At 41.4% G+C, this 139,489-nt stretch overlaps 1 protein-coding gene and 1 pseudogene across 1 annotated transcript; both read right to left on the bottom strand.

Moving 5' to 3' along the window:
* Positions 1-37,189: 37,189 nt before the first annotated feature.
* On the bottom strand, positions 37,190-53,745 carry LOC117530531 (annotated as a pseudogene).
* A 15,244-nt stretch (positions 53,746-68,989) lies between these two features.
* adgra1a (adhesion G protein-coupled receptor A1a) lies at positions 68,990-115,544 on the bottom strand. Its single transcript, XM_034193810.1, has 6 exons — positions 115,491-115,544; positions 87,325-87,452; positions 80,474-80,597; positions 76,314-76,465; positions 71,261-71,356; positions 68,990-70,501 (listed from the first exon to the last, which is right to left on the bottom strand). Exons 1-6 carry the CDS (start codon positions 115,491-115,493, stop codon positions 69,064-69,066), a joined length of 1,941 nt encoding a protein of 646 aa, XP_034049701.1. The 5' UTR covers positions 115,494-115,544; the 3' UTR covers positions 68,990-69,063.
* Positions 115,545-139,489: the final 23,945 nt, after the last annotated feature.

Below are 139,489 nucleotides of genomic sequence, written 5' to 3'. Positions count from 1 at the left end.
CACAACGTGCGTCATCTGTACTGCTGGTGAATCCGCAGCCTGACCGAGCGAAAGTTCTGCATGCACTAAAACCTCAACAGCCTGTCTGCGTGCTCCTAAATTTGTACTGAGGCAGTACTTACGAAGTACGGATCCCCAAATTTAGCCCACGTTTTTGCAAGTAGACTGCTCGCACGTGCAAGTACGGCGGGTTATGACCACGGCTTTACCCAAATCAGGTTTTGTCTAACAGTTTGATTTTTAAGAATCCCATCACTTTATGAGGGGTAGTTTTGGGTAGAAACCTTAATCTCTGTTTGGAGGATGCCGCATCTTTGGAGGTATTTGGACTCAACAAAGCTCAGACATGCTGCTAGTTTTGTTTGTTTTTTGGAACATTTGAGTCTGTGCTGGAGTGACATGTCTTCAAATTTCCATCCATACCCCATTTTCCATGTACACCTGGAGTTGGATCAGAAAGGGCACAGGTGAAGATTGAGGCTTTTTGTTTGGTACAATTCGAAGTGCAGCTGTACCTGCTGTGGCAACTCCATGCAAAACAGTAACAGCCAAAAGAATTGGTCATTGCAAACATTTCATTTTTCAGTTAAGTTAAATTACAAATGTTTGTGTTTAAGCAAAAAGCAATGATTTTTCCTTTCCTTTGTAAACAAGTTCAAGCTATAATCAGAAAGAGCTGGAAGTACATTCTATAATGGAACTGGACAGTGGTCAGTGTGACGTTCTGAGACGGTGACTGCCAATAATTAGCTCTCAGGGATTTATTGCTCTGTTCCCATTTTCATTTTCAAAGTGGCCACCATTCAGTCTAAAGCTGTGGACCTTCAGTCTCCTACAAACCCATCAGACTGCCATAGTTATGGAAAAAAAAATGGAGCCCTCTGCAACCAGATGTAAATATCAGTCTACATGGGTGCCTAATTTGTTGTTTTTAGACAAAACTGAACATCTTGCATTATACTTTTGAAAGTGCTGTTGGACTATCCCGAGGGTTCCAGTAAATGGACGAGGCCGAGGGGACGTCCTCATAACACCAGGCTATGTAGGATAGCTGGTTGATGGCTTTGGAGCACTGCGTTGCCTGGGTGGATGTCGGTCAGCAGCAAGGGTGGGGTCATTGTCACGGGGGATGGGACAACCCGACAATACAGTGTTAAAACATGGTCCAAGTCCCAGACAAACCTGCTGCCCCTTTATCCAGGTTTAGGTGTATTTATCCTCAAAGCGGACATCTGCGTGATGAGTGCCCGTCATTTTTGGCATGTTTCTCGGGTGATGAACAGCTGTTTAAAAGGCTCCTATTTTTAGATTTCCTTTAACATTTAGCAGCTCATAAAGATGAAAGAAAAATAAACTGTTTTGGTTCAAAGTGGTAGATGAAGGGGTGAGGGGATTGGCTGTTTGTGGACAGATCTCAAATTCTCACCCTGTAATAAAGCTGATGTGCGTCACACTGCACATGAACACCGACATTTAATGCCGTGTCTTAAAACTAGAGAGTCTATTCAAGAAGTGATCTCTGCAAATGGTGCTAGTAATTAATTGAGCAAAAAGGCGACATATCGGTGTAGTTTTGGCTTAATTTTGCCACAGTGAGTTTCTGGGAGTGCACGTACAGTCTGACCTACAATAATGCATCATAATCTATTTTTATTTATTTTTGTTGTTTTGCAATAAAAGGTTTCTGAAGACACTAAGTATGCATAAGTGCTATAAATTCCTTGGCTGTGGCAGAGATGCTTTGGTAGCTACTAGTGAAAACACTGGACCAGTGGTTCTCAAATGGCGTCATCGTGGGTCGGATCCCTGCCCGTTTAACATTTCCCTGTACTGCATGCACATGAGCATGTCACAGCTGATGGTTTATTGAATACATCCAGTGTACCTGATGTAAATTCAGGATGGCACATACCACTTTACATAACCAATACAGTACTGATACCAGTCCAATACCGGTCATAAAAAGACACTCTCTTCTGGATGTACGTTGCTAATCTAGACATCTAATAAACTGAAATAAATATTTTACTCTCCTAAAGAAAAACATGTAGCCTACAACATGACTTTGATCAATTTTTGTGTTGACAAAATCTTTGATACTAGAGACAGTAATTTTGTCCACTATTGGGCAGATACCATTCAAAGTATCTGATGGGCGCACCCCAAGTTAAAACGGGGCCAAATAGCTTGTAGATCTTTGGACCATGATAAGTGAGTCTGATCATCACCGCACTGGATAAACAGAAGATTAAGAATCTATTGTACCAATCGCGTATGCTGGACCAAGACTGGCAGGATAAATGTTTTTTAAAAAACATCTAATTTAAAAGAAGATATATGGCTTCCCTCGTGAATGTCATCCAAAACCATTCAGCTCTGTGTACACCAGACACAGCTGGCAGAAATCTCAACATCTAGTCCAACCCGGCGGCTCATGATTTTAAACCGTCTACTAATAACAAGTAGTGGACTTTTGTCCAGGAATTACACCGGGTGATAAAGGTTAACTGCTGGAACAGAGAGCTCTGATGGTGATATATCTCTGAACAGTTCTTGGCTCAGTGAACCTGCTGTGATATAAAGTACCTTCAGATATGATAAATAATCTAGACGTGTTATTTCCCTGATCTGTAGATGTTTGTTTAAGGAACTCTTCACATCACCTGTGTTAACTTTGCTTCATTATATTATTAGACGACACTCACTAGACGCTTTATTTGGTATACCTTGCTAGTACCAGGTTGGAGCCCCTTTTGCCTTCAGAACTGCCTTAATTCTTCGTGGCATAGATTTCAACAAGGTGTTGGAAACAGTCCTCAGAGCTGCTGGTCCATATTGACATGATGGCAATTCCCAGTCGCATTCTCTGTAAACCCTAGAGATAGTTGTATGTGAAAATCCCAGTAGAGCTGCACTTTCTGAAATACTCGGACCAGCCCGTCTGGCACCAACAATCATGCCGAGTCATTTAAATCCCCTTTCTTCCCCATTCTGATGCTCAGTTTGAACTTCAGTGAGTCGTCTTCACCACGTCTAGATGTATTGAGTTGCTGCCATGTGATTGGCTGATTAACTATTCTTGTTAACAAGCAATTGAACAGTTGTACCTAATAAAGTGTATAAAATCCTCTGACGCCAACAAAGACGCGATGCTACATCTGGACGAAAAGCAGTGTCATGAGTCGTAACGTGATACTTTTATCGGACAGTTTTGTAATTTTATTTATTGTCCCGTGTGGTTGGACAGTTGGAGCCGTGGTAAAGCTTTTATAGAGTCATGATGCTTTTAAAGGGAAATTGACATTCCTGTTCCGTGTGTTTATTTTATACCCTGTGGCACTCCAGTGAATTATTTTTTTGTCACTTGGCTTTTTGTTTGTCTCCTTCAACGCCTTTTGTAAAACTCCTCTCTATGTTGTAAGCAGGCTCTAGTGACATAAATACTTTATTCATGTCAATATTTAGTAAAGCAGCTTAGAAAGGTGCAGAAATTTTATTTATTTATTTTTTATTTTTGGTTAAAAGTCTCAAAATCTCATCGGCCCATTTGAATATCTGCAGTGAAGATACGTTGACGATGTCTGGTGAGCGATTGCGGGTGAAATGGTAACAGAGAATATAGGTTATTAACTTCTTGGGTGGTGACATTTCTGTATCATAAAATAATCCAGTGGTTTTTTTGTTTGTTTATTACTAACTTTTCCCCCTAAATGGTGTTTAAACAAATGCAGGTCTTGCTTCTTTCACCGAGGTTGATGCACGTTTTTAGAAACAGGAAGCCAGTGTGGTCTCCTCTGGTTGTTCTCAGGCTCAACGTGATACCGTGAGGAGGTTTCTAACTACAGACTAGTTCTCTGCACTACGTCAAATACGACTCTGTTCTTTAATTCTGTTTTGCAGAAGAATGATTAGAGCCAGTATTTGTCGTACAGTTAGTTACATGCAGGAGGTTTGAATTAAGTTTCGGGTTAATCAACCGTTGAAATGTCCTTCAGTTCATCATTGAGTCAAGCCCAGTTCCCTTCAGCTGGTATGAGGAGGAATAATTTTAATTTTTATTTTGTGTTGTTAAATGTACAGTAGGTTTCACTGTTCTTCCACAATGAGACGTGTTTGATACTGATCCTGTCCTAAAGGATTTTCCAGTCTTCACTGAAGTTTTCCTGATACTCAAGTGCCTCAGACTGATGTGTACTGTACTCAGTTTAGTTCTGCTCTTTCCTCTAATATATCTACGTACCAAAAGTGAACAGTGCTTTTTGTTTTCTGTGTGTGTGCTTGAATCATGAATCAAAATTATTTTGTGATTGGGAACCCCCCCCCCCAACCTTAAAAAAAATAAAGGTCAAAATGAGCACATGGCCTGGTACTCAAATATTAGACGGTGACACAGTTTTTAGACTTTTGTTTCTGTGTGTCGGAACGACACAGTCAGTGTGTGATTGAAGTGTACATTTACAGCTTTATCTAAGAGATTTTGTCGTCACTTTACATACAGCGAAGTTTAACAAACTTAATTACAGTTGGACACAATCCAGCCCCCAGAGAGATGGTGCAGATGGTGCCTTGCTTAGGGGCAGTGGTCAACGCTGATACAACATGCAAACTCCACACAACTTTTTCAGTTTCAATTTATTTTCATTTCTATAGCGCCAAATCACAACAGAGTTGCCTCAAAGCGCTTCACACAGGTATGGTCTAACCTTACCAACCCCAGAGCAACAGTGGTAAGTAAAAAGTTCCTCTGAGGAAGAAACCTCAAGCAGACCAGACTCAAAGGGGTGACCCTGTGCTTGGGCCATGCTACAGACATAAATTACAGAACAATTCACGGACGAATATACAAGAAATGCTATTAGCGCACAGGACAGGAGGCTCGCCTACACAAATACAACTCCCATCTCTGGATGGAGCTGCACCTTAAACAGAAAAAACAGAATCAGGCATCAGAAAGACAAAAAATACTGTATAATTTGCCAGCGTTAAACAACAAGAAAAACAGAAATACTAAGGTGATCACTGGCCGCTAGCCCTAAACTTAACTAAAAGACCCAGAATTTAGGGGTCTTTTAGTGAAAGACACAACCCCTCAAGGAATCAAACCCTAGACCTTGTGGTGAGGCAAGAGTGCCAACCACTGAGTCACTGTACTGCCCCAATTATCAGGGTTCAACAAAAATAGACTAATTGCCCTCATTTTATGTACAGTCATTCCAGAGGCCAGAAGTAATTGGATAAACTAAATATGGATTAGCTTTGGTACAAATCGTCACTTTTAAAGTTTTGGGTTTTTTTTGTTTGTTTTTTTTGGGGGGTGGGGGGTGTCTTGGACTTAATTTGTATTAAGCATTGAAAAATAACTGTGGTGCTGTATGCAAAAAGGAGACTTGAGTCTCCCATGTGCCTTCTGGCAAACTAGCTGAAGTGATCATTTTTATCGGGGTTGTTTGTTTTAATTATTTATGGAGAGACTCCGGCAAAATGGTTGTAGTTAGTACAGTTTTTGTTGAACCCAGACAAATTTTGATTTTGTCATTCCAACAAAATAAGAATTGTCGCTGACTGAATATTTATGTCACTGAGACTAGCAGCGACCACGACTGATGTTGCTGTAGCCGTTGCTAACTGTAGTCCCGATAGCCTTCCTTGCTGCTTCAACATCCCCAGCAGCGAGCGTCCAAGAACAAACCCAGCCTGAGGACGACGGACCGCCACACCTGTCTCTGCCGTTTTCCAGTAGGAAAAAAAAAGTGTTTTCATGGTAATTGTTGATATAAATATTCCTGGTGATTATGGGCATATTTTGTGTTTCGTTCGATGGAGCAGAACATTTCTCAGAACGTCCTCAAATGTCTGACGGAGGCAGACATCTGGGCAGCCTGTTTACTCAAATAAAATGGGCTGGTGATAGTGGTTTGTATTTAAAAAAAAAAAAAAAAGTTCTTAAAAAGCACAGAGCAGGTTGTCATTCAGATGGCCTGCTCAATATGTACAATAGGCCTGGGTTCGAATCCCGCTCACGCTGCCTGCATCCTTGGACAAGACACTTAATCTACATGGTCATAATCCACTCATCGAGTGCCAGCCTCAGCTGGGCAAGTAGCCCGTGACTCCTGAAGTGTTTGGTGGGTTTCAGTGACATGGTGGAAGCACACTGCGTGAAGACGTGCATTCGCCCTATTGATGTATCCCATAATCCCTTGTGTGCCAGAGTCGCTGCAGTCAAACAACATAGAGGTTCCACATGATGACAATTGTAAATGAATATTATACTACAAAATGTAAATTTTGTTATGCTTTTCATCACGTTAATAAGAAACTGCTGCATGATAGCCTGAAAACTTGCTAAAACAATTACAACAAATAATCTGTGTCTGCTACGTTTAATTTGCGTGGAATTTAATAAATGCAAACCGAATTTCAGACATATTTATTAGTCTGGAACAAAGAGGACAAACAGTGATGTAAAGAACAATAATCAAGACATTAAAGAGCAAACTTCACTTTTCCCCCAGAAAGATAATCAGGAAGCGAGTGTAGCTCACAGCAGCTCCCACTGAAAATAACGGAGAGACAGCCTGTGATTCTCGCATGTTTACATAAAACAAACGCAGTAACAACATCTGTAAACCCAGAGAATATATTCATGAGAGTTTTAGGCACAATATAAAAATAGTTTTATATTGCGATGTTAATGGTGGTGTCTGTGTGCAGCAGTTAAAGTGCAGCGTGATCAGAGCGTCTCAATGCAGTTCTCAATGTTACTGAGATCTCGCAGCGCAGCAACGTCTCCGAGGTTTTGCGGGATTTGAAACGTCAATGGGACGAATGTTGGAACATAATTCCAGTCTGACATTTTAAAGGGGACGTAGTTGCAGTTTTGTTTTTAGTTGGTACTGATTTTGTAAGAAATCTCCCACAACAGCTTTCCGGCTTTCAGTGGAACTTCAGGTTGTAGCAGCACATCTCCACGTGCATGACTGAACGCGAGTCTGCGCCAACATCTTCTAAGGGAGATTGTCAGACATTTGTCATTTTTAGAAATGCCTCATATTTCATAAATTTCCTAACTGTCCTAATTCTGTTTCCATTGATATGTAACGCATGCAATCGATTTATAGGTCAGACTGGGCGAATCATTTCATGATCGTGATCACAGACCTCCAGCTTCACTCTGAAGAATCCATGTAAATTTTTAGATGACCAGTAAATGAGAAGGTTGGATACAGTTTGATTTCAATGGTGAGTTTCTTTTAATTTGTCATAAAGTATCACCGGTCAACACGATTTTTCTTGCATGGCATTATTAAATGGATTTTGGGTAATTTGGGGGCGTTGAATCCAAATCTGGTAGCTCTTGCCAATCACATCATGGTTTTGAGATACAAAAACAAAAATTTAAAAAATGTATATTTATTCCAAAAGTTCAATAATATGTTGCATAAGCACCCATATATGGAATAATGTTTGTGATGGAAGACAGCTACTCCCTTAACTAACCCATTTACAATACTACTTTCATGCTTGCACCCCTTTTGAGCATTATTGACCACAGTATACAAATACTAAATAAGTGAAATATATTGAAAAAATACAATCTCGAGTTTTATGCTCATCACAGGTAAGGCACCAGTGAAAAGTTCATTTCTTTTTCTTAGTTTTGTGTCTGTCACAGAATTAAATTTGCAGCTTTAAACCAAGACCATGCAAAAAATAGATGAAAAGGTAACACGATCACTTTAAAATGATCAGTAGTGTTGCATAAATTCAAACTATATCTCAGCGCAAAATCAGTCACGTTAAAGACGTCATAAATGTTCTTTTTGTAGCTGATCTCTTATGAACAGCATAAGGGACATCAAACTCCAGCAGTAATCTGCCATCACGTTGCAGTTCCCTCCACCTTGGTAACATTCTTCCAAAACTTTGAGCTTTGAAACGCTCGCCCTGCTCTTCACTTGCGTCACCGCGGTTCTCTGGAAACTTGCTCAGGTGGCTGTGCAAGTAGTGCGTTTTAGTTCTCATACTGCAAGAGGGAGTCCTCATTCTTCCAGGCTGAGGAGAAGCTCCACCACCATCTCTCTATAATCATCAGCTTTCTTATTGCAATGGAAGTTATATACCACATTATCAGATGCATTCCAAGCTTGAGCCTCAATGGCGGTCATTGTAGTCATGAAGTGGTGGTCCTTGAGTAACGTTCTTATCTGTGGCCCATCAAGTAACCCTATTTTTTTCTTCTCATAGCTAAGGACAAGAAAGGTTGAACATATGTAGCCAAAACAGTCTCCAGAACGATCAAGTGCATTGGCAAACTGCTTCATTAGTCCAAGTTTGATGTGTAGTGGTGGAAGAGTGGTTTTCTGATCAAAAAGGCAAAACACTATATGATCAAATTTCTGTCAAACTTAAAACTTTTGCAGATTAGTTCATGCTAAGTATTGCTGCATTCATCTTTCCCTAAATCCTGACTAGTCTCCCACTTCCTGCTGCTAAAAAACATTTCCACAGCATGTTGCTGCCACCACCATGCTTCACTGTAGGGATGGTGCCTGGTTTCCTCCAAACATGATGCCTGGCATTCACAACAAAGAGTTCAGTCTTTGTCTCATCAGACCAGAGAATTTAGTTTCTCATAGTCTGAGAGTCCTTCAGGTGCCTTAGCATTAACAAGTTAATGCTAAGTATTTACACATTTAGCCTAATATGTACAAACATCAAGCTAAATATTTAGCTAAATGTTGAGACAAATATGTACCTTAATAAAAGAGCTAATTGTTCCTCCCTGAAAGGCAGATTAATAAAGTGTCTGATGTAACAGCATGTTTATTCAAACTTGCAATTCATTGATGTTTTGTTTTGGAGTAATATTATAGCCTGCGGGCTTTTGATGTAAATTTCAATTGCAATTTCAGGGGCACTTCTAAAATAATAATAATAAATTTAATTTAAAAAATAATATAATTTTGTTTGTGCAAAATTTTGTCTGTATTTTTTAGGTGGGGGGGCACTAGGACAGAGTGTCGCCCAGGGAGTAATTCAATATAGAACCGCCACTGATTGCAAAAAAATGTGATGTGATAGAGGAAACCTGAGCTCAGACTCAGCACCCCAAAATTACCCTAAATCAGTTCTCCAAGTCCATGCAAGAAAAAAAAAACTTTGTTGACCATTGAAGTGATAGGGTCAAACGAGCCCACTGTCATAAAACTGGACTCTGTTGAATATTTCAGTTGATGTTTTAAAGAAGGTAGTTTGTTACAATTTCAAGACTGGTTTGTGAGTTTTTCATGTTTAAAAAAGACAAAATAACTATAAATATATTTCATATGACAAATTTAAACGCAGTCATTTTTTTCGTTAGGAGCAGCAGTTTATTTAATTACCATTTTTAATTAAGTTGCGATAAAGCATAACAGTCATTAAGGACAAGTGCTATAAGCAGGTTGTGGCTGGAATATTTGGCATTCCGGAAGGAAGAAAAATGACCCCACTCTTGATTTAGCTGCTGAAATTGGTCACTTGTGGGTTAATGTGTGAGGTGTCAGACCACACTGTGGGACCTCACACCGGTGTGTGGGTTCTCTCACTGGTCTGTGGGACCTTCTCCACAGGAATCAGAACAGACTGGTCACATGTCACGAACCTTTTAAAAACTCAGTTTGAAACTGTAAAATCCAGTTTTAACATCCGCAAATGATAAGACACAACAGGGTTATTCCCTAAACACACTGCTACAAGCATGAATTATGGGGAAAAACACCACAGATATATTGGCAAATGTACAGTCAGAGACAAAATATGGCTTCCACTCAATCTAAGTTCAAAACATCACAGCACAAGAATTGTATCCTTTAAAGTCACAAAAATGATATTAAAACAAGATCAGTCCACAAAACAGTTAATCACATACAATCTTTAACTTGGCAACATCTGATGCCTTGGAAACTTCATCCATTAGCATCAGGACATGATGCAGGAGTTTCTTCCTGTAGTTCATCTTCGGTGTTTGTAGGAATGTTGATCTGTATTTTACCAACCCTGAAATCAACAGCTAACCTCCTTTCTCATTCAAGCGAATGGTTTTCGCCTTTTCTTCTAATGTTAAAGCTTTTTCTTTTCTAAGAGGTAGAGGTTTTGCCAACAGAAGTCATTTTTCTTTGTTCTTTTGTTTACTGGAATGATCTCACAAGCTCACATTCGTGGAAGAGTTTTGATGCGACTTCTGTGGGAAAACCCATTTGGGAATTTCCATGAAATGGTTCAGGGGGTTTTCATACTTTTGAGTGGGTCGCTGACCCGTTTGAGGGGTGGCCTCTCTTGACAGGTGAAATCAATAGAAAGACAGTTGTTGCAGTAGAAATGTGGCCGTATATGAGGGGTGTCCTGTGGAATAGGAGTGTAAGGAACCGATCGTTCCAGCAGGACCAAGGATCATCCGAAGAGACAGAGTACCAAAGACATCCAGTCGTTGCATGAAGTCACTGGTTAGCGTCCAAGTTGCAGCCATACAGTGAGACGCGAAGTGGCACTACAGCCTTTGTCTCAAATACGAGCAATCTGGTCTTCAAACCCCGCCACGCTGATGCACACTAAACATGAATGCATGAGCAGAATTTTTTAAAAATGATGGCAACTGGTTGTATTTTAAGTTTACGTACTTAAGATATTACAATTTAAATATTTGTACAGACTTTTTATTGAGTTAAATTAAAAATACTTTAAATACAATATTCTGGTCAGTGTTTCAGATTCAGACTGTTCCTTAAAGGACGTGAAGCATGTTGAGGTTTAGAAACTTTTTAAGGACACTTCCCCAGAGTGGAGGAATCGGGGATTGATCTGTCCGCTTCTGTGCCATCTGCACCCACTCTTTCCTTACTTTTACAGTGAAGCGGTATTTCATCTTTTAATATATGTTTTTCAATGAGTTCCTGTTTGTGCGAGTACCATGATGAATCACATGAGGGCAGCACCACATACACTGGAGTTCCCAACAGTCTGCTGTTTGTCCTGCACTTGATGGTTCTAAACTTTAGAGGTACAGAAGAAACAAGAACATGAACAACAAAAAGAAACTTCTTTTTCACAGTATGTATGAGGTGTGACTGAGACGTTTTAAACCTGAGCCAGAATACGTAAGGTGGGATTCTCCATCTTTAATATTCTGAGAGACCAACATTTCTCTAGAATGTGTCAAGTTTGGACTCACTGGGAGAAATGTTGGTTTCTCTCTCTCACACACACACACATACATATATATGTATATATCCAGAAAGTATTCACAGTACTTTTTCCACATTTTATGTTATAGCCTTATTCCACAATTGATTAAATTAACCCCCCCTCAAAATTCAAGTCCTTTCAGCCGCTACCTTGTTTTTACTCTGGGTCACCACAGCAGATCAGATCCAGTGAGGATCTGCATGTTAATTTGCCACAGGTTTTACACTAGATGCCCTTCCTGATGCAACTCCACATATGGAGAAATATGGCAGGGGTGGGGTTTGAACCAGCAACCTTCTACACTGAAACCAAGCACACTAACCACTTATCCACCACCCCTACACACAATACCCCATAATGACATGTAGATTTTTGCAAATTTAGATAAAAAAAAATCTAAGAACTCACGTGTAGATAAGTATTCACAGCCTTTGCCATGAAGCTCAAAATTGAGCGTGTTTCTTCTTTCCACTGATCATCCTTGAGATGTTTCTACAGCTTGGCTGGAGTCCACCTGTGGTAAATTCATTTGATTGGTCAGGTGTGTGTCTTTCCAAATCATGTCAACATATAAGGTCCCACAGTTGACAACATGTCAGAGCACAAACCAAGTATGAAGTCAAAGGAATTGTCTGTAGACCTCCGAGACAGGATTGTCTTGAGGCTCAAATCTGGTACAGAAACATTTCTGTTGCTTTGAAGGTCCCAATGAGCACAGTGACTTCTATCATCTGTAATTGGAAGAAGTTCGGATCCACCAGGACTCTTCCTAGAGCTGGCCACCCGTCTAAACTGAGCGAATGGGAGAGAAGGACCTTAGTCAGGGAGGTGACCAAGAACCCAATGGTCACTCTCAGAGCGCCATCATTCCTCTGTGGATAGAGAAGAACTATCCATAAGGACAACTGTCTCTGCAGCAATCCACCAATTGGGCCTAGAGTGGTCAGACAGAAGCCACTCCTTAGTAAGAGGCAAGAGCAGCACGCCTGGAGTTTGCCAAAAGGCACTTGAAGGACTCTCAGACCATGAGAAACTAAATTCTCTGGTCTGATGAGACAAAGACTGAACTCTTTGGTGTGAATGCCAGGCATCATGTTTGGAGGAAACCAGGCACCATCCCTACAGTGAAGCATGTTGGTGGCAGCATCATACTGTGGAGATGTTTTTCAGCAGCAGGAACTGGGAGACTAATCAGGATTTAGGGAAACATGAATGCAGTAATGTACAGAGACATCCTGGATGAAACCCTGCTCCAGAGCGCTCTGACCTCAGACTGGGGTGACGGTTCATCTTTCAGCAGGACAATGACCCTAAACACACAGCCAAGATATCGAAGGAGTGGCGTCAGGACAACTCTGTGAATGTGCTTGATTGGTCCAGCCAGAGCCCAGACCTGAATCTGACTGAACATCTCTGGAGAGATCTGAAAATGTCTGTGCACCGACGCTCCCCATCCAACCTGATGGAGCTTGAGAGGTGCTGCAAAGAGGAAAACTGCCCAAAGATAGGTGCACCAAGTTTCTGGCATCATATTCAAGAAGACTTGAGGCTGTAATCACTGCCAAAGGTACATCAACAAAGTATTGAGCAAAGGGTGTGAAAACTTATTTACAGGTGATTTCTTAGTGTTTTTTAGTTATTATTATTTTTAATAATCAGCCACAAGAACCTTGGTTCTAGAGATCTATACCATTCCAGCAGCAGGAGCCACTTGTCCCACCGGACAATACAGCAGAGCTGTGTGTCCCAGTCCTGGTCCTCATGTAACCTCCATCACACACACTGGGCTCGAACCAGGCGCTCCAACCACGAGGCTAAAACCTGTGGGCTCCAGCGTCTGTCACTGCAGCATCTTTTGTCCTTGGGGAGTGAGGTTTACTTTTCGTCTTCTGGATAGCACCCCCTGCTGGCCTATGTTACAGTTGGATACCAAAATACTGGATGTTTTCCATTTGTCCCTGAACTAGTCAGATTAGATCAGCTGACCAGTTACTGACTGATCTGATCTGACTGGACACTGAACAAGGACGTCTTTACATATAACGAAACAAGACATTATGAAGAGAGAGAGAGAAATTTATACAACGCACTATTAAACATTACTTCTTAAAACTACACATAAGACGTTCACACTGTAGTTATAAATACTGACATAAACTCATTTGTTTCCGTGGAGACGACTTTCCACGTGTCCTGGAGTGAAGCTCTGAGAACACGGACTGGACATTTATGTCATATATCAGCATTTAGTGTTTTTATTCATCTCTGTGCATAAAAATATTTTGGTTTGAAAGATCTGAAATGTTACTGTGTCCAACAGGAGGTGGAGGACGAGAGCGCACGGCAGAGCAGCGTCCAGGTCTGCAGGCTTTCAAAATAGGTCATGTTCACATCAGGGATGTCCGCATCATTTTTCTGACTCCTCTGCTGCTAAAATGGTTCAGGTTGGTCGCCTATAGCCAGAGAGGGGAGGGTGGCTGGGATGGAGCACAAAACATCCTTCGAAACACAACACCAGCTGATCTTAACTCACTAATAACACGCTGAGATGACACAACTTCACTACTATGCACTGAGAACAATTAAATAGAAGAAATCAGCCACCGTGATGGATTTAAAGTGACAGCTGGCCATGAATAAAATACATACGAGTAGAAATGAGGTTTTGAGTCATATTGTTCTGTGTCGGTGGATGAATAAGAGTGTGAGTCAACATGAATAAAGGTCAGACAGAGGTCATGCACTTGCAGCTTTGAAGAATCGTCATACTCTGCTTTATTCATTTCACATCAACAATTCAGAGGGTCCTCATTATGTCAGGAGACTGGAGATGCAGAGAAATGCACGTGGAATTCACTGATTAAGTCACAATGTGCAGACAAATAATAAGTCAACGGGAATTGCACATGTGCAGGTGCAACATCATTCTGAGAGTTAAAAACAAGAAACCATGGCCTTGATTTATACGTGTTGTTTCTTTATCGTCCACTCCAAGACTGTGGACTCAACTCTCAGGGCCCCTTCACACATAACACGATTGAGGCAGAATGGTGCATGAAGGAGGAGTCAAATGTCACCTGTGAAAAATCTGAGCCGCCTCAAACGCCTCGTACAGTGGCGGAAAGACAGCGAGTGCTCATTCAATCCCCCTCTCGGCAGGTGTTGGCCAAATTACAGGTGTCATACACGAACATCCAACACTGCTCGCTGGAGACTTAGAAAAGGCGGGGCAATTCGCGCTCATACTGGTTCATTCATGTCATTTCATGACTGTATGTCTGTGACCACGGGTCATCTACAGAGGAACAGAAGGTTCATACTTGTATTGTCCGCTCGGTAAGAGGGATTCACGGTATTGCAGTGGTTTTTATGGTGTAAGGTTTTATTTTTTCTCCACAGCGGCGCGATGTGGTGTCTAAAAGTTTATGATGAATCCCCCCCCTCCATCGACTAAAGTGGTGTTTCCTTTTTATTCTTGGAACATCCTCAGCGTGGAATCAAATATTACTATGAAAAAAAATACAGATACTCACTGTTTGCTTTTACAGTGTCTTTGTGGGTACCAACAAAACTTTGAAATATGACACATTGTTCATTCATTCATTCATTTAATGCTGCTTATATCGAGCTCTGGATCGCAGTGGCAACAGACCAAACAACTCATCCCACACTTCCCTATTCTCTGCAAAGTCCCATAACTTTCCCAAGCCATCGGGGAAATCTAATCCCTCCACCGGTGTCCTGGGTCCTCCCCGGCGTATGTGGAAGTTGTTGACCCCTAAACGATGAATCTGCTGCAAACTGTGAATTATCCACAAACCATGAATGAAATTCTATTTCTGATTACTGACAGAATCAGCAAGCGTCCATTATTACGTCAGCTAATATACGCTTTACAGAAAACATTTCACTCATAACACAACTTAGTGAGTGACACGTTCAATATACTTAATAAATATGATGCCTCAAACCATTGATATGATTGTGTATTTAACTAATATAATTGTCCATTTGGTTTTTAATTGAACGTTGTCATTAGATTCAATCAAAAGGCCTATGGATTGTTACATGTACAGCTAATATATAGTAGGAAAAAAAAAAAAATCACACAACCTTATCTGTACACCGACATAAATGTTATTATTCATGTTATCACTGTCATCCGACCCTGGTGGTCGGTGGGGCTGTGGGAGGGAAAACTGGGAGTCTGCAGGGTGCGAGAAGAAGGCTAGGATTCGTCAACGACAGCACACTTTGATCGGACGCTAAATGTGGATTTTTCTTTTTCAGTTCCTGGAGGAATGCAGGACCACAAATTGTGCATATGTGTGAAACCTAAGACAAATCATGAAGAAATTCACATTTTGCGAGATGTTCGTTCATGTTTCAAGAGATATTTTTTCAGTATTCACGGTTTGTGCATAATTCACAATTTGCAACAAATTTACCTTTTGAGGGTTAAAGTCCTCCCTAGGGAGATGACCGGGGGGCATTCTCACCAGATACCCGAACCATCTCAGCTGGCTCCTATTCAATTTGAATAAGCAGCGGCTCTACTCTGAGTCCCTCCAAGATAGTCAAGCTTTTCACCCTGTCCCAGAGTGTATGGCCTGATACCCGATGGAGGAATCTCATTTCTGCCACTTGTGGGTGATTCTTTAACTACGGGCACTATTGGCCTTGTAAATGTAATTTCCACCACACCATTGCCTTACAATATAAAGCGCCTTTGGGCAACTGTTGTGATTTGGCGCTATATACATGTGCTCTGATGTCACTGTTTATCTCCATAGAAACTACCCAAACAATCTTTCATACAAACTGTTTAAAGGGACATTACAGTGTTGTGGTGGAAATTACGGCAATAGTGTGGGACAACTACATTTTGTTTAAAAAAAAATCACAACAGTTGTATGACATTGAATACCCCAATTATGTTTTGATTATTTTGCTGATATTTTATTTAGAGATATTTTAAAACATTAGAAAAAACGTTTCTTTACCATTCATTTTTATCATTGAAGATCAAAAGTCTGGGTGTGGGACAAGCACAAAACGGCAATATTTCAATCAATCAATCAATTTTTTTATATAGCGCCAAATCACAACAAACAGTTGCCCCAAGGCGCTTTATATTGTAAGGCAAGGCCATACAATAATTATGTAAAACCCCAACGGTCAAAACGACCCCCTGTGAGCAAGCACTTGGCTACAGTGGGAAGGAAAAACTCCCTTTTAACAGGAAGAAACCTCCAGCAGAACCAGGCTCAGGGAGGGGCAGTCTTCTGCTGGGACTGGTTGGGGCTGAGGGAGAGAACCAAGAAAAGACATGCTGTGGAGGGGAGCAGAGATCGATCACTAATGATTAAATGCAGAGTGGTGCATACAGAGCAAAAAGAGAAAGAAACAGTGCATCATGGGAACCCCCCAGCAGTCTACGTCTATAGCAGCATAACTAAGGGATGGTTCAGGGTCACCTGATCCAGCCCTAACTATAAGCTTTAGCAAAAAGGAAAGTTTTAAGCCTAATCTTAAAAGTAGAGAGGGTGTCTGTCTCCCTGATCTGAATTGGGAGCTGGTTCCACAGGAGAGGAGCCTGAAAGCTGAAGGCTCTGCCTCCCATTCTACTCTTACAAACCCCAGGAACCACAAGTAAGCCTGCAGTCTGAGAGCGAAGCGCTCTATTGGGGTGATATGGTACTACGAGGTCCCTAAGATAAGATGGGACCTGATTATTCAAAACCTTATAAGTAAGAAGAAGAATTTTAAATTCTATTCTAGAATTAACAGGAAGCCAATGAAGAGAGGCCAATATGGGTGAGATATGCTCTCTCCTTCTAGTCCCCGTCAGTACTCTAGCTGCAGCATTTTGAATTAACTGAAGGCTTTTTAGGGAACTTTTAGGACAACCTGATAATAATGAATTACAATAGTCCAGCCTAGAGGAAATAAATGCATGAATTAGTTTTTCAGCATCACTCTGAGACAAGACCTTTCTGATTTTAGAGATATTGCGTAAATGCAAAAAAGCAGTCCTACATATTTGTTTAATATGCGCTTTGAATGACATATCCTGATCAAAAATGACTCCAAGATTTCTCACAGTATTACTAGAGGTCAGGGTAATGCCATCCAGAGTAAGGATCTGGTTAGACACCATGTTTCTAAGATTTGTGGGGCCAAGTACAATAACTTCAGTTTTATCTGAGTTTAAAAGCAGGAAATTAGAGGTCATCCATGTCTTTATGTCTGTAAGACAATCCTGCAGTTTAGCTAATTGGTGTGTGTCCTCTGGCTTCATGGATAGATAAAGCTGGGTATCATCTGCGTAACAATGAAAATTTAAGCAATACCGTCTAATAATACTGCCTAAGGGAAGCATGTATAAAGTAAATAAAATTGGTCCTAGCACAGAACCTTGTGGAACTCCATAATTAACTTTAGTCTGTGAAGAAGATTCCCCATTTACATGAACAAATTGTAATCTATTAGACAAATATGATTCAAACCACCGCAGTGCAGTGCCTTTAATACCTATGGCATGCTCTAATCTCTGTAATAAAATTTTATGGTCAACAGTATCAAAAGCAGCACTGAGGTCTAACAGAACAAGCACAGAGATGAGTCCACTGTCCGAGGCCATAAGAAGATCATTTGTAACCTTCACTAATGCTGTTTCTGTACTATGATGAATTCTAAAACCTGACTGAAACTCTTCAAATAGACCATTCCTCTGCAGATGATCAGTTAGCTGTTTTACAACTACCCTTTCAAGAATTTTTGAGAGAAAAGGAAGGTTGGAGATTGGCCTATAATTAGCTAAGATAGCTGGGTCAAGTGATGGCTTTTTAAGTAATGGTTTAATTACTGCCACCTTAAAAGCCTGTGGTACATAGCCAACTAACAAAGATAGATTGATCATATTTAAGATCGAAGCATTAAATAATGGTAGGGCTTCCTTGAGCAGCCTGGTAGGAATGGGGTCTAATAAACATGTTGATGGTTTGGATGAAGTAACTAATGAGAATAACTCAGACAGAACAATCGGAGAGAAAGAGTCTAACCAAATACCGGCATCACTGAAAGCAGCCAAAGATAACGATACGTCTTTGGGATGGTTATGAGTAATTTTTTCTCTAATAGTTAAAATTTTGTTAGCAAAGAAAGTCATGAAGTCATTACTAGTTAAAGTTAATGGAATACTCAGCTCAATAGAGCTCTGACTCTTTGTCAGCCTGGCTACAGTGCTGAAAAGAAACCTGGGGTTGTTCTTATTTTCTTCAATTAGTGATGAGTAGAAAGATGACCTAGCTTTATGGAGGGCTTTTTTATAGAGCAACAGACTCTTTTTCCAGGCTAAGTGAAGATCTTCTAAATTAGTGAGACGCCATTTCCTCTCCAACTTACGGGTTATCTGCTTTAAGCTACGAGTTTGTGAGTTATACCACGGAGTCAGACACTTCTGATTTAAAGCTCTCTTTTTCAGAGGAGCTACAGCATCCAAAGTTGTCTTCAATGAGGATGTAAAACTATTGACGAGATACTCTATCTCCCTTACAGAGTTTAGGTAGCTACTCTGCACTGTGTTGGTATATGGCATTAGAGAACATAAAGAAGGAATCATATCCTTAAACCTAGTTACAGCGCTTTCTGAAAGACTTCTAGTGTAATGAAACTTATTCCCCACTGCTGGGTAGTCCATCAGAGTAAATGTAAATGTTATTAAGAAATGATCAGACAGAAGGGAGTTTTCAGGGAATACTGTTAAGTCTTCTATTTCCATACCATAAGTCAGAACAAGATCTAAGGTATGATTAAAGTGGTGGGTGGACTCATTTACTTTTTGAGCAAAGCCAATAGAGTCTAATAATAGATTAAATGCAGTGTTGAGGCTGTCATTCTCAGCATCTGTGTGGATGTTAAAATCGCCCACTATAATTATCTTATCTGAGCTAAGCACTAAATCAGACAAAAGGTCTGAAAATTCACAGAGAAACTCACAGTAACGACCAGGTGGACGATAGATAATAACAAATAAAACTGGTTTTTGGGACTTCCAATTTGGATGGACAAGACTAAGAGACAAGCTTTCAAATGAATTAAAGCTCTGTCTGGGTTTTGGATTAATTAATAAGGTGGAATGGAAGATTGCTGCTAATCCTCCGCCCCGGCCCGTGCTACGAGCATTCTGACAGTTAGTGTGACTCGGGGGTGTTGACTCATTTAAACTAACATATTCATCCTGCTGTAACCAGGTTTCTGTTAGGCAGAATAAATCAATATGTTGATCAATTATTATATCATTTACCAACAGGGACTTAGAAGAGAGAGACCTAATGTTTAATAGACCACATTTAACTGTTTTAGTCTGTGGTGCAGTTGAAGGTGCTATATTATTTTTTCTTTTTGAATTTTTATGCTTAAATAGATTTTTGCTGGTTATTGGTGGTCTGGGAGCAGGCACCGTCTCTACGGGGATGGGGTAATGAGGGGATGGCAGGGGGAGAGAAGCTGCAGAGAGGTGTGTAAGACTACAACTCTGCTTCCTGGTCCCAACCCTGGATAGTCACGGTTTGGAGGATTTAAGAAAATTGGCCAGATTTCTAGAAATGAGAGCTGCTCCATCCAAAGTGGGATGGATGCCGTCTCTCCTAACAAGACCAGGTTTTCCCCAGAAGCTTTGCCAATTATCTATGAAGCCCACCTCATTTTTTGGACACCACTCAGACAGCCAGCAATTCAAGGAGAACATGCGGCTAAACATGTCACTCCCGGTCTGATTGGGGAGGGGCCCAGAGAAAACTACAGAGTCCGACATTGTTTTTGCAAAGTTACACACCGATTTAATGTTAATTTTAGTGACCTCCGATTGGCGTAACCGGGTGTCATTACTGCCGACGTGAATTACAATCTTACCAAATTTACGCTTAGCCTTAGCCAGCAGTTTCAAATTTCCTTCAATGTCGCCTGCTCTGGCCCCCGGAAGACAATTGACTATGGTTGCTGGTGTCGCTAACTTCACATTTCTCAAAACAGAGTCGCCAATAACCAGAGTTTGATCCTCGGCGGGTGTGTCGTCGAGTGGGAAAAAAACGGTTAGAGATGTGAACGGGTTGGCGGTGTACACAGGGCTTCTGTTTAGGGCTACGCTTCCTCCTCACAGTCACCCAGTCGGCCTGCTTTCCCGGCTGCTCGGGATTTGCCAGGGGGTAACTAACGGCAGCTAAGCTACCTTGGTCCGCACCGACTACAGGGGCCTTGCTAGCTGTAGAATTTTCCACGGTGCGGAGCCGAGTCTCCAATTCGCCCAGCCTGGCCTCCAAAGCTACGAATAAGCTACACTTATTACAAGTACCATTACTGCTAAAGGAGGCCGAGGAATAACTAAACATTTCACACCCAGAGCAGAAAAGTGCGGGAGAGACAGGAGAAGCCGCCATGCTAAATCGGCTAAGAGCTAGTAGCTACGCTAAGCTAGCGGATTCCTAAAAACACGCAAAGTGAATAATGTGTAAATAATTTAGAGGTGATTCAGCAGAAGGAGTGCTTTAGTTAAGGCACGTAAAGATTACACTGGGAAACAAATCGTAATCTAGATAACTAGATCAATCTAACTGCGCAGATTAAACAGCTAACAGATACAGAAAAACACCGCTGTGCTCCGGAACAGGAAGTGATACAATACCGCAGTGAGAGCCAACCACCAATCTTCAGTCGCACATAATATTTGCACATAATGATGCTGAAAAAAGGTGAAAACGTTATCATAGACTACTAGAACAAATTTCTCAACACTTTCATTGTAAAGATAACTATAAAAGTGTGAAATTTCCCCTTTTTTCTGTTTTTCATACAATATGATCAAAGGACATAAGTGCCCGTAGTCTAAGAATCACCCTTGTATCTATTTTTTTTTTTTTTTTGGTCATTGCCCAAAAGCCATGGCCATAGCTGAGGACAGGAGCAGACATCAACTCATAAATTCTGGTTCTGCTCCTTCACTACAATGTGGTCCAGTGTCACCGATTGAACGGTCCCCCCTAAAAAGTGGTCCCCCTGCCTTCACTGCGCATGCGTCATTTTGGCTGCTGATTCACTTATTATGGCCTTGTTTCAGCTTAAAACTGCACTCCACTCATCATCTATCTCAGCAATCATTTCCACATAAATTCAGCATTATTTCATAATAAAAGACAGGGGAGCGATCAGCGCGCCACAGCAGCGCTTCTGAGACTGACTCTCTGAGTCTGAGTCTCTACACCCAAAGCAATCAAAGGGAATAATGTGATTAACAATCAGATGACAAAGTAAAACCTCTTAAATCATTCTAAAGTCAATTTTAAGCAGAAACAAGGTGATAATCGGTGAATTGCTGCTGACGCTCCGAAATGAGGCATGCGCAGTGAAGGCGGCGGGGGGTTGGGGGATTGTTTGTTCGGTGACACCAGTACAGCATAAAACATCAGACGCAACCTCAGTCTATCGAGGTCACACTCCAACTTACCCCAGCTCATGAACAAGACCCCAGGATGCTTAAACTCCACCACTTGGGGCAGTACCTCTCCCCTGACCCAAATCCAACCTTTTCTAACAGAGGACCATGGTCTCAGATTTGGATGTGCTGCTTCTCATCCCAGTTACTTCAGTCTGCCTCAAACCTGGTCAGTGCGCATCAGAGGTCAACACCTGATGAAGCCAACTGAATCACACCATCTGCAAAAGGCAGAGATGCAACTCTGAGGTCACCAAACTGGACACCCTCCTGTCCCTGACCTCTCCTTAATATACTGTCCATGAACAACACGTACAGGATTGGTGAAAAGGGTCAGCCTCGGCGAAGTCCAACACCCACTGGGAACAGGTCCGATATAATGTGAAGAATGTGGATAAGGCTCCTACTTTGGTCAGATCACATGACGATATGATCTACCCGTCGAGAGGATCTCCACCGCGCAACTGCACATGCGCAATTCTCTACTCTGGATGTTAACACCTCCCCCTTTCAAGTTTATCTACCTCTCTTTACCGCGCAACTGCTCCCCCCACCCCCCCAACAGGATACCTCGTGGGACTCTGTTGCATGTCTTTTCCAAGTCCACAAAAACACATGTAGACTGGTTAATCATAATATCCTTGAGAGGGTAAACAGTTGGACCACAGTTCCACGACCAGGACAGAAATTGCTCCTCTTGACTCTTAGGTTCAACTAATGGACTAAATTTCCTCTCTAGTACCCGGGCAAGGAGACTGAGAAATGTGAATCCTTGATAACTGAAACGCACTCTGATCCCCACACATTGGGACCCATATTTTGGGAAATCCCATGAAAACATTCCCGGGTGATTCTTAGACTACGGGCACTTATGTCCTTTGATCATATTGTATGAAAAACAGAAAAAAGGGGAATTTCACACTTTTATAGTTATCTTTACAATGAAAGTGTGTTGAGAAATTTGTTCTAGTAGTCTATGATGACTTTTTCTTCTTTTTTCAGCATCATTATATGCAAATATTGCCATTTTGTGCTTGTCCCACACCCAGACTTTTGATCTTTAATGATAAAAATGAATGGTAAAGAAACGTTTTTTCTAATGTTTTAAAATATCTGAATAAAATATCAGTAAAAAAATCAAAACATAATTGGGGTATTCAATGTCATACAATTGTTGTGATTTTTTTTAAACAAAATGTAGTTGTCCCACACTATTACTGTAATTTCCACCACAAACTGTTAATGTCCCTAAACAGTTTGTATGAAAGATTGTTTGGGTAGTTTCTATGGAGATAAACAGTGACATCAGAGCACATGTATATAGCGCCAAATCACAAACAGTTGCCCCAAGGTGCTTTATATTGTAAGGCAATGGTGTGGTGGAAATTACATTTACAAGACCAATAGTGCCCGTAGTTAAAGAATCACCCTCCCATTCAGTGAATTCCTGTCTGTAAAAAATCCTTTTTTTTTTGGATAATATCGATTACAAAAGTGAGATGGAGGTGCATTAAAACTTGTGAGAAGTAACCATTATATTATCTAAAAAACATTTTACTTTTAGATATTCAATATTCCATTACAAATCTGTTGCGTGTTTGGTGCAGCAGTCAGTAGGTGTCACAATCCAACCCCTCGTCCGTGTTGTGCCACATGATCAAGTAGGGGAATACAGTGGGGACCTTATATGCGCTGTGGCTGCTACAGTACCTGTTTAGATCCAACAGGAACCTTGAACATGATAGTTAGTGGGGTTTTGGTGAAACAAGAAGTCCTCAATGGTGGATCAGGTGGAGGTGTTGGCTTGTGACCCAACAGCTGTGAAGACAGATGAAGGCTGCAGTAGATCTTCTGGGACGTCCTAGGCAGCAGACCAGAATGAGGATCTGTCAAGGGATGTGTGTTTGTTGGTGTACAATGACATTCCCACGTTAAACAAACCCACACAGGGTGATGGGTGAGGGGAGGTGATGGTCTAGTGGTTAAGGCGTTGGCTTGAGACCAGAAGATCCTCAGTTCAAATCCCAGGCTGACTGGAAAATCACTAAGGGCCCTTGTGCAAGGTCTTTAACCCTCTACTGCTCCCGGTGTGTAGTGAGCGCCTTGTATGGCAGCACCCTCACATCGGGGTGAATGTGAGGCATTATTGTAAAGTGCTTTGAGCATCTGATGCAGATGGAAAAGCGCTATATAAATGCACTCCATTTACCATTTCACACACAGGTGTCTCTAGATCGACCCTGGATGCAGATGTTCTACGCTGAGCTGCATATCTACGAGGCTGTCAGCAATCAGCAAAGAGTGACAGGAGCAGGACTGTGAATCTGGAAGCTCTGCCTCGGCATGGGAGCAGCAGACGTGTGAGGTGGAAGAAGCAGGGAGGTGAAACAATGAAGGAGAAATGCAACAGTCAAGTTGTGTTTTTGGTGTAGATTTTCAGCTTTAATTCAAGAGGTGTTACATATATGAACCATTTAGGACTTTTTTTTTTTTTTTAACACACACAGTTCCCTGTATTTGTCAATGCTCATTAGTAATTGGACAAACAAATCCCAGTCAGTTTCCTTGAGACGAGTCAGGAGATGGACATTTGAACATTACCACTCCTGAACCTTGGACTTAATTTCCAACAGTCACAAAGAAATACTTTGGTACGGTGTGGAAAATGTGTTTGGAGTCAGCAAAACAGAGTCACTGTGCAAGAAGGATACAGCTGAGGGAAGCCATCAAAGAACTCAGTGACAACCTTAAAGTCATTACAGGTTTCTGTGGATGTGACTGGGGAATTGGGCAACTTCTGTACGGTGAATCAGCGGTTCTCACTTTTCATGGTGGAGTGACTCAAAGACAAGAACAGATCAGATCGAGGCTCGACTCTCCCATGTGCCTTCTAGAAAACTGCAGCTGATATTGCAGCAGCTAAAAGAATATTTAGAGCAAAATCCTGCAAATGGTGATATAAGCATCAAATTCAGCACAAATACTCCTTAGACATGAACTCTTTTGAAAAAAAAAGATGATACACTTGAATATTCAAAAGGTGGCCAGGTAGGGGTCAATTACAGAATTACACAGGGGTCAAAATTTAAAATGCTCCAATCAAATTGAAAACCACTACATTATTTGTCTGCTCATAAAGATTCCAAAAAGGTAAAGTTTGGACTATCTATGACTGAATGTTCTGGAGTTAAGGGGTAAAAACAACAAAAATGGTGACAAAGGTCAGTTTAAAGTTTGTACAGGGGTCAAAAGTCAAAGTTGCTTCAATTTTAGTACAAAATTATGCAAATTATTAGTTAACATGGTTTTAAAAAGGAATAGTTTGCACCATGTGTCGTGCTTAGTTATCATGTTACAGGGTAACATATGTCACATGTCATAGAATCCAATGGATGTTGACCTTGTTTGACCTTTACTTTGGTGACCAAACATTCAACACTATCAAAACTATTCCACTTATTCATCCTATTAGCTCAACCAATCAGACATGGGGTCAAATACTTTGCATTGTATTTAAATACAAATACTTTAGATTTTTGAATTCCAAATACAAATACATTCTATGAACTATAAACAACAAAGCAACACAAAACTGATAAACCGGTGACTATTTATTGTGAAAATAGCATGACCAAATACTATTGATAAGTAAAGGATTGAATGTTTTATCACAAATTCACTATTATAATATCACAGGCAATAATCAAACTATCACAATATATATTCTGTTTCCATCAATATTGCATCCTTTTGTATCCACCATATCACAAAACAATAATAAAATGTCATATCTTCTCATCTCAGCATATTGTATTATTGTATCTCAATCACAATAACGCGGAGCTTATAGTTTTCTGGTGTGTCTCAACACGGCGTCACAGAGATTCCCAAGTTTGAAAAGTATTTGAAAAAGTATTTGTAAAAGTATTTGGAAATACTTGGGATCGGCGATGTATTTTCAAATACAAATACTTTTGTATTTGGCCCCATGTCTGCAACCAATAATCTGTATCACCTTTTAACAAAATTGAAGGAACTTTAACTTTTAACCCCTGTACAAACTGAAACTGACCTTTGTCACCATTTTTGCTGTTTTTACCCCATAACTCCAGATCATTCAGTCACAGATAGTCCAAACTATACCTTTTTGGAATCTTTATGAGCAGACAAATAATAAAGTGTAGTTTTCAATTTGATTGGAGCATCTTTTAATTTTGACCCGTGTAATTCTTCAGGTGACCCCTACCTGGTCGCCTATTGAAAATTTAAGTGGCTTGTCAGTTTTTTCAAAAGAGTAATGTCTAAAGAGTATTTGTGCCAACTTTGGTGCTTGTATCACCCTTTGCAGGTTTGTTTCAGTTATCTGCTGTACTATGCTTATTGTTTTCTTCTGTTTCAAGAGTTTATATCTTAATACTGGTGAGAAATACACACACAAAAAAAGTGAAATTAAAAAAAGAGACATTTCAATTCATGACATTTCTTTGTGATTTCAATAAAAGTCAGTGATTCCTTCAGCCTCTGTAGGTTTTACTTTTTGTGATGTGGAAGCATTAAAGTTCGACAGCAACAACACACCACGTCGTGCACACAGACTGAAGGTTAGTGTTGTTTTTTACGCAACCTCACACCTACACAGTAAGAACTCAGAGATACGGACTGTAACTGCAAATTAAACTACAACAAAGAGAATTCAAAGCAGTGGTGCCTTCACTTGCACCAAGAAAGATATGCTACAACAAAACATGATGCTTTCACGGATGAACTGAAGATGGCGCTGATGATCCTGAACCTGAGCTCAGCTTTGGACTATGATTTTATAAACTGTCATCTCTCAAAAGTAATTCACAGTGAGTTTCTGGTAAGATTTAAATCACAGTGAAAACTGGCACATCATTTCAGTTTTTATTTATATTATTTTTATTTTTTACTTGGAATGACTCTCACCAAAATAGGCTGACCACAGTGGGCACGATTACAAGGACAGTCAAACAAATCTGGGTCCTATCTTGACATGGTCTGCAGTGAAGCAGGTACAGTTGGGGGCGTGTCCATTAGCACGGTTGGGGGCGTGTCCATCTCCTTATCACTGTTTACTCTGTGAAATCTGAGCTCAGAGTAAGGTGCAGGGTGCAAAGAAGTTCCACTGAGTCACACAGTGAGTCTTTGGTGTTTTTGGTAAGGTGAGGTTGGCGACCACACCACACAGCCACCTTGGATCCTGGATGGCAACCACCCAGGTAGCTAACTGATCCATCCCCACCTCTCAAAATGAGCATCTATCTGCTGCAACCAGGTGTAAGGTGGGCGTGTCCTTATCATCACACTCTCAGATTCCTCTCATTTTTTTGTGCATTATATGGATCGTTTTATTGGGAAATGCAAAGCAAAATAATAAATATCTATGGAGGATAGGCAGGTATGTTCTGCTCAAAACCTGTAGTACTTCTAAACTTAATCCTATGAAATTAATGGATCTAAGGGTGATTCTTTAACTACGGGCACTATTGGCCTTGTAAATGTAATTTCCACCACACCATTGCCTTACAATATAAAGCGCCTTGGGGCAACTGTTTGTTGTGATTTGGCGCTATATACATGTGCTCTGATGTCACTGTTTATCTCCATAGAAACTACCCAAACAATCTTTCATACAAACTGTTTAAAGGGACATTACAGTGTTGTGGTGGAAATTACGGCAATAGTGTGGGATAACTACATTTTGTTTAAAAAAAAATATCACAACCGTTGTATGACATTGAATACCCCAGTTATGTTTTGATTATTTTACTGATATTTTATTCAGAGATATTTTAAAACATTAGAAAAAACGTTTACCATTCATTTTTATCATTGAAGATCAAAAGTCTGGGTGTGGGACAAGCACAAAACGGCAATATTTGCATATAATGATGCTGAAAAAAGGTGAAAAAGTCATCATAGACTACTAGAACAAATTTCTTAACACACTTTCATTGTAAAGATAACTATAAAAGTGTGAAATTTCCCCTTTTTTCTGTTTTTCATACAATATGATCAAAGGACATAAGCGCCCGTAGTCTAAGAATCACCCCTAAATGTATTGTAAGAGCATTATTAAACATATCTACAGGCTTAAATCTGTTTTCGCTACTAAAATATATACCAGTTCCTTACAAAAAGTGAAATACTCAATATTCTGCACATTAAAAATTCCTGAATTTGCCCTTTTATTTCACTTCCAATTATATTTTGGGTTTTATGGAGGCATATTTGATGCCTCCAAATAAATGTGAACACACATAAAGTTTTTTTCTTTACTAATGAAAGTTGTATCAAGTTATGGTTTAAAATGTACAAATAATGCTATTTCAGATTTGTCCTTTCAAGTGGGCCCTGGATATAAGACAGCTGAACTTTAGGCCACCAGACGTGTATGTGTTAATACTGACTGACTCCTCTTTTTTTTTTTCTTTTTTTTTGCTGAAACTGGATCTGAATCTGGAGTTTTTGTGGTATTATTTTGAAGTTTGTTCCATACACCTGAGATCAGCAACTGATGAGTAAAAGTAGCCTTTATTCCAATCCTCGATTTTGTTTTTAGGACCTAGATATAGTACCTCGCCACCCTTGAAGGAGAGCTGGATTTACAGCCATAGGATCTTAATTTAAGTCACAATACATATCTGAATTCTGTATTGGTCTATATAGCTGATTTCTTTCATACAGTGTGAAGAAGAAGAAGAGTGATGATCTGCTGAGATGGCCTCCTTGTCCGACTGCTTCCTAAAGACTGCTGGCTGCTCAAAAGAGGAATAAATTAACTTACAGCAGAAAGACAAACTAAGCCAGTCAAACAAAGTAAAGCAAACTAAAACAGACACAAGTTGACACATACACTCAGAAGAAAGTAGCATAAGCTCAAAGGAGATTATCAGAGCAGCTGGAGGCAGTATGAGGCACGGCTACGACATCACAGGAGCCAGCAGCTCAGGACGGGCGCGTCTGTCTGGACTGTTATTGGATGCTCTCAAGGAGAAATAGGCCCCAAGCTATCATTTCCTGATGAATCAAAGTATTAAGCCTTAAATTCTGTTAATTTGTTGTAAAATTGTTCTACATGCAAAATTTGGTACCTTACTACCTTTCTCACATCCCCTTTTTTGTGTTCAAATATTAGCTATTTAGTAATCACCATAAAAAAAAAAAACATTGATTTGAGTGTCAAGGAGATAAATAAGCAAGCTGTTTGAAAAAATTTGGTTTTAAAAAACTTTTAAGTCACTTTAAGAATTTTGTGAATTCTTGATAATTTATTGAAAACCACTTTAAAGCCCTGGTCACACGGCCCTAACGAAGGACACCGAAGCCAAAACGAAACAAGAAATGTGGACTTACGTTGACTTTCGGAGACACTGTTTAACCATTGTCCAGCTTTGTTCCTGTAGCTGGCGCTTCGCCAGAATTTTCAAACTCTTGAAAAATGTCAACGAATCCTGACGACAACCTCAGTTCATCCGTATTCCGTTTTGCTCCCTGTCTCATTTGCGTAGTTCCCGTACCATCAGCATTCCGTTTGATTGTCGTCCAACTTCGTCCAACCCCCCGCAGCTCTCTCTCTAGCCTCTCAACACCTCTGGCTGTAATGTGCATGTGCACGCACACGTTGTCAAGACAACGCAGCTGCAGCGACTCTGGACAGCACAGAATCGCTCCACATTTTGCTGCTGACAAAGATGATGACGATACTAAACAGATGATGTTCAGATGAATGTTGATATTGTTAACAGTGTCTGTGGAGAAAGATCCATCAGTCGGACTTACTGGTTCTGTTGACAGTACGTGGCACACCGTCTGAAGTGCCAAACCAATCTCACACCATTTCATGATGGCAACAGGAAAAGTAAATTAGCCTATTATTTTGTGATACCGTCATGAAATACGCCAATTTCTGTAACGGTACCACAAATTCATTCTGTGACTGTATCATGAAATGCTTAGGTGGGGGGAGGATTTGAATTAAAATTAATATAGCGTGTCACAAAAATGTGACTCATTTTGTGATGGGAGCATTGAAAAAAAAGTGTGAAACTGGGCTGGAAGTGCGCATACATTGGGACGTGTCTGTCCAAATTTTATCTGCGCTGTGACAAATCTCAGGACAAACTATGATTCGAAACTCAGTCACGGGCATGCTGTTGGAATATCATGATTCTTTTTACGGCATAGTGCACAAGGGGCACAGCGCTCTGGTATCAAAAAGCAGATTAGCTTCTTTATTTCCACAGCACCAAGCATTACCGCTGTCTTACGCCAGTCCACGACACGTCTCTCACGCTCTCACTCACTCCACACTTTATTTCTGCTGCTTAATTAGTTTGTAGCTTCAGACTTTAGATTATATATTGCAGTTTAAATTTCTCAGTGGTATAAGAGCAGCATTCAGTTGTGTTTTTTGTGTCAACTCTGCCATCTTGTGGCAGCAGATTATAATGCAGTGTATTTTTCCTACACAAGTCTTTCTGAAATACAACTCACAGCACCACTCAACAATTTAAAAAAGTCAGCAAGTTTAAAGTGTGAAATGTTTGTGAGAAATGGGAGCGTTGCATCCTCTAAACACCAGGAATTCATTGCGCTGGACCTTCGATCGGGTTTTTAATGATCCATGGCGTAATCGTGCTGCCAAATAACACATCAAGTTGAACATGAGTGCAATTCTAGTCAGCAATTAGACAACGTGAGCACTGAACAGCTGCGCTGTGTGCACCTGTAGATAGAAGATAACGATCCGAAACAAATCCGCTTTGAAATAAACTTTTTAATAGGAAATTGTTTTTGTCATTTTTTTGGTTTCTTTTCAGCACTGTAGCCAGGCTGACAAAGAGTCAGAGCTCTATTGAGCCGAGTATTCCTTTAACTAGTAATGACTTCATGACTTTCTTTGCTAATAAAATTTTAACTATTAGACAAAAAATTACTCATAACCATCCCAAAGACGTATCGTTATCTGTGGCCGCTTTCAGTAATGCTGGTATTTGGTTAGACTCTTTCTCTCCGATTGTTCTGTCTGAGTTATTTTCATTAGTCACTTCCTCCAAACCATCAACATGTCTATTAGACCCCATTCCTACCAGGCTGCTCAAGGAAGCCCTACCATTAATTAATGCTTCGATCTTAAATATGATTAATCTATCTTTATTAGTTGGCTATGTACCACAGGCTTTTAAGGTGGCAGTAATTAAACCATTACTTAAAAAGCCATCACTTGATCCAGCTATCTTAGCTAATTATAGGCCAATCTCCAACCTTCCTTTTCTCTCAAAATTCTTGAAAAGGTAGTTGTAAAACAGCTAACAGATCATCTGCAGAGGAATGGTCTATTTGAAGAGTTTCAGTCAGGTTTCAGAATTCATCATAGTACAGAAACAGCATTAGTGAAGGTTACAAATGATCTTCTTATGGCCTCAGACAGTGGACTCATCTCTGTGCTTGTCCTGTTAGACTTCAGTGCAGCTTTTGATACTGTTGACCATAAAAATTTTATTACAGAGATTAGAGCATGCCATAGGTATTAAAGGCACTGCGCTGCGGTGGTTTGAATCATATTTATCTAATAGATTACAATTGTTCATGTAAATGGGGAATCGTCTTCACAGACTAAGGTTAATTATGGAGTTCCACAAGGTTCTGTGCTAGGACCAATTTTATTCACGTTATACATGCTTCCCTTAGGCAGTATTATTAGACAGCATTGCTTAAATTTTCATTGTTACACAGATGATACCCAGCTTTATCTATCCATGAAGCCAGAGGACACACACCAATTAGTTAAACTGCAGGAATGTCTTACAGACAAAGACATGGATGACTTCTAATTTCCTGCTTTTAAATTCAGATAAAACTGAAGTTATTGTACTTGGCCCCACAATCTTAGAAACATGGTGTCTAACCAGATCCTTACTCTGGATGGCATTACCCTGACCTCTAGTAATACTGTGAGAAATCTTGGAGTCATTTTTGATCAGGATATGTCCTTCAATGCGCATACTTGTATTAAGCAAATGTGTAGGACTGCTTTTTACATTTGTGCAATATCTCTAAAATTAGAAAGGTCTTGTCTCAGAGTGATGCTGAAAAACTAATTCATGCATTTATTTCTTCTAGGCTGGACTATTGTAATTCATTATTATCAGGTTGTCCTAAAAGTTCCCTGAAAAGCCTTCAGTTAATTCAAAATGCTGCAGCTAGAGTACTGACGGGGACTAGAAGGAGAGAGCATATTTCACCCATATTGGCCTCTCTTCATTGGCTTCCTGTTAATTCTAGAATAGAATTTAAAATTCTTCTTCTTACTTATAAGGTTTTGAATAATCAGGTCCCATCTTATCTTAGGGACCTCATAGTACCATATCACCCCAATAGAGCGCTTTGCTCTCAGACTGCAGGCTTACTTGTAGTTCCTAGGGTTTTAAGAGTAGACTGGGAGGCAGAGCCTTCAGCTTTCAGGTTCCTCTCCTGTGGAACCAGCTCCCAATTCGGATCAGGGAGACAGACACCCTCTCTACTTTTAAGATTAGGCTTAAAACTTTCCTTTTGCTAAAGCTTATAGTTAGGGCTGGATCAGGTGACCCTGAACCATCCCTTAGTTATGCTACTATAGACTTAGACTGCTGGGGGGTTCCCATGATGCACAGAGTGTTTCTTTCTCTTTTTTGCTCTGTATGCACCACTCTGCATTTAATCATTAGTGATTGATCTCTGCTCCCTCCACAGCATGTCTTTTTCCTGATTCTCTCCCCTCAGCCCCAACCAGTCCCAGCAGAAGACTGCCCCTCCCTGAGCCTGGTTCTGCTGGAGGTTTCCCTTCCCACTGTCGCCAAGTGCTTGCTCATAGGGGGTCGTTTTGACCGTTGAGGTTTTTCTGTAATTATTGTATGGCTTTTGCCTTGCAATATAGAGCGCCTTGGGGCAACTGTTGTTGTGATTTGGTGCTATATAAATAAAATTGATTTGATTTAACCAAAGATGGAAATGAAGAATTTCCACAGCACTTTTCCAGCTGATACAGATGCTGATAGTGCTTTACAGTGAGCTTTACATTCACCAACTGACACACACCAATGTTAGTGTGCTGCTGTGCAAAGTGCTCAACCACACCAAGAGCACATGCATGAGGTGTGGTCAGGCGCAGTGTCAGATCACCCTCATCCTGAGTAGAAAGTCAATTGGCCCTAAAGTAGAAAAAAAAAAAAAAACGTGTTAAGTCGGGCGCGGTATATTTCTGGCATTTATGGGACACCTACACTCTGCATCTCCACACAACCAGACTGAAGACACTTGTGGAAATTTACAAACTGCTTCACCTCAAGCAGCCTCGGTGGACGCTATGCACGTACACTTGGACGCTACGTAAGCAGGTCTGTTCAGTCGCCAGAAAAATCTCACTTAATTCCTCTGTTGAAACTGCAATGTACCAACTTCTAGCACACCCCGGGTCTTAAAGGGGATGACAGATGATGCTATGATTGGTTTATTTCATGTTGCACCCAAAACACACCCATGACTGACAAAAATACAACCCCTCTGTGCCCTGCACCCAGACTACACACTGTGCAAACAGCAAAGTCAAACTGGACACACCCCACTTTAGTCTGTGTACCACAGATGATCAAATAAGGGCGTGAGTGTCTGAAGTATTATACTGTATTACTGATGTGGTGTAGAGATTCTGCAAGAACTGCAATACTGCCTTCGGATTTAAAAAAAGATTTATATCATTCAAGTGGAACTATTATTTCTTCACATGACTGCACTAAATCTGAGATTTGATTAGAATTGCACTTTCGCTCATTGATGACCTGAACATGGTCTGATAAGTAGTATCATTTTACTATGGACATACTCGTGTGTGTATATATACACACACACACACGCACGGGTAGGCTGAAACGTTCTAAGGCCTTAGAACGTTTCAGCCTACCCTCATATATATATATATATATATATATATATATATATATATATCCACACAACAAAAATATAAACGCAACACTTTTGGTTTTGCTCCCATTTTGTATGAGATGAACTCAAGATCTAAAAACCTTTCCACATACACAATATCACCATTTCCCTCAATATTGTTCACAAACCAGTCTAAATCTGTGGATATGAGCACTTCTCCTTTGCTGAGATAATCCATCCCACCTCACAGGTGTGCCATAACCAAGATTAGTGCACAGGTGTGCCTTAGACTGCCCACAATAAAAGGCCACTCTGAAAGGTGCAGTTTTATCACACAGCACAAGCCACAGATGTCGCAAGATTTGAGGGAGCGTGCAATTGGCATGCTGACAGCAGGAATGTCAACCAGAGCTGTTGCTCGTGTATGAATGTTCATTTCTCTACCATAAGCCGTCTCCAAAGGCGTTTCGGAGAATTTGGCAGTCCATCCAACCAGCCTCACAACCGCAGACCACGTGTAACCACACCAGCCCAGGACCTCCACATCCAGCATGTTCACCTCCAAGATCGTCTGAGACCAGCCACCTCGGACAGCTGCTGAAACAGTCAGTTTGCATAACCAAAGAATTTCTGCACAAACTGTCAGAAACCGTCTCGGGGAAGCTCATCTGCATGCTCGTCGTCCTCATCGGGGTCTCGACCTGACTCCAGTTCGTCGTCGTAAACCGACTTGAGTGGGCAAATGCTCACATTCGCTGGCATTTGGCACGTTGGAGATGTGTTCTCTTCACGGATGAATCCCGGTTCACACTGTCCAGGGCAGATGGCAGACAGCGTGTGTGGCGTCGTGTGGGTGAGTGGTTTTCTGATGTCAATGTGTGGATCGCGTGGCCCATGGTGGCGGTGTGGGGTTATGGTATGGCCAGGCGTCTGTTATGGACGAAGAACACAGGTGCATTTTATTGATGGCATTTTGAATGCACAGAGATACTGTGACGAGATCCTGAGGCCCATTGTTGTGCCATACATCCAAGAACATCACCTCATGTTGCAGCAGGATAATGCACGGCCCCATGTTGCAAGGATCTGTACACAATTCTTGGAAGCTGAAAATGTCCCAGTTCTTGCAATGGCCGGCCATACTCACCGGACATGTCACCCATTGAGCATGTTTGGGATGCTCTGGACCGGCGTATACGACAGCGTGTACCAGTTCCTGCCAATATCCAGCAACTTTGCACAGCCATTGAAGAGGAGTGGACCAACATTCCACAGCCCACAATTGACAACCTGATCAACTCTATGTGAAGGAGATGTGTTGCACTGCATGAGGCAATGGTGGTCACACCAGATACTGACTGGTATCCCCCCCCCAATAAAACAAAACTGCACCTTTCAGAGTGGCCTTTTATTGTGGACAGTCTAAGGCACACCTGAGCACTAATCATGGGTGTCTAATCAGCATCTTGATATGGCACACCTGTGAGGTGGGATGGATCATACTCAGCAAAGGAGAAGTGCTCACTATCACAGATTTAGACTGGTTTGTGAACAATATTTGAGGGAAATGGTGATATTGTGTATGTGGAAAAAGTTTTAGATCTTTGAGTTCATCTCATACAAAATGGGAGCAAAACCAAAAGTGTTGAGTGTATATATATATATATATATACACACACACACACACGGTTTCAGTGCGGAAGGTTCCCGGTTCAAATCCTACCCCTACCACATTTCTCCATGTAATGTGGAGTTGCATCAGGAAGGGCATCCGGTGTAACACGTGCCAATTTGACATGCAGATCCACACCTTGAATTTACTGTGGCGTCCCTGTGTGCAAAACAAGGGAGCAGCCGAAGGGACTTACGTTTATATACATATGAGTATGATAAATAGTATATATTCACAGACGTTAACGTGTATGTGGTTTATGCGATTCTGTTGTGTTTTTGCAGCTAGCATGCTGGACAGGACACTAGCAGCCATGTTTACATCTTGTGGCCATCGGTTACCTTCCTCCTTTCCACAGAAATAAAGATTTAGTAAAGTATCCTTTGTGAATCTGCCAGCACACAAACAACAACAATTAACCTGTACTGTGTCCAGAAAGAAAACCAGAACAACTTAGTGAGGGCAACACACCAACACAGCCCGAGCTGGCTCCAGTGGTCCCACCCGAGCCTGCTTTAGTGATCCTCCTATTTGAGCCAGTTCCAGTGGTCCCCCCCGAGCTGGCTCTAGTGGTCCTACACAGTAAAATCATCAATGTAAAACTAACACTGGCAGTGTAAAATTAACACTGTCAATGTACACACGGTCCTATTCTGGACAGAGTGGGACCATATGTACGCTGACAGTGTTAAATTAACACTGTTGATTTTACTGTGTACCTGATCTGCACCTTAAAAACTATCTTATAGATTGCAACTTTAAAGTACATACATTTAAACTTATATTTACAACTTTAACAGTAGTTACTGTATTTCCGGAATATAAGTCACTTTTTTCTTTTCTTTTTAAACTTTGGGAGGTCCTGAGACTTGGGTGTTGTCCACACAGAAACTGAACTTTCCCTATATGATACTTTTTCTTTATCGTTTTCAAAAAGTGTTCCGTAAACACGGCACCATTTCAAGAAATATCTGAGTACACACAAAAACACTGAAAACACTGTAGTATATATACTAGGCCTGTATACGGTGCTGCAACGCTCCACAGAAAAAAAGAAAAAAAAAAAAGACGTGGAGCGTACATAAAGTTTGCGTGCTTCATACAAACAGAAGAAAAAGACGAGAAAATCATTTCACAAAAGGTGCATATTGGTTGTACATATGAAAACGCGCAAAAACAGCATTCTGAGATTTATCCATTCTGGGACCAATTTTCAAGCTCCATAAACATCGGTTGTGTGTGGATGAAATACTGGAAAAGTAAACAAATAAATAAATAAATAAATAATATCACACTTTCATGATCAATACTAATAATGACTACAGGACTTTGAGGAATCAAAGCACTAAACAAAATAAACTAACAATTAAGGAATAATGACAATAAACTCCACAACAACACACAAAAACCCAAATTAAAGAGCCTATAACAGAAAAAGGTGCGATTTATGTGGGTTCTTTCTTTGCAAGACATTTTTTAAAACAGGTGCGACTTGTACTCCGGAAAATACGGTACTCACTCTGTTGCGCTGCACATTTCCCATCCATCCCTGTTCTGCCCACATCTGAAAAAGACATGTTTGGTGTCTGCCAGCTTTTAACTGGCTGCACACCTGACAAGAGCAGGTAAGAAGGACAATGTGCCAGACAGGTGATCTCCAGAAACAAGATGCAGGACCACTGCTTTACAAAAAACTGTGTTCTTATTTTCACCAAATTAACGCTGAAATAAGGTTTGTACTAAAGGTTTCTGAAGTACCACTGGGAGCATCAGTGCCTTGCAAAAAATTCAAATAAAGCTGAAGGCAGTGTAATCTGACTACAGGGCTGCTGGGAGGTCTGGTAGGTACAACAAAACTACACCGTGGTTTCATTTTTCCAAGGCCCAGTCCACACGTTTCCCACATCGGAATTAAACGGAGCATCTTCCTGCAGATCCTGTTTCGGGTGATCACGCTTCGCTGGCCAACGGTGGCATGCTGGCGAGGCAAAGTGTTTCTTGGGAAGCCCTTTTGCTCTGCCTCCAAGCACAGACAATCTTTGTCTGCGGTCTTTGGGATGTTGGCGTATCCACCCGTACCTTGGAGATACGGCAGTGTTAAGGGCTCAGACCTCTCACGGCAGCTTATGGTGGAAGAATGATCAGTTAAGGGAGCACCGTAAGTGTGCCACTGGCAGGTGTGGACCCCGTGAGAAGGCAGGAACACACCATGGCAAGAAAACATGCTGTCTTGCATGTCATAGGTGGGGTTGTGACAGGAAGTAAGAGGGTCTTGTACACTGTGCCAGGAAGTCTGGCTTTGCAAGCTGTGACAAGAGGGAAGCTTATCCAGATGAGGGCTAGGGCACCGCAGTTGGAGGTCGGGGAGTGGGTTGGTGGAGACGGGGCTGAGCTGTTGTAGCGGTGTGCAGAGTAAGGGCTGTCCAAGTGCGAGCTGTGCACACTGCCATCCATACTGGTAGACGTCAAGCGTGAATGGTAGTCCTGGAGGTAGGGTCGTGGCTGGTTAAATGAGTGCGACTTGTTCTGTCTGTGAAGTAGCGCTGGAGAGGAAGTGTGGGACAAGGAACTTCATCAGGAAGTGATGGTGGATATGTGGAGGGTTCCGTACCAGGGTTCATTGAAGGCACTTGGCCCGTTGGACTCATAGCTGGGCTCTGAGGAGCTGGTGGAATTTGTTACTTGCAGCTGTACAGTGGTGTGAGGACAGTAGCTGCTCGCCTGACCATGGTGCGTTGAGATGGCAGCACACCTGCGGTGATGGACCTCTTGTTTCTGTCCACTTCCATTCAAACCCTCTGACTTGGAGGAACAACAGGCCCACCAACGATGCCAAACATCATCACGTTTGGCACAGTGTTGGATGAGAAGAAATAGTCCCAAGTGACACAGAAAGCCCCGTACAAACAGCTGAAGATCTATCCAGGAAATGGCCCAGTGACACTGCCAGTGCCCCCAAAGCCCAGGTAGCCAGAAAGAGAAAAAGTGTGAAAGCTGTGGCCCCAAGCTGAGTTTTAAACGAGTGCTCATTGGCCAGTACTGATACACCTGCAGCAAAAGCCGAGTCTCCGGGAGCTGCCATGGGTTCGGTGCGAGCTTGATGGCTGGATTCAATGGAGGAGAACTGCTGCTTTCCTCAATCAGCACTTTCAGCTCGTACTCTCCGAGTGGCGCTTCAGCTGAATGTAGGTGCACAGAAAATAGACCAAAATGACGAAGACTAAAAGAGCCACGGGGGCATAAAAACTCCCCAGGCTTGGTTCCCATGCCACCCAGCAACTGAAAAAAAGAGAGGAGAGAAACCGTATTTTACACACACACACACACACGTATTTATTATTTCTATGTACAGTGGTCCCTCGCTATAGTGCGGTTCACCTTTCGTGGCCTCGCAGTTTCGCGGATTTTTTGTGCAATTTTGCATACTTTTTTTTCCTAACAGCGCATTGTGTTCTGCATCCTTATCAGGGGGGCTGGTCGCGGCACTGGTCGGCATCACCGCGATTGCTCTCACTGCCCCGATGCGCTTTCTGCAGGCTCGGTAAACGCAGTAGCGGGCCACTCACACCGCCCCCTCTGCTGTGCAGAGCTGCGCCAAATCTGGCAACAGGTCCAGAGACTACGCTCACTGTTTGATGCGGATGTTGACCGCAGCCGCAGAGCTCCGTGGCCACCGAGAGAGGACTTGGATTATTTGCGGTTCCCGCATCTGTACCTCCGGAGGCAGTGAGCGAAGGGAGAGTTCTGCGTGTGTCTGTTTATAATCTCTCACACAGAAGAAGAAAAAGAGAGTGTTTACACAGGAGAGAAAGTGAGAAAATGTTAATGCCTGTTTGAGAAAAGTGTATAAAGTGTGTAGTGAGGGGTTTTTACTGCCTTAAAACATCTATAATAATTGCAAAAAATAGTGCTGACTACTTCGCGGATTTCGCTTATCGCGGGCTTTTTAGAACATAACTCCCACAATAACGAGGGACCACTGTATTAAATTAATAAACTGTAATTGTTCAGAAACAATATTTACTATAAAGCGTCATCCACTGCTCCCATAGTTATCCAATCAAATGCTGCTGTAACACTGACGATTATGAGAGGAACACCATCACTCACGAGGTAAAAGCTGCAAACACAGAAGGAAATCATGATTTTATGGACATCCACATTCCATACATATAATCAACATGTACATTTCATCTCCTAATAATTTATAGGAATGGACACTGAAAGCAATTACTGCAATTTTACTGGGACCAAAATTGAAACTTTACTTACTGTGTATAACAGTTTGATCTGTGTCTGTTTGGCACAACAGCAAATAAATCATTTGAACTGGATTGAAGACTGTTGGGGTATCACAGCTCTGTGTTGTTGTCAAGCTCGAGCAAGATGTTGATACCAGTGGTGTAACAGATCATAGCTGATCCGTGATTCATAAGGATCTGACCGTTTTATTGATGCAGGGAGATAATTAAATGGTAAATGGACTGCATTTATATGCACTTTTCCATCTGTATCAGACCGCATTTCACAGAACAGGGGCATGATAAGAGAAAGCTCTGTGACCCACAGACTTTTTATTCACTAGGGACACAAAGTAGTCCTGCACACTGAGAATACAAAGCCTGGGCCGGTACGTAGGGTTTAAATATGTCAGCTAAGTAGGGAGGTGCCAGTCTGTGAAAACATTTATAGGCTAGTAGCAGAACCTTAAAATCTGATCTCACTGGGACAGGAAGCCAGTGAAGAGATGCCAAAATGGATGTAATGTGGTCAAATTTCTGCTTCCTGTCAAAAGTCTGGCAGCAACATTTTGAAACCAATTGGAGACCCTAATGATGGACTGGGTAAACCAGAAAAGAGTAGTCCAATCTAGAAGAAACAAATGCATGAATCAGGGTCTCAGCATCAGCCATAGACAGGATGGGACAAATCTTCGCTATATTTCGCAGGTGGAAGAAAGCAGTCCTCATAATATTTCTAATGTGGAGTCAAAGGACAACGTAGGATCAAAAATCACCCAAGGTTCCTCACTTTGTCAGTGTGATGTATAACACACGAACCTAGGCTAAGCGTTAACTGGTCAAATTGATGCCGATGTCCAACTGAACCAAGAACCATCATTTCAGTCTTATCAGAGTTTAAAAGTAGGAAGTTGCTAGATATCCAGCTTTTCACTGATACAAGGCAATCTTCTAAGGATTTATGTGAATGAGATTACCAGCAGTTATCAGCATACAGTGGGGTAAATAGGTATTTGACCCCCTGCCAGTTTTGCAGGTTTTCCCACCTACAAAGAATGGAGAGGTCTGTAATTTTTATAGTAGGTACACTTCAACTGTGAGAGACAGAATCTAAAAAAAAAAAAAAACACTATGATTTTTAAATAATTAATTGCATTTTGTTGCATGAAATAAGTATTTGATCGCCTGCCAAAGAGCAAGAATTCTGGCTCTCACAGACCTGTTAATTTTTCTTTAAGAAGCCCTCTTATTCTGCACTCTTTACCTGTATTAATTGCACCTGTTTGAACTTGTCACCTGTATGAAAGACACCAGTTCACACACTCAATCACACTCCAACCTGTCCACCATAGCCAAGACCAGAGAGCTGTCTAAGGACACCAGGGACAAAACTGTAGACCTGCACAAGGCTGGGATGGACTACAGGACAACAGGCAAGCAGCTTGGTAGAAGACAACAACTGTTATGATTATTTATTAGAAAGTGGAAGAAACATAAGATGACTGTCAATCTCCCTCGGTCTGGGATTCCATACAAGATCTCACTTTGTGGGGTAAGGATGATTCTGAGAAAGCTCAGAACTACACAGGAGGACCTTTGCAATGACCTGAAGAGAGCTGGGACCAAAGTCACAAAGATTACATTAGTAACATGATGCTGTCATGGTTTAAAATCCTGCAGGGCAGCAAGGTCCCCCTGCTCAAGCCAGCACATGTCCAGGCTCATTTGAAGTTCACCAGTGACCATCTGGATGATCCAGAGGAGGCACGGGAGATGGTCAGGTGATCAGATAAGACCAAAATAGAGCTTTTTGGAATCTACACCACTTACCATGTTTAGAGGATGAGAACAACCCCAAGAAAACCATCCCAACCGTGAAGCATGGGGGTGGAAACATCATACTCTGGGGGTGCTCTTCTGCAAAGGGGACAGGACGACTGCACCCTATTGAAGGGAGGATGGATGGGTCATGTATTGTGAGATTTTGGCAACAACCTCCTTCCCTCAGTAAGAGCATTGAAGATGGGTCATGGCTGGGTCTTCCAGCATGACAATGACCCCAAACACACAGCCAGGGCAACTAAGGAGGGGCTCTGTAAGAAGCATTCAAGGTCTGGAGTGGCCTGTCCAGTCTCCAGACCTGAACTCAATAAATCTTTGGAGGGAGCTGAAACTCCAAACCTGAAAGATTTGGTGAAGATCTGTATGGAGGAGTGGACCAAAATCCCTGTCACAGTGTGTGAAAACTTGGTCAAGAAGTACGGAAACGTCTGACCTCTGTAATGGCAGACAAATGTTTCTGTACCAATTGTTAAGCTCTGTTTTCTAGGGATCAAATATTATTTTCATTCATTCATTCATCTTCTACCGCTTCGTCCAATTAAGGGTCACGGGAGGGCTGGAGCCTATCCCAGCAGTCATAGAGCACAAAGCGGGGTACACCCAGAAAAGGACACTAGTCTGTCGCTGGGCCACAAACACAGACACACCCACACCTACAGACAATTTAAAGACTCCAATCCACCTAATCCACATGTCTCTGGATGGGAGGAAACCGGAGCACCCAGAGAAAACCCACACACACGGGGAGAACATGTAAACTCCACACAGAAAGGCCACGGAATTGAACCACGACCTTCTCGTTGTGAGGCAACAGTGCTAACCACTAAGCCACCATGCTGCTCCCAAATACTTATTTTATATAATAAATTGCAAATTAGTTATTTAAAAATCATACAATGTGATTTTCTGGATTTTTTTTTTTTTTTTTTTTTTAAGATTCTGTCTCTCACAGCTGAAGTGTACCTACGATAAAAATTACAGACCTCTCTATTCTTTGTAGGTGGGAAAACCTGCTAAACTTACAGGGGGTCAAATACTTATTTTCCCACTGTATATCACTGAGTATCATCAGCAACAATGAAAGGTAATCCCAAAACACCGCAATATGTGCCCAAGGGGTGCTATACGAGCTATACGCTATACTCGTATAAAGGGAGAAAAGCAGGGGGCCTAAGACAGACCCTCGTGGAACCCCAAATTTCATGTCACTAAGGTTAGAGGTAGTGTTATTGTACAACCCCAATTCCAGTGAAGTTGGGACATTGTGTAAAATGTAAATTATAAAAACGGAATACAATGATTTGCAAATCCTCTTCAACCTATATTCAATTGAATACACCACAAAGACAAGATATTTAATGTTCAAACTGCTAAACTTTGTTTTTGTGCAAATATTTGCTCATTTTGAAATGGATGCCTGCAACACGTTTCAAAAAAGTTGGGACAGTGATATGTTTGCCACTGTGTTACATCACCTTTCCTTCTAACAACACTCAGTAAGCGTTTGGGAACTGAGGACACTAATTGTTGAAGCGTTGAAGGTGGAATTCTTTCCCATTCTTGCTTGATGTATGACTTCAGTTGTTCACTGTCCGGGGTCTCCATTGTCGTATTTTCTGCTTCATAATGCACCACACTTTTCAATGGGTGACAGGTCTGGACTGCAGGCAGGCCAGTCTAGTACCCGCACTCTTATACGAAGCCACGCTGTTGTAACACGTGCAGAATGGGCTTGGCATTGTCTTGCTAAAACAAGCAGGGACATCCCTGTAAAAGACATTGTGTATGGCAGCATGTATTGCTCCAAACCTGGATGTACCTTTCAGAATGTTGGTGCCATCACAGATGTGTAAGTTGCCCATACCATGGGCACTAACACACTCCCATACCATCACAGATGCTGGCTTTGAACTTGTGCTGGTAACAATCTGGATGGTCTTTTTCTTCTTTTGTCCATGATTTCCATAAACAATTTGAAATGTGGACTCGACCACAGCACACTTTTCCACTCTGTGTCGTCCATTTCAAATGAGCTCAGGCCCAGAGAAGGCGGCAGCGTTTCTGGATGTGTTGATGTGTGGCTTTCGCTTTGCATGGTAGAGTTTTAACTTGCACTTGTAGATGTAGCGACGAACTGTGTTAAATGACAATGGTTTTCTGAAGTGTTCCTGAGGCCACATGGTAAGATCCTTTGCACAATGTCTGTTTTTAATGCAGTGCCGCCTGAGGGATCGAAGGTCACAGGCAGCATTCAATGTTGGTTTTTCGGCCTTGCCGTTATGTGTAGAAAGTTCTCCAGATTCTCTGAATCTGATATATGGACTGTAGATGATGGAATCCCTAGATTCCTTGCAACTGACCATTGAGAAACATTGTCTTAAACTGTTGGACTTTTTTTCACACAGTTGTTCCAAAGTGGTGATCCTCGCCCCATCTTTGCTTGTGAATGGCTGAGACTTTTGGGGATGCTCCTTTATACCCAATCATGACACTCACCTGTTTCCAATTAACCTGTTCACCTGTGGAACGTTCCAAACAGGCATTCTTTGATCATTCATCAACTTTCCCAGTTTTGGTGCCCCTGTACCAGCTTTTTTTTTTTTTTAAATGTGTTGCAGGCATCCATTCAAATAAGCAAATACTTGCAAAAACAATAAAGTTTATCAGTTTGAACATTAATATCTTGTCTTTGTGGTGTATTCAATTGAATATAGGATGAAGAGGATTGCAAATCATTGTATTCTGTTTTTATTTACATTTCACAACGTCCCAACTTCTTTGGAATCGGGGTTGTAGGTTCTGTGTCTGTAGCTACGCAAGGTTGAGCTTAAGGCCTATATCAAGATGACATCTCTCTCATTCACATATCGATTTGAAATCATTTGGCCATAACCAAGAAAGCTGAATTCTGCTGAGACTACCTGATGATGGGGGTTTGGTGCATGTCTGGGCTGGACCATTCCTCCTTGGAGCCCGTAGTGGGTCTCTGGACCGTCATTACAGATGTTTCTAGCCATGAATGTCAGCCACAGCATTGCAGACAAAGAACTATGGTGGAGCACAATACCACCTCCAGAAATGGAGACAGAAACCGTGACTGATCAGTGGAGCAGAAGATGGTAGAACACTGCCTTCACTAATCTTCTACAGAAACACCACAGGTCCTTGTTAAAGTGACCATGGGCCTCTGTACTGTACTTCTCTGGGGGCCCTTAAAAATCCCATTACAGTCAAAAATGTAGGTGAAGAGTGCCAAGTCAAAATACTGCAAACAATACTTCCTACAAGTTTTTAAACAAGTGTGGAAGATACCATAGACTGTATATATACACTGGACAATGCTGCATGATGTCACCATAAGTTTCTATCAGCCGTATGGAGCCTGTGTCTGGGCCATGGTCTGGATTATCATGTTGACAGCAACAGCACAATGAACTCACTAATGCATGAAGTGGTGGAGTGTGGGTGACTCAGTGTGGGATGAAGTCGCCTGAACATGCCCCTCTCGTCAAGACTGAACCAGTTAAGCTAACAGGCTAACCTCAGTTGGGTGTTTATTAAATCATATTTTTGGGACTATTTCAGTTTTCTAACGATTTACTTTGGTGTGAACATTAAAAGTTATGAGTGCTTATTTTCTCAGTAACTGTGCATTAAGTGGGTCTAATGATGAAGCTATCAAAAGTTGCTAAACATGCTACACCATTAGCATTCAACATTAAATAAGGGGAGTTTCATTTAGCACGAATACTGCAGCAGGGACGTCTTAGAGACCCATTTTGTACTAAAATACCCGAACAAAACAGACAGCAACAACACAACAGCAAGCAGCTACATCAAGTGACTCGAGTGGACTCTGAGCTACAAACTCTATGAGAGGCAGAGACACTCGGGTGAGCCGCTGTCATTCAAAGCATCCACACCCCTAATTTTCCAGAACTATGTTTAATACATCCTAAACCCTATGTCCTGTACACTTGTCATGGAGGAGGAAACTATCTATAGGGAACAAAAATATTTTTTAGACCAGGCTGTAAAATGTTTACTTCTGCTCTAAAGTTGGACATTTTACATGGTGTCCTATGAGAATATGCTCTGTATTGGAGCAAGCCTCAAGCAGCCAGTCAAGGAACTGCAACTTTTCTTCTTCCTGGAGGACTTCATCTGAAACCACTGAAGTTTGCTGCTTCGTAGATTCCTGCTTAAATTAAACCCTTTAATATACTTAAATTTTGCAGTGTCTTGTACACCATGCAGTGAGACAGTAGCTGGGTTTCCATCACAGATTTGTGCAAAAGTTTCGAATACTATGTTGGCGTAACTTTATCGGTGATAAGTTTTAACAAGCTCACAGTGTCTCCCTCTGTCCACAACATGCCACACAATGTATTTCATGCAGTGCTTTCTGTATGTCATGTGATTGTAGTCAGTGGGGGCACAGTTCCAATAATCCGATAACCAATAATTATCGAAGATAATGTTTTCATTATTGGATTATCCTTCAGTTAACTTTAAAACCATTATCGGACTAATTATCTTCCAATAAATTTTCGCCTGAATTTTTAGACCATTAACATAGTAAACAAAGCTGAACAGCTACAAACATTTTTAATATTTTAAATCAGTTGAGCACCTACCTCTTAAATGTTTCATAGCTTTTTTTTTTCTCCAAACTTAATTTACAAAAACTCTCGATGGGAGACATCAAGGTTTAAAAACAAAACAAAACATTACAAGACAGGTCTGCGGTGTTTGCACAGGCACAGTGCGAGAGGTTGGACGCTTGTAGCGCTTCAGCAGTGATACCCTCACGACGGCCGACCAGAATATCAAACAGGTTTGATTTTCATTCGACGATACGATCGCCGATCAGGAGGTGGTCGTGAGATGTTAAATGCAGCTCGTTACCCATGTATAATACACAATGCAGGACGCGCAATTGACCTGAAACTCGTGCGATCCAAAAAATTCTTGCACAAATGAAAAATCAGATGAAAAGGGCCAAAACTCGCACAGTGTAAACCCAGCTTCAGTACTGAATGTCTTGCACCAGTAGATCATGGCAGTTCCATTATTTATTTCTGTAACAGATGGTTATCTAATTACAACTTGGCTTCTTTATTTTTTTAAATGCCTTTTTGTTTACAAATAAAAAAATTGAATGTTTTACAAAAGCACATTATCTGTAAATACCAACACACGTCACACCTCACATTAACGTGGTTGGTTACATAATGTACGAGTCAAACCAATCAGTGTTAGCCACGCACTTTTACCCAGAATCCTTGTGATCTGTCTGTGCTTGTTACAAAACTTCAGAATTAGTGCATTATTCAGCATTAAAAGATATATATTTTAACTTTGTACAAATGACAGAATTGACCGTTATTCTATCAGTATTCATTTTATTTATACACCAAACCATAACTCAGCATTGCTTTATTTTCCAAACCTCCTCCCCTGACGGCATCATTGTGTTTGAGTAGAGAGTTGAGCTTCATAGCTCTCTCAGCTTGCATCTGTGCTGGAAGCCATGTAATAAAAGGAGCTTCCAGCAGGGGGCAGGACACTCAAAGACATAAGTGCTGACTCGTTTGGGTCTGCTGTCGCTTTGATGCTTCCAAAAGCGATCGTGGTATTAAAACTCAAAATCAGCTTGTTAGTAGTTGCAAGTGTACCAGAGACAATACTGGAATTTATCGGTTACCTGAACTTCTGAACATTTTTGGGTAGTTTATTGGTTCATCTTTATCAAAGATAACTTTTAAGTTATCTGATTCTGTTATTGAAGTTAATTTTTGGTCATTGTGCCCATCACTGCTATTAGTACACAAAAGTGTTTCCACTACAGTTTTCAAAATATGCCTTTTTTCCAAATCACTAGAAAACCACCCAATGAGAACTTTTCTCAGTATTTGAGACTTTTTAATACTTGTTTTGCTTGACCACGTCAGGTCATAGTAATAGTTATCTTGGAATTTTTGGAATGACTTATCTTGAATTGAATTGTCATCTTGGAATTTTTCTTTTTTTTTTTTTTTTTTTTGAGTTTTTATCTGAAAAGGGGGGCACTAAACCCCAACAAATTTGTGACATACCTAAGTATTATTTTGGTAAAAATAAAAATCACTTCAACAAATTTATCTGAATTTACTACGGAAAATTTATCCCCCCCACTCGTGATTAAAACACTGGTCTATGGGGGGAATAAACTGTAAAATTTATTTCCCCCCATAGACCAGTGTCTTAATCACTCTGCATGGCTGCAGAGAGCATGCCAAAATGTGTTGAATGTAACCTGTAGTGTTTAGGAGTTTTAGCAGTTTAGGAACCCATGTCCTAAACTGCTATTTATTCAATAAGTACTTATTTACTCAATATGTTAAGAGCCTTAAACCCATGGGGAGATTTAGTTCAACAAAGTAACAGTCATCAATTATTTGCTTTATGATTGTTTTGCGTCCCGGTTATAATAAAGCCACCACCAAAATACCACTCTGGGGCTTACCGTGAGTACCATACCATAATAAAATGTACAGAGGTTCAAAGAGGCGATTGACCATTCGCTGAATAACCAAGCTGTGCAAGCTGCTGCTGAGTGAAACATTGACCCTCATCACACACATTGGTGACCCTTTTCATGGAATGATCCATATTCAAACTTGATATTTCAACATTTAAGGGCAATACATTGAGGGGAGACTGAAAAATGAGTTTTGCAACAACTGACAGCAGTTGAACCAGAAGTAGAAATGTTAACACATATCAAGCACTGTGCATGTTCCAAATTCTGCTTTAAGTTACTCGTTAGTGTCCAAGTCTCAATCCCAGACCGTACCACAGGAAGCACCCGGACCTATGGACTCAGAGCTTCACTCCCTGCAAAGGTATCAAAAATTCTCAGTGATATTAGGTTGGCTGTGCCAGAGAAGACATTCGGTTGTCTAAAGGATGAAGCACAGCATGTTTTTTAAAAAGTACTGTGAATATCAGTATGCTTTGAAACTAAAACATAACTTACATTTGACAAACAAATGGTAAGTTGATCTGGTTGATGCTCCAGCAAACACTCCAAACGTCAGTCCCATGTGAAAGAGGAAGTTGAGCAGTGTGTGCCAGCCAATCCTGTTAATACGGATCACACTGCAAACAATAAAACAGTTAAAAGTGTTTATGTACCGTTTAGTCACACTAAACAAGCTAAATGTGGAAATGACAACTGTTTAAACAGCATGACCGTGGTTATTAACATGATCTTTAGAAGCAGAAAAAAAGGTAAATTTTTAGTGTAAAACCCCAACAAAAATGTTGTCATGAATATCCACCACGACATGAAAATAATTCAAATAACCTTGTATACTAAGTACTCCAAAGAAAATCAGAAATACAAAAAAACTATTCTAACAGTATGAATAAGCATATATTCGTGGCATTAGGCCAAAACCTTTTATATGGGAAGGTGGAGCGTAATTTTACTACCGCATGTATATATTCACAACAGGTTCACACAGGAAAGGAAGCTCTGTATAAATGACAGATGGGAGTGGTCACTCAAACAGGTGTGACACACTGACACCATTTATCAATAATAAATAAAAAGAGGCTGAATGGAATGGACTCCATAGGTTGGGTCAGGTCAACGGGACTTGTTTAGTTCCTGAAGATGATTCAGTCTTCATGCGAAGAAACGTAGTAGTGAGACTCAGATATTTATCCTCTGAGGTCACTAATGCCACAGTGATGTAATGACAGTCATTAAGAGTCACTGGTAATCAGAAGTCACTTTCAAGTGCAAGTTGTTATTGTTCTTATTTCACTTCAGAGGTGAGGATGGTTTGAGTCTCCGTAGGATAGATGAAACCATAGAATTATAGGTGGGAGAGAGATGGTATCTTCAAATCAATCAATTTTATTTATATGCGCCAAATCACACACAGTTGCCCCAGGCGCTTATATTGTAAGGCAAAAGCCATACAATAATTACAGAAAAACCCCAACGGTCAAAACGACCCCCTGTGAGCAAGCACTTGGCAACAGTGGGAAGGAAAAACTCCCTTTTAACAGGAAGAAACCTCCAGCAGAACCAGGCACAGGGAGGGGCAGTCTTCTGCTGGGATGGTTGGGGCTGAGGGAAGAGAATCAGGAAAAACACATGCTGTGGAAGAGAGCAGAGATCAATCACTAATGATTAAATGCAGAGTGGTGCATACAGAGCAAAAAGAGAAAGAAACACTCAGTGCATCATGGGAACCCCCCAGCAGTCTACGTCTATAGCAGAATAACTAAGGGATGGTTCAGGGTCACCTGATCCAGCCCTAACTATAAGCTTTAGCAAAAAGGAAAGTTTTAAGCCTAATCTTAAAAGTAGAGGGTGTCTGTCCCCAGATCTGAATTGGGAGCTGGTTCCACAGGAGAGGAGCCTGAAAGCTGAAGGCTCTGTCCCATTCTACTCTTAAAAACCCAGGAACTACAAGTAAGCCTGCAGTCTGAGAGCGAAGCGCTCTATGGGTGATATGGTACTATGAGGTCCCTAAGATAAGATGGGACCTGATTATCAAAACCTTATAAGTAAGAAGATAATTTTAAATTCTATTCTAGAATTAACAGGAAGCCAATGAAGAGAGGCCAATATGGGTGAAATATGCTCTCTCCTTCTAGTCCTGTCAGTACTCTAGCTGCAGCATTTTGAATTAACTGAAGGCTTTTCAGGGAACTTTTGGACAACCTGATAATAATGAATTACAATAGTCCAGCCTAGAGGAAATAAATGCATGAATTAGTTTTTCAGCATCACTCTGAGACAAGACCTTTCTAATTTTAGAGATATTGCACAAATGCAAAAAGCAGTCCTACATATTGCTTAATATGCGCACTGAAGGACATATCCTGATCAAAAATGACTCCAAGATTTCTCACAGCTAGAGGTCAGGGTAATGCCATCCAGAGTAAGGATCTGGTTAGACACCATGTTTCTAAGATTTGTGGGGCCAAGTACAATAACCTCAGTTTTATCTGAATTTAAAAGCAGGAAATTAGAGGTCATCCATGTCTTTATGTCTGTAAGACATTCCTGCAGTTTAACTAATTGGTGTGTCCCTTCTGGCTTCATGGATAGATAAGGGTATCATCTGTGTAACAATGAAAATTTAAGCAATGCTTTCTAATAATACTGCCTAAGTGAAGCATGTAAAGTGAATAAAATTGGTCCTAGCACAGAACCTTGTGGAACTCCATAATTAGCCTTAGTCTGTGAAGAAGATCCCCATTTAAATGAACAAATTGTAATATTAGATAAATATGATTCAAACCACCGCAGCGCAGTGCCTTTAATACCTATGGCATGCTCTAATCTCTGTAATAAATTTTATGGTCAACAGTATCAAAAGCAGCACTGAGGTCTAACAGGACAAGCACAGAGATGAGTCCACTGTCTGAGGCCATAGGAAGATCATTTGTAACCATCACTAATGCTGTTTCTGTACTGATGAATTCTAAAACCTGACTGAACTCTTCAAATAGACCATTCCTCTGCAGATGATCAGTTAGCTGTTTTACAACTACCCTTTCAAGAATTTGAGAGAAAAGGAAGGTTGGAGATTGGCCTATAATTAGCTAAGACAGCTGGGTCAAGTGATGGCTTTTTAAGTAATGGTTTAATTACTGCCACCTTAAAAGCCTGTGGTACATAGCCAACTAATAAAGATAGATTTATCATATTTAAGATCGAAGCAAATAATGGTAGGGCTTCCTTGAGCAGCCTGGTAGGAATGGGGTCTAATAACATGTTGATGGTTTGGATGAAGTAACTAATGAAATAACTCAGACAGAACAATCGGAGAGAAAGAGTCTAACCAAATACCGGCATCACTGAAAGCAGCCAAAGAACGATATCTTTGGGATGGTTATGAGTAATTTTTGTCTAATAGTTAAAATTTTATTAGCAAAGAAAGTCATGAAGTCATTACTAGTTAAAGTAATACTCGGCTCAATAGAGCTCTGACTCTTGTCAGCCTGGCTACAGTGCTGAAAAGAAACCTGGGGTTGTTCTTATTTTCTTCAATTAGTGATGAGTAGTAAGATGTCCTAGCTTAACGGAGGGCTTTTTTTATATAGAGCAACAGACTTTTTCCATGCTAAGTGAAGATCTTCTAAATTAGTGAGAAGCATTTCCTCTCCAACGGTTACGGGTTATCTGCTTTAAGCTGCGAGTTTGTGAGTTATAACGGAGCAGGCATTGATTTAAGGCTCTCTTTTTCAGAGGAGCTACAGCTCCAAAGTTGTGCTCAATGAGGATGTAAAACTAATCTATCTATCTATAGATAGAAAATCTATCTCACTCACAGAGGTTAGGTAAAGACTCTACTGTATGATGAACTTATTCCCCACTGCTGGGTAGTCCATTAAAGTAAATGTAAATGTTATTAAGAAATGATTAGACAGAAGGGGGTCAGACCAAGATCTAAAGTATGGTTAAAGTGGTGGGTGGACTCATTACATTTTGAGTGAAGCCAACTGAGTCTAATAATAGATTAAATGCAGTGTTGAGGCTGTCATTCTCAGCATCTATGTGGATGTTAAAATCGCCCACTATAATTATCTTATCTGAGCTAAGCACTAAGTCAGACAAAAGGTCTCAAAATTCACAGAGAAACTCACAGTAACGACCAGGTGGACGATAGATAACAAATAAAACTGATTTTTGGGACTTCCAATTTGGATCGACAAGACTAAGTCAAGCTTTCAAATAATTAAAGCTCTGTCTGAGTTTTTGATTAATTAATAAGCTGGAGTGGAAAATTGCTGCTAATCTCCCCCTCGGCCCGTGCTATGAGCATTCTGACAGTGTGACTCGGGGGTGTTGACTCATTCAAACTAACATATTCATCCTTTTGTAACCAGGTTTCTGTAAGGCAGAATAAATCAATATGTTGATCAATTATTATATCATTTACTAACAGGGACTTAGAAGAGAGAGACCTAATGTTTAATAAAAACATTTAACTGTTTTAGTCTGTGGTGCAGTTGAAGGTGCTATATATTTTTTCTTTTTGAATTTTTATGCTTAAATAGATTTTTACTGGTTATTGGTGGTCTAGGAGCAGGCACCGTCTCTACGGGGATGGGGTATTGGGGGATGGCAGGGGGAGAGAAGCTGCAGAGAGGTGTGTAAGACTACAACTCTGCTTCCTGGTCCCAACCCTGGATAGTCACAGTTTGGAGGGTTTAATAAAATTGGCCAGATTTCTAGAAATGAGAGCTACTCCATCCAAAGGGATGGATGCCATCCTCCTAACAAGACCAGGTTTTCCCAGAAGCTTTGCCAATTAACGCGCGAAGCCTCCGCTCCTCTTTCCATGACAAAAACTCCTGTAACAGTGGAATGTGCCGTTCATTTCCAAACTGGACGCTGTGTTTTATCCGGGACGTCGTCTGACTAGCACAGGAATTGTGAAAAGACGTGGACATCAGCACTTTTTCGGCACATTGAGACAGACGTGCGGAGGAATTCCACATGGCGCAAAGCAACGCCGTGATGAAGTCTCACGGGACATGTTTGGCATGTCCAGGCACATCCACAATTTCTCGGATAATCACTCCATGGGAAAACCACCGACAGCTGTCTGAACGCCATCTCAAAGCCGTCCTGTGAGACCAAAATGGAGGTGTTCCTTGTCTCGCTCATCAGCAAATCGGTTGTGACGTGTGAAGCCTCGCTCGGCTTCCATGACAAAATCTGTTAAAAGTGAAATCTGCCGGAAAATGGCTGATGTCCAGCTCTTGTGATAACCAGAGAAAGTGCACACGATGGTCTCGGATCCACAGAGCCATCAGTTTAGAAATGTGTTTCAGCTTAAAACTGCACTCACTCATCATCTATCTCAGCAATCATTTCCACATAAATTCAGCATTATTTCATAAAAAAGACAGGGGAGCGATCAGCGCGCCACAGCAGCGTTCTGAGACTGACTCTCTGAGTCTGAGTCTCTACACCCAAAGCAATCAAGGGAATAATGTGATTAACAATCAGATGACAAAGTAAAACCTCTTAAATCATTCTAAAGTCAATTTTAAGCAGAAACAAGGTGATAATCGGTGAATTGCTGCTGACGCTCCGAAATGAGGCATGCGCAGTGAAGGCGGGGCGGGGGGTTGGGGGATTGTTGTTCGGTGACACCAGTACAGCATAAAACATCAGACGCAACCTCAGTCTATCGAGGTCACACTCCAACTTACCCAGCTCATGAACAAGACCCCAGGATGCTTAAACTCCACCACTTGGGGCAGTACCTCTCCCCTGACCCAAATCCAACCTTTCTAACAGGGACCATGGTCTCAGATTTGGATGTGCTGCTTCTCATCCCAGTTACTTCAGTCTGCCTCAAACCTGGTCAGTGGCATCAGAGGTCAACACCTGATGAAGCCAACTGAATCACACCATCTGCAAAAGGCAGAGATGCAACTCTGAGGTCACCAAACTGGGACCCTCCTGTCCCTGACCTCTCCTTAATATACTGTCCATGAACAACACGTACAGGATTGGTGAAAAGGGTCAGCCTCGGCGAAGTCCAACACCCACTGGGAACAGGTCCGATATAATGTGAAGAATGTGGATAAGGCTCCTACTTTGGTCAGATCACATGACGATATGATCTACCCGTCGAGAGGATCTCCACCGCGCAACTGCACATGCGCAATTCTCTACTCTGGATGTTAACACCTCCCCCTTTCAAGTTTATCTACCCTCTTTACCGCGCAACTGCTCCCCCCACCCCCCCAACAGGATACCTCGTGGGACTCTGTTGCATGTCTTTCCAAGTCCACAAAACACATGTAGACTGGTTAATCATAATATCCTTGAGAGGGGTAAACAGTTGGACCACAGTTCCACGACCAGGACAGAAATTGCTCCTCTTGACTCTTAGGTTCAACTAATGGACTAAATTTCCTCTCTAGTACCCGGGCAAGGAGACTGAGAAATGTGAATCCTTGATAACTGAAACGCACTCTGATCCCCACACATTGGGACCCATATTTTGGGAAATCCCATGAAAACATTCCCGGGTGATTCTTAGACTACGGGCACTTATGTCCTTTGATCATATTGTATGAAAAACAGAAAAAAGGGGAATTTCACACTTTTATAGTTATCTTACAATGAAAGTGTGTTGAGAAATTTGTTCTAGTAGTCTATGATGACTTTTTCTTCTTTTTTCAGCATCATTATATGCAAATATTGCCATTTTGTGCTTGTCCCAACCCAGACTTTTGATCTTTAATGATAAAAATGAATGGTAAAGAAACGTTTTTTCTAATGTTTTAAAATATCTGAATAAATATCAGTAAAAAATCAAAACATAATTGGGGTATTCAATGTCATACAATTGTTGTGATTTTTTTAAACAAAATGTAGTTGTCCACACTATTACTGTAATTTCCACCACAAACTGTTAATGTCCTAAACAGTTTGTATGAAAGATTGTTTGGGTAGTTTCTATGGAGATAAACAGTGACATCAGAGCACATGTATATAGCGCCAAATCACAAACAGTTGCCCCAAGGTGCTTTATATTGTAAGGCAATGGTGTGGTGGAAATTACATTTACAAGACCAATAGTGCCCGTAGTTAAAGAATCACCCTCCCATTCAGTGAATTCCTGTCTGTAAAAAATCCTTTTTTTTGGATAATATCGATTACAAAAGTGAGATGGAGGTGCATTAAAACTTGTGAGAAGTAACCATTATATTATCTAAAAAACATTTTACTTTTAGATATTCAATATTCCATTACAAATCTGTTGCGTGTTTGGTGCAGCAGTCAGTAGGGTCACAATCCAACCCCTCGTCCGTGTTGTGCACATGATCAAGTAGGGGAATACAGTGGGGACCTTATATGCGCTGTGGCTGCTACAGTACCTGTTTAGATCCAACAGGAACCTTGAACATGATAGTAGTGGGGTTTGGTGAAACAAGAAGTCTCAATGGTGGATCAGGTGGAGGTGTGGCTTGTGACCCAACAGCTGTGAAGACAGATGAAGGCTGCAGTAGATCTTCTGGGACGTCCTAGGCAGCAGACCAGAATGAGGATCTGTCAAGGGTGTGTTTGTTGGTGTACAATGACATTCCCACGTTAAACAAACCCACACAGGGTGATGGGTGAGGGGAGGTGATGGTCTAGTGGTTAAGGCGTTGGCTTGAGACCAGAAGATCCTCAGTTCAAATCCCAGGCTGACTGGAAAATCACTAAGGGCCCTTGTGCAAGGTCTTTAACCCTCTACTGCTCCCGGTGTGTAGTGAGCGCCTTGTATGGCAGCACCCTCACATCGGGGTGAATGTGAGGCATTATTGTAAAGTGCTTTGAGCATCTGATGCAGATGGAAAAGCGCTATATAAATGCACTCCATTTACCATTCACACACAGGTGTCTCTAGATCGACCCTGGATGCAGATGTTCTACGCTGAGCTGCATATTACGAGGCTGTCAGCAATCAGCAAAGAGTGACAGGAGCAGGACTGTGAATCTGGAAGCTCTGCCTCGGCATGGGAGCAGCAGACGTGTGAGGTGGAAGAAGCAGGGAGGTGAAACAATGAAGGAGAAATGCAACAGTCAAGTTGTTTTTTGGTGTAGATTTTCAGCTTTAATTCAAGAGGTGTTACATATATGAACCATTTAGGACTTTTTTTTTTTTTTAACACACACAGTTCCCTGTATTTGTCAATGCTCATTAGTAATTGGACAAACAAATCCCAGTCAGTTTCCTTGAGACGAGTCAGGAGATGGACATTTGAACATTACCACTCCTGAACCTTGGACTTAATTTCCAACAGTCACAAAGAAATACTTTGGTACGGTGTGGAAAATGGTTTGGAGTCAGCAAAACAGAGTCACTGTGCAAGAAGGATACAGCTGAGGGAAGCCATCAAAGAACTCAGTGACAACCTTAAAGTCATTACAGGTTTCTGTGGATGTGACTGGGGAATTGGGCAACTTCTGTACGGTGAATCAGCGGTTCTCACTTTTCATGGTGGAGTGACTCAAAGACAAGAACAGATCAGATCGAGGCTCGACTCTCCCATGTGCCTTCTAGAAAACTGCAGCTGATATTGCAGCAGCTAAAAGAATATTTAGAGCAAAATCCTGCAAATGGTGATATAAGCATCAAATTCAGCACAAATACTCCTTAGACATGAACTCTTTTGAAAAAAAAGATGATACACTTGAATATTCAAAAGGTGGCCAGGTAGGGGTCAATTACAGAATTACACAGGGGTCAAAATTTAAAATGCTCCAATCAAATTGAAAACCACTACATTATTTGTCTGCTCATAAAGATTCCAAAAAGGTAAAGTTTGGACTATCTATGACTGAATGTTCTGGAGTTAAGGGGTAAAAACAACAAAAATGGTGACAAAGGTCAGTTTAAAGTTTGTACAGGGGTCAAAAGTCAAAGTTGCTTCAATTTTAGTACAAAATTATGCAAATTATTAGTTAACATGGTTTTAAAAAGGAATAGTTTGCACCATGTGTCGTGCTTAGTTATCATGTTACAGGGTAACATATGTCACATGTCATAGAATCCAATGGATGTTGACCTTGTTTGACCTTTACTTTGGTGACCAAACATTCAACACTATCAAAACTATTCCACTTATTCATCCTATTAGCTCAACCAATCAGACATGGGGTCAAATACTTTGCATTGTATTTAAATACAAATACTTTAGATTTTTGAATTCCAAATACAAATACATTCTATGAACTATAACAACAAAGCAACACAAAACTGATAAACCGGTGACTATTTATTGTGAAAATAGCATGACCAAATACTATTGATAAGTAAAGGATTGAATGTTTTATCACAAATTCACTATTATAATATCACAGGCAATAATCAAACTATCACAATAATATTCTGTTTCCATCAATATTGCATCCTTTTGTATCCACCATATCACAAAACAATAATAAAATGTCATATCTTCTCATCTCAGCATATTGTATTATTGTATCTCAATCACAATAACGCGGAGCTTATAGTTTTCTGGTGTGTCTCAACACGGCGTCACAGAGATTCCCAAGTTTGAAAAGTATTTGAAAAAGTATTTGTAAAAGTATTTGGAAATACTTGGGATCGGCGATGTATTTTCAAATACAAATACTTTTGTATTTGGCCCCATGTCTGCAACCATAATCTGTATCACCTTTTAACAAAATTGAAGGAACTTTAACTTTTAACCCCTGTACAAACTGAAACTGACCTTTGTCACCATTTTTGCTGTTTTTACCCCATAACTCCAGATCATTCAGTCACAGATAGTCCAAACTATACCTTTTTGGAATCTTTATGAGCAGACAAAAATAAAGTGTAGTTTTCAATTTGATTGGAGCATCTTTTAATTTGACCCGTGTAATTCTTCAGGTGACCCCTACCTGGTCGCCTATTGAAAATTTAAGTGGCTTGTCAGTTTTTTCAAAAGAGTAATGTCTAAAGAGTATTTGTGCCAACTTTGGTGCTTGTATCACCCTTTGCAGGTTTGTTTCAGTTATCTGCTGTACTATGCTTATTGTTTTCTTCTGTTTCAAGAGTTTATATCTTAATACTGGTGAGAAATACACACACAAAAAAAGTGAAATTAAAAAAAGAGACATTTCAATTCATGACATTTCTTTGTGATTTCAATAAAAGTCAGTGATTCCTTCAGCCTCTGTAGGTTTTACTTTTTGTGATGTGGAAGCATTAAAGTTCGACAGCAACAACACACCACGTCGTGCACACAGACTGAAGGTTAGTGTTGTTTTTTACGCAACCTCACACCTACACCGTCAGAACTCAGAGATACGGACTGTAACTGCAAATAAACTACAACAAAGAGAATTCAAAGCAGTGGTGCTCACTTGCACCAAGAAAGATATGCCTACAACAAAACATGATGCTTTCACGGAGGAACTGAAGATGGCGCTGATGATCCTGAACCTGAGCTCAGCTTTGGACTATGATTTTATAAACTGTCATCTCTCAAAAGTAATTCACAGTGAGTTTCTGTAAGATTTAATCACAGTGAAATGGCACATCATTTCAGTTTTATTTATATTATTTTTATTTTTTACTTGGAATGACTCTCACCAAAATAGGCTGACCACAGTGGGCACGATTACAAGGACAGTCAAAAAATCTGGGTCCTATCTTGACATGGTCTGCAGTGAAGCAGGTACAGTTGGGGGCGTGTCCATTAGCACGGTTGGGGGCGTGTCCATCTTATCACTGTTTACTCTGTGAAATCTGAGCTCAGAGTAAGGTGCAGGGTGCAAAGAAGTTCCACTGAGTCACACAGTGAGTCTTTGGTGTTTTTGGTAAGGTGAGGTTGGCGACCACACCACACAGCCACCTTGGATCCTGGATGGCAACCACCCAGGTAGCTAACTGATCCATCCCCACCTCTCAAAATGAGCATCTATCTGCTGCAACCAGGTGTAAGGTGGGCGTGTCCTTATCATCACACTCTCAGATTCCTCTCATTTTTTTGTGCATTATATGGATCGTTTTATTGGGAAATGCAAAGCAAAATAATAAATATCTATGGAGGATAGGCAGGTATGTTCTGCTCAAAACCTGTAGTACTTCTAAACTTAATCCTATGAAATTAATGGATCTAAGGGTGATTCTTAACTACGGGCACTATTGGCCTTGTAAATGTAATTTCCACCCAACCATTGCCTTACAATTATAAAGCGCCTTGGGGCAACTGTTTGTTGTGATTTGGCGCTATATACATGTGCTCGGATGTCACTGTTTATCTCCATAGAAACTACCCAAACAATCTTTCATACAAACTGTTTTAACAGGGACATTACAGTGTTGTGGTGGAAATTACGGCAATAGTGTGGGATAACTACATTTTGTTTAAAAAAAATATCACAACCGTTGTATGACATTGAATACCCCAGTATGTTTTGAATTATTTTACTGATATTTTATTCAGAGATATTTTAAAACATTAGAAAAAACGTTTACCATTCATTTTTATCATTGAAGATCAAAAGTCTGGGTGTGGGACAAGCACAAAACGGCAATATTTGCATATAATGATGCTGAAAAAAGGTGAAAAAGTCATCATAGACTACTAGAACAAATTTCTTACACACTTTCATTGTAAAGATAACTATAAAGTGTGAAATTTCCCCTTTTTTCTGTTTTTCATACAATATGACCAAAGGACATAAGCGCCCGTAGTCTAAGAATCACCCCTAAATGTATTGGTAGAGCATTATTAAACATATCTACAGGCTTAAATCTGTTTCGCTACTAAAATATATACCAGTTCCTTACAAAAAGTGAAATTACTCAATATTCTGCACATTAAAAATTCCTGAATTTGCCCTTTTATTTCACTTCCAATTATATTTTGGGTTTTTATGGAGGCATATTTGATGCTCCAAATAAATTGGAACACACATAAAGTTTTTTCTTACTAATGAAAGTTGTATCAAGTTATGGTTTAAAATGTACAAATAATGCTATTTCAGATTTGTCCTTTCAGTGGGCCCTGGATATAAGACAGCTGAACTTTAGGCCACCAGACGTGTATGTTTAATACTGACTGACTCCTCTTTTTTTTTTTCTTTTTTTTTGCTGAAACTGGATCCTGAATCTGGAGTTTTGTGGTATATGTTGAAGTTTGTTCCATACACCTGAGATCAGCAACTGATGAGTAAAAGTAGCCTTTATTCCAATCCTCGATTTTGTTTTTAGGACCTAGATATAGTACCTCGCCACCCTTGAAGGAGAGCTGGATTTACAGCCATAGGATCTTAATTTAAGTCACAATACATATCTGAATTCTGTATTGGTCTATATAGCTGATTTCTTCATACAGTGTGAAGAAGAAGAAGAGTGATGATCTGCTGAGATGGCCTCCTTGTCCGACTGCTTCCTAAAGACTGCTGGCTGCTCAAAAGAGGAATAAATTAACTTACAGCAGAAAGACAAACTAAGCCCAGTCAAACAAAGTAAAGCAACTAAAACAGACACAAGTTGACACATACACTCAGAAGAAAGTAGCATAAGCTCAAAGGAGATTATCAGAGCAGCTGGAGGCAGTATGAGGCACGGCTACGACATCACAGGAGCCAGCAGCTCAGGACGGGCGCGTCTGTCTGGACTGTTATTGGATGCTCTCAAGGAGAAATAGGCCCCAAAGCTATCATTTTTCCTGATGAATCAAAGTATTAAGCCTTAAATTCTGTTAATTTGTTGTAAAATTGTTCTACATGCAAAATTTGGTACCTTACTACCTTTCTCACATCCCCTTTTTTGTGTTCAAATATTAGCTATTAGTAATCACCATAAAAAAAAAAACATTGATTTGAGTGTCAAGGAGATAAATAAGCAAGCTGTTTGAAAAAATTTGGTTTTAAAAAACTTTTAAGTCACTTTAAGAATTTTGTGAATTCTTGATAATTTATTGAAAACCACTTTAAAGCCTGGTCACACGGCCCTAACGAAGGACACCGAAGCCAAAACGAAACAAGAATGTGGACTTACGTTGACTTTCGGAGACACTGTTTAACCATTGTCCAGCTTTGTTCCTGTAGCTGGCGCTTCGCCAGAATTTTCAAACTCTTGAAAAATGTCAACGAATCCTGACGACAACCTCAGTTCATCCGTATTCCGTTTTGCTCCCTGTCTCATTTGCGTAGTTCCCGTACCATCAGCATTCCGTTTGATTGTCGTCCAACTGCGTCCAACCCCCCGCAGCTCTCTCTCTAGCCTCTCAACACCTCTGGCTGTAATGTGCATGTGCACGCACACGTTGTCAAGACAACGCAGCTGCAGCGACTCTGGACAGCACAGAATCGCTCCACATTTTGCTGCTGACAAAGATGATGACGATACTAAACAGATGATGTTCAGATGAATGTTGATATTGTTAACAGTGTCTGTGGAGAAAGATCCATCAGTCGGACTTACTGGTTCTGTTGACAGTACGTGGCACACCGTCTGAAGTGCCAAACCAATCTCACACCATTCATGATGGCAACAGGAAAAGTAAATTAGCCTATTATTTTGTGATACCGTCATGAAATACGCCAATTTCTGTAACGGTACCACAAATTCATTCTGTGACTGTATCATGAAATGCTTAGGTGGGGGGAGGATTTGAATTAAAATTAATATAGCGTGTCACAAAAATGTGACTCATTTTGTGATGGGAGCATTGAAAAAAAAGTGTGAAACTGGGCTGGAAGTGCGCATACATTTGGGACGTGTCTGTCCAAATTTTTATCTGCGCTGTGACAAATCTCAGGACAAACTATGATTCGAAACTCAGTCACGGGCATGCTGTTGGAATATCATGATTCTTTTTACGGCATAGTGCACAAGGGGCACAGCGCTCTGGTATCAAAAAGCAGATTAGCTTCTTTATTTCCACAGCACCAAGCATTACCGCTGTCTTACGCCAGTCCACGACACGTCTCTCACGCTCTCACTCACTCCACACTTTATTTCTGCTGCTTAATTAGTTTGTAGCTTCAGACTTTAGATTATATATTGCAGTTTAAATTTCTCAGTGGTATAAGAGCAGCATTCAGTTGTGTTTTTTGTGTCAACTCTGCCATCTTGTGGCAGCAGATTATAATGCAGTGTATTTTTCCTACACACGTCTTTCTGAAATACAACTCACAGCACCACTCAACAATTTAAAAAAGTCAGCAAGTTTAAAGTGTGAATGTTTGTGAGAAATGGGAGCGTTGCATCCTCTAAACACCAGGAATTCATTGCGCTGGACCTTCGATCGGGTTTTTAATGATCCATGGCGTAATCGTGCTGCCAATAACACATCAAGTTGAACATGAGTGCAATTCTAGTCAGCAATTAGACAACGTGAGCACTGAACAGCTGCGCTGTGTGCACCTGTAGATAGAAGATAACGATCCGAAACAAATCCGCTTTGAAATAAACTTTTTAATAGGAAATTGTTTTTGTCATTTTTTTGGTTTCTTTTCAGCACTGTAGCCAGGCTGACAAAGAGTCAGAGCTCTATTGAGCCGAGTATTCCTTTAACTAGTAATGACTTCATGACTTTCTTTGCTAATAAAATTTTAACTATTAGACAAAAAATTACTCATAACCATCCCAAAGACGTATCGTTATCTGTGGCCGCTTTCAGTAATGCTGGTATTTGGTTAGACTCTTTCTCTCCGATTGTTCTGTCTGAGTTATTTTCATTAGTCACTTCCTCCAAACCATCAACATGTCTATTAGACCCCATTCCTACCAGGCTGCTCAAGGAAGCCCTACCATTAATTAATGCTTCGATCTTAAATATGATTAATCTATCTTTATTAGTTGGCTATGTACCACAGGCTTTTAAGGTGGCAGTAATTAAACCATTACTTAAAAAGCCATCACTTGATCCAGCTATCTTAGCTAATTATAGGCCAATCTCCAACCTTCCTTTTCTCTCAAAAATTCTTGAAAAGGTAGTTGTAAAACAGCTAACAGATCATCTGCAGAGGAATGGTCTATTTGAAGAGTTTCAGTCAGGTTTCAGAATTCATCATAGTACAGAAACAGCATTAGTGAAGGTTACAAATGATCTTCTTATGGCCTCAGACAGTGGACTCATCTCTGTGCTTGTCCTGTTAGACTTCAGTGCAGCTTTTGATACTGTTGACCATAAAAATTTTATTACAGAGATTAGAGCATGCCATAGGTATTAAAGGCACTGCGCTGCGGTGGTTTGAATCATATTTATCTAATAGATTACAATTTGTTCATGTAAATGGGGAATCGTCTTCACAGACTAAGGTTAATTATGGAGTTCCACAAGGTTCTGTGCTAGGACCAATTTTATTCACGTTATACATGCTTCCCTTAGGCAGTATTATTAGACAGCATTGCTTAAATTTTCATTGTTACACAGATGATACCCAGCTTTATCTATCCATGAAGCCAGAGGACACACACCAATTAGTTAAACTGCAGGAATGTCTTACAGACAAAGACATGGATGACTTCTAATTTCCTGCTTTTAAATTCAGATAAAACTGAAGTTATTGTACTTGGCCCCACAAATCTTAGAAACATGGTGTCTAACCAGATCCTTACTCTGGATGGCATTACCCTGACCTCTAGTAATACTGTGAGAAATCTTGGAGTCATTTTTGATCAGGATATGTCCTTCAATGCGCATACTTGTATTAAGCAAATGTGTAGGACTGCTTTTTTACATTTGTGCAATATCTCTAAAATTAGAAAGGTCTTGTCTCAGAGTGATGCTGAAAAACTAATTCATGCATTTATTTCTTCTAGGCTGGACTATTGTAATTCATTATTATCAGGTTGTCCTAAAAGTTCCCTGAAAAGCCTTCAGTTAATTCAAAATGCTGCAGCTAGAGTACTGACGGGGACTAGAAGGAGAGAGCATATTTCACCCATATTGGCCTCTCTTCATTGGCTTCCTGTTAATTCTAGAATAGAATTTAAAATTCTTCTTCTTACTTATAAGGTTTTGAATAATCAGGTCCCATCTTATCTTAGGGACCTCATAGTACCATATCACCCCAATAGAGCGCTTTGCTCTCAGACTGCAGGCTTACTTGTAGTTCCTAGGGTTTTTAAGAGTAGACTGGGAGGCAGAGCCTTCAGCTTTCAGGTTCCTCTCCTGTGGAACCAGCTCCCAATTCGGATCAGGGAGACAGACACCCTCTCTACTTTTAAGATTAGGCTTAAAACTTTCCTTTTTGCTAAAGCTTATAGTTAGGGCTGGATCAGGTGACCCTGAACCATCCCTTAGTTATGCTACTATAGACTTAGACTGCTGGGGGGTTCCCATGATGCACAGAGTGTTTCTTTCTCTTTTTGCTCTGTATGCACCACTCTGCATTTAATCATTAGTGATTGATCTCTGCTCCCCTCCACAGCATGTCTTTTTCCTGATTCTCTCCCCTCAGCCCCAACCAGTCCCAGCAGAAGACTGCCCCTCCCTGAGCCTGGTTCTGCTGGAGGTTTCCCTTCCCACTGTCGCCAAGTGCTTGCTCATAGGGGGTCGTTTTGACCGTTGAGGTTTTTCTGTAATTATTGTATGGCTTTTGCCTTGCAATATAGAGCGCCTTGGGGCAACTGTTGTTGTGATTTGGTGCTATATAAATAAAATTGATTTGATTTAACCAAAGATGGAAATGAAGAATTTCCACAGCACTTTTCCAGCTGATACAGATGCTGATAGTGCTTTACAGTGAGCTTTACATTCACCAACTGACACACACCAATGTTAGTGTGCTGCTGTGCAAAGTGCTCAACCACACCAAGAGCACATGCATGAGGTGTGGTCAGGCGCAGTGTCAGATCACCCTCATCCTGAGTAGAAAGTCAATTGGCCCTAAAGTAGAAAAAAAAAAAAAAACGTGTTAAGTCGGGCGCGGTATATTTCTGGCATTTATGGGACACCTACACTCTGCATCTCCACACAACCAGACTGAAGACACTTGTGGAAATTTACAAACTGCTTCACCTCAAGCAGCCTCGGTGGACGCTATGCAGGTACACTTGGACGCTACGTAAGCAGGTCTGTTCAGTCGCCAGAAAAATCTCACTTAATTCCTCTGTTGAAACTGCAATGTACCAACTTCTAGCACACCCCGGGTCTTAAAGGGGATGACAGATGATGCTATGATTGGTTTATTTCATGTTGCACCCAAAACACACCCATGACTGACAAAAATACAACCCCTCTGTGCCCTGCACCCAGACTACACACTGTGCAAACAGCAAAGTCAAACTGGACACACCCCACTTTAGTCTGTGTACCACAGATGATCAAATAAGGGCGTGAGTGTCTGAAGTATTATACTGTATTACTGATGTGGTGTAGAGATTCTGCAAGAACTGCAATACTGCCTTCAGATTTAAAAAAAGATTTATATCATTCAAGTGGAACTATTATTTCTTCACATGACTGCACTAAATCTGAGATTTGATTAGAATTGCACTTTCGCTCATTGATGACCTGAACATGGTCTGATAAGTAGTATCATTATTACTATGGACATACTCGTGTGTGTATATATACACACACACACACGCACGGGTAGGCTGAAACGTTCTAAGGCCTTAGAACGTTTCAGCCTACCCTCATATATATATATATATATATATATATATATATATATATATCCACACAACAAAATATAAACGCAACACTTTTGGTTTTGCTCCCATTTTGTATGAGATGAACTCAAAGATCTAAAACCTTTTCCACATACACAATATCACCATTTCCCTCAAATATTGTTCACAAACCAGTCTAAATCTGTGATAGTGAGCACTTCTCCTTTGCTGAGATAATCCATCCCACCTCACAGGTGTGCCATACCAAGATTAGTGCACAGGTGTGCCTTAGACTGCCCACAATAAAAGGCCACTCTGAAAGGTGCAGTTTTATCACACAGCACAATGCCACAGATGTCGCAAGATTTGAGGGAGCGTGCAATTGGCATGCTGACAGCAGGAATGTCAACCAGAGCTGTTGCTCGTGTATTGAATGTTCATTTCTCTACCATAAGCCGTCTCCAAAGGCGTTTCGGAGAATTTGGCAGTACATCCAACCAGCCTCACAACCGCAGACCACGTGTAACCACACCAGCCCAGGACCTCCACATCCAGCATGTTCACCTCCAAGATCGTCTGAGACCAGCCACTCGGACAGCTGCTGAAACAGTCAGTTTGCATAACCAAAGAATTTCTGCACAAACTGTCAGAAACCGTCTCGGGGAAGCTCATCTGCATGCTCGTCGTCCTCATCGGGGTCTCGACCTGACTCCAGTTCGTCGTCGTAACCGACTTGAGTGGGCAAATGCTCACATTCGCTGGCATTTGGCACGTTGGAGATGTGTTCTCTTCACGGATGAATCCCGGTTCACACTGTCCAGGGCAGATGGCAGACAGCGTGTGTGGCGTCGTGTGGGTGAGTGGTTTTCTGATGTCAATGTTGTGGATCGCGTGGCCCATGGTGGCGGTGGGGTTATGGTATGGCCAGGCGTCTGTTATGGACGAAGAACACAGGTGCATTTTATTGATGGCATTTTGAATGCACAGAGATACTGTGACGAGATCCTGAGGCCCATTGTTGTGCCATACATCCAAGAACATCACCTCATGTTGCAGCAGGATAATGCACGGCCCCATGTTGCAAGGATCTGTACACAATTCTTGGAAGCTGAAAATGTCCCAGTTCTTGCATGGCCGGCATACTCACCGGACATGTCACCCATTGAGCATGTTTGGGATGCTCTGGACCGGCGTATACGACAGCGTGTACCAGTTCCTGCCAATATCCAGCAACTTTGCACAGCCATTGAAGAGGAGTGGACCAACATTCCACAGCCCACAATTGACAACCTGATCAACTCTATGTGAAGGAGATGTGTTGCACTGCATGAGGCAAATGGTGGTCACACCAGATACTGACTGGTATCCCCCCCCCAATAAAACAAAACTGCACCTTTCAGAGTGGCCTTTTATTGTGGACAGTCTAAGGCACACCTGTGCACTAATCATGGTGTCTAATCAGCATCTTGATATGGCACACCTGTGAGGTGGGATGGATCATCTCAGCAAAGGAGAAGTGCTCACTATCACAGATTTAGACTGGTTTGTGAACAATATTTGAGGGAAATGGTGATATTGTGTATGTGGAAAAAGTTTTAGATCTTTGAGTTCATCTCATACAAAATGGGAGCAAAACCAAAAGTGTTGAGTGTATATATATATATATATATACACACACACACACACGGTTTCAGTGCGGAAGGTTCCCGGTTCAAATCCTACCCCTACCACATTTCTCCATGTAATGTGGAGTTGCATCAGGAAGGGCATCCGGTGTAACACGTGCCAATTTGACATGCAGATCCACACCTTGAATTTACTGTGGCGTCCCTGTGTGCAAAACAAGGGAGCAGCCGAAGGGACTTACGTTTATATACATATGAGTATGATAAATAGTATATATTCACAGACGTTAACGTGTATGTGGTTTATGCGATTCTGTTGTGTTTTTGCAGCTAGCATGCTGGACAGGACACTAGCAGCCATGTTTACATCTTGTGGCCATCGGTTACCTTCCTCCTTTCCACAGAAATAAAGATTTAGTAAAGTATCCTTTGTGAATCTGCCAGCACACAAACAACAACAATTTAACCTGTACTGTGTCCAGAAAGAAAACCAGAACAACTTAGTGAGGGCAACACACCAACACAGCCCGAGCTGGCTCCAGTGGTCCCACCCGAGCCTGCTTTAGTGATCCTCCTATTTGAGCCAGTTCCAGTGGTCCCCCCCGAGCTGGCTCTAGTGGTCCTACACAGTAAAATCATCAATGTAAAACTAACACTGGCAGTGTAAAATTAACACTGTCAATGTACACACGGTCCTATTCTGGACAGAGTGGGACCATATGTACGCTGACAGTGTTAAATTAACACTGTTGATTTTACTGTGTACCTGATCTGCACCTTAAAAACTATCTTATAGATTGCAACTTTAAAGTACATACATTTAAACTTATATTTACAACTTTAACAGTAGTTACTGTATTTTCCGGAATATAAGTCACTTTTTCTTTTCTTTTTAAACTTTGGGAGGTCCTGAGACTTGGGTGTTGTCCACACAGAAACTGAACTTTCCCTATATGATCTTTTTCTTTATCGTTTTCAAAAAGTGTTCCGTAAACACGGCACCATTTCAAGAAATATCTGAGTACACACAAAAACACTGAAAACACTGTAGTATATATACTAGGCCTGTATACGGTGCTGCAACGCTCCCACAAGAAAAAAAGAAAAAAAAAAAAAAGACGTGGAGCGTACATAAAGTTTGCGTGCTTCATACAAACAGAAGAAAAAGACGAGAAAATCATTTCACAAAAGGTGCATATTGGTTGTACATATGAAAACGCAAAAACAGCATTCTGAGATTTATCCATTCTGGGACCAATTTTCAAGCTCCATAAACATCGGTTGTGTGTGGATGAAATACTGGAAAAGTAAACAAATAAATAAATAAATAAATAATATCACACTTTCATGATCAATACTAATAATGACTACAGGACTTTGAGGAATCAAAGCACTAAACAAAATAAACTAACAATTAAGGAATAAATGACAATATAAACTCCACAACAACACACAAAAACCCAAATTAAAGAGCCTATAACAGAAAAAGGTGCGATTTATGTGGGTTCTTTCTTTGCAAGACATTTTTTAAAACAGGTGCGACTTGTACTCCGGAAAATACGGTACTCACTCTGTTGCGCTGCACATTTCCCATCCATCCCTGTTCTGCCCACATCTGAAAAAGACATGTTTGGTGTCTGCCAGCTTTTAACTGGCTGCACACACCTGACAAGAGCAGGTAAGAAGGACAATGTGCCAGACAGGTGATCTCCAGAAACAAGATGCAGGACCACTGCTTTACAAAAAACTGTGTTCTTATTTTCACCAAATTAACGCTGAAATAAGGTTTGTACTAAAGGTTTCTGAAGTACCACTGGGAGCATCAGTGCCTTGCAAAAAATTCAAATAAAGCTGAAGGCAGTGTAATCTGACTACAGGGCTGCTGGGAGGTCTGGTAGGTACAACAAAACTACACCGTGGTTTCATTTTTCCAAGGCCCAGTCCACACGTTTCCCACATCGGAATTAAACGGAGCATCTTCCTGCAGACTCCTGTTTCGGGTGATCACGCTTCGCTGGCCAACGGTGGCATGCTGGCGAGGCAAAGTGTTTCTTGGGAAGCCCTTTTGCTCTGCCTCCAAGCACAGACAATCTTTGTCTGCGGTCTTTGGGATGTTGGCGTATCCACCCGTACCTTGGAGATACGGCATGTTTAAGGGCTCAGACCTCTCACGGCAGCTTATGGTGGAAGAATGATCAGTTAAGGGAGCACCGTAAGTGTGCCACTGGCAGGTGTGGACCCCGTGAGAAGGCAGGAACACACCATGGCAAGAAAACATGCTGTCTTGCATGTCATAGGTGGGGTTGTGACAGGAAGTAAGAGGGTCTTGTACACTGTGCCAGGAAGTCTGGCTTTGCAAGCTGTGACAAGAGGGAAGCTTATCCAGATGAGGGCTAGGGCACCGCAGTTGGAGGTCGGGGAGTGGGTTGGTGGAGACGGGGGCTGAGCTGTTGTAGCGGTGTGCAGAGTAAGGGCTGTCCAAGTGCGAGCTGTGCACACTGCCATCCATACTGGTAGACGTCAAGCGTGAATGGTAGTCCTGGAGGTAGGGTCGTGGCTGGTTAAATGAGTGCGACTTTGTTCTGTCTGTGAAGTAGCGCTGGAGAGGAAGTGTGGGACAAGGAACTTCATCAGGAAGTGATGGTGGATATGTGGAGGGTTCCGTACCAGGGTTCATTGAAGGCACTTGGCCCGTTGGACTCATAGCTGGGCTCTGAGGAGCTGGTGGAATTTTGTTACTTGCAGCCTGTACAGTGTGGTGTGAGGACAGTAGCTGCTCGCCTGACCATGGTGCGTTGAGATGGCAGCACACCTGCGGTTGATGGACCTCTTGTTTCTGTCCACTTCCATTCAAACCCTCTGACTTGGAGGAACAACAGGCCCACCAACGATGCCAAACATCATCACGTTTGGCACAGTGTTGGATGAGAAGAAATAGTCCCAAAGTGACACAGAAAGCCCCGTACAAACAGCTGAAGATCATATCCAGGAAATGGCCCAGTGACACTGCCAGTGCCCCCAAAGCCCAGGTAGCCAGAAAGAGAAAAAGTGTGAAAGCTGTGGCCCCAAGCTGAGTTTTAAACGAGTGCTCATTGGCCAGTACTGATACACCTGCAGCAAAAGCCGAGTCTCCGGGAGCTGCCATGGGTTCGGTGCGAGCTTGATGGCTGGATTCAATGGAGGAGAACTGCTGCTCTTCCTCAATCAGCACTTTCAGCTCGTACTTCCTCTCCGAGTGGCGCTTCAGCTGAATGTAGGTGCACAGAAAATAGACCAAAATGACGAAGACTAAAAGAGCCACGGGGGCATAAAAACTCCCCAGGCTTGGTTCCCATGCCACCCAGCAACTGAAAAAAAGAGAAGGAGAGAAACCGTATTTTACACACACACACACACACACACGTATTTTATTTATTTCTATGTACAGTGGTCCCTCGCTATAGTGCGGTTCACCTTTCGTGGCCTCGCAGTTTCGCGGATTTTTTGTGCAATTTTGCATACTTTTTTTTCCTAACAGCGCATTGTGTTCTGCATCCTTATCAGGGGGGCTGGTCGCGGCACTGGTCGGCATCACCGCGATTGCTCTCACTGCCACCGATGCGCTTTCTGCAGGCTCGGTAAACGCAGTAGCGGGCCACTCACACCGCCCCCTCTCTGCTGTGCAGAGCTGCGCCAAATCTGGCAACAGGTCCAGAGACTACGCTCACTGTTTTGATGCGGATGTTGACCGCAGCCGCAGAGCTCCGTGGCCACCGAGAGAGGACTTGGATTATTTGCGGTTCCCGCATCTGTACCTCCGGAGGCAGTGAGCGAAGGGAGAGTTCTGCGTGTGTCTGTTTATAATCTTCTCACACAGAAGAAAAAAGAGAGTGTTTACACAGGAGAGAAAAGTGAGAAAATGTTAATGCCTGTTTGAGAAAAGTGTATAAAGTGTGTAGTGAGGGGTTTTTACTGCCTTAAAACATCTATAATAATTGCAAAAAATAGCGCTGACTACTTCGCGGATTTCGCTTATCGCGGGCTATTTTTAGAACATAACTCCCACAATAAACGAGGGACCACTGTATTAAATTAATAAACTGTAATTGTTCAGAAACAATATTTACTATAAAGCGTCATCCCTGCTCCCATAGTTATCCAATCCAAATGCTGCTGTAACACTGACGATTATGAGAGGAACACCATCACTCACGAGGTAAAAGCTGCAAAACACAGAAGGAAATCATGAATTTTATGGACATCCACATTCCATACATATAATCAACATGTACATTTCATCTCCTAATAATTTATAGGAATGGACACTGAAAGCAATTACTGCAATTTTACTGGGACCAAAATTGAAACTTTACTTACTGTGTATAACAGTTTGATCTGTGTCTGTTTGGCACAACAGCAAATAAATCATTTGAACTGGATTGAAGACTGTTGGGGTATCACAGCTCTGTGTTGTTGTCAAGCTCGAGCAAGACTGTTGATACCAGTGGTGTAACAGATCATAGCTGATCCGTGATTCATAAGGATCTGACCGTTTTATTGATGCAGGGAGATAATTAAATGGTAAATGGACTGCATTTATATAGCACTTTTCCATCTGTATCAGACGCATTTCACAGAACAGGGGCATGATAAGAGAAAGCTCTGTGACCCACAGACTTTTTATTCACCCTAGGGACACAAAGTAGTCCTGCACACTGAGAATACAAAGCCTGGGCCGGTACGTAGGGTTTAAATATGTCAGCTAAGTAGGGAGGTGCCAGTCTGTGAAAACATTTATAGGCTAGTAGCAGAACCTTAAAATCTGATCTCACTGGGACAGGAAGCCAGTGAAGAGATGCCAAAATGGATGTAATGTGGTCAAATTTCTGCTTCCTGTCAAAAGTCTGGCAGCAACATTTTGAACCAATTGGAGACCCCTAATGATGGACTGCGGTAAACCAGAAAAGAGTAGTCCAATCTAGAAGAAACAAATGCATGAATCAGGGTCTCAGCATCAGCCATAGACAGGATGGGACAAATCTTCGCTATATTTCGCAGGTGGAAGAAAGCAGTCCTCATAATATTTCTAATGTGGAGGTCAAAGGACAACGTAGGATCAAAAATCACCCCAAGGTTCCTCACTTTGTCAGTGTGATGTATAACACACGAACCTAGGCTAAGCGTTAACTGGTCAAATTGATGCCGATGTCCAACTGAACCAAGAACCATCATTTCAGTCTTATCAGAGTTTAAAAGTAGGAAGTTGCTAGATATCCAGCTTTTCACTGATACAAGGCAATCTTCTAAGGATTTTATGTGAATGAGATTACCAGCAGTTATCAGCATACAGTGGGGTAAATAGGTATTTGACCCCCTGCCAGTTTTGCAGGTTTTCCCACCTACAAAGAATGGAGAGGTCTGTAATTTTTATAGTAGGTACACTTCAACTGTGAGAGACAGAATCTAAAAAAAAAAAAAAAAAACACTATGATTTTTAAATAATTAATTTGCATTTTGTTGCATGAAATAAGTATTTGATCGCCTGCCAAAGAGCAAGAATTCTGGCTCTCACAGACCTGTTAATTTTTCTTTAAGAAGCCCTCTTATTCTGCACTCTTTACCTGTATTAATTGCACCTGTTTGAACTTGTCACCTGTATGAAAGACACCAGTTCACACACTCAATCACACTCCAACCTGTCCACCATAGCCAAGACCAGAGAGCTGTCTAAGGACACCAGGGACAAAACTGTAGACCTGCACAAGGCTGGGATGGACTACAGGACAACAGGCAAGCAGCTTGGTAGAAGACAACAACTGTTATGATTATTTATTAGAAAGTGGAAGAAACATAAGATGACTAAGATGTCAATCTCCCTCGGTCTGGGATTCCATACAAGATCTCACTTTGTGGGGTAAGGATGATTCTGAGAAAGCTCAGAACTACACAGGAGGACCTTTGCAATGACCTGAAGAGAGCTGGGACCAAAGTCACAAAGATTACATTAGTAACATGATGCTGTCATGGTTTAAAATCCTGCAGGGCAGCAAGGTCCCCCTGCTCAAGCCAGCACATGTCCAGGCTCATTTGAAGTTCACCAGTGACCATCTGGATGATCCAGAGGAGGCACGGGAGATGGTCAGGTGATCAGATAAGACCAAAATAGAGCTTTTTGGAATCTACACCACTTACCATGTTTAGAGGATGAGAACAACCCCAAGAAAACCATCCCAACCGTGAAGCATGGGGGTGGAAACATCATACTCTGGGGGTGCTCTTCTGCAAAGGGGACAGGACGACTGCACCCTATTGAAGGGAGGATGGATGGGGTCATGTATTGTGAGATTTTGGCAAACAACCTCCTTCCCTCAGTAAGAGCATTGAAGATGGGTCATGGCTGGGTCTTCCAGCATGACAATGACCCCAAACACACAGCCAGGGCAACTAAGGAGGGGCTCTGTAAGAAGCATGTCAAGGTCCTGGAGTGGCCTGTCCAGTCTCCAGACCTGAACTCAATAGAAAATCTTTGGAGGGAGCTGAAACTCCAAACCTGAAAGATTTGGTGAAGATCTGTATGGAGGAGTGGACCAAAATCCCTGTCACAGTGTGTGAAAACTTGGTCAAGAAGTACAGGAAACGTCTGACCTCTGTAATGGCAGACAAATGTTTCTGTACCAATTGTTAAGCTCTGTTTTTCTAGGGGATCAAATACTTATTTTCATTCATTCATTCATCTTCTACCGCTTCGTCCAATTAAGGGTCACGGGAGGGCTGGAGCCTATCCCAGCAGTCATAGAGCACAAAGCGGGGTACACCCAGAAAAGGACACTAGTCTGTCGCTGGGCCACAAACACAGACACACCCACACCTACAGACAATTTAAAGACTCCAATCCACCTAATCCACATGTCTCTGGATGTGGGAGGAAACCGGAGCACCCAGAGAAAACCCACACACACACGGGGAGAACATGTAAACTCCACACAGAAAGGCCACGGGAATTGAACCCACGACCTTCTCGTTGTGAGGCAACAGTGCTAACCACTAAGCCACCATGCTGCTCCCAAATACTTATTTTATATAATAAATTGCAAATTAGTTATTTAAAAATCATACAATGTGATTTTCTGGATTTTTTTTTTTTTTTTTTTTTTTAAGATTCTGTCTCTCACAGCTGAAGTGTACCTACGATAAAAATTACAGACCTCTCTATTCTTTGTAGGTGGGAAAACCTGCTAAACTTACAGGGGGTCAAATACTTATTTTCCCCACTGTATATCACTGAGTATCATCAGCATAGCAATGAAAGGTAATCCCAAAACACCGCAATATGTGCCCAAGGGGTGCTATACGAGCTATACGCTATACTCGTATAAAGGGAGAAAAGCAGGGGGCCTAAGACAGACCCTCGTGGAACCCCAAATTTCATGTCACTAAGGTTAGAGGTAGTGTTATTGTACAACCCCAATTCCAGTGAAGTTGGGACATTGTGTAAAATGTAAATTATAAAAACGGAATACAATGATTTGCAAATCCTCTTCAACCTATATTCAATTGAATACACCACAAAGACAAGATATTTAATGTTCAAACTGCTAAACTTTGTTTTTGTGCAAATATTTGCTCATTTTGAAATGGATGCCTGCAACACGTTTCAAAAAAGTTGGGACAGTGATATGTTTGCCACTGTGTTACATCACCTTTCCTTCTAACAACACTCAGTAAGCGTTTGGGAACTGAGGACACTAATTGTTGAAGCTTTGAAGGTGGAATTCTTTCCCATTCTTGCTTGATGTATGACTTCAGTTGTTCACTGTCCGGGGTCTCCATTGTCGTATTTTCTGCTTCATAATGCACCACACATTTTCAATGGGTGACAGGTCTGGACTGCAGGCAGGCCAGTCTAGTACCCGCACTCTTACTACGAAGCCACGCTGTTGTAACACGTGCAGAATGTGGCTTGGCATTGTCTTGCTAAAACAAGCAGGGACATCCCTGTAAAAGACATTGCTTGTATGGCAGCATGTATTGCTCCAAAACCTGGATGTACCTTTCAGAATTGTTGGTGCCATCACAGATGTGTAAGTTGCCCATACCATGGGCACTAACACACTCCCATACCATCACAGATGCTGGCTTTTGAACTTTGTGCTGGTAACAATCTGGATGGTCTTTTTCTTCTTTTGTCCATGATTTCCATAAACAATTTGAAATGTGGACTCAGACCACAGCACACTTTTCCACTCTGTCTGTCCATTTCAAATGAGCTCAGGCCCAGAGAAGGCGGCAGCGTTTCTGGATGTTGTTGATGTGTGGCTTTCGCTTTGCATGGTAGAGTTTTAACTTGCACTTGTAGATGTAGCGACGAACTGTGTTAAATGACAATGGTTTTCTGAAGTGTTCCTGAGGCCACATGGTAAGATCCTTTGCACAATGTCTGTTTTTAATGCAGTGCCGCCTGAGGGATCGAAGGTCACAGGCAGCATTCAATGTTGGTTTTCGGCCTTGCCGTTTATGTGTAGAAAGTTCTCCAGATTCTCTGAATCTGATATTATGGACTGTAGATGATGGAATCCCTAGATTCCTTGCAACTGACCATTGAGAAACATTGTTCTTAAACTGTTGGACTATTTTTTCACACAGTTGTTCCCAAAGTGGTGATCCTCGCCCCATCTTTGCTTGTGAATGGCTGAGACTTTTGGGGATGCTCCTTTTATACCCAATCATGACACTCACCTGTTTCCAATTAACCTGTTCACCTGTGGAACGTTCCAAACAGGCATTCTTTGATCATTCATCAACTTTCCCAGTCTTTTGGTGCCCCTGTACCAGCTTTTTTTTTTTTTTTTTTTAAATGTGTTGCAGGCATCCATTTCAAAATAAGCAAATACTTGCACAAAAACAATAAAGTTTATCAGTTTGAACATTAAATATCTTGTCTTTGTGGTGTATTCAATTGAATATAGGATGAAGAGGATTTGCAAATCATTGTATTCTGTTTTTATTTACATTTCACACAACGTCCCAACTTCTTTGGAATCGGGGTTGTAGGTTCTGTGTCTGTAGCTACGCAAGGTTGAAGACTTAAGGCCTATATCAAGATGACATCTCTCACTCATTCACATATCGATTTGAAATCATTTGGCCATAACCAAGAAAGCTGAATTCTGCTGAGACTACCTGATGATGGTGGGTTTGGTGCATGTCTGGGCTGGACCATTCCTCCTTGGAGCCCGTAGTGGGTCTCTGGACACGTCATTACAGATGTTTCTAGCCATGAATGTCAGCCACAGCATTGCAGACAAAGAACTATGGTGGAGCACAATACCCACCTAACAGAAATGGAGACAGAAACCGTGACTGATCAGTGGAGCAGAAGATGGTAGAACACTGCCTTCACTAATCTTCTACAGAAACACCACAGGTCCTTGTTAAAGTGACCATGGGCCTCTGTACTGTACTTCTCTGGGGGCCCTTAAAAATCCCATTACAGTCAAAAAATGTAGGTGAAGAGTGCCAAGTCAAAATACTGCAAACAATTACTTCCTACAAGTTTTTAAACAAGTGTGTGAAGATACCATAGACTGTATATATACACTGGACAATGCCTGCATGATGTCACCCATAAGTTTTCTATCAGCCGATATGGAGCCTGTGTCTGGGCCATGGTCTGGATGTTATGTTGACAGCAACAGCACAATGAACTCACTAATGCATGAAGTGGTGGAGTGTGGGTGACTCAGTGTGGGATGAAGTCGCCTGAACATGCCCCTCTCGTCAAGACTGAACCAGTTAAGCTAACAGGCTAACCTCAGTTTGGGTGTTTATTAAATCATATTTTTGGGGACTATTTCAGTTTTTCTAACGATTTACTTTGGTGTGAACATTAAAAGTTATGAGCTGCTTATTTTCTCAGTAACTGTGCATTAAGTGGGTCTAATGTATGAAGCTATCAAAAGTTGCTAAACATGCTAACACCATTAGCATTCAACATTAAATAAGATGGGAGTTTCATTTAGCACGAATACTGCAGCAGGGACGTCTTAGAAGACCCATTTTGTACTAAAATACCCCGAACAAAACAGACAGCAACAACACAACAGCAAGCAGCTACATCAAGTGGACTCAGAGAGTGGACTCTGAGCTACAAACTCTATGAGAGGCAGAGACACTCGGGTGAGCCGCTGTCATTCAAAGCATCCACACCCCTAATTTTCCAGAACTATGTTTAATACATCCTAAACCCTATGTCCTGTACACTTGTCATGGAGGAGGAAACTATCTATAGGGAACAAAATAATTTTTTTAGACCAGGCTGTAAACATGTTTACTTCTGCTCTAAAGTTGGACATTTTAACATGGTGTCCTATGAGAATATGCTCTGTATTGGAGCAAGCCTCAAGCAGCCAGTCAAGGAACTGCAACTTTTTCTTCTTCCTGGAGGACTTCATCTGAAACCACTGAAGTTTGCTGCTTCGTAGATTCCTGCTTAAATTAAACCCTTTAATATACTTAAATTTTGCAGTGTCTTGTACACCATGCAGTGAGACAGTAGCTGGGTTTCCATCACAGATTTGTGCAAAAGTTTCGAATACTATGTTGGCGTAACTTTATCGGTGATAAGTTTTAACAAGCTCACAGTGTCTCCCTCTGTCCACACATGCCACACAATGCATTTCATGCAGTGCTTTCTGTATGTCATGTGACTTGTAGTCAGTGGTGGGCACAGTTCCAATAATCCGATAACCAATAATTATCGAAGATAATGTTTTCATTATTGGATTATCCTTTCAGTTAACTTTAAAAACCATTATCGGACTAATTATCTTCCAATAAATTTTCGCCTGAATTTTTAGACCATTAACATAGTAAACAAAGCTGAACAGCTACAAACATTTTTAATATTTTAAATCAGTTGAGCACCTACCTCTTAAATGTTTCATAGCTTTTTTTTTTTCTCCAAACTTAATTTACAAAAACTCTCGATGGGAGACATCAAGGTTTAAAAACAAAACAAAACATTACAAGACAGGTCTGCGGTGTTTGCACAGGCACAGTGCGAGAGGTTGGACGCTTGTAGCGCTTCAGCAGTGATACCCTCACGACGGCCGACCAGAATATCAAACAGGTTTGATTTTCATTCGACGATACGATCGCCGATCAGGAGGTGGTCGTGAGATGTTAAATGCAGCTCGTTACTCCATGTATAATACACAATGCAGGACGCGCAATTGACCTGAAACTCGGTGCGATCCAAAAAATTCTTGCACAAATGAAAAATCAGATGAAAAAGGGCCAAAACTCGCACAGTGTAAACCCAGCTTCAGTACTGAATGTCTTGCACCAGTAGATCATGGCAGTGTTCCATTATTTATTTCTGTAACAGATGGTTATCTAATTACAACTTGGCTTCTTTATTTTTTTTAAATGCCTTTTTGTTTACAAATAAAAAAATTGAATGTTTTACAAAAGCACATTTATCTGTAAACACCAACACACGTCACACCTCACATTAATGTGTTGGTTTACATAATGTACGAGTCAAACCAATCAGTGTTAGCCGACGCACATTTTACCCAGAATCCTTTGTGATCTGTCTGTGCTTGTTACAAAACTTCAGAATTAGTGCATTATTCAGCATTAAAAGATATATATTTTAACTTTGTACAAATGACAGAATTGACCGTTATTCTATCAGTATTCATTTTATTTATACACCAAACCATAACTCAGCATTGCTTTATTTTCCAAGACCTCCTCCCCCTGACGGCATCATTGTGTTTGAGTAGAGAGTTGAGCTTCATAGCTCCTCTCAGCTTGCATCTGTGCTGGAAGCCATGTAATAAACAGGAGCTTCCAGCAGGGGGCAGGACACTCAAAGACATAAGTGCTGACTCGTTTGGGTCTGCTGTCGCTTTTGATGCTTCCAAAAGCGATCGTGGTATTAAAACTCAAAATCAGCTTGTTAGTAGTTGCAAGTGTACCAGAGACAATACTGGAATTTATCGGTTACCTGTAACTTCTGATACATTTTTGGGTAGTTTATTGGTTCATCTTTATCAAAGATAACTTTTAAGTTATCTGATTCTGTTATTGAAGTTAATTTTTTGGTCATCTGTGCCCATCACTGCTATTAGTACACAAAAGTGTTTCCACTACAGTTTTCAAAATATGCCTTTTTTCCAAATCACTAGAAAACCACCCAATGAGAACTTTTCTCAGTATTTGAGACTTTTTAATACTTGTTTTGCTTGACCACGTCAGGTCATAGTAATAGTTATCTTGGAATTTTTGGAATGACTTATCTTGAATTGAATTGTCATCTTGGAATTTTTCTTTTTTTTTTTTTTTTTTTTTGAGTTTTTATCTGAAAAGGGGGGCACTAAACCCCAACAAATTTGTGACATACCTAAGTATTATTTTGGTAAAAATAAAAATCACTTCAACAAATTTATCTGAATTTACTACGGTAAAATTTATCCCCCCCACTCGTGATTAAAACACTGGTCTATGGGGGGAAATAAACTGTAAAATTTATTTCCCCCCATAGACCAGTGTCTTAATCACTCTGCATGGCTGCAGAGAGCATGCCAAAATGTGTTGAATGTAACCTGTAGTGTTTAGGAGTTTTAGCAGTTTAGGAACCCATGTTCCTAAACTGCTATTTATTCAATAAGTACTTATTTACTCAATATGTTAAGAGCCTTAAACCCATGGGGAGATTTAGTTCAACAAAGTAACAGTCATCAATTATTTGCTTTATGATTGTTTTGCGTCCCGGTTATAATAAAGCCACCAAAAATACCACTCTGGGGCTTTACCGTGAGTACCATACCATAATAAAATGTACAGAGGTTCAAAGAGGCGATTGACCATTCGCTGAATAACCAAGCTGTGCAAGCTGCTGCTGAGTGAAACATTGACCCTCATCACACACATTGGTGACCCCTTTTCATGGAATGATCCATATTCAAACTTGATATTTCAACATTTAAGGGCAATACATTGAGGGGAGACTGAAAAATGAGTTTTGCAACAACTGACAGCAGTTGAACCCAGAAGTAGAACATGTTAACACATATCAAGCACTGTGCATGTTCCAAATTCTGCTTTAAGTTACTCGTTAGTGTCCAAGTCTCAATCCCAGACCGTACCACAGGAAGCACCCGGACCTATGGACTCAGAGCTTCACTCTCCTGCAAAGGTATCAAAAATTCTCAGTGATTATTAGGTTGGCTGTGCCAGAGAAGACATTCGGTTGTCTAAAGGATGAAGCACAGCATGTTTTTTAAAAAGTACTGTGAAATATCAGTATGCTTTGAAACTAAAACATAACTTACAATTTGACAAACAAATGGTAAGTTGATCTGGTTGATGCCTCCAGCAAACACTCCAAACGTCAGTCCCATGTGAAAGAGGAAGTTGAGCAGTGTGTGCCAGCCACTCCTGTTAATACGGATCACACTGCAAACAATAAAACAGTTAAAAGTGTTTATGTACCGTTTAGTCACACTAAACAAGCTAAATGTGGAAATGACAACTGTTTAAACAGCATGACCGTGGTTATTAACATGATCTTTAGAAGCAGAAAAAAAGGTAACATTTTTAGTGTAAAACCCCCAACAAAAATGTTGTCATGAATATCCACCACGACATGAAAATAATTCAAATAACCTTGATATACTAAGTACTCCAAAGAAAATCAGAAATACAAATAAACTATTCTAACAGTTATGAATAAGCAATATATTCGTGGCATTAGGCCAAAACCTATTTTATATGGGAAGGTGGAGCGTAATTTTACTACCGCATGTATAATATTCACAACAGGTTCACACAGGATAAGGAAGCTCTGTATAAATGACAGATGGGAGTGGTCACTCAAACAGGTGTGACACACTGACACCATTTATCAATAAATAAATAAAAAGAGGCTGAATGGAATGGACTCCATAGGTTGGGTCAGGTCAACGGGACTTGTTTAGTTCCCTGAAGATGATTCAGTCTTCATGCAGAAGAAACGTAGTAGTGAGACTCAGATATTTATCCTCTGAGGTCACTAATGCCACAGTGATGTAATGACAGTCATTAAGAGTCACTGGTAATCAGAAGTCACTTTCAAGTGCAAGTTGTTATTGTTCTTATTTTCACTTCAGAGGTGAGGATGGTCTTTGAGTCTCCGTAGGATAGATGAAACCATAGAATTATAGGTGGGAGAGAGATGGTATCTCTTCAAATCAAATCAATTTTATTTATATAGCGCCAAATCACAACAAACAGTTGCCCCAAGGCGCTTTATATTGTAAGGCAAAAGCCATACAATAATTACAGAAAAACCCCAACGGTCAAAACGACCCCCTGTGAGCAAGCACTTGGCAACAGTGGGAAGGAAAAACTCCCTTTTAACAGGAAGAAACCTCCAGCAGAACCAGGCACAGGGAGGGGCAGTCTTCTGCTGGGATTGGTTGGGGCTGAGGGAAGAGAATCAGGAAAAACACATGCTGTGGAAGAGAGCAGAGATCAATCACTAATGATTAAATGCAGAGTGGTGCATACAGAGCAAAAAGAGAAAGAAACACTCAGTGCATCATGGGAACCCCCCAGCAGTCTACGTCTATAGCAGAATAACTAAGGGATGGTTCAGGGTCACCTGATCCAGCCCTAACTATAAGCTTTAGCAAAAAGGAAAGTTTTAAGCCTAATCTTAAAAGTAGAGGGTGTCTGTCTCCCAGATCTGAATTGGGAGCTGGTTCCACAGGAGAGGAGCCTGAAAGCTGAAGGCTCTGCCTCCCATTCTACTCTTAAAAACCCCAGGAACTACAAGTAAGCCTGCAGTCTGAGAGCGAAGCGCTCTATTGGGGTGATATGGTACTATGAGGTCCCTAAGATAAGATGGGACCTGATTATTCAAAACCTTATAAGTAAGAAGAATAATTTTAAATTCTATTCTAGAATTAACAGGAAGCCAATGAAGAGAGGCCAATATGGGTGAAATATGCTCTCTCCTTCTAGTCCCTGTCAGTACTCTAGCTGCAGCATTTTGAATTAACTGAAGGCTTTTCAGGGAACTTTTTGGACAACCTGATAATAATGAATTACAATAGTCCAGCCTAGAGGAAATAAATGCATGAATTAGTTTTTCAGCATCACTCTGAGACAAGACCTTTCTAATTTTAGAGATATTGCACAAATGCAAAAAAGCAGTCCTACATATTTGCTTAATATGCGCACTGAAGGACATATCCTGATCAAAAATGACTCCAAGATTTCTCACAGTATTACTAGAGGTCAGGGTAATGCCATCCAGAGTAAGGATCTGGTTAGACACCATGTTTCTAAGATTTGTGGGGCCAAGTACAATAACCTCAGTTTTATCTGAATTTAAAAGCAGGAAATTAGAGGTCATCCATGTCTTTATGTCTGTAAGACATTCCTGCAGTTTAACTAATTGGTGTGTCCCTTCTGGCTTCATGGATAGATAAAGCTGGGTATCATCTGTGTAACAATGAAAATTTAAGCAATGCTTTCTAATAATACTGCCTAAGTGAAGCATGTATAAAGTGAATAAAATTGGTCCTAGCACAGAACCTTGTGGAACTCCATAATTAGCCTTAGTCTGTGAAGAAGACTCCCCATTTAAATGAACAAATTGTAATCTATTAGATAAATATGATTCAAACCACCGCAGCGCAGTGCCTTTAATACCTATGGCATGCTCTAATCTCTGTAATAAAATTTTATGGTCAACAGTATCAAAAGCAGCACTGAGGTCTAACAGGACAAGCACAGAGATGAGTCCACTGTCTGAGGCCATAGGAAGATCATTTGTAACCATCACTAATGCTGTTTCTGTACTACGATGAATTCTAAAACCTGACTGAAACTCTTCAAATAGACCATTCCTCTGCAGATGATCAGTTAGCTGTTTTACAACTACCCTTTCAAGAATTTGAGAGAAAAGGAAGGTTGGAGATTGGCCTATAATTAGCTAAGACAGCTGGGTCAAGTGATGGCTTTTTAAGTAATGGTTTAATTACTGCCACCTTAAAAGCCTGTGGTACATAGCCAACTAATAAAGATAGATTTATCATATTTAAGATCGAAGCATTAAATAATGGTAGGGCTTCCTTGAGCAGCCTGGTAGGAATGGGGTCTAATAAACATGTTGATGGTTTGGATGAAGTAACTAATGAAAATAACTCAGACAGAACAATCGGAGAGAAAGAGTCTAACCAAATACCGGCATCACTGAAAGCAGCCAAAGATAACGATACATCTTTGGGATGGTTATGAGTAATTTTTTGTCTAATAGTTAAAATTTTATTAGCAAAGAAAGTCATGAAGTCATTACTAGTTAAAGTAATACTCGGCTCAATAGAGCTCTGACTCTTTGTCAGCCTGGCTACAGTGCTGAAAAGAAACCTGGGGTTGTTCTTATTTTCTTCAATTAGTGATGAGTAGTAAGATGTCCTAGCTTAACGGAGGGCTTTTTTTATATAGAGCAACAGACTTTTTCCATGCTAAGTGAAGATCTTCTAAATTAGTGAGAAGCCATTTCCTCTCCAACGGTTACGGGTTATCTGCTTTAAGCTGCGAGTTTGTGAGTTATACCACGGAGTCAGGCACTTCTGATTTAAGGCTCTCTTTTTCAGAGGAGCTACAGCCTCCAAAGTTGTGCTCAATGAGGATGTAAAACTAATCTATCTATCTATAGATAGAAAATCTATCTCACTCACAGAGGTTAGGTAAAGACTTCTACTGTAATGAAACTTATTCCCCACTGCTGGGTAGTCCATTAAAGTATAAATGTAAATGTTATTAAGAAATGATTAGACAGAAGGGGGGTCAGACCAAGATCTAAAGTATGGTTAAAGTGGTGGGTGGACTCATTTACATTTTGAGTGAAGCCAACTGAGTCTAATAATAGATTAAATGCAGTGTTGAGGCTGTCATTCTCAGCATCTATGTGGATGTTAAAATCGCCCACTATAATTATCTTATCTGAGCTAAGCACTAAGTCAGACAAAAGGTCTCAAAATTCACAGAGAAACTCACAGTAACGACCAGGTGGACGATAGATAACAAATAAAACTGATTTTTGGGACTTCCAATTTGGATCGACAAGACTAAGTCAAGCTTTCAAATTAATTAAAGCTCTGTCTGAGTTTTTGATTAATTAATAAGCTGGAGTGGAAAATTGCTGCTAATCCTCCCCCTCGGCCCGTGCTATGAGCATTCTGACAGTGTGACTCGGGGGTGTTGACTCATTCAAACTAACATATTCATCCTTTTGTAACCAGGTTTCTGTAAGGCAGAATAAATCAATATGTTGATCAATTATTATATCATTTACTAACAGGGACTTAGAAGAGAGAGACCTAATGTTTAATAAACAACATTTAACTGTTTTAGTCTGTGGTGCAGTTGAAGGTGCTATATTATTTTTTCTTTTTGAATTTTTATGCTTAAATAGATTTTTACTGGTTATTGGTGGTCTAGGAGCAGGCACCGTCTCTACGGGGATGGGGTATTGGGGGGATGGCAGGGGGAGAGAAGCTGCAGAGAGGTGTGTAAGACTACAACTCTGCTTCCTGGTCCCAACCCTGGATAGTCACAGTTTGGAGGGTTTAATAAAATTGGCCAGATTTCTAGAAATGAGAGCTACTCCATCCAAAGTGGGATGGATGCCATCTCTCCTAACAAGACCAGGTTTTCCCCAGAAGCTTTGCCAATTAACGCGCGAAGCCTCCGCTCCTCTTTCCATGACAAAAACTCCTGTAACAGTGGAATGTGCCGTTCATTTCCAAACTGGACGCTGTGTTTTATCCGGGACGTCGTCTGACTAGCACAGGAATTGTGAAAAGACGTGGACATCAGCACTTTTTCGGCACATTGAGACAGACGTGCGGAGGAATTCCACATGGCGCAAAGCAACGCCGTGATGAAGTCTCACGGGACATGTTCTGGCATGTCCAGGCACATCCACAATTTCTCGGATAATCACTCCATGGGAAAACCACCGACAGCTGTCTGAACGCCATCTCAAAGCCGTCCTGTGAGACCAAAATGGAGGTGTTCCTTTGTCTCGCTCATCAGCAAATCGGTTGTGACGTGTGAAGCCTCCGCTCGGCTTTCCATGACAAAATCTGTTAAAAGTGAAATCTGCCGGAAAATGGCTGATGTCCAGCTCTTGTGATAACCAGAGAAAGTGCACACGATGGTCTCGGATCCACAGAGCCATCCGTTTAGAAATGATCCGGTGGTTTGTGGCTCTCGATGGCGGCACGGAGCGCGGCGTGCCGAGCGTCCTTAAAGCCGTAGTAACAGTCCTTATTCTCTGTGAAGCCTGTAAAATTTTCACCGAAAGCCAGATAAATTTTTCGAATGGTTCCCAGCTGCTTGTCTCTAACAGTTTCTGAAAAAATTCTGATGGAAAAAAAGCCCAAATCATTCCGCCATTTCCTGACAATGAAAATCCGCCGAGGGGGCTGGACCACTCCTCACTCAAAGCCTGCTCACAGGCGAATGACGCAACCGACAGGCGTGGAAAGTCTCACGCATGCGCACGAGGGTTCAAGCTTGTCTGACGCAATCACACGTGATTCAAATCCATATGGTTTTTGAAAAAAATAATAAGGTCGGATACTTTTCTAACAGACCTCGTATTTAGAAATAATATGGCTCTAAACCTGAAAAAGAGAAATGCCAAAGGTTCACCACAATGTCCAAAGTTTCAGGTCACATAAGTAGCATAATATATGAAAAAAGTTTTTAAAATGTATAAATAAATTACAAAAAAAAAAAAAAAAATGTGCAGTGTGTTGGTATCAGGTGAACTTGTGTCACGTATCAATTCACAGCACATGCTTGGTCCTAACTTGTAGCACCTTCTTCCAGTCGTAACACTTTTCAACACTGAATGTCTTACAGCTACTAGGTTTTATTTGTTTGATTAATGTCGATTTGTGCCAGTAATTTATTTTTAGAGTCAGTTAGCATAATAGCAGGCTAATGCTTGTTTAGCATGGTGTTAAAGACGTTTGGTTGCATTTTCTGATTGAGTGACAATTATAAGCAGTAAATCTCACAAATCAAACTGTTCTCCAACACAGCACAATGTTTTCCACGTCCGTGGGAGGGCGTGTCAGACATGTACAGCAGTTTATTCACTTTTATTTACTGTACATTTACCACAGCTGCCATCTATCTCTTAGCACTGTGTGCTATGTCTTGACCAAGGTGCTATGAGCTGTATGTTACGAGTAAATCCTAACAATACCATTCTTGCCTCTCTATACTGGTTGCCTGTCTATTTTAGAATTAATTTTAAAATTTTATTGTTTACTTTTAAAGTTTTGAGTGGCTTGGCTACCATGTATCTGGCAGATCTCTTACACATATACACCCCACAAAGGTCTCTCAGATCAGCTGACCATTTACTTCTTGATGTTCCCAAGTCGAGACTGAAACACCAGGGTGACCGAGCTTTTGCTGTCGTGGCCCCCAAACTATGGAATGAGTTGTCTTTGGATGTTAGGCTGGCTCCTTCTTTAGAGGATTTTAAGTCTCACTTAAAAACACATCTTTTCTCTGAGGCTTTTCAAAATTGTTCATGTCATTTCAAAATTGTTCATGTTCTAGTCAGTGTTAGTCATGTTGGTCAATTTTTTTTTTATCTATGTTGTATTTTACTAATGTCTTATTTGGAAAGCACTTTGTTAACTTTGTTTTTCTTTTAAAGTGCTCTATAAATAAAGTTGGAATTGATTTTGTGGCATGTTCCAAGTTAAATTCGACCAAGAGGTACCCCGTGTTGTGACCTTCTCCAGGCTCTAGAACTGGCTCCAAGCTCTAGGGCTGGCTCTGAATCAAAGATACTCAACAACAGGGCTTGAAACAAGAGGTGACACTGTAGTTTCTGAAGGTGGTTGAATGAAATCTGTGACATTCACTGTCCTATTAATAGAAACATGAGAAAAAAACCAAAAAAAAAAACAGAGTTGGATGCACCAGTGTGTTCACAGACCTCAGAGGGTTGAGACAGGAAGGCCAGAAATTACTTTTAAAAAGTATATTCTCCAGCTATCTTAGGGGAATTTCAAGGTCTATCATCTTGTTGGAGAAGAAATAGCATTAAGTTTATTTGAAACAATGAATGTTTGATAAATGAAGTCCTGTTGAGAACCTTTACCTGTGATGGACGATATAAGTTATGATGGAGATGAGCAGACACAGCAGCATCACTGCTGTGCAGGCGTACACCACTGGATGTAAGTAAACTCCTGGGTACGGTGGGAAAGACAGCACTCTCTTCAAATCCTGCAGAATGACAGAACAGGAGTGATGTAGGAGCACCTGTTACTCTAAAGAAGCATGTTCAGCCTTTGAACCCATCTTACAACCATTCAGGCAGAGCAGTGGTTTCAAACATGTGGCCCCCAAAGGCCCCCACCACTACCACCACATTCAACTAATATAGTGCTCAAACTAAAAGATACAAACAATATTACAAATGAAAATATAGGGATATATGTATCTACTTGGGAACCATGTTTTAACATGAGTCCAGCTGTTGCTAAATGGTGCCACTTGGAGCCTCTGGCATTCATCAAGTCTAACATCTCTCATCAAAACGATGAGTAGAAGCTTGGAGGTCTCCTGTCAGAGGGCAGGATGTGCTGTGCCTTTCCACGCCTCAGCACAATTACTCATGCTTTATGCAGGACAAGTTTTATCCAAAACTGTTCATCTCAATCCACAGTCCAGTCAAATACAGTGAATGACTGAAGCCCGTCTCACATGCCTGACATTTAGAGGTGTGTTTAGCACTTGCCACCAAGCAAACCACAATCTGCCACAAACATGTCACACAACATCAAACTGGTGTGGGCACTCACCACACCCCCTTCAAAACACTCAGCTCTCAGACTGAGTTGCGACAGTCTCCCCTTACACGCCACTATTGACGTCTCTCGATTCCTTGATCATACAGTCCCAAGTAGACTACGGAAACAAACTATTCCTGCCGTATGAGCATGTAATCAATGAGAAAGTGTGTAGAAACAATGTGACCATTTGATCCCCTTAGAATAGGTCCAGGTTAGTCATCTTTGAACTTGTCCAAGGTCTGTGTCCCAAGAATGTTTCTGACTGGCAGTAATAGGACTGCACTTACACTGAGCACAGGCAAGCGGACACAAAGTCTTCGGAATACGGGTAAAAATGTCAGATAAAAATCAGTCAACTGACTCAGAGATGCAGCATTTTAAACTTAACGCATCAATCTGGTTCCACGATTTAACCACGAACAGGCCAATTTGTAAAATGTTACTGACAACACAGCAAAAAGGCGACACCCACAAAGCATTGTCAAGGAGACACAGTTCACAAATGACAAACATGTCTGAGAACATGATAACTAAGCATGACAGAGGTGCAAACTATTCCTTTTATTCCTTTACAGGGTAACATGTCACACGTCATAAAATCCAATGGACATCAACCTTCTTCGACCTTTACTTTGGAGACCAAGCATTCAACATAGTCAAAACTATTCCATTTATTAATCCTATTCGCACAACCAATAATTTGCACCACTTTTTCCAAAATTGGAGCAACTTTAACTTTTGAGCCCTGTACAAACTGAAACTGACCTTTGTCACCATTTTTGCTGTTTTTACCCTATAACTCCAGAACATTGTCATAGATAGTCCAAACTATACTTTTTGGAATCTTTATGATCAGACAAATAATGTGTTAACATTATTTGACCCCTGTGTAATTTTTTTATTGACCCCTGTAGCTCATTAGAGGTCAGCTCCAGGATGGAACCATATCTGAAAATAAACAGTTAATTTAGAATGTGTGCGCCGAATTTCATGCTTTTATCACAAACTGAACAACTGTTATGGAAATTTTAGCTACGCTCCACCACTATTAGCTTCTGAGATCTGACAGGATCAGGCTTAAGCTGACCTTACACTGTGTGAGTTTTGGCCCTTTTTCAGCTGATTTTTCACTCGTGCGAGAATTTTTTGGATCGCGCCGAGCTTCAACTTAATCGTGCGTCCTGCATCATGTAGTATACATGGAGCAAGGAGCTGCGTTTATCCTCTCACGACCACCTCTCGATCGGCAATCGTATGGTCGGATGAAGATCAAACAGTGCTAAAGCAGTGCTACAAGCGTCTATGAGCTAATTTACCCCAAACTCTCGCACTGTGCAAACACTGGAGAGAGCATAAACAGTGATCATCTCTTTGGGAGAGCAGCTTCTGTTTCTTTTTTCCCCATTATTCTTCAACTCATTTAAAGTCTTGTATTGTTTTTTTTTGTTTGTTTTTTTTTAAACTTTGATGTCTCCCATCAAGATTTTTTGTAAAAATAAGAAATGTAAATAAAGTTTGAAAATAAATAAATAAATAAAATTTGAGTCCGACGTGTGGTTTTTAAACGTACAATGCGAGTAGTCAGATTGCATCAGAGCATCGGGCTGTATAGTGCGAGAACTTAAATCGTGCGCTCTGAACTTTTACACCGTGCGGTTTTGTCGCACAGTTTGAGCTGGAGTCGAGTACAACGATTGAAAATATCATACAGTGTCTGCCCAGCTTTACACAGAGCAGTCCGGCTGCATCTTTATGCTCCTGTGCCAAGTGAAATTGAGGAACAATAAAAAAAATTAAAATAAGTAAATAAATAAACAAATTGGTCGACAACTTTGGAAAACATTAATAAATTTTGAAAAGAGTAGATTTTATAAATTTTTTATATTTGTCCCCTAAATGCACGACAGAGCTGTTAACTGATAAAGAATGCACAATAGAAGGATTTTTAATGTGCTTGCAAAATGTTTACAAGTATCAGATTGGGACTCTGTATCGGCAGACGCTCAGTATGACATATACAGCGGGTAACATAACTATTGAACATGTCACCATTTTTCTCAGTTACCATATTTCTAACGGTGCTATTTCATGACATTTTCACCAGATGTCAGTAACAACCCAAGTAATACACACATGCAAAGAAACCAAAACAAATACGTACAGAAATCAAGTTATATGTAGTAATAAGATGGAATGACACAAGAAAAGAGTGTTGAACATGCTTATTTATGTATTTCTTATGAAAGCCTTTGTTGGTAATGAAGCTTCAAGATGCCTCCTGAATGGAGAAACTAGTCTCATCCATTGCTCAGGTGTGATTTTGGTCCATTCTTCCACACAAACAGTCGTCAAATCTTAAAGGTTCTGTGGACCTCTTCTATAAATGCTGATCTTTAGTTCTTTCCATAGATTTTCTATTGGACTCAAGTCAGCTGATTGGCTGGACCATTCTAGCAGCTTCATTTTCATTCTCTGAAACCTGGTGAGAGATTCCTTAGAATCATTGCCTTTCTGAAATGTCCACCCTCGTTCAATCTTCATCATCCTGGTAGATTTTTATCAAGAATGTTTTGGTACATTTTTCCATTCATCCTTCCTTCAGTTACAGTGGAATTTTTGAACGGCTCTCTTAATGAACAAATCAGGTCATGAACATATTTTTTGAACAAAAAATGCACCGCTTTTCAAACAAAGTCTTAGTTCATGAACACCTGCTGCTGCAGTAGGTGGCAGTAATGCACCGCGTTGGTTTGCCATCTGCCAATAAACTTGAAAGAAGATGAAGCAAGAACGTCAGAGACACGTCACACTGTGTGAATGCTCTGTGACCACAATCAACAGGATTGTGGATGACACACTTTGGATTTTCCTTTTTTTGTTGGTGTTCCCCGCAAAGAAGCTGTTATGAGGCCAAAGACAGACGGAAAAAGTGAAAAAATGAGGAGGAAAGTTGTGAGAACCACAACAGAAATTGGCGCTGTACCTCGCTTTGCAATATGGAATGGTAAAATCTCCAGTCCATGCTGAAAAACAAAGTTGTGATAAAGGGAGCTAATGTTGCTAAGGAGTGACAGTGATTACAAAACAAAGATCATGGGCACTGGAAGAGGTGGAAAAGTTGTTGCTGATCTGGATAAATGAAAAGCAGTTAGCCATTGACCACCGTACTGAGCTCTCTACCGAGGAACTAGAACTTCATCAGAAAGAGCAGCAGAGGGAGGTGATGGAGGAACTGACATCAAGCCTTTTCTGTACAGGTAGGGCAAAATTTAATAGTCTATTTTCTTATAATTACTGTACGGTATTTTGTATGAGATATGCATACTCTTTCTTTATGTCTGCCTTTTATGCATGAAGTGTTGTTAAAAAGGTAAAAACAGTGTTCATTTTAAGGCCCAGAACAGATGAATCCATTTTACATCGTTTCTGATGGGAAAATTGGTTTTGGTTTAAGAACAACATTTAGGAATGAATTAAATTCTAAAACAGAGGTTCCACTGTATAAGTTTTCCAGTGATGTACGAGGTCTGTCAATAAAGTATCGTACTTTTTTATTTTTTTCAAAAACTATATGGATTTCATTCATATGTTTTTACGTCAGACAAGCTTGAACCCTCGTGCGCATGTGTGAGTTTTTCCATGCCTGTCGGTCACGTCATTCACCTGTGAGCACGCCCTGTGGAAGGAGTGGTCCCGCCCCCTCGTCGGATTTTCATTGTCTGGAAATGAATGATTTGGACTTTTTTTCCATCAGAATTTTTTCAGAAGCTGTTAGAGACTGGCAGCTGGAAACCATTTGAAAAATTTATCTGGCTTTTGCTGAAACTTACGGGCTTCACAGAGAATAAGGACTGTTACTACAGCTTTAAGGACGCTCGGCGCGCCGCGCTCCGAGCTGTGACAACGAGGCAGAAAACGCCAGATCATTTGTAAGCTGATGGCTCTGTGGATACGAGACCATCGTGTGCACTCTCTGGTTATCACAAGAGCTGGACATCAGCCATTTTCCGGCAGATTTCACTTTTAACAAGAGATTTTGTCATGGAAAGCCGCGTGGAGGCTTTGTGCGTAATGACCGATTCGCTGTTTGAGCGAGACAAAGAACACCTCCGTTTCAGCGTGTCATGGGACAAGTTCGGACATGCCTATCTCGGCTTTCAATGCTTACCAGTCCAGTAAGTATCAGAGAAATTGTGGAAAGCTGGGCATGTCCTAGCTTGTCCCATGACACGCCGAAACGGAGGTGTTCTTTGTCTCAGTCAAACAGCGAATCGGTTGTTACACACGAAGCCTCTGCGCGGCTTTCCATGACAAAATCTCTTGTTAAAAGTGAAATCTGCTGGAAAATGGCTGATGTCCAGCTCTTGTGATAACCAGAGAAAGTGCACACGACGGTCTCGTATCCACAGAGCCATCAGCTTAGAAATGGTCTGGCGTTTTCTGCCTCGTCATCGCAGCTCGGAGCACGGCACGCCATGCGCCATTGTGGGCCGTCCTTAAAGCTGTAGTAATAGTCCTTAATCTCTGTGAAGCCCGTAAAATTTTCACTGAAAAACAACCAAATCTTCGAAATGGTTTCCAGCTGGCTGTCTGGCAGAGCTCCTGAAAAAAAATTTCATGGAACAAAGCGGCAGTAGCTCAGCTGTTTGCTGAGAATGAAAAGCCGATGAGGGGGCGGGACCACTCCTTCCACAAGGCATCTTCACAGGCGAATGACGTCACCGACAGGCGTGGAAAAACTCATGCATGCGCACGAGGGTTCAAGCTTGTCTGACGTAAAAACATATGAATGAAATCCATATAGTTTTTGAAAAAAATAAAAAAGGTACGATACTTTGACAGACCTCCTATGCTTTAAAAAAAAACACCCCACACCATGATGTTCCACCTCCAAACCTCACTGTTGGTGTTTTTGCCATTTATGATGTGTATTATGGCTATCAAAGAGTTCAATTTTGGTCTCACGTGCTTTCTCTTCAGTAATGGAGTCTTGCGTGGTGAACGTGCACACAGGCCATGGTGGTTGAGTGCATTACTTACTGTTTTCTTTAAAACAATTGTACTTGTTAATTCCAGGTCTGTTATGTGCAGACGCAGGTTGAGGAGCGGACCAACGTCTGACCGAACCCAGCGCTAAATAACCAGAAAGCGGTTCCACAAACAAAACGATTTTATTTCCCCTCCAGTGCAATAATTAGTGTACAACATAAATTTTTGGTTTGTCTGGCGGAGTGAAGGACGGCGCGCTCTCCAGCGCCCAAAAGGATCGAAGCCTCAGCGCTTCTGGACTCAGATTCACCGCCAAACACCCCCCAGGTGGACACGACAAACTGACTCTGAAGGATGGAAAAGGTGAGGTAAGTCAACAGAGCTACAGCAAATATCTTTCAGAGGCACACACTATCAGCAACACATTCAGGTCTGAATTTAAGCTTTATGTAAATGAGCAGCTTCTCACAACAGGTGGAGGATCATCAGTCTGTACGCCACGGCAGTGAGAAGCAAACTGCACAATTCTCATCAATGTTCAAATATACTGCATAACAAAATGCCAAATTACTATTAACGATCATTCAGACAATAATCACCTCTGATGTGTGCTGACAGCATGTGTCCCTCACCCGTCCTTCACAGGCACGATGTGTCAAACCCTGGCGCGGTCCTCAGCGTCTCACAAACGAAAGTCACAAGGTCGAGTTCCCGGCAATTCTGCTTGAACCACTCATGGCTTAAATGCAGAACGCCATCTCATTATCTGCTTCAGCTGAAAGTCTAAGTTTACACGTGGACATCATCCGCAAGTGCTGCAAGTCAGTAGGCCTGCACGTGAACATCCTCCACAGGTGCAGCTAATAATGCTGATGAGGGTGAAGGACTCTTCTGCCAGCACCTTCTCCACAGACAAAAACCAGTTTGCATACCACCTGGAGAGCAAAGAAAAGAAAACAACACAAAAACATCCAGCCAAACCCCCAACACACAACAAGGTCTTTCTGAAGCAGTCCTTTGGCTGTTGGACAACTCTTCTGATAATAAGCGAAGTGCGCAACGCATCTGCGCATGCGTGGGTCAAACGGGGGCAAAAATCCCAGCTACCAAACTCACACCGCTCCCATTGAATTTCATATACAGTAGCATTAGCGGACTGTAAAAGTTAAGGCTTACAGGGATTGTTTCAAAGGTTTTAAGCCTTAAGTGACACATACAATAATGACAGGTGCACATTGTGCTGTTTTCAAATGCTTGAACGGAATTTATAGGCTTGAAAGTTGGCTGAAAACACACAATTGCAAAGCTCCACTGAGTCCACACAAAGACGGAAAGAAGAAGAAATGTGGTCGTAAACCTCCATTCTACACAATGTCGCCACAGAAAAGAAAGATCCAGATGGATGTAAAAGACGGACTAAAATTGTAAGTTTCTTGCACACATTTATTTTGTCAATATCCTGAAACTGTGCCGCCGTTTTCGTGCATCGGCTTCTGACTAATGTCGCACCATGAATGACGTGGTGCGTAATGTTGTAATATTGACATGTTCTATAAACGAAGTGCATGCATGCACATATCATTGTATGTCTGTCAACTTATCAAAACAAACGTGACACCAAAGAGGTTATATGTGAGACCCACCTTCATTGTCGTTATTATGAAGCCGGCGGAGTAGCGATTTCTCATCCCTGCTTAGCAAATATTCTGCAATATCCACAGTTTCAGTCTCTGTTTGTTTGTCTCCAACTATCAACAAGGGCCGGTCATTTTCGACAGCGGCTCTCTCTTCGGCACCAACGGTAGTTTCTATAACAATGCAGCACACGTAAGCACAGCCAGCTCTTCTTTCCGCTTCTGTCCACTGCCGTACGTAGTCCTGGTTGTAACAGGCAATCCGCGGAGCTTACAAAAACACTTTAAATCATCAACTTTCCAGCAGTTGAAATGATCCAAAACACAGCACTCCTCACTGCTTTCCGCCGCCATAGCTTGTGGGTTGGTAGTCGAGCAATTGAGCCTACCCATAATGCACCGCACGGCTTGAGATGCGCACTTTACTTATTCTTTTCAGTCGTCTGTCAGGAATCATGTGAGGAGCACCTGGTAGTACTCGGTTTTTCCCCTTTCAGGTTACACCCCCACAGTGCTCACTGGAGTATTCAGAGGTTTAGAAATCCTTCTGTAACCAATGCCATCAATATGTTTTGCAACAATAAGATCTGAAGATCTTGAGAGAGCTCTTTGCTTTTACCCATCAAGAGATGCTTCTTGTGTGACACCTTGGTAACGAGACCCCTTTTTATAGCCCATCAGTTGGGACTGAACTAGCTGACATTAATTTGCACTGACAAGGGGCAGGACTGCTTTCTAATTACTGATAGATTTCAGTTGGTGTCTTGTTTTCCATGCATTTCAATACTTTTTCCTGTGTCATTTCACATTATTACACATAATTTATGGACATCTATGGTTTGATTTCTGTGTGTATGTGAATTACGTGGGTTGTTACCAATATCTGGTGAACATTCCATGTCAGTAGCACCGTTAGAAATATATTTACTGAGAAAAATGGTGACATGTTCAATACTTATTTTACCTGCGGTATATTTGGATTAATTGGATAACTAGCCATGCAAAAGGAGATCTGACCCCAACTTGCTCGGCAAGGCAAGTGACCTCTAGGCAGTTCTGCTAATCCACTAACCGCTAATTAGTGAAGCTAAGTTTTTAGTTAGCTGATGAGCTTTTCAGCTAATTTTGAAAACCATCAGCGGACCACTTCCACCAAATTTAGCTCCGATTACTTTCAGTCCACTAACATTTTTTTTTGCTGGCATAGTGAATCAAAATCATACATTTTACTACTTACCTGTTGTGTGTCTTGCAATAGTCAGTCACACCGGGCGAGTCACAGCTCCGTTCCCGGCCACACTGAAACAGTTTCTGAAAGATCCTCTCAGCAAAAGTTAACTCTTTCTTTTGTGTTTTGCTCAGACTCGCATTGAGTGTTTAATAATAAAAAAAAATAATAATAAAAAAAACTGACTGTGAAGCTTGCATGTTCAACCTCCAGCTGAAATGCATCTACTGAATTGCAGAGAAAGAGGGATTAAAAAGAAAATAATGCAGGGACCCAGTCCACCAACCTTAAAAAAAAAAAAAAAAAAAAAAAAAAAAATCATCTCAAAAATGGTTACATTTTACAAGTTGGGGGAAACAAAACAAAACAGAAACCACATCCAATCACCATTTCAGCAAAATGTCAACACTGTCGCAGCAACATTGTGCCATTGCTTAGGGAGAGCCCTGGATGACTGATGTTTAAAAATGCAAAAGTACTTTTTATCCGATTACTCAATTTATCGCCAGAATAATCTAATCTACACAATCAACATTAAAGTTTAATAAAGTCTTCCTATTGATAATTCCAGTATATTTGAGGCTGACAGTTTACTATGTTAGCCAAAAGATAAAAAATGAAGTAAACATGTTCTGGACAGTCCAAGCATTCCCACTGCATAAAGTGGTAAAATGTGCTGTTAAACAGTTGGCCAGTCTTGATTTCAATGGAACATTCGTCTGCATGTGTGTACATTAAATATGAATATTCCTGAGGAGGCAGAAATCAAGAGCTAACTTGGCTGCATCTTTACGACAGTGTCAACTCGCTTTCCCTTTGTGTTCTAACGCCCTATATTTTAGAGACATTGTCATGTCTTCCAGCTCCAATCTCTCTCTCAAACCAGGCTCTCTCTCTTCATGCTTCAGTGAATAACTCATCCATTAGGCAAAGCATGAGTGATTAAATCCTTTGCAGAGCCCATAAAAATGAAAAATTACAGACATGCACACACAGCAATAGAAACTGAACACGAGCTTTAACAGAACAATTCTGCTAACAGCATACGTATACAACAATTTATCAAATGTTAGTTCAGCTTTAAAATCTATCACAAAGTCTTTCCATTTTTAATCTAAGGAACGTAAGCAAGTCCAGATAAATGAGTCAGGATTGGTCAGGAAGGGAAGTGACCAGGGAACCAGTGTGGTATGTGCTGGTTAAACGTTGACTATCTGATACAGAAGCATTAGTTTGTTAAACATCTGAAAGCTACAAAACAAATGGGAGAACTGATCAAACATGTCTGATGTTTCTCAGACGTCAGATAAACCCTTGAAACAAAATAGCAAATAGTTAAAATTAAATTGAAGCTTTAGATGTTTAAAAATTAAATTACAAAATCACTATTGCTGCTTCTAAAGAATCATTAATTCATCTGTAAGGATCATAAAGACACCCCCCCCCCCCCCCCGCAGTTACAATTAAAATACTTTAAAAATAGTTTCTAACTCAAAGTAGTTCATTTGTTTCATGTATTGGCCTGTAAATTGCAAATGCCTGCAGAGTTTGTGAGGTATTTTCGTATGAACAATTTATCTTCAGCAAAAATGTTAACATAAAGAGTTTTGATCTGATATTTACCAAAATTGGTCAAATGATTGCGACTCAGTTATGGACAGCGAATTAATTTTGAGAATGTCATAATTTGGTGAAATGCTTATACCCGTTTGAACTTGTTACCTGTATAAAAGACACCTGTCTACACACTCAATCACACTCCAACCTGTCCACCATGGACAAGACCAAAGAGCTGTCTAAGGACACCACGGACAAAATTGTAGACCTGCACTGGCTGGGATGGACTACAGGACAACAGCTAAGCAGCTTGGTGAGAAGACAACTGTTAGCATAATTATGAGAAAATGGAAGAAACGTCATTATTGTCAATCTTCCTCGGTCTGGGGCTCCATGCAAGATCTCGCCTCGTGGGGTAAGGATGATTCTGAGAAAGCCACAACTACACAGGAGGAAATGGTCAATGACCTGAAGAGAGCTGGGACCACAGTCACAAAGATTACATGAGTAACACACTACGCCGTCATGGTTTAAAATCCTGCAGGACGCACAAGGTCCTCCTGCTCAAGCCAGTACATGTCCAGGCCCATTTGAAGTTCACCAGTGACCATCTGTATGATCCAGAGGAGGCATGGGAGAAGGTCATGTGGTCAGATGAGACCAAAATAGAGCTTTTTGGAATCACCTCCACTCACCATGTTTGGAGGATGAGAACAACCCCAAGAACACTGTCCCAACCGTGAAGCATGGGGTGGAAACATCATTTTTGAGGGTGTTTGTCTGCAAAGGGGACAGGACGACTGCACAGTATTGAAGGGCGGGTGGATGGGGTCATGTATTGAGAGACTTTGGCAAACAACCTCCTTCCCTCAGTAAGAGCACTGAAGATGGGTCATGGCTGGGTCTTCCAGCATGACAATGACCCCAAACACACAGCCAGGGCAACTAAGGAGGGGCTCTGTAAGAAGCATTTCAGGGTCCTGGAGTGGCCTGGCCAGTTTCCAGACCTGAACTCAATAGAAAATCTTTGGAGGGAGCTGAAACTCCAAACCTGAAAGATCTGAAGGAGGAGTCCCTGCTGCAGTGTGCAAACTTAGTCATGAACTACCGGAAACATCTGACCTCTAAATGGAAACACAGGTTTCTGTACCAAATATTAAGGTCTGTTTTTCTATTGTCTCAAATACTTACGAGGTCTGTCAATAAAGTAACGGCCCTTTTTATTTTTTTTCAAAAACTATGGATTTCATTCATATGTTTTTATGTCAGACATGCTTGAACCCTTGTGTGCATGCGTGAGTTTTTCCACGCCTGTCGGTGACGTCATTCACCTGTGAACACGCCTTGGGAAGGAGTGGTCCCGCCCCCTCGTCGGATTTTCATTGTCTGGAAATGGCGGAATGAAAAGGACTTTTTTTCCATCAGAATTTTTTCAGAAGCTGTTAGAGACTGGCACCTGGAAACCATTCGAAAAATTTATCTGGCTTTCGGTGAAAATTTTACAGGCTTCACAGAGAATAAGGTCTGTTACTACAGCTATAAGGACCCCTTTAAGGACACTCGGCGCGCCATGCTCCGACCTGCGATGACGCGGCACAAGCCACCGGACCATTTCTAAATGGATGGCTCTGTGGATACGAGACCATCGTGTGCTCTTTCTCTGGTTATCACAAGAGCTGGACATCAGCCATTTTCTGGCAGATTTCACTTTTAACAAGAGATTTTGTCATGGAAAGCCGCGCGGAGGCTTCGCGTCACGACCGATTCACTTTGGAAGCGAGACAAAGGACACCTCAGTTTTCGGCGTGTCAGAGGACACGTTTGGACATGTCCAGCTCTCCACAATTTCACTGATACTTACTGGACTGGTAAGCATTGAAAGCCGAGATAGACATGTCCAAACGTGTCCTCTGACACACGGCCAGGGCAACTAAGGAGTGGCTCTTTAAGAAGCATTTTAATTCCGGCCAGACTCTAACTAGAGTCGGCAGAGAGCGGTGCAGTGGTTGGAGCTGTGAGAACTGAATGAAGGACGATTCTCGTTTCTTGCCCACAAGACAAGAGTCCCAGTTAGTGACTTTAATCTGCACAAAAGTGACTCATGATTAACATCTTTAAATGGCTTTGAGAGGGGTTAAGAAGTGGACTTGCCGCTCCTGCAAAGTTGCGCCGCAGAAACGGTTGATTACAGACCCGCTGCAGGGTCTGCAATCAACGTAGAGAAATTATCATTTTCCCGACAAACACCCTCCAAACCAATGGCCGATAAGGGAATTGTTAAACAAAAAGGCTATTGATGTCGGTGGATCGAATAATTACTTAACGATTCTTGAAAAGAACTGGTTCTCGATACCCATCCCTAGTTTTGACGTAAACCTGCTAACAGTAATCCTTCAAGCCTATATGAAGCAAAACCTAATCCAGATCACCTCCAAAATTTAACGGAGTCTTCCTTGGCCTAATATCTATCTGTGGTGAATATTTTGTCAAAATTTGTGCAGTAGTTTTGATGTAATCTTGCTAACAGACAGACAGACAAACAAATAAATAAAAGTATAAACGCTTGTGAGTTTATTACATCCATGGCTGATGTAACAATATGGCCCCTTTAATAATTATATGAGCAAGAGTTTATCCAGGGGCTTTCATTTTAAATCTGCTCCTTCAAAGATTTTTTTTTAATAGTTTTACATTTAACAAATATGTGGTTGGGTTTAACTGGGCACTACAGTCTTGTTTGAGGGAGGGCGCTCAAGGGGTAAAACATGACACATGATGTAGTTTCTCTACTTCCAGTGGGGGGGAAAAAAACAAACAAAAAAAAAAACAGCATTTTCCGAGTTTTGGGGCAAATTCCACGCAAAGAAAGTCAAAATGCAAAGAAAGTGACGATGTGGTGGAAAGTGGACAAGTGTTTGTTTATGACCGGGAGCTCAAACATGTTGAGGAGACTGTGCAGGCAAGAGAATGCAGCTACTCTGATTAGCTGTGTAGGCTAACACTTACCGACATGTCTCCCATTCGCTTCGTCTTCCCTTCTCCACTAGGAACTGGAAAAAAAAAAAAAACACTTTCGCGACTGCTTCGATGATTGCAGCCGAAAACAAAACAGTACACAATTTTTCCATGTGAAGTTATGCTGTGTATATACTGCACAATGGGAGTGGCGGTCCCCATAAGTGGTCAAATCCCACAATATCACACAGGGTTCAAACAAGACTGCACTGCCCTATTAACAATCATTAAGGCCTACATGAGCCTGCAGCAGAAAGGCTTTTGGGTCACACAACAGAATCACAGTTTAGGTCATATTTCATTGACAGTTAAGTTTCATGTATAAGAAAAGTAATAGGGTTTTTGACTGACATGTGAAACGTGAGTCAAACAGGAAGTCACAGAGTGCTGATCATCACAGCATCAATGCTGAGGATCCGCGTTAAACAAGTTTTGATCAAGCAGCAAACAAGAATGTGCCAGAACTACTTCACCTGACAACTTTCGATGCAAAGAAGCAGTGTTTCTACTCGGTGACTCTTCCAGACATTCAATCTTCTCACCCTGTCCCTGAGTGTAAGCCCAGATACCCAACAGAGGAATATCATTTCCACCGCTTGTATCACTGACCTTGTTCTTTTGGTTATTATGCAAAATTCATGACCACAGGTAGCGACAGGAGCATTTACTGACTGGTAAATCAAGAGTCTGGTCTTCTGGCTAAGATCTTTCTTCACCACAATGGTCTGGTACAGCATCCGCAGGACCCCAGGATAGGGTTGGTATCGAGAACCGGTTCTTTTCGAGAATTAAGAAATTATTCGATTCACCGACATCAATCGCCTTTTTGCTTAACGATTCCCTTATTGGTCCTTCAGAGTGGTTGTTGTTTCTGAGGGTGTTTATCGGGAAAAGTCTACGTTGACTGCAGACCCTGCAGTGGCTCTGCTTGAAGCAATGAAGCAGTGTTCCGACTATGGGGCCATTATTGTAGCAAAAGTATTTGCAAATGCGTATTTTGATCTGTGCGTGTGTAAACAGATCAACAAATGCGTATACACATACACAGATTGCTATGCGCATGTGTGGATCTGTTTACACACACACACACACACACAGATCAAAATGCGCATTTGCAAATACTTTTGCTACAATAATGGCCCCCTCTGCTTCATTGGTTCTCTGCTTTGCTGCTTTTGAGAAGCGGCAAGTCTGCTTCTTAACCCCTCTCAAAGCCATTAAAATATGTCAATAGTAAGTCACTTTTGTGCAGATTAAATTCACTAACTGGGACTCTTCCTGCGGGAAAGAAAAGATAATCATCCTCCGTTCCGTTCGCACAGCTCCAAACAGTGTGCCACTCTCTGCCAAGTCAAGTTAGAAAGATAGAGTCCGGTCGGAATTAATAACTTCAAAGCAAATCACCGATTTAAATCAAATGACACCTCTTTCCAAATGTTGTAATACAGACAAGAAACCAAAACATTTTTTTTCTCCAAAATATCGTCCGTGTTTTATGAGTTATATCCTGACGTGCAACGCAGTCGGCTGAGCTCAGTTCAGAAGCTATGGAGATACCTTTGAGCCATTAATATCTGAAAGGATATGCTTTTGACAAAAACTACAGATTTTATTTACATTTATGTCCAGAGAGCAAGGATCCAGTGACCAAGTTCATATTTGTTTACTTTAAGACTCAATAAAATGTTACTGACAGAGAAAACCTGTAAAGCCTAATAAGCAAGACCACGAGATAGTTGAACTCTTCCACTTAGGGCAATAACTCTCCCCTAACCCAGAAGGGACAGATCCCCCTTTTCCGACAGGACCATGATGCTGATCCAATGAGATTATTACAGACTGAACAATGATATTGTGGCTACACTTATTACTACATATTCAGGCAGATCATGAGATACTACAAACCCTGCACAGCATCTGAACAGCTGTGAATCAGCTGACAGCTGATCCAGATGTGCCGTTATCAGAAATGGACATAACTTTGGATGACATCTGTAAATAAAGGATGCCTCCTTTCCCTTCCCACTTTCCTCTGTCCTCCTGTTTCCTTCGATCCCTCCCCCATGTCTTTACATGGAGGGATGAAGAGAGACAATAAACTAAATTAATGTGTAGATTAACTGAGTAGAAATGTCACACTGCTTGAATTTATGCACTAAGACATTTCGGTGCAGCCCTGAGCAGCATTTGGTCCTCTGACTCTGCCCTAGTTTTCGTGCATCGCTGGACGTCTGATTACATTTGAAGCATTCTGTCACTTCACAAAAACTCTGTCCTGACATGAACATTGTAAAAAGCTCTGATTTTTTAAACCTGACAATACTTAAAGCGCATGCAGATTGATTTTGACAACCACATATGGGCAGGGAGGGGGATAAATAAATCAGTGATCTTTATATTGCAATTTGTTTTTAATGATGGAGGGGGGGGCTCGTTCTATAAAACCAAAACCCTCATGGGCAGGTGACCCCTGAAATCTATGTGGACAGGAGCGCCATTCAGCATCAAAGATGCTGAGGTTAGCGTGGCTGACTGTACAATTGATTGTGTGAACCCCTTAACGCCCATCGTCACATATATGCTACAATCTCCCGACTCAAATATGCAACTTACCAAATTGACCTGTATGCCCATTGTTGCAAATTTGCAACATACCATCATTATTTTTATAACATTATAACATAAAGTCATTACCAGAATACCCAATATTACTATCTAGTTTTTGTGCAAAAGTGAAATTAATAATCTCAACATTATTTCCCATCTACTTAAAGGCAAAAACACACAAAACTTTTTTTATATACAGCTATATAAATTCGGGCATTAAGGGGTTAAAAATGTATTCACATTTAGTCAAGTAAACATTTTTATATAACAGCTGAATGGATCCTTGTCATTTGATTGGTGCTTCATATGTCACATGACATGGATTATTCGTCCCATTTGTGTTGCATTGCATTTAGAGTGCAAATTTGGTTCCATACGTTTGGTACCATTGCACACACGCACACAAAAAAAAAATCCACTGCACTGTCTGGAGGCTGTTAGAATGAAAAGCTAGACTAATTTCTGACATTTTTTTTCGCTGCACTGAGGATGTACACAGTCTTTTTTTTTTTTGGTAGTGCACGCGCGCCGACCTGGTTGTGTGATTGCGTACACGTGCAGGACAACGACACAAAACGAAGATGTGATTGAGCTAACTCACAGTGCTAATTCTTGTAACACACATATACACACACACACACACAAAATCCACTCTGCTCTGCTGTAAGCCGTATGGACGCATGAAGAGCTGTTCAGATAAAAAGCTGATGTGATTTTTGGGTGGACTGAGGAACTACACAAAGTTTTTTTTTTTTTAATGGAAGTCTGAAATCATTGCACAGCATCACTGGACTACACATCACAATTTGGACTTTAGCAGTAGTGGAACGCCAAAATGTAAGTCCCTTTTCTGTTGTTTATAAATTAATAAAATATCAAATGACAAGGATCTATTTTAGCTGTTATATAAAACAAATAATGAATGTTTTTACATTCTTTCAATGGAATGAATATTTCATGAGGTGAAAGCTGGAACATACCATTCAACGAGGCAAAGCTGAGTTGAATGGTATGTTCCAGCTTTCACCTCATGAAATATTCATACAGTTGAACTCAAACATTTATTATTTTGTATAATATCTGCATGTTAACTGTGCAGGTGCCCAGACACTTACAATGACTTTTACCTTTTCAGTGAAAACAAGACCTCTGAGTGTATCTGCCCATTGAATAGGATTTAATTAGCCGGTTTAGTCCACAATGGTGTTTGTGTTGTTTACCAAAAATATACTTATTAAATTAATTTTTGTCCAGAGTGAAAATATAAACCCGCAAATCATATGAAAATGATGAATGTCCCAGTCAGGGTTTTTACCCTGATCCAAAGTCCATCTGCCGATACAGAGTTTCAAGCGGATACTTGTAAGCACATAAAAAAGAAAACTTGCCTTCAATCAAAGCACCTCTTTAATAATTATTTATTATCAAAACTTAAAAAAAACTCAGGCCAAACAATGTTTTAGTTGTTAAAAATGCATTAATTGATTACGATTATTAACAGTGGCCCATTTTGTGTGGCTTTTTTCCAATCATACTATTTATGAAATATGAGTAGATAAGTAAAATATGCTTTATTACAACCACAGCCAATAAATTTGGTTATAATCTGTTGAATAATCTTACCTGAGAGAAGTTATTGGGAGAATGCTGAGAAACATGTTCAAATGTCCTAAATTATTTATATTTAATCCAGTTGCAGTTCATAATTGGTGAATGCTGTCATTTCTGACTTATTTTACCTTTAGCAGAGAAGGTGATCAACTGCAATCTGCCATCCCTATGGAACCTGTACACCTCCAGGGCCCTGAGGTGAGCAAGGAACATAGTGGACGATTCCTCTCACCCAGGACACAAACTTTTTGTCACGCTCCTCTCTGGCAGATGGCTGAGGTCCATCAGGACCGAAACCTCAAGACACAAAAACAGCTTCTTTCCATTTCATATTAACCTCTTGCTTGCCTCTACTGGTGGTTGGCTCTCACTGCGGTATTGTATCACTTCCTGTTCCGGAGCACAGCGGTGTTTTTCTGTATCTGTTAGCTGTTTAATCTGCGCAGTTAGATTGATCTAGTTATCTAGATTACGATTTGTTTCCCAGTGTAATCTTTACGTGCCTTAACTAAAGCACTCCTTCTGCTGAATCACCTCTAAATTATTTACACATTATTCACTTTGCGTGTTTTTAGGAATCCGCTAGCTTAGCGTAGCTACTAGCTCTTAGCCGATTTAGCATGGCGGCTTCTCCTGTCTCTCCCGCACTTTTCTGCTCTGGGTGTGAAATGTTTAGTTATTCCTCGGCCTCCTTTAGCAGTAATGGTACTTGTAATAAGTGTAGCTTATTCGTAGCTTTGGAGGCCAGGCTGGGCGAATTGGAGACTTGGCTCCGCACCGTGGAAAATTCTACAGCTAGCCAGGCCCCTGTAGTCGGTGCGGACCAAGGTAGCTTAGCCGCCGTTAGTTACCCCCTGGCAGATCCCGAGCAGCCGGGAAAGCAGGCTGACTGGGTGACTGTGAGGAGGAAGCGTAGCCCTAAACAGAAGCCCCGTGTACACCGCCAACCCGTTCACATCTCTAACCGTTTTTCCCCCACTCGACGACACACCCGCTGAGGATCAAACTCTGGTTATTGGCGACTCTGTTTTGCGAAATGTGAAGTTAGTGACACCAGCAACCATAGTCAATTGTCTTCCGGGGGCCAGAGCAGGCGACATTGAAGGAAATTTGAAACTGCTGGCTAAGGCTAAGCGTAAATTTGGTAAGATTGTAATTCACGTCGGCAGTAATGACACCCGGTTACGCCAATCGGAGGTCACTAAAAGTAACATTAAATCGGTGTGTAACTTTGCAAAAACAATGTCGGACTCTGTAGTTTTCTCTGGGCCCCTCCCCAATCAGACCGGGAGTGACATGTTTAGCCGCATGTTCTCCTTGAATTGCTGGCTGTCTGAGTGGTGTCCAAAAAATGAGGTGGGCTTCATAGATAATTGGCAAAGCTTCTGGGGAAAACCTGGTCTTGTTAGGAGAGACGGCATCCATCCCACTTTGGATGGAGCAGCTCTCATTTCTAGAAATCTGGCCAATTTTCTTAAATCCTCCAAACCATGACTATCCAGGGTTGGGACCAGGAAGCAGAGTTGTAGTCTTACACACCTCTCTGCAGCTTCTCTCCCCCTGCCATCCCCTCATTACCCCATCCCCGTAGAGACGGTGCCTGCTCCCAGACTACCAATAACCAGCAAAAATCTATTTAAGCATAAAAATTCAAAAAGAAAAAATAATATAGCACCTTCAACTGCACCACAGACTAAACCAGTTAAATGTGGTCTATTAAACATTAGGTCTCTCTCTTCTAAGTCCCTGTTGGTAAATGATATAATAATTGATCAACATATTGATTTATTCTGCCTTACAGAAACCTGGTTACAGCAGGATGAATATGTTAGTTTAAATGAGTCAACACCCCCGAGTCACACTAACTGTCAGAATGCTCGTAGCACGGGCCGGGGCGGAGGATTAGCAGCAATCTTCCATTCCAGTTTATTAATTAATCAAAAACCCAGACAGAGCTTTAATTCATTTGAAAGCTTGACTCTTAGTCTTGTCCATCCAAATTGGAAGTCCCAAAAACCAGTTTTATTTGTTATTATCTATCGTCCACCTGGTCGTTACTGTGAGTTTCTCTGTGAATTTTCAGACCTTTTGTCTGACTTAGTGCTTAGCTCAGATAAGATAATTATAGTGGGCAATTTTAACATCCACACAAATGCTGAGAATGACAGCCTCAACACTGCATTTAATCTATTATTAGACTCTATTGACTTTGCTCAAAAAGTAAATGAGTAGACCCACCACTTTAATCATATCTTAGATCTTGTTCTGACTTATGGTATGGAAATAGAAGACTTAACAGTATTCCCTGAAAACTCCCTTCTGTCTGATCATTTCTTAATAACATTTACATTTACTCTGATGGACTACCCAGCAGTGGGGAATAAGTTTCATTACACTAGAAGTCTTTCAGAAAGCGCTGTAACTAGGTTTAAGGATATGATTCCTTCTTTATGTTCTCTAATGCCATATACCAACACAGTGCAGAGTAGCTACCTAAACTCTGTAAGTGAGATAGAGTATCTCGTCAATAGTTTTACATCCTCACTGAAGACAACTTTGGATGCTGTAGCTCCTCTAAAAAAGAGAGCTTTAAATCAGAAGTGCCTGACTCCGTGGTATAACTCACAAACTCGTAGCTTAAAGCAGATAACCCGTAAATTGGAGAGGAAATGGCGTCTCACTAATTTAGAAGATCTTCACTTAGCCTGGAAAAAGAGTCTGTTGCTCTATAAAAAAGCCCTCCGTAAAGCTAGGACATCTTTCTACTCATCACTAATTGAAGAAAATAAGAACAACTGTTGTGTGGGCCGCTGAAGAGGAGGTACTGCTGGCCCACCACCACAAGAGGGCGCCCTGCCTGGAGTGCGGGCTCCAGGCACCAGAGGGCGCTGCCGCCTTACGGGAGCAGCCAGGGTGACAGCTGTCTCCCATCACTGGACACAGCTGTTCCACTCAACACAGAGGTATATCAGCAGAACGGCGTCTCCACCTCAGTGCCGAGATATCGCCTTGAGATTAAGGTAACCTTCTCTGCAAGCATATACTGAAGACTCTGATAAACCTTGTTAAACCTTTTCAGGACAGCTGACTACAGAAAGCTACTTGCTTGGATAAGTACTCACCTTCCTGCTTCATTGTGACAAGAGGTGGAGGCGGCTTCTCCCCTCTCCATCTACTGGGTGCTGTCGCATCCATACCTGTGTGTTTGTGCTCTTTCCCGCCAGCAGTACCGGATCCGACGAGCGGAGGCAGTGGCCACCTGGGGATTCGGGACTTGGCGGTTCCAGTACTTCTGGGGTTCGGTGGCAGAGGAGATCTGGGTGGTTCCGGTTCGACTAGGACGGACGTCTCCTACCTTCGAGCCTGCCCACACGACACCAGCAGATTTCGGCTTTAAACTCCAAATTATTAATTGTTGTATTGGTTGTGCTCTTTTCACAACAGTAAAACTTGTTATTCACCTTTCTCCATTGTCCGTTCATTGCGCCCCCTGTTGTGGGTCCGTGTACCTACACTTTCACAACAGGATATCTCGGCCAGCGTCATGGATCCCGAGGGGCGTCAACCGGCTGTTGAACGGCCAATGGAAGAACAGGGCGCCGCTGCGGCTCTCCCTCCCGAGGACCCTGCGCGTGAGTGACGTTCCACTGGTCGTTCAACGGTCCCTTCCTCCGTCCCCAGAAGCTTACATAAGTCCTCCAGAACCGTACGGAGGCTGTGTGGAGACGTGCGCGGATTTTTTGATGCAATGTTCGCTCGTCTTCGCACAGCGTCCCGTGATGTACGCGACTGACGCTAGCAAAGTAGCTTATGAAATAAACCTGCTTCGCGGGGAGGCACGCGCTTGGGCTACAGCGCTCTGGGAGCAGAACTCACGGCTCCTTCATACATACGATGGGTTTGTGCGGGAGCTCAGAACGGTGTTCGATCATCCCAATAGAGGAGAGACCGCTTCAACCGCGCTACTGTCAATGAGACAGGGGCGTCGGAGCGCAGCTGCCTATGCAGTCGCCTTCCGCATCGCGGCGGCGAGATCCGGCTGGAATAGCACTGCCCTCCGCGCCGCCTTTGTAAACGGACTGTCACTGGTCCTAAAAGAGCACCTGGTGGCGAAGGACGAACCGCGGGACTTAGATGGGCTCATCGATCTAGTCATACGACTCGACAACCGGCTAGAAGAACGCCATCGGGAACGAGGCGAAGGGCGCGGCCAGGCACGCGTCGTCCCTCTCCCTTCCGGTTCCGACCGAGCTCCGCCCTCCCCACGCTCCTCTGTTCCTGCGCTCCGTGCGCCTACGGCTCCCCCTGCTGACGAAGCTATGGACACGAGCAGGGCAACATTTAGGGCACCTGGAGCACAAAGGAGGCGGGCCTACGGAGCTTGTTTTGTTTGTGGCTCGAGTGAGCATCTTGCAAGCGACTGCCCCGAGCGGTTAAACTCCAACGCCCGCCCCTAGAGACTGGGCCAGGGGTGGGCCGAAACATTCACGTGGGACACACCCACATTGCCACACGACTCCCAGTCACGATCCTGTATGAGGATTCAACCCTGAAGGCCCCAGCACTGGTGGACACGGGCTCTGAGGGGAATCTGTTAGATAGCAGATGGGCCAGGGAGATAGGGCTCCCTCTGGTGGCTCTTACCTCGCCTGTACAGGTTCGGGCACTAGACGGCTCCCTACTCCCACCAATCACGCATAAGACACCTCCAGTAACTCTGGTGGTGTCAGGTAACCACCGGGAGGTGATCGAGTTCTTTGTGACTCAGGCCACCTCCCGTGTGGTTCTGGGTTTTCCCTGGATGCTAAAGCACAATCCCCGGATCGATTGGCCGTCCGGGGTAGTGGTTCAGTGGAGCGAAACCTGCCATCGGGAGTGTCTAGGTTCCTCGGTTCCTCCCGGCTCCCACGCTAAGGAGGAGGTCCGAGTCCCGCCCAATCTGAAGGCGGTGCCGGCGGAGTACCATGACCTCGCGGATGTGTTCAGCAAGGATCTGGCTCTCACGCTTCCTCCCCACCGCCCGTATGATTGTGCCATCGATTTGGTTCCAGGCAGTGAGTTCCCGTCCAGTAGGCTGTACAACCTCTCACGGCCGGAACGCGAATCAATGGAGACCTACATCCGGGACTCATTAGCTGCCGGGTTGATCCGGAATTCCACCTCTCCGATGGGTGCTGGTTTCTTTTTTGTGGGTAAAAAAGATGGCGGGCTTCGTCCATGCATTGATTATAGGGGGTTGAACGAAATCACGGTTCGCAACCGATACCCGTTGCCCTTGTTGGATTCAGTGTTCACCCCCTTGCATGGAGCCAGAATCTTCACCAAGCTTGACCTTAGGAATGCGTATCATTTGGTTCGGATCCGGAAGGGAGACGAATGGAAGACGGCATTTAACACCCCGTTAGGTCATTTTGAGTACCTGGTCATGCCGTTCGGTCTCACTAATGCTCCCGCGACTTTCCAAGCGTTGGTAAACGATGTCTTGCGGGACTTCCTGCACCGGTTCGTCTTCGTGTATCTAGACGATATACTCATCTTTTCCCCGGATCCTGAGACTCATGTCCGGCATGTCCGTCAGGTCCTACAGCGGTTGTTGGAGAACCGCCTGTTTGTGAAGGGCGAGAAGTGTGAGTTCCACCGCACTTCTTTGTCCTTCTTGGGGTTCATCATCTCCTCTAACTCCGTCGCCCCTGATCCGGCCAAGGTTGCGGCGGTGAGAGACTGGCCCCAACCCACAAGCCGTAGGAAGCTGCAACAGTTCCTCGGCTTTGCTAATTTCTACAGGAGGTTCATTAAGGGCTACAGTCAGGTAGTTAGCCCCCTGACAGCCCTGACCTCACCAAAAGTCCCCTTCACCTGGTCGGATCGGTGCGAAGCCGCGTTCAAGGAGCTGAAACGGCGCTTCTCGTCTGCACCAGTTCTGGTGCAGCCCGATCCTAGCCGCCAGTTAGTGGTTGAAGTGGACGCCTCGGACTCAGGGATAGGAGCGGTGCTCTCCCAGAGCGGGAAGACCGATAAGGTCCTTCACCCGTGTGCCTATTTTTCCCGCAGGTTGACCCCCGCCGAACGGAACTATGACGTCGGCAATCGAGAACTCCTTGCGGTGAAAGAGGCCCTCGAAGAGTGGAGACATCTGTTGGAGGGAACAGCCGTGCCATTCACGGTTTTCACTGACCATCGGAACCTGGAGTACATCAGGACCGCCAAGCGGCTGAACCCCAGGCAAGCCCGCTGGTCACTGTTCTTTGGCCGTTTTGACTTCCGGATCACCTACCGTCCCGGGACCAAGAATCAAAGGTCGGATGCATTGTCCCGGGTACACGAAGACGAAGTCAAAACGGAACCGTCGGATCCCCCGGATCCCATCATCCTGGAGTCCGCTATCGTGGCCGCCCTCACCTGGGACGTGGAGAAGACCGTCCGGGAGGCCCTGACCCGTGACCCGGACCCCGGAACCGGACCAAAGAACAGACTCTACGTCCCACCGGAAGCCAGAGCTGCAGTACTGGACTTCTGTCACGGTTCTAAGCTCTCCTGTCACCCTGGGGTGCAAAGGACCGTGGCAGTCGTCCGGCAGCGCTTCTGGTGGGCGTCCCTGGAGGCCGACGTCCGGGACTACGTCCAGGCCTGCACCACCTGCGCCAGGGGCAAGGCCGACCACCGAAGGACCTCAGGGTTGCTACAGCCGCTGCCCGTCCCACATCGCCCCTGGTCCCACATCGGCCTGGACTTTGTCACGGGTCTCCCGCCGTCCCAGGGAAACACCGTCGTCTTCACGATAGTGGACCGTTTGTCCAAGGCGGCCCACTTCGTGGCCCTCCCGAAGCTACCAACGGCCCAGGAGACCGCGGACCTCTTGGTCCACCACGTCGTCCGTCTGCATGGGATACCATCAGACATCGTCTCCGATCGCGGTCCCCAGTTTACCTCGCATGTTTGGAGGAGCTTCTGCCGGGAACTGGGGGCTACGGTCAGCCTTTCGTCCGGGTATCACCCCCAGACCAACGGGCAGGCAGAGTGGGCCAACCAAGAACTGGAGCAGACACTACGCTGTGTGACAGCCGCGCACCCGACGGCCTGGAGTACCCACCTGGCCTGGATCGAGTACGCCCACAACAGTCAAGTGTCATCAGCCACCGGCCTCTCCCCTTTTGAGGTGTGCTTGGGGTATCAGCCCCCTCTGTTTCCGGTGGTTGAGGGAGAGGTCGGTGTGCCCTCGGTCCAGGCCCACCTACGGAAGTGCCGTCGGGTGTGGCGTGCCGCCCGCTCTGCTTTATTGAAGGCCCGGACGAGGGCAAAGAAACATGCAGACCGGCGGCGGGCCCCGGCCCCCAAGTATCGCCCTGGGCAGGAGGTATGGTTTTCCACCAAGGACATTCCTCTGCAAGTGGACTCCCCAAAACTCCAGGAACGATACATCGGACCCTTCAGAATCCTTAAAGTCATCAACCCCGCCGCAGTGAGGCTCCAGCTCCCGGCCTCGCTGCGGATCCATCCAGTTTTTCACGTGTCAAGGATCAAGCCCCATCACACCTCACCCCTCTGCACCCCGGGTCTGGCACCACCTCCTGCCCGGATCATCGACAGGGATAGAATTTAAAATTATTCTTCTTACTTATAAGGTTTTGAATAATCAGGTCCCATCTTATCTTAGGGACCTCGTAGTACCATATCACCCCAATAGAGCGCTTCGCTCTCAGACTGCAGGCTTACTTGTAGTTCTAGGGTTTGTAACAGTAGAATGGGAGGCAGAGCCTTCAGCTTTCAGGCTCCTCTCCTGTGGAACCAGCTCCCAATTCAGATCAGGGAGACAGACACCCTCTATAGACGTAGACTGCTGGGGGGTTCCCATGATGCACTGTTTCTTTCTCTTTTTGCTCTGTATGCACCACTCTGCATTTAATCATTAGTGATCGATCTCTGCTCCCCTCCACAGCATGTCTTTTTCCTGGTTCTCTCCCTCAGCCCCAACCAGTCCCAGCAGAAGACTGCCCCTCCCTGAGCCTGGTTCTGCTGGAGGTTTCTTCCTGTTAAAAGGGAGTTTTTCCTTCCCACTGTAGCCAAGTGCTTGCTCACAGGGGGTCGTTTTGACCGTTGGGGTTTTACATAATTATTGTATGGCCTTGCCTTACAATATAAAGCGCCTTGGGGCAACTGTTTGTTGTGATTTGGCGCTATATAAAAAAATTGATTGATTGATTGATCTGCAGCTAGACTTATAAATAATGCCAGAGACTACCATTTACACTACCTCCCTCACCCCCACAGAGTACAGATTGTCCACCCCTGCACTGAAAGCTACTGTACATCTGCATGCCTTTGCACAGTCCCATCCCACTATGTTATACTTATTTGACAGTGAACACAGTTTTGCCTATTTGCTTATTTGTTTATTTGACTCCTTTACTTCTTACAGAAGCATTTCTTTCCTTTTCTTTTATTGTTGTTTATGCACCAATGACACCAGATCAAATTCCTTGTCTGTGAGCTCTTACTTGGCAATAAATTTGATTCTGATTCAGGTTAGTCTTTATTTAGTAAGGTCTCACTGGCTTGGGATTTTGTACAACTATGGCCATAACAGTCCCTAGCTGAACAAGCATTTCACAATTTATATCGCTATTACATACAGTATTTTATGATGGTACAATCACATTATAACAAGTATATTATTAATGTATTTAATTGAAAATAAAGCCAAAAATTTCAAGATGCACACAGATCCTCTATTATTAAACATACATAACGGTGCCTGTTTCATGACATCTTGCCCTTTATTGTTCCATGCAAGTGGTATGTTAACGATTAGCCAGCAGATGTCGCCATATTTATTGTAGCAAATGCTTCAAAACACAGCCCTGTCAATACAGTTGCTTCATATTGATTCAGTGGTTCAAAATGCTTCAGTTTCTCCGTCACTAATAAGTAAGGATTAAACAACGAGAAGCCGTGCATTATACGGTTTGAATGCACGACGTGGAGTCTAAAACACCACGATGCGAAGCGGAGTTGAGTGGCCTATTTTGGGGAGTACTGGAGCGTCACCAATTACAGTAATTTTTTCTTGAAATAATTCACACAATTTGTTAAAAAGATTTAAAGGTTATGAATATGAATGTTTCTAAGTAGTAGAATGCAAGTCATAGCTCCTTGAATTACCATTTGAAATGTTTAAGAATAAAGTAATGCAGTTTGAACCATGTTGAGTGAAACTAAGTGATTTTGACTGATGTGTGTGAAACGCTTTGAGCGTCTGATGCAGATGCTATATAAATGCAGTCCATTTGCCATTTACAGATTTACTCAAGGGTGCAAAAAGAACTAGAAATTGGGGGAACAAAGTGCGAGGCCCGCAGGGCCGAAGCCCATAGGCCGGGGGTCTGGGGGCGGCTTTAGGCCCCCAGAAGCCAACAGTTTCTAGATAAGCTCAGATGCATTCTGAGCATCCAGAACAGCAATTTTAATGTTTTGAGAAGAACATAAAGTGGACACCATTTGACTTATGCAATTTGAAACTGGGGATATAAGTACTTTATTCTGAGAATAGCCAGCATTGATTTTATTAACATCCTGGTGTAAATAAGGTATCACCACATGTGTAGAACTCAAGAAGAATGATACATTGAGTTTTCATTAAAAAAAACAACTGTAATGTGGTAAAATGTATTCATAAATATGAAAGAACAGGCTCTTAATAATTATTAACTATCGCATACTGTATTTTTTTTCTCAAGATTTGTTTTTGCATAAGATTGAAAAAACAGCAGATCATAAGTTTAGGATAAATTACTTATCATGAATTGAATTTTCGAAGTGGCACTAATGCCAACACTCATACTGAACATAATTTCGCTTGCATAGACTGATTTTGGAGATCAAGCAATAATTGTAGATGGGCTTTCTGAAGTCCCAGATAGCTTTTCTGACTTTCAGAATTTAGTAAATTAGCATATGGTCCATTGATACTCGTGTAGACACTAGTCCCTAGAGGCAACTATTTTTGGTTTCAAATCTGGGCAAATGCAGTCCCAGAAAATTCTGAATGTGACAAACAAGAAACAGGTGTAAACAAGTCAGTGCTGCTAAAAATACAAACTTCCAGAAACAAAGATACTATTCTGACATGGTTTTGCACATAAGACTGACATAGCATGTTTCAAGTACACACATATATGTCAGAAGGTGGGGGGGACATACCATATTCCGTCCCCCCTGGTTGAAAAGGTTGGGGGACATGTCCCCCCTATCCCCCACCAAATTGCGCCCATGGATTTACTGTCAACATTAGAAATTTAAACGTGAAGAATTATGATGGACATTTGTTCAACAGCTGAGTGAGCAGAGGAACACGCCTGACTGATCTGTTCTGCTCATAATTTCAGGGGTAAATGGAAAGTGTGTGACCAGGATTGGGAAACCCTGCCATACACAACAGTGTCAGCGGGTGTATACAACAACAACAACAGCAGCAAGCAAAATGTTCCATCTATCTATGGATCCCCTAGGTAGTAACTTGCAGCTTTGTTGTGTTTTTATTTATTTATTAGCACAATGAATACTCAATTAAAGAGAAATAGCAATTCAGTATTTAAAACAAACGATCAACTTTCAGTCAGAGGAGAAACAGCGACCCCTGCTGGCCGCCCGCAAAAGCTTAAACATCAAAGTGATTGGTGCGCTCATTTAAAGATTCCAAATATTAGCCCAAATATAAATATACAAATATTAGCCCAATATAAGCCCAAATATTAATTGCCTTTTAAATTCAGGCACAATAAAACGTTTTCACCACGTTCCAGGCAAACTGTTAGGTTTGTGAGTAACTTACCATGAGCTTTGACGGAGTTCGTCCTCTTCACTGACTGAGACTCTCCGACTGTCCTGCGAGTCCATGTCACAGCATCAAAACTTCACAGGAGGCTTTAATTCAGCCTCTTCTCCTGCCGACACTCAGACGACGAGCTCCAGTTCAGTCTCCAAACACCGCCGCCTTCACGACCACTGATGGAATAACCGAACTCCGTTAAAATAAACAGCGTTTTTGTTTTGTTTTGTTTTTCAGTAACGCGTAGTCTAACTAATTACTGTGTCCATCGTGAGAACGCCGTTGTTCTAATGGCAATAAAACGAGGCGCGTTAGATCATCAAGCTCGTTGAAGCCGGTTTTGTCTCTCAGCTGAGCTGCAAAGTTTCTTTTTTTTTTTTTCTTTTATTCGGTGGGGGAGGAGATGGTGATTGGCTAAGAAAGAGTCAAATTTCATGGTAAGCCAACCACAGGCAGAGGTTGGCGGGAGTTCTCTCTCTCTCTCTCTCTCTCTCTAGCAGCTATGCCAGTATGCTAGCCATATGAGGGGAAGAATAAAATATAAGAATAAAGTCTAGAATTGAAAGTCTCCACAGAATTTGCCTATTTTATTGACGTAGGTAGATCATTCCAGAAAACAGGTGCATGATAAGAGGTGACACTGCGGCTCGCTGACTTTTTATTCACCCTAGGGAAGGGACACAAAGTAGTCCTGCACTCTGAGAACGCAGAGCCCTGGCCGGTACGTAGGGTTTTATTAGGTCAGCTAAGTAGGGAGGTGCTAGTCTAGGAATCATTTTAAAAGTTAATAGCAGAACCTTAAAATCCAAACTCACAGAGACAGGAAGCCAGTGAAGAGACGTCAAAGTGGGTGTAATTGGTCGAACTTTCTACTTCCTGTCAAATGTTTGGCAGCAGCATTTTGAACCAATTGGAGACCCGTAATGCTGGACTGTGGTAAACCAGAAAATAGAGCATTGCTGTAGTCCAATCTAGAAGAAACAAATGCATGGATCAGGGTCTCTGCATCAGCCATAGACAGGATGGGACGAATCTTCCCTATATTTCACAGGTGGAAGAAAGCAGTCCTCGTAATATCTCTAATGTGTAGGACTAGGACAATATTGGGTCAAAAATCACCCCAAGGTTCCTCACTTTGTCAGTGTGATGTATGATGAGCCTATGTTAAGCATTAGCTGATCAAACCGATGTTGATGTCTTGCTGGACCAACAACCATTATTTCAGTCTTGTCCAAGTTTAAAAGTAATAAATTGCTGGACATCCAACTTTTCATAGACACAAGGCAATCCTCTAGATTACCAGTAGTTATTGGCATGTACAACTGAGCATCATCAGCATAGCAATGAAAGGTAATCCCAGAATGCTGCAATATGTGCCCAAAGGGTGCTATATAAAAGGAGAAAGGCAGCTGTCTTAAGCCAGACCCTTGTGGAACCACATATCTCATGTCACCAGGGTTGTTGTACAAGACACAGTGAGAACAACTGGTTAGGTATGATGCCAACCATGCAAGGACATTTCCAATAATCCAAAATGATTCTCGAACCTATCAAGTAGAATACAGTGATCCACCGCATCAAAACAGCACAAAGATCTAACAGCACCAGGACCTTTGTGGTGTCTGAATCCACTGCAAGCAGAAGATCATTTTGCACTTTAGTCAGAGCAGTCTCTGTGGAATGATATGTTCTAAATGCAGCCTGCAGTAGCTCAAAGAGCTTATTCTCAGTAAGGTGGTCCACGAGCTGCTGTGAAACCACTTTTCCCAGAATTTTAGAACAAAATCATGGATTTGATATTGGCCAAAAAAAATTTCAATACACTAGAGTCAAGATTAGATTCCTTAAGTAATGGTTTAATCACAGCAGATTTGAAACATTAAGAAAAGATCCTGAGGTAATGATAGATTAATAATTTTTAACAAAGTGGACCCAAGAGTGCCCCACAGGTCCTTAAACATTTTTGTTAGTATAGGGTCGAACAAGTAGGTTGTGCTTTTAGCAGACATTACAAATTTCGTCAGCATGCCTAGTGAGATACTTTCAAATTTGGTGAATCTAGATATATGTCAGAGATGGCACCCACCTGGATAACAGGGTGTAGTGGCTGGATTAAGGAATGCTGGGATATATTTAACCTAATATAATCTATTTTCTTCTCAAAGTAATCTAAGAAATCTTGGGCTGCAAAAAGAGAACAGCTTACAGGTGGTTGTCCATGAATAAATGTTTCCACCATGTTGAACAGGAACTTTGAATTATGCTTGTTTTTGTTGATCAAATCAGAGTAATAGGCCCACTTTGTGGCCAGTAATGCATGCTTATAGTTTAGAACAGGGGTGGCCAAGTTCGGTCCTCGAGAGCCACCTTCCTGACACTCTTAGTTGTCTCCCTGCTCCAACACACCTGAATCCAATGAAAGACTCGTTAGCAGACTTTTAATGAGCCTTTCATTGGATTCAGGTGTGTTGGAGCAGGGAGACAACTAAGGGTGTCAGGAAGGTGGCTCTCGAGGACCGAACTTGGCCACCCCTGGTCTAGAATAACATTGCATCACGCGATGTGGAATACTTCTTGTTTTGAACTACGGCATTTTCGTTCTAGACCTCTGGCCTTATGCTTGAGGCCATGTAAGTAATCACTGAACCAAGACGAATGTGTTTTAGGGGGGTGTGGTTTTGCTATAGGTGGAGCAATCATGTCGAGTGTGGCAGTGAGCACCGAGTTTAAGATGTCCACAAGACTATCTACTGAATGGTTATTTTCCAAAAGTGATGCTAAGACATCAGGAAGTCTAACTCCAAGTTCAGTTGTAGATGAAGAGCCGATGTGTCGTCGCAATGATAAATAAGGTTTTTGTTCCAGTAAACACAGGACAGAGACTGTAACGTTAATAAGTGAGTGATTGGAGACCACCGAGGCAAAGAGACATGAAGTCAATATTTGTGACAGCAATACCGCGAATGAGGACCAAATCCATTGTATTTCCACAAATGTGTGTCGAACCCTGAATGCATTGCTGGAATCCTAATTCATCCAATAATGTCCATAAATGATTTGCAGTGGGGATCAGAAGGCTTATTTATATGAATGCTGAAGTCACCAACAATCAGAATATTATCTGCATGTGTTGCCAAATTAGAGATAAACTCACCAAATTCAACTAAGAATTCAGAATATGGGCCCGCATGGCTAAAATAGCATGGTTTATTCTTATTCTTCTGACCATTGCTATACATATACTCAACAAAAATATAAACGCAACACTTTTGGTTTTGCTCCCATTTTGTATGAGATGAACTCAAAGATCTAAAACTTTTTCCACATACACAATATCACCATTTCCCTCAAATATTGTTCACAAACCAGTCTAAATCTGTGATAGTGAGCACTTCTCCTTTGCTGAGATAATCCATCCCACCTCACAGGTGTGCCATATCAAGATGCTGATTAGACACCATGATTAGTGCACAGGTGTGCCTTAGACTGTCCACAATAAAAGGCCACTCTGAAAGGTGCAGTTTTGTTTTATTGGGGGGGGGGGGGATACCAGTCAGTATCTGGTGTGACCACCATTTGCCTCATGCAGTGCAACACATCTCCTTCGCATAGAGTTGATCAGGTTGTCAATTGTGGCCTGTGGAATGTTGGTCCACTCATCTTCAATGGCTGTGCGAAGTTGCTGGATATTGGCAGGAACTGGTACATGCTGTCGTATACGCCGGTCCAGAGCATCCCAAACATGCTCAATGGGTGACATGTCCGGTGAGTATGCCGGCCATGCAAGAACTGGGACATTTTCAGCTTCCAAGAATTGTGTACAGATCCTTGCAACACGGGGCCGTGCATTATCCTGCTGCTACATGAGGTGATGTTCTTGGATGTATGGCACAACAATGGGCCTCAGGATCTCGTCACGGTGTCTCTGTGCATTCAAAATGCCATCAATAAAATGCACCTGTGTTCTTCGTCCATAACAGACACCTGCACATACCATAACCCCACCGCCACCATGGGCCACTCGATCCACAACATTGACATCAGAAAACCGCTCACTCACACGACGCCACACACGCTGTCTGCCATCTGCCCTGAACAGTGTGAACCGGGATTCATCCGTCAAGAGAACACCTCTCCAACGTGCCAAAGGTCCTGGGCTGGTGTGGTTACACGTGGTCTGCGGTTGTGAGGTTGGTTGGATGTACTGCCAAATTCTCTGAAATGCCTTTGGAGACGGCTTATGGTAGAGAAATGAACATTCAATACACCAGCAACAGCTCTGGTTGACATTCCTGCTGTCAGCATGCCAATTGCACGCTCCCTCAAATCTTGCGACATCTGTGGCATTGTGCTGTGTGATAAAACTGCACCTTTCAGAGTGGCCTTTTATTGTGGGCAGTCTAAGGCACACCTGTGCACTAATCATGGTGTCTAATCAGCATCTTGATATGGCACACCTGTGAGGTGGGATGGATTATCTCAGCAAAGGAGAAGTGCTCACTATCACAGATTTAGACTGGTTTGTGAACAATATTTGAGAGAAATGGTGATATTGTGTATGTGGAAAAAGTTTTAGATCTTTGAGTTCATCTCATACAAAATGGGAGCAAAACCAAAAGTGTTGCGTTTATATTTTTGTTGAGTAGTATCCTGGGCAGAGTGGAGACTCATATGTTCAAACAAATTATATTTTAGAACCCCATCAGCCAATAAACTAACCCCAAATTTATAAATTAGAGCCCCCCGCCTTGCTTCATAGCATGAGGGATGTGACTAAAAGTGTATGCCGGTGGGTAGGCTTCATTTAAGGGGAGGACACAGCAGTAGGTTTTAGCCAGGTTTCACATAAACCAATGATATCTAAGTGGTGCTCCATAATTAGGTCGTTTATCAACAATGAATTTGAGGACAGTGACCTTATGTTAATCAGACCCAAACTAATGACTTCAGTGGGGTTGACAATTAGTCTACTGGGATTTGGGGGAGGTTGTAGAGTAGTATATATAAGATGACTAAGATTAGGTTTAGGTTTAAAAAGTTCCATGAGGGTTGAAGGTAGCAGACAAATATTTGATGTTTCAGGAATAGCTAGTTTATCATCCTCAATTTTAATGTCATCCGATGTCGTAATGGGTATTAGGTTTGCAAAACATAACCCTCTGTGCTCTTTATGGACATGCCTGTTGGGGAAGTGTAATGACACGGACCCACAACAGGGGGCGCAAATGAACGGTCAATAGATAGTCCAATAAATACAATTTATTGTGGCAAATGTGCACAACAGGTCGAATACTGCTTTTAGACAGTCAATTACAAAATACAACAGGTGACGTGTGGGCAGGCCCGAGGGTAGGAGACGCCTATCCAGAGAAGAGCCGGGGCCCACAAGGTTCCGCCACCAACGAAGACCCGCAGTACACCGAAGCCACCAAGTCCCGAGTCCCCAGGTGGCCTCTACTTCAGCTGTCAGATCCGGTACTGTTGGCAGGAACAAAAACAGGTTAATGGTGGGTGTGTGGACACCCAGGAAGCAGTCAGCAACTCACAATGTTTATCCACTTGGAGGGAACACCTCCACCTCCAACTCTGGAACCAGTTAACGGCAGAGCCTGAACTACTACTTAACGTAAGTGGAATGAGGAGTGAAGATCGTCACTCCCCCACCGCCCACAAACCCAGCTCCAGCTGTAAGTAGAGTTCCAGGTACTCCTGCAAAAAGTTCAGAACAAACAAGGTATGTGTGTTCGGCACAGTAACAACGGCTGAGAGAATTACCTGAGTGGTAAACTGATATCTCGGCAGAGATGTGGTATCTCCTCCAGGCTTTTATGGTGCAGTGATGATGATTACTGACAGCTGGTAGTCCTGGCTCCTGGGTGGTGACTGCGCCCTCTGGTGCCTGAAACCCGACTACAGGCAGGGCGCCCTCTGGCGTTGGCCAGCAGTACCTCCTCTTCGGGCAGCCCACATAACAATGCCTGCAGAAACACTCCACAGTGTCAACCTGATAAATTTCCCTCCCTGCCACATAAACTGCACTGTCACCATAGTGGATTTTCTGCACTAATTTCCCCACTAAGGCAATGGATTCCATTCCCACATTGGTCGTAAGCCCTGCAGGTTCTTTAATCACCTGCTCCATGACTTGCTGTAGAGTCCTAATGTCAACCCCCCTGTTGAGCTCTATCTATTTTTGCAGGTAAGATGGCGACGGCTTCCCCGGTAGGGTGAAGGCCGTCCGGCATCAGCAAGCCACAGTGACCCCAAAAAGAAGACCAGTAGTCAATTAAACTAAATCCTTGCTGTCTACAAAACTGCACCAGCCACCTATTCAATGATGTCAACCTGCTAATCACTTCATCATTATCCTGGGAGGGGAAGAGACCACAGACTATTAACTGATGTTGACACATCTTTCTTGTGAGGTCACAAGTCCTCTCTATGTCCATTTTTGTGACCTCTGAGTGTCTCATCCTAATATCATTGGCACCGACGTGAATAACTATGTGGTTATATCTACGAAAAGCACATGTAACTATACACCTAGTAGTGCAGCCTACTGAAACGTGGCATCAAAATATATTTATTTATTGACCTGAACCTTTGGACTAGTGAGACTTAGGATTAGTGGGATGTTCCCATAGTTTATTAATTGTTACTGCCCTGACTACAAGAAAAGTCTCAACTATAAATAACGTATTTATTTATTTATTTATTTATTTATTTTTACTATCTAGCTTCACCTCGTCGAATAGAACATTTCATCTTTCACCTCAAGAAATATTCTTACCATTGAAGAAATGAAAAAACATTCAATATTTGTTTTATATAATGGCTAAAATAGGTTACATTTGATATTTGATTCATTTATAAACAAGAGAACAGGGACTTACATTTTGGTGTGCGTCGTTGGTCCTTTGATGTCAAGAGGTTCAAAACAGTCCAACATGAATTTTAAATATAGCAGTCCAGTCCAATCCAAAATTGTTCCCAGTCAACTTGTAAAAATAGACAGATAGTTCAAAAACAATCCTGATGATGTAGTCCATAGCTGACGCCATGACTTCTTTGTGTCCACTGCCATCTGCCATCCAATTTTTGACAGAAATTTGTTGAGCTCCTTATCCAACGGCAGTTCTACTTACCTAGATACATCCCAGCAAATATTGCAAATGCCTCCAGATGTCTTACAGCATACTGGATTTGTTTTTTCTTTTGTTTTAAAAAATGAGCAGTGTCAATAAGCCGCTAAGCTCTGTAGCTGCTAGTGTGCGTGCATGGTGAGCACGCGTGGTGGTCAGAGTGTGCGCGAATTGTATAGTACCAAATTTGCACACTAAATAGCATTAGCATTGCATGGTATATGGAACTCAATGGAAAAATACAGGTACAAATAATCCATGTCACCTGATATACAATCCACCAGTCAAAAGACAAGAATCTATTCAGCTGTTATATAATTCTTTATATTTTAAGAAACATATTTCTTTACTTGTCCCACATCAGGAACATTTCAACATTTTCTGTGCAGAGAACCATGTAAATACACACTCACAGAAATATTTAACCCTAACTTTTAAGATTTATGTAATTTTATTACATGACAAATTCCCATTTACTTTTTTAGATAATTTTAATACAAACCTACCAAATAAACCTTACATGATGCATATTCATTACTGTAATAAATCCTATTCATTTGAAATGCATAATCCTCAGCTAATAATTATGTTACCTATGCCATTTATCTTGTATAGGTAACATAATTATTATGCAATTCAAACAATATACTTTATGTATTTTAAATAAATACTGTCATTATTACTGATTTAGAGTAATTATTTTTTATTAATACTAAATACATAAAGCTGAGGATTATGCATTTCAAAGAAATAGGATTTATTACAGTAATGAATATGCACCATGTAAGGTTTATTTGGTAGGTTTGTATTAAAATTATCTAAAAAAAAAAAAAAAAAAGTAAATGGGAATTTGACATGTAATAAAATTACATAAATCTTAAAAGTTAGGGTTAAATATTTCTGTGAGTGCAGATGCACTTCAAAACTTCCAGTGATGGAGCTGAACAGCAAAACCTGAAGTCCAGAAGGAAAAAGAGAACATCTCTGCTCTTCAAAATGTGATGAAAGTGTCTCCAAAAACTTCAAGAGGTTGAAGCTACAAAGGAGACCTTCATTTGGTTAAGTGTGCTGGGGGTCCAGCTCACCTGTCTTCTCTGAAAAGCAACAACTACTGCTAAAAGGCTTCTAAATAAAAGAAAGGCTCTTTAAAGAGCAACTATTGTTTTTAATTTGAAAAGGCTGTTTTATTTTATATTTTAACATTACTGTAAATAAATGAATCATTAAACATGTCCATGAAGTCAAAGTTCAATCAATAAGACACTTGCACAGGTAGAAGAAGCCCTGCCCCCATTGTGCACAATTTCAAAGCATTCACAATCATAACAATAGTCAAATTCATATTTTAGTAATTAGTCTGTCATGATTACAACATTAAAAGCAATTACATAGTCAATGAGGACATAATTAAATGTTGCAATGACTAAATTAAAAAATGATTTCATCATGAGGTTTATGTCACATGACTACATGTGCTGACAAATAACCATCAAGTAAGTACAGTTTATTTATATAGCACCTTTCAACATAAAATCACAAAGTGCTTTACAGTGAAAAAGTATAAGAGAAACAGAAATTAAAACAGCAGTAACAAAAAAGTAGTTAAAAGCAAATCTGTACAAGTGGGTCTTGACCTTTTTAAGTTTCAACAGATCATCCCTTGTTGTGTTTATAATAAATGTTTATATTTGTTTATGGTGTATTTTATCCCCGGGCGAGTCCCCTCCAAGCCCCCCCCCCCCCCCCCCCCAAGAAAAAAAAACAACAAAATTTTGCACAAAGAGCCATTTTTATTTATTTATTTATTATTATTTAAAATACTTTAGAACTGGCCCTGAAATTGCAATTGAAATTGGCATCAAAAGACAGCAGGCTCCAATATAACTCTTATACAAAACATGCATGAATTGTAAATTTGAATAAACATGCCCTTACAAGCTAAATATCTGTCATTAGACGCTTTATTAATCTGTCCTTCAGGGAGAAACAATTAGCTCTTTTATTAAGGTGAATATTTGTCTTAACATTTAGATATAAATTTAGCTTGATGTTTGTAAATATTAGGATAAATGTGTAAATACTTAGCATTAACTAATCTGCAAAAGTTTTAGGTTTGACAGAAATATTTTTCTCCCTAATTTTTGTTGGGAGAAAAGAAAATCTAAACTGAAATGTTACCAGCATTCCCATGCCAATGAAATCAAATGTGATTCTTTTTCTCCATTAAATAAACCAGTTAATTATGAAGATAAGCCTCATTATTATTATTATTATTATTATTATTATTATAAATATGTATATGTTGCGGACATGAATGAGAGAAGCTCTTCAGCACCTCACCATGTCATTTAGGTCCTTCAGACTTTTTTTTTTGGTAAATGCTTGAGGGGAGCATTAACATGGCAAAAAATGTTTCAGCTTCGGGGGAGGGGGGACTCCACCCCACAGACTCCCCTAATTACAGCCCTCTTAACCCCCTGCCACTTTAAGCATTTTTATGTATGTGTAAAGTAATATCCAAACTTTTCAGGTAGTTGAGAATAGGGCTGTACAATATGGCCAAATTTTTATATCTCAATATTGTCATATCAATATGATATACAATATGACTATGATTTCACACAATGTGTAGCAATGGTGAAAATTAAACATTTTTTAAACAAAACAGTAAAAATACAAAACTCATTTTGCACTCATCATAAGGTTAGGATACTGTGCCCTCCAAAAGTATTGCAACACTTGGTATTTCACACATTTTAATTTGTTTAGGCCATTTCAAATACAAGAAATACAAAAAAAATATTTAAGAATAAAAATTTCTAAAATTATTTTCCTCTAACTCAAACTGAAAGCAAATTTCTAAAACTTGATAATACCTGTAAATAATAGTTTTATTGCCAGTTTTCTTCAGAGAAGTCAGGGGATGGAAATAAGAACATTTCCAAGTCACTGAATATGTCTTGGACTTTATTTAATCAATCAATTATTTAATCAGTTATGAAGAACTACAAATGTTTATTTCACCAAAACATAAAATCTAGGCTTTCATATCAGATTAACTTTCTGGCAAATTGTAGCTGAACTATCGGGTCTTCTTTTTAAGAAAATTCTCCTCTACACCATTTCATCAGGAAGCTGGATTTTATACTTTTAATTAATTTATGTCCAGTTGTACAGATGTGCTTCAGTTTGAGTTTAAGGAAGATAACTTTAGATTTATTTATCTAAGGTTTTGTCACTGGTGTGTCACTCAGACAACAAAATTAAGAAGTTATTTAATGAAAGAAGAAATGCCACTTTTAACAACCTGGACCTCATTTCTGGCATAAAATATGGTCGTTTACTTACCAATATAAGGGTGATTCTTTAACTACGGGCACTATTGGCCTTGTAAATGTAATTTCCACCACACCATTGCCTTACAATATAAAGCGCCTTGGGGCAACTGTTTGTTGTGATTTGGCGCTATATACATGTGCTCTGATGTCACTGTTTATCTCCATAGAAACTACCCAAACAATCTTTCATACAAACTGTTTAAAGGGACATTACAGTGTTGTGGTGGAAATTACGGCAATAGTGTGGGACAACTACATTTTGTTTAAAAAATCACAACAGTTGTATGACATTGAATACCCTAATTATGTTTTGATTATTTTACTGATATTTTATTCAGAGATATTTTAAAACATTAGAAAAAATGTTTCTTTACCATTCATTTTTATCATTGAAGATCAAAAGTCTGGGTGTGGGACAAGCACAAAATGGCAATATTTGCATATAATGATGCTGAAAAAAGATGAAAAAGTCATCATAGACTACTAGAACAAATTTCTTAACACACTTTCATTGTAAAAGATAACTATAAAAGTGTGAAATTTCCCCTTTTTTCTGTTTTTCATACAATATGCTCAAAGGACATAATAAGTGCCTGTAATCTAAGAATCACCCATAAGTTTGGTGTCATTATTAGTCCATGGTTCAAACTATGTGTTCAGTTCAAATCTGAGGCAAATATTTTTTTCTTCTACTTAGGTGGATTACAACCTTTTGTGCAACACAGCACCAGCTACTGGACAGGAGGAAGCTAGCAGTCGATGTGACTCTCTGATTTCAAAATGCAGCTCTTTTGAACCAGACGTGTGGTGCTGTGACATGTCAATCATGTGTGTCCAATCAGATTTCAGGGGTGCAACCCTGGACTCCGCTCTAGCTCCACCCATGCCAGGAAGTGTTCAACTTTTGACATTTCCACTTTCACTGTTGACTCAAAATTTGGCACTTCCTGTTTCAGTGTGAATTGGCCACTGAGTTCACACGAGATTCCATGGGATCTTGTCTGTCAATCCAGGAAGTGTTTGAGATTTGACATTTCCTGTTTCACTGTGGATTAAAAATTTGGCACTTCATGTTTGGGCCACAGTGTGCCATGAGCGAGGCTCATGCTACTGCGCCGCACTTCACTCATATTAATATTATTTTATGTGTGCAAGAAGGAGGTATTATTTTAAATGTTTGTTAAATAGGAGGGTGGCTTTGTGGTTAGCAGTGTTGTCTCACAGCATGAAGGGCATGGGCTCACTTCCCGCCTGGTCCTTTCTGTGTGGGGTTTGCATGGGGAGAACATGCCCCCAACCCTTAATTGGGGTACGTTGGTATAGAAAATGGGCTGAAATTTCTCCTTTGCACTTTATTTCCATAATCACCACTAGATGGCAGTGGCCACCAGAATATTTGACTGGCTAATGCTGGAGGTTTCCCATGTTTCACCAGTGAAGTAACAGAAGAACAGCTGGACTGTTTTCATTTCAGACATGCTGCTGAATCTCTGCCAAAAACTAAGAACATCAAGAGACATCTGAGAGCAGGATCACTACAGATCATATGCAGGCAAACCAAAACATCCTCACATATTTTTTTTTTCTGCATTCACGTGGAATTGATGTGTCCTTGTTTCCTCAGGGTGTGCGCCTTAAAATCTACCCACGATGCTTGTTTTCATGTTTGCCTCTGCTCATGCCCAGAATGGATCAAACATGATGGTTCCTATCTCAAGAGAATAAACACGACACGCCAGCTTTTTAAAATCTCACACTCACTGTTTGCTTTCGTTGTTCATCATTGGACAATGTGTTGAAGTGAACCAGATAAAAAGACATTTAAAATATATATTCGCCCACCATGGAAAAGAAGTTCAAAAATGGTTCAAAAATGAAAGGTGTTTTTCACCGTCTATTTGTAGACATTTAATCAACATTCCAATTTAGACGATTTTTAATAGTATTTTTCATTTTTCAATACGTAAATATGTAAATCATAATTTTGGAGCCTAAGAAGAAAGACACATCCGTATTTATCTTTTAAAAACTGGCAATGCAAATCCAGTTGAAAATCAGCCTTAATGCAAAATTCAATGTCTAGAAAGAGACGTTTCACCTTTAAACCTGTTTTCAATGCATTTTCACCCATAACTGTTTTTTAAACATGTATTTATCCATAAAGTGTCCACTTTTGGAAGTCTTAATTAATAACCATAACACTTTTTTTCTGAACATTAGTTAACACAAAAATTTGAAAAGTTTGAAACTTTGTTCTGACTATTGAGACACAATTACAACACCATTAAATGTTACGTACTCAGTCTTAATACGAGCTTCACGCCGCTGTGCTCATGGTACAGGGAGTCCCAAACAGGAAGTGCCAAATTATGGGTCCACAGGGAAACAGGAAATGTCAAATGTCAAACATTTCCTGGATTGACACTTCCTGGATTGACAGACGAGATCCCATGGAATCTCACGGGAACTCAGAGGCAAGTTCACACTGAAACAAGAAGTGCCAAATTTTGAGTCCACAGTGAAACAGGAAATGTCAAATGTTGAACACTTCCTGGCATGGGTGGAGCCAGAGCGGAGGCCAGGGTTTCACTGGACCCCCCTGAAATCTGATTGGACACACATGATTGACATGTCACAGCAACACACATCTGGTTGAAAAGAGCTGCATTTTCAAATTAGTGAGTCATTTTGACTGCTAGGTTCCTCCTGTCCAGTAGTTGGTGCTGTGTACCACAAAAAGTTCTAATCCACCTTAGTAGAAGAAGAAAAATGTTTGTTTCAGATTTGAACTGAACTCGTCGTTTGAACCATGGACTAATAATGACACCAAAAAAGTGTATTTCTTCTTTAATTCGGGTTGCCTTATATATGTGTGTGTCTCCAATGATTTTTAAACAAGCAGGCAGCTGCTGATTAAATAACCTCTTAATTTTGCTGGCTGAAGGACTTAAATAACCTCTTAATTTTGCTCTGAGTGGCATCAGGACAATGTATTTCATTTAAAAATACACATGCTACGGAGTGTTTCTCAATTGCACTCAGAAGTATTGGAATACTTGGCATTTCACACTTTTTAATTTGTTTATGCCATTTCAAATACAAATAAATAAATAAATCTAAAGTTATCTTCCTTAAAGTCAAACTGAAAGCAAATGTCTACAACTTGATATAAATTTATTAAAAATATAAAATCCAGCTTCCTGACAAAGTGGTGCAATGGAGGATTTTCTTAAAAGAAGACCTGAACATTCAGCTACAATTTGACAAAAAGTACATTTGAGATGAAAGCCTAGATTTTATGTTTTGGTGAAATAAACTTTTGTATTCCTTCATAGATGATGTAAATAAAGTCCAAGACATATTCAGTGACTTGGAAATGTTCATGTTTCCATCCCCTGACGTGTAGAAAACTGGCAATAAAACTGATTATTATTTACAGGTTGAATCAGGTTTTAGAGATTTGCTTTCAGTTTGAGTTTGAGGAAGATTATTTTAGAAATTTTTATTCTTTATATTTTTTGTATTTCTTGTATTTGAAATGGCCTAAACAAATTAAAATGCATGAAATTCCAAGTGTTCCAATACTTTTGGAGGGCACTGTATCCTAACCTTAGGATGAGTGTAAAATGAGTGTGGTATTATTACTGTTTTGTTTAAGAATGTTTAATTTTCACTGTTGTTGCACTTTGTGTGTAATCATAATCATATCGTATATCATATTGATATGACAATATTGAAATACGATAATTTGGCCATATTGTACAGCCCTACTGTCAACTAGCTGAAAACTTTGAATATTAATTTTCATCTACTGTATATTAAAAAAATGCGTAAAGTGGCAGGGGGTTAAGAGGGCTGTAATTAGGGGGGTCTGTGGGGTGGAGCCCCCACAGAAGCTGCAAGGCAAAAAAAGAAAAATGTTTAAAACGTTTTAGCAATTCTTATGCTCCCAAGAATCATTTTACTGAAAATAGTCTGAAGGACCTAAATGACATGGTTAGATGGTGAGGAGCTTCCAGGCACATGAGAGGCAAATAAAAAAAACATGCTTAAAAAGGCGATGGGGGGGGACGAAGCTCCCCCCCTAAAAGCTGTCAGACCGAGGGATGGAGGATCACACCTGTTCAAAAGGGCGCGCCATCACGTGTGAAATGCATCCACCACCACCAGGACCGCCACACCCTGTAGCTGACTGCATCTTAGAGAGTGATGCAGACTCCCTTCTGTATGCATTGATTCCACTGATTTAAAACACTTGTAGCCAGGGGCGTGGGACTGGGGTGGTAAAGGGTACTATATATCCAGGACCCAGAGCATGGGGGCCCACAAAAAACTGGCATTAAATACATTTTTGTGTTGCATGTTATTAATGTCCATACAATTCATGTTGTAAAAGAATATAATTAGAATGAATGTATAAATGTTGCAAAACATAATTCTGCTCAATAATACTATAACAATAATACTGAAAGATCTCTGAGGGCCCTTCCACCCCTGCACAGTTCTACAATGGTTTAGCCCAGGCGCACAGGCGGCACTCTGCCCCCCCCCCCACACACACACATCCCAAACAGGATCTGACACAAAGAGGAGGTGTTTAGTAGAGCTGAAACAACGAATTGATTTAATTGACTATTAAAATAGTTGTCAACTAATTTAGTCATTGATTAGTTGTTAAATAACTTTGTTTTACCGCAAATGTTTCATTTCTTCCATATAAATCAACCGTTTCTGCAGCGCAGCTTTGCTTTGAACCTTGAACCAATCGAAGCAGTGATTCGCTTTGTTGAATCATTGTTTTATTTCGCTTTATCTTAATTTTTCCCCACTAAAACCCTAAAAAGCAGATGTCTGTGACTAATAGTTACCTTTTCATGTTAATCTGACCTGTTATGGTCGGAAACAGTTGATAGATGTATTTTATAACTTAAAAACGGGACCGAAGCTAACTTGTTAGCATGTTTATGACGTTTTCAATGTTGAAATTAGCATTAAGGTGTTGCAGCTGTCAGCACATATGTTTTCTGTATAATAATTCATAGCTCAGTGTTTGTTGTCGTAAAAGAGTCAAATGTATTACAAATTGTAATATTTTTTAATTTATTTTTTATTTATATATTAGTAATAATAGCAACAACAATAATAGTAATAATAACCAGTAATGCTACAATACAATTTTAGAGAAGGAAACAAAAGAACCTGATTAAACACAACAGAAAAGACAAATCCAACTAATAATGAACATAAATAAATAAATATAGAAATAACTGTTTCCTGTGAACACCTAGTGACTCTTAAACCTCCACTTCACTCCTGTTTTATTTAAGTTTAATTACAATTTGTTTTGGTCAAACCACATCTAATCTGTGTTTTTGCACAAGAAAAAATAAAATGCCGTTAACTGCACATTTGTGTCTTTTTTAATGAAAATATGTTTTTAAAGATCACATATTACACTTTAGTCAGGCCTTTAAAATACTTTCGTGGACTCTTGCTGTAATATGTTGTCAGTGGTTGAGATATTTGCTGTAGGCATCTAAAAATGCTCATAATCGGGTGAAACCTGATAGAAATGTCTGTGGTGTGTCGATGATGTATATGTGCAAAATAAAACAAAACACTACTCCAGGTATGTTTTTGACGAGAATATAACATCATAACTTTGTTACAAGGTCAAACGCTGATGTTTGCGTGATAAAGTCCTTTTAATAATAACTCACTTCAAGAAATAATGGCAAAACTCACATGCAAGTAAAATAACCCAAAGCGATTAATCGAAAAAATAATCGACCGATGAATTGATTATTAAAATAATCGTTAGTTGCAGCCCTAGTGTTTAGGCTGAAATAAAATATGTCTTTCCTAAAAAATCAAAGTCTGGATTTCACAAAAGAAGAGAAAAAAAGGACAGGGAAAGAAAACTAAATGAAGGAAAGCAGCTGCTAACCAAATTCTTTGAAAAGAGAGGTGAGCTTGAAAGCTAGCTATATTGAGTTGGGGGGTCTGGGGGACCAAATTGCACCATTTTTCTAGAAAATGGTGCAATTTGGTGCATTCCTGCAGTTTGGTCCCCCAGACCCCTCAACTCAATATTGCTCCCCCAACTTTAAAAAGGGTTCTGACTCCCAGGTGTGATCTAACGTATACATGATTTAGACCTGGTTTGACTATGCATTAGAAATTTGGTGTTTGCATTTATAAAAAAGAACATAACAGTGTGTGTGTGTGTGCGGGGGGGGTCTTCAATATGGCTAGTACCTAGAGCCCAGAATTTGGTGCTACACCCCTGCTTGTAGCCTGCCTACAACCATGTGGCCCAGCTTCACCATCAATCCCAGTTGTGGACCAAATTCTAATGACTTTGATAAAACTAAGACAAAACTTTGTCATGGCTGATTTACCACACAGATTTAAAATATCACAAGATCAGGGAAGCAAGACAGTGGGACTGTGGGTAGACATTATGTGTGAACACATGAAGGATCTCTCTTTGTGGTTGCCTCGTGAAACAATCAAAGCAACATTGCCAAGAGTTTTTAAAGAGCACATTGCTAACACAACCTGTGTAACTGACTGCACAGGGACAGTTTTACAAAAAGCAAAAGAACCTGGATTCAAGAAGTGAGTCAAAACACAGATTTTTTTTTTTTTTTTTTTTTTTTTTTACATATATTGAAAATGTATTTAAAACACCATTTTCCGTGGTGGCCAAGTGGTTAAAGCGCTTGGTTTCAGTGCAGAAGGTTCCGGGATCAAATCCCACCCCTGCCACATTTCTCCATATCATGTGAGTTGCGTCAGGAAGGGCATCCGGCGTAAAACCTGTGCCAATTCAAAATGCAGATCCACCTTGGATTTGCTGTGGCGACCCCGAGTGCAAACAAGGGAGCAGCCGAAGGGACTTACTTTCCTTGTAACAATAAAAAGGAAAATTTTCAATTGACAGTGTCTTATTTCCATCCTTCCTTATTTTCCTTCATAGTGCTCTTTTGTTGTCTATAACACACATTACACCTGCTAAGTGCTGACTGTATTTTTAAGAGATTCAGATATCTGGGGCAGAGCAGAACCTTCTTTGCAACAAATTCATCCACTAATGTTGGAAGCATGTGAGAATAGTAGAAATTCTAGATGTGTTTCATGTGTGTGTCTGTAAAGACTTTGTCAAATGAAATGTCCAACTCCAGGAGCTCAGCTGGTGTCCAGATAACCAGCCACAGACACATCATTGTCAAATGGACCTGGAGGGATATAAAATAAAATGTAAAAATATGACTTAGAGTTTATTTTAATGAAGGCTCACATGTATTATGTCAAATTAGTTCAATCATTATAATTAACTAAAGTTACCCACCTGGAGATCTGCCTTGACATGTGATGCATGAACACCCTGCTGTTTGTATTTCACCTGATGCTGAAACTCAAATCCAGGCTCAGTGATCAGGGACTTTAACCCTCTGGGGTCCGAGGGCATTTTTTTGGACAGTTCACTCGCCTGGCATAAATGTTTTATTATTGCTGTTAAAAGCTCTCCCTGCATCCCACAATCAAGTTTTATGTCTCTTTTTTCAGGACAACCTGTGCTTTCAGAATATATATGTTTTTGTTGTGTTTTATAAGTGTAATAAAGGTTTACAATCAGAAATAAGAAAGGAAAAAAATAAAGCGAAAAATAATTTTACACACACATTTATTCAAAACACACAGCAAACTATAATAAACAACTGTTTTGACACTTTATAAAGGTAATTTGAGGTCTTGTGTGAAAGACTGTAAAACAAAAAGGTTCAAACAATAAACACAAATGCACATTTTGAACAATATATACAAAGAGGTCTATGCGTTTTGTTGTCCATTGATATGGTAAACAGTGCTTTATGCCAAGAAAGCAACAGAGTTATCTAGGAACATTCACATGCAAACTAGTGGAGCAATCCTGATAGTTACGCACTCTTTGTTTGAGCACGTGAGATTGTCATCAGAGGCTCTCCGTCTGCTCCATTTGCTTTCACTTTCGCTGTGCGTAATGGCGCATGACACACTGAGTATGTACTAATAGTATGTACTCATTGGAGCACCTGGGGGCTATTCAAATGGGCCAACTAGTAACATATCACTCCTGAAAACGATCTTTGGCTTTTTACGTGAGGTAAATCTGCCCTACAATTGGATTTTGGAAAACCATGTGATGGTGAACCAATTCCGATTGGACACTCACATTGCGCACGTCATCACACAGCTTCTATGAGGAGTACAAAGATGGCCGATGGCTGTCTCAAAAGTCCACGAGTTAACTTTTCAGCAAAAAAAAAAAAAAAAAAAGTAAGTATCATTAAAAACTTATTTATAATTTAGTAAAGCTTTGTCTTAGCCTCTGTATATGACGGCGTCGGCCCCAGAGGGTTAAGGCTTTTGCTGGCCTCTTTGCACTGGCTCCCAATTCACTTTTAGAGCTCTCCATGGTCAAATGCCACTTTACATCAGTGAACTTTTGCACCCGTATGTGACAAGCAGGTCCCCGGACCAAAACCTGTTGGTTGTACCAAGGTCAAGGCTGAAGACCAAAGGAGACTGTGCATTTGAGGTTGTGGCACCCAAACTGTGGAATTCACTGCCACTACACCTACGTTCTGGGGACTCTGTCGGAACTTTTAAGGAGAAGCTCAAGACCTATTTGTACAGACTTGCTTTTAAATATTTTTATGTTATTGCTGCTTTTAGTTCCTGTATTTTTATTTCTGTGTTCTTAAATTCCTGGAAAGCACTTTGTGATTTTATCTTGAAAGGTGCTACACAAATAAACTTATTCCTTACTCTACATCTGCCTTATTAGGTCCTGATACACCTCAGAGATTTTCAGATTGTTCATTGCCTCTCCGTCCGAAGCAAGAGTTAAGAAAGTAGCTAAAAATGCTACTATATGTTATCTTAGGCCACTTCTTCATGTCATCCGTTCTAGTTCACACCAGAAGTCTCACCCATAATTCACACAATGCCTCATGGGGGCTCGGAATAAGGTGGATAAAGTGAAGCATAGAAATTGAAATCCTGATCCAGAATCCAGATAGGATCACCTCCAGTATTCAGTCTTTTTCTAAATATTGTAACATTTTCTATATACACAAAAGATCTATTTCTCTCAATTATTGTTCACAAATCTGTCTAAATCCATGTTAGTGAGCACTTCTCCTTTGCTGAGATAATCCATCCCACCTCACAGGGGTGGCATATCAAGATGTGGATTAGACAGCATGATTACTGCACAGATGTGCCTTCGGCCAGAAGCTGAAAGGTTTTAGCCATGCTAATGCTCCCATTTTACTGAAAAAAATGCTGAAGTACCTAAATCACATGGTGAGATGGTGAGGAGCTTCACTCATTAATGTCAGCGACATAAATATCTTATTTACTGGTGTAAATTACATTGATCATTCAATAAATCTATTGATCTTGAGAATACAGAAGGTTCTGTTCTGATATTCTACTTCATGAATACCTTTAATAAACCCACATGTATGTACAATTAAACTCTACAATAGTTTATCAGAGAGTAAACTGAGCGACCTTATGTCAAAAACTGATTTATGGCCCTGTCAGCCAATCAGAATAGACTACGTCACTAAGCCCCACCCCTAATCCCACCCCTTATGACATCACAGCCAATCAGAATCGATTATGTCATATTGTCCTGCCCCTAAGCCCCGCCCCTAACCACGCCCTAACCCCCTCCCCTAGACCCGCCCCTGGCTCCCCCTAGCCCCACCCCCAAGCTCCGCCCCTGGCTCCTCCCCTAACCCTGCCCCAAGCTCCGCCCCTAGCACCTCCCCTAACCCCGCCCCAAGCTCCGCCTCCAAGCCCTACCTCCCCTCCCACCCGGGTCTAATATTTTAATGTCATTTTATTTCATGAATTAAAGAACGATTAAAAAAAACCTAGATATTTTTTAATGTATTAAAGAATGAACTAATTTAATACTTTAATACCCCTTTAATATTTTTTTAATTCTTAAATTAAAGCATGTCCTTTTATGGTTTTTAATGCCTCAATTAAAGAAGGATTAAAAAATACCCGTATCTTTTGCACAATTATGGGAGGTTTTCTTCAATTTAGTGATTAAACACGAATATTTTAATACCCCTTTAATATTTTTTAATTCTTAAATTAATGCGTCTCCTTTTCTGTTTTTTAATTCTTAACTTAAAGAAGGGTTAAAAATAACCGTCTCTCGGCTGTAACGGCTGTAAGTCTTTGCAGCAAGACGGTCAAATACCCACGCATAGAGCTCCTCACGGAAGCATGACCCCACGGCTGTAATACCTGTTGCAGACGCTAGCTGTGTGCATGTGTGTCTGTCGGGGAGTGTGTGTGCGTGTGTGTGTGACCTGCGCAGCGGGGGGTGTCACGCCGGATGGTCTTTTATAACATAGTAGAGAAGCTTGAATCTTTGGTTGAAGCTTGAATGTTTTATTACATCCGATTTCCTGATGACGGGGTTGTTCGCTGGGCTTGTTTGAAGATGGAAAAACAAAGCTTATTCTTAGTCACGATAGATGCAGTTTCTTTTAAGATATTACCCGGTTGATCAGGGGCTGCGGGACACCCGCTGATCGGAGATGCCGCCCGAGGTGATGAAGGCGGAAAAAACAAAGTTTCTTCTCAGTCACGTCCCCCTGTGGGAAGGACTCACCGCTCATTTCCACTACGACTGGTGAAGAGTGAAGGCGTCTGGACCCCGCGATGGGTATAATATAGAATTAGAATTAATTTGCGGTAAAAACAAAAATCCCCTGGTCCTGAAAAACCATGTTGTTTAATTAAGTTTTCTTGTCTTCGAGCAGAGTGCGAAAACCACATCAGCTTTCAGGGTAAGTGATTTAAGTAATCTTTTTTGATAGAAATGTTTTTAAATGATGCACGCGGTCTGAAACTGTGTCTTTTTTAGAGAAAACCACGCAGACGCTCCAGAGTGCATTCGGACCTGGCCTCGGTAATATATTTGAAATATTAGAGAATATCTGCTTGCGAGGGTGCTGCTTTTTATTTATTTATTTATTTTAATTCTAGAAATCAAGTCAGAGCCCCCTGAAGAAGTTCAAAGACTGGAAGCCCCGACTTCACCACGCAGATGTAAGTACACCGACCGAAATTAAATCACGGTTAAAACTCTGGAATAACCCAATTTTTTCTGTTACAGCCCGTGGAGAAGCGGGTCAGTGGCAGAGAACCGTAAAACGATCCACGGATTTACACGGTAAGGAGTCGGAGTTTATGTATTTATTTATTTTAAATATTTAATAACTAATGTTTTTCTCCTTTTTTTCAGCACGCGGTGGAGGGAGGGCCGTCTATTTTCCATCAAGACTCAAGGCTCGAAGATATTCTGAGCTGGGATTAATCTCATCTCGCAACTTTTTTGAAAATGTGTATTCTGTTTTTTTTTTCTTATTCCGATGGAACGGGAGAATTCATTTTGAAGAGGTATATTAATTGATTTTCTTGAGGTAGATTCATCCTGGTATGGATTTTAAAAGATGGAAGGAGAGAATTCAGGTCGGGAAAATAACTTTGGACGTGTATTTAAACGCTTCAATAATCAACTCAGCGGGGAGCGCTCCTGGAACAGATGGCCCATTACCTGAGGCGTTAAATTCGCCGCCTCGAAATAACATCGAGTCCGGAGAGAGACTTTTAAGCCGTGTTCGTTTAACACCACTAAATGATGCTCTTAACAATTTGGCGGCTGAATGAGAATCGGAAGAAATTAACCCCTACATCATTTCTGCGATTAACGCGATAAATTTGACGGTCCAGTCTGATACTGAAGAGCCCCCTGACCCCCCGCACACCCCGCCTCCAGACGAGTCCGGTCCCGCGGCGTTGAACCAGGTACGTCTGACTCCTCTAAATAACGCCGTAAACCTCCTTGCGTGTGAAGTTAATCCTCATGTCCAATCCGCGGTGGATGAATTAAATCAAATGCCTAACGATGCACGCGTTTTTTCACCTTTAAGAAGTCCCTCCCCGCGCAATGCGCACAGAGAAGATATTTTAAACAGAGCTCGTTTAACCCCGATAAACGCGGCAATCTCTGTTTTGATGGAAGGCGGGGGTGATGCACGACCGGCGTCCAGCTGACACTCTCCCATGACGGGCGGTGGGGCTGCTAACGTCATCAGGAGACCGGCTTTTAACAATATCGAAATCAGGCAGCCTCTAAATTTCCACCGCGTCGACGAAATTCCTGACTACGCGGAATTTTAGCGTAACGTCATTGGGACTCTTCAGAACTCGGTCGAAAAGGCTTTAACACACGCCAGGGCCAGGGACTTTATCCAAATGGAGATTCGTGGGGACTCAGTCTACAACGAGGCCGCTTTGATCAGCTCATATAACGACACGGGCGATGTGACGGGCTTCCAAAATCTGCTAGAATGATTGATACAATCGAATTCCAACGTTTTATCCGACGAGTCTCTGGAATTAGTGGTCCAAGTCATCCGCAACCAGAACGGCGCAGGGAAACACAGAATAGATGCCCTCCTTCATCACGAGGTTCTGAGGAAAAATCCAAATGCCTTAATATCGTGTATAATCCTGACAACAGTTTATGTTTCGCGATAAACCTCATTCAATTATTGAATCCTCATCTGACTATGCACGAGGTGGAGCAGCGTGGGCTGGCGTTACAAATTAGCATCAGATTAACGGCTGCTATGCCGGTATCTTTAGAGCAGGTGGGAAAATTTGAAAACGTTCTGGGTTGTAAAATTGTGATGTTTTTCAGAGCTGAAGGGGAGAGAAAGCTGACAAAATTCCAAACAGGAATACCGGCGCAGCAGAAAACTCTTTTCGTTTTTCTGTTTAATAATCATTTTTACGGAATCACCGATTTAAAGAGATTTCTGGGAGTGAGATATGTATGTGAGTTTTGCTTTGAGGGGTACAATAACCCCGCCTCCCATAATTGTCCGTCATATTGTAAAATCTGTGAATCCACGCAGTGTTACGAGAAAAATAACCCGGTATTCTGCAGCGAATGTAACAAGAAGTGTCGCTCGCCCGCCTGTTACAGCCTGCATAAACAGCCGAAGTATTGTCCTTCCGCCGGTAAGTTCGTTAATGTGTGTGATAACAGAAAAAAATGCCCTCGATGTAAACGCGAGTATTACGTAGCATTTTCTAAAACAGCGCTCCGCACGTGTGTAAGCAGAAGAGGTGTCATATATGCGGCGAAGCTCTCCAGGAGCCGAGCGAGGGTCACCTCTGCTATATGACACCGGTCAAAGCTGAAGAGACGCATTCAGAGAAATATGTTTTTTATGACTTTGAAACGTATGTCGATAATAACGGGGAACACGTGCCGTTTTACGTCAGCGCTGTAACAAAGATGGGTGATTTTTGGAGCGCATGGGGGACAGACTGCGTAGCCCACTTCTTTAAACATTTTAGAACGAGAAAATTCAAGGAATACGTGTTCATCGCTCACAACTCAAAAGGTTTTGACGGCTATCTGCTTCTAAAG

This window comes from Thalassophryne amazonica, chromosome 18 (assembly GCF_902500255.1).
Source record: "Thalassophryne amazonica chromosome 18, fThaAma1.1, whole genome shotgun sequence".
NCBI lineage: Eukaryota > Metazoa > Chordata > Actinopteri > Batrachoidiformes > Batrachoididae > Thalassophryne > Thalassophryne amazonica.
This window is presented reverse-complemented; position numbering and strand designations above follow the sequence as displayed.

Bases quoted from the DNA above. Each gene is read 5' to 3' on its own strand.
- adgra1a (XM_034193810.1), bottom strand. The intron at 80,598-87,324 runs GTAAAGGTTCTC...TATTGTTTGCAG, and splicing joins ACTTATATCGTCCATCACAG to TGTGATCCGTATTAACAGGA. The intron at 76,466-80,473 runs GTAAGTTATGTT...CATTTCTGTTAG, and splicing joins TACCATTTGTTTGTCAAATT to GTGGGTATTGTGCTCCACCA.